Below are 144179 nucleotides of genomic sequence, written 5' to 3'. Positions count from 1 at the left end.
AGAATTATAAATATCCATCACTCTTTTTCTCTACAGAAATATACATCTATATCTCTATCTCTGTCTGTAAGTGCCTAACTCTTATTCTCTCTATCTGTCTGTCTGTATGTCTCTCTCATTCTCTCTCTATATCTGTCTGTCTGTGTCTCATATTTTCTCTCTCTACATCTGTCTGTCTGTGTCTCATATTTTATCTCTCTACATCTGTCTGTCTGTGTCTCATATTTTCTCTCTCTACATCTGTCTGTCTGTGTCTCATATTTTCTCTCTCTACATCTGTCTGTCTGTGTCTCATATTTTCTCTCTCTACATCTGTCTGTCTGTGTCTCATATTTTCTCTCTCTACATCTGTCTGTCTGTGTCTCATATTTTCTCTCTCTACATCTGTCTGTCTGTGTCTCATATTTTCTCTCTCTACATCTGTCTGTCTGTGTCTCTTTCTCTCTCATTCTCTCTCTACCTCTGCCTGTCTATGTCTCTCTCTCGTTCTCTCTCTCTCTCTCTCTACCTCGTGATGTCTGTGTCTCCCATATATTCTGTCTCTCTCTACCTCGGTATGTCTGTACCTCTCATATATTCTGTCTCCCTCTACCTCTGTATGTCTGTGTCTCTCATGTATTCTTTCTCGCTCTACCTCCGTATGTATGTGTCTCTCATATATTCTGTCTCCCTCTACCTCTGTATGTCTGTGTCTCTCATTTATTCTTTCTCGCTCTACCTCTGTATGTATGTGTCTCTCATATATTCTGTCTCGCTCTACCTCTGTATGTCTGCGTCTCTCGTATATTCTGTCTCCCTCAACCTCTGTATGTCTATGTCTCTCGTATATTCTGTCTCTCTCTCTCTCTCTCTCTCTCTCTCTCTCTCTCTCTCTCTCTCTCTCTCTATCATTCTCTCGCCCTCTTTCGTTCTCCCCAAGATGGATACACTAATGGCGAATTATCCCTTGAAAAAGCAGGGATAGTCTAGATAGATTCTCAGTTCCTGCCGAGCAGGAAGATTTGACGCAAGTCCTTCACAAGGTGTGATTCTTTCTACGGAGCGTGCACGGAATTTTATGCATAGATTTTAATTTCAAACTAAATTTATCGATTTTTTTATTTCTCTTTTTGTGAGTCGATGCAGTTTATGGTGAACCTGCCGCGGTACGACCCTGCAGAGAATCATAGCGAGAGAAACCTGCCCACAATCAGAGATTTCATGGGAGGGGGAATTGTCTCGGGCCGCAAAGATGATCTGAATCTCTTCATAAAACTGGACTACGGCATCTACGAAGAAAACAAAGAAGATTTTGACATCAAACAGCTCCAAGAAATGCTGGCGGATTCTCAGTCAGACTCTGCTTCCTGCTCCAACGAAGAAAGCGACCTGGAGGTATATCAACAAGATCTACTCTTCTTCCTGTTCTTCGAAACTTTTGCTGAAAAAACCAATTAAACACACCATTCAAAAAATTCTTCGTCAGTTGAGAATGCGGGAGGAAGTCAAGGCCACAAATCAAGAATTAGTCCCTGCTCGGTGAGTCTTCAAACGGATGCGCCGTCTATCATACTTCCCGTTTGTTTATTTTACCGTTCCATTTGCAGAGAAGCAAAGCAAAAGCTAGAGTGGAAACCCAGCTATCATCTCGTCTCAGGAAAATCGCTGAGTTTGTCTGTACTGGATATAAGAGACGGGGCAGGCGCATGCTCCACCTCCTACGACCACTACTTAGACTACAGCACGCCGCCGAGCAGGTCGCCGGCGCGCGACGTGAGATGCTTCGGCCAGCTCCCGGCGAGACTACTGCGGCGGAAAAAACTCAACTTTCTGAGCATTAACAAAGACTACGGCGCCGAGAACCGGATCGAGTTTCTGGGTAGGTTCGAGAAGGCCGTCTCGACCGTCTTCTTCTCCCAGGGACTTGGTAAATCCGAAGAAGCCGGGCTCGAGGTGACTTCAGTGTGGGAAATGCTGACCAAGAACAAGCTCAGCGCGGCTAAGTACGGATCCCTCAAGCAGGGAATTCTTCATCAGCTGCTGGACATAATCTCCTCCTCCAAGGAAGAGAGACTCGTTCGAACTTCGGTTTACATACTGTTGATGCTGATCTCGGAAGATCGATCCGTGATCGAAGATATCAAGAGGAACGATCTGCATCTGTGCTGTCTTGCGAGAGCTTTGAAGACGAATGTGCAGGAGGCGGTGATCGTTATATACTTGCTCAAGCCGACCCCGTCAGAGATTAGGGATTTGGAGCTCTTACCGGCGCTCGTTGAAGTGGCTTGTAATCCTCGGCCCAGCTACAAGCAGGCGACGTTATCGCTTCCTCTGTCGCCGACGGCAGCGTCGATCTCCATGATTGAGATCTTGGTCACGGCGTTTGATTATGTGACGAATAATCTGCACTTAGCCGCGATCAGCTCGCCGCAGATCTTGTCCAAGCTTATAAACGTTGCGAATAACAGGAATTTGGAAGAAGGGGTGGCGCTGGCGGCTGTGCTAGTGAGGTGCATGCGTCTGAGCGGTAATTGTAGGAAGTTTCTTTCGCAGGTGACGCCGGTTGACCCGTTTCTCCATCTCCTGAGGTGCAGCGAGCTCCGGGCTAAGTACGCTGCTCTCGAATACTTTCATGAGATTCTTCGCATGCCCCGGTACGTCCCAACTCTCTCTCTCTCCCTATCTCCATCTCTATATCTCTCTCTATTTATCTATCTCTCTCTTCCTCGCTCTCTCTCTCTCTGTCTATCTCACTCTGCCTTGCTCTCTCTATCTCTCTATCTATCTATCTATCTATCTATCTATCTATCTCACTCCGCCTCGCTCTGTCTCTCTATCTATCTATCTCACTCTGCCTTGCTCTGTATCTTTATCTATCTATCTCACTCTGCCTCGCTCTGTCTCTCTATCTATCTATCTATCTCACTCTGCCTGGCTCTGTGTCTTTATCTATCTATCTCACTCTGCCTCGCTCTGTCTCTCTATCTATCTATCTATCTTACTCTTCCTCTCTCTCTCTCTCTCTCTCTCTCTCTCTCTCTCTCTCTCTCTCTCTCTATCTATCTATCTATCTCTCTATCTATCTATCTATCTCTTATTCTGACACTCTCTCTCTATCTATCTCACTCTGCCTCGCTCTGTCTCTCTATCTATCTAATCTATCTCATTCTGCCTCTCTCTCTCTCTCTCTCTCTCTGTCTCTATATATATATATATATATATATATCTCACTCTGCCTCGCTCTGTCTCTTTATCTATCTATCTATCTCACTCTGCCTCTCTCTCTTCTCTCTATCTATCTCACTATGCCTCGCTCTGTCTCTTTATCTATCTATCTATCTCACTCTGCCTCTCTCTCTTCTCTCTATCTATCTCACTATGCCTCGCTCTGTCTTTCTATCTATCTATCTATCTATCATCTATCTATTATATATCCATCTATCTATATATCTATCTATCTATCTATCTCATTCAATCCCTTTTCGTCAACGTCAACCGTTTTAGTTGACAATGTTGACAGCGATGGTAGACGCTATCAGCATGACGTTGACAAAAAGTCTGACACAGACATCTGATCTGTTTATCTGCCCAAATCCTGCATTACTTGGCATAATTATGATCTCCAGGATTCTTCAGAAATTATTCTTCTTGAGATGACATAGAAGAGATCATGGAACCACTTTTGAAACTATATTAGTTTATTTTCTTCAAAGTCATCGATTATGCAGGTCATCGGCGATTTTGCTGCTACATCAGATACGTCAGCAGGGCAACATCAACATCATGCACTCCCTAATGGCTTGCTTAAAACAAGCACGATTTGAGCACAAACTTCTGGCCGCGAATGTTCTACTGCAGCTGGACATGCTTGTAAGGAGATTTGCCCCTAATTTCTGAAAGAAAATCCGAACTGGGTATGAATAGTTTCTTGATTTTTCAGGAGGATTCGCTGGGGAAAAGCGTGTTCAAAGAGGAAGCCATGGAAACTCTACTGGAAGCCCTTGAATCAGAGGAAACGGCGAGCACCCACGTCTTATCCGGTTTCATTTTATCCAACTTAGGCGGCACGTACGCTTGGACTGGAGAGCCCTACACGGCTGCATGGCTCGTCAAGAAAGGCGGGCTCTCTTCGAACACCCACAGAAACATGATTAAAAACGTCGACTGGGGCGACCCCTGCTTGCAGGTGAACTATATCCCAATTGCTCTATCATAGTGTTCGGGTTTTAACTGTAGAATTTGGTGAGTCTGGATGACGATGACGTCTACGGAACGTCATTGTCATAAGTTAGGTGATTCTAATTTTTCCGTCATTGTCAAGGAGGGTTGATGATGTGGACGCAAGAATGTCAACGTCAACTGTTTGACATCAAAAATCGTCATCAGTTATGGTTCTGCATGGGACTGAATGGCCATCCTTTCAGAGGATTTGTTGTTGTCTCACTGTCATCCATCCACATTTCATCGTCGTCACCATTCAGTCATCAGTCACATTCATCACGGATTAAGAACAGATGGCGAGTGACCTAAATGATGATGAACCATTGATGATGATAAAGATGACAAGATTTTTAAAATTGTAGACAAGCATGAGGTTGAGACAACGTCAACCACATGTCATGGTCAATGGTGCTAGTCATCATGCTTTGGGAGTGCTGCCGAGGTGGAAATTCATATCTTACAGTGCTTGGTCGTGGGACGAGCTGAAAATTCATCAATTGCGCGGGATGAAGGATGGGTTGGTTTTTTTGTCCCGAACAAAAAGGCCGTCCTGTCCACTGGCATTGGATGAATGCACTAAAATTCCATTTTATAATTTTTTTCTCAAATTTTAGAACTTCTATGATTCAGAATGTCTATCATTCTCCTTTCTGGACTCCAGATGGAATCAGGACCCAAAAGCTAAGGGGGTACCGGTTTCCTGGTGGGACAGTTTCTAGATGGGAGAGTTTTGGATGGGATGGTTAGGGACAAGACAGTTCCAAAAAAGGGACATGAGACAAGACAAAAAACATCCTAAACCATCCAACCGTCTCATCCTTGTCAGCATAGTTCATTTTAACCCATTAATCAGTAGGGTTAACTTGTGATGGTTTCAGATGGGACGGTTCCTTAACGAGAAGGTCCAGATGGGACAGTTTCGGACCACCCCAAACAGTGTCCCATTTTTGGGAAACTTTTTGGAATAGATGAAAACCATCCTGAATCGTCAACCATTCCATCCCCCTCAGCATAGTGCATTTTAGACATAGTTGTTCTGTTCTGTTTGTTTGACACGAACATAGAATTTGCACAAAAGAACCGCACAGGCTTGTTCTTTGTTCTGCTCCTTTTTATTTTCAAAAAACGAACAAAATTTGCACCTTCGAACAAAATTTGCACATTCGAACAAAATTAGATTAAATTCGCACAAAGCGAACAAAAGAACGGCATACGGGTCTGTGCAATATTCTGTTCAAATTCGTTTTTGTTCTGTTCGGAAAACCGAACAGAACGAACAATTCACATAAATTTGTACAAAAAGAACTGAACGACCTAGTCCAGTTCACCGTAACATATATAAAACCCCGGATGGCTTCCAGTGCACGGCTGGATCGGTCTACGAGCACAACCCTTGGTTTGGTCGTACCCTGCACTACGTGTTTTGCCAATACAAAAACACTATAATCTGCAGGGTCGTTTAGGTGTGACTGTTTCGGTGGCAGGAAGCTGAGATAGAGGCATGGAGCAGCAAGGTGGCGAGGAGCTTGATCGGGCTGGGGAGCTGTGTGTTCAAGGCCTTGGCCAAGGGGATTCAGAGCAAGACGAGGAGCGTCTCACGCGACTGCCTGGTCACAATTACTTGTCTGGGATTCGAGATGGCATCGGCGGGCCTGCGCAGCAACCCGCGGCCCTCCGCGGGCGACGCTCTTCTTCACGGCGTTTTGAAATTTCTCCACCCCGGTTGGGAGCTCGACGAGCGAGTTCTTGCTTGTCAGTGCGTCTACAACTACGCCTCCGGTAAAGGAATTCAGCGAGTGATGGACTTCTCGGAGAGTCTAAGGGAGTCTTTTAGACGCCTCTCCGGCGTTACGTGGATGGCTGAAGAGCTTCTCAGAGTCACCGATTATCTCCTCCCCACCAAAGCTGTGAGCGTCGCGCCTTACCTCCTTCATCTGGTCGATACCGATGAAGAAAAATGTCATCTTCTGCGAAAAAACAATTCAGTTTTTTTTCCTCTAATCCTTGACTGAATTTCTTCTTTTTTCGGGAAGAACAGAACGTTTCTTGCGTTCATTCTCAAATCCTGGAGGCCGGCGGCGCCGGGAACGGAGCGGCCACCGCCCTCATCTTTTATCGTGGCCTGCTGTTCGCGGGATACGCTGATGGGTCGATTAAGGTGCGCTTTCAAAGACTAAATTCAACTTCCCAAGCTTAAATATTGATAAAACTCGACAAGGAAATAGAGTAGAGCCGATAACATGTGGAACGAAAGAAGAGATACAGAAGAATAACGAATATATTGAGTGAGACCCAATGTTCAGTATATATTTCTTTGTGGTGATGAAACAGGCATGGGAAATCAAAGGGCAGACGGCTAAGCTGCTGTTGGAAGTCAGGGAGCACAAGAAGGCGGTGAATTGCTTTGCTCTCTCCGAGCCGGGCAACCTCCTTAGCGGATCGGCAGACAGAACGATAAGGGTAGTTCAGAGATTATATCGTTGAATAGAAGTTATAGAGAAGAAGAAAATCTTCATGGGTATTCTTTTCCAGGTTTGGCAGATGGTTCGGAGGAGGCTGGAGTGCTTGGACACGATAGACATGAAGAGTCCCGTTCAAAGAATAGAATCCTACGGTAACATGATATTTGCCATTACCCAGAGCCGTGGCCTAAAAGTCTACCGCTCTTCAAAAACCACGCAGACGCTCTGCAAGAACAAGTACTTGAAGTGTATCGCCATCTCTCAGGGCAAGATCTACACGGGATGCGGAGACTCTAGTATTCTGGTGAGCCAACAAGAAAATTGAGAAAAAATATATTTTTTTCTGTTCTTTGTACTGTTATGTTGGTGGGTCGGTATTGAATGCCTGCCCCTCTCAGGAAATCGACGTGGTGGATGGTCGGACGGAGGAGATAAAGCCAGCCGCGAGTCGGTGGGCGATAAACGGCAAGCCCGTGAATTCCCTCGTCTTCTACAAGGGCTGGGTTTACCATGGCAGTAACGGGATCGAAGGGTCGAAATTCAAGGTTAAGATCTTGTGAAAAATGGACGGTCGGATCATCGGACACCGAGGTGATTGACTGGCTTTCTCCCCCTCAAAATACAGGAGTGGAGAAGACGCGGGAAGACGGAGGCGAAGATCACCATGGCCAGAAGGGGAGCCGTGCAGGAAATGTCGGTGATCGAGGACTTCATCTATTTGATCAGCACTTCCTCTCCGGCAACCCTACAGGTTAAAAGAAAAATTAAGACCCATCAAAACTCGAAGTCAGGAGTTAACGTGAACGTTATGTTCTGATGTTGACGGATGTTATTGGTGAATGATCAGATATGGCTGCGGGGACAGCAGAGGAAGGTGGGCAGATTGTCGGCGGGGTGCAAGATTTCGAGTCTGCTCACGGCCAATGATATCGTCCTCTGCGGCACCGAAAGCGGGCTGATCAAGGTCCCCTTCGTTCTTTCCTTATATCTTTACTAAACCAACCGATGGATGGATAGGTGGATAGATAGATGGGTAGATTGACGGATAGCTGGATGGATTGTTAGATAGATAAGTAGATTGATAGATGTGTGGATGGATGGATGGATGGATGGGTAGATATATAGAAAGATGGAAAGATAGATCAGAGAGAGAGAAAGATACATATACAGATACTTGGAAAGATAGATAGATCAGAAAGAGAGATACTGATAGTTGGAAAGATAGATAGATCACAGAGAGAGAGAGAGATAAAAAGATATATAGATAGATGGAAAGATAAATATATCACAGAGAGAGATAAATAGATATATAGATAGATGGAAAGGTAGATAGATCAGAGAGAGAGATTATATAGATATATGAGATATATATATATATATAGATAGATGGAAAGATAGATATATGAGATATATATATATAGATAGATATATAGGTAGATGGAAAGATAGATAGGTCAGAGAGAGATACATATCGATAGATGGAAAGATAGATAGATGACAGATATATATAGATAGATATATAGGTAGATGGAAAGATGGATAGGTCAGAGAGAGAGATTGATATATAGATAGATAGATCAGAGAGAGAGATCGCGATAGACAGTTGCTAGAACTCCGAGCTTCAAGGTGTGTTTGGATCTGATCTCTTCACTGTTTTCGTGTTGCAGGGGTGGATTCCGCTTTGATGGTTGAGATCCGGTCTACTGTAAACTTGGTTGTAATGATGAAGAAGACCCGTTATTTAGGTCAAATCAAGAGGGAGAAAAGAGAATGGAGAGAAGTAAATGAAATTATTTAGTCCCTCGCAGAGAATAAGAGGCCAGATGAACTTCGCCTAAGGGGAAACTTCCATGTGAAACATTCACTACCTTCTGAAATGGAGAGCAATAACTACTCACAAGGTAAATATATTTTAGGGAAATTGTCAAAACACTATCACCCTTGAATTGTGAGTTTGTACGTTTCTCAAGATGGAGTTATCTAGTGGTTACCTTTTCTGTCTAAAGTTCTCTTGAATTGTATGATACCCATTTTAATCAATGGACTTGCGCTGTGTGTAAACTAAAGCTCACATACACATTATCATGCATAAAACTCCATTCACTCGATCACTTATACATATATTTGTTTAGGGTTTATAGATGAATGTGGTGATTGTTCAAAAAAAAATTCTTGAATTTTAAATTTTTGGGAATTTTTAATACTCACTCTTATGGGTTGAATGTAAGATAATACCAAACAATTGGGACTTGAGTTGTGTGTGAATTAGAACTTAAACGCACATTATCATACATAAAACTCCATGCAGCAAATCAGTTCACGCATATTTCTTTACGGTTTCTACATGAATCATTTAGTGTACATTCAAATACTTTTTCTTGAAATTTTTTTATTGGAATTGTGAGAATTTACTCCAATGTTATGATAATGGGTATAAATTCGAACTTAAATACACATTATCATACATAAAATTCCATGCACTCTATCATTTCACATATATTTTCTTGCATTTTAGATTTTTGGGAATTTCTAGAACTCCCTCCCATGGGTTGAATCTAAAGATAAGATCAACACACAAGTTGTATAATAATGTGTCAAGCAAACTTAATTTACGTAAAAAATGTAGTTTCTTAAAATAAGAACCACCCGTAATTATGAAAAGGAAAGACTATCACGTTACAGAATTAACTAGGGATGCTACAGCCCTGGAGAGTGGAGACCACCAATGCAATTAAGTTGGTTTTGAATATAGGTGCCCACGTGTCTTCCTTTCGGCTCAGTTTTTAAAAAACTTTCCTAATTTCCAAATCGCAGAAGGCCGTATGGAAATTAATTTCGTTGTCGGAATTATTTCTTGATTGTGTCCTATCATAAAAACGAAACGTAAAATTTATTGAGGGCCTCACATAGATCTTTGTAACATGATTCACTCAATATGTTGAGCTTCATTCGACTAGACTTTGATTCTGAATCTATATCAAATTATCGTATCCATATCAAATGTTTCTAAACCTATATCAAGCTTAAATCATTCTAACAAAACGTCGAATTTATTGAGGGCCTAACACATATCTTTATCCCATGGTCCACTCAGGTCTGTCGAGCTCCTTTCAACGTGGACTTTGATCCAATCAATATCAGCATGTAGTATCCATAGAAAAAGCCATGATTCTATATTTACCATTATTCTATATTCACCATTATTTACCATTGTTTGTAAGCCTGTCTCATCTGATTCACCATTATTCTATACTTCTAACAAAACGTCCAACTCACGGAAGACCACTCATCTATCTTCATATCACGGGGCAATCAATCTGCTGAACTTATCTAATCCTACATCTATATTAAATTATAGTATCCATGAAAAATACAGGGACGAGTTTCTAAACCTTGATCAAGTTATTCACCATGATCATATCATTCTAAAAAAAGTCAAATTTTATGAGACCCTAACACATATCTTTATAGCTCTGAATCTTTTGAGGTTCTTTGACTCTACATTTACATCAACTTATAGTATCCATAAATTTCTAATAAAAACTCCAATTTACAGAGGACCTTACATATATCTTCATAACATGGTCCACTCAATTTGTTGAGCTTCTTTAATTCTAAACCCAAATGAACTTATCCACCAAGTTTTTATCATTCTAAACCCATATCAAGTTAATCACCATGATTATTGAGGGCCGTGCATATATCTTCATAACATGGTCATCCAAATTTGTTGAGCCTTCTTTAATTCCAAACCCATATCATCTTATCCACCAAGTTTATATCATTCGAAACCCATATGTAATTAATCACCATGATTATTGATTACCTTACATACAGCTTCATAACATGGTCCTCTCAATTTATTGAGCCTCTTTAATTCTAAACCCATATCAACTTATCCGCCAAGTTTTTATTCTAAACCCATATCAAGGAAGTTAACCACCATGATTATTGAGGGCCTTACATATATCTTCATAGAATGGTCCACTCAATTTGTTGAGCCTCTTTACTTCTAAACCCATATCAACTTATCCACCAAGTTTTGATTTACAGAGAATCTTACATATATCTTCACACCGAGGTCCACAGAAACGAGATTAATCAGAGTAATCATAGAAAATGCGGTGACATGTTTCTAAGTCTATAACAACTTATTCACCATGATTATACGATTGTACGTTCACGGGGAGAGTGAAAAAAAAATGAAACAGGGAGATGGGAAGTTATTGAAAAGCGACGGCGGCGCCGGCGGCGGCCACGGCGGCGCTACCGCCAGCCGCCAGAGGCGGCGAGGTTGGTGACGAAGGCGAGCGCGTTGCTGGTGTAGAAGGTGACGTTGCGGACCCGGGATCGGACCCGCGGCACGGCCCGCGGCGCGAGCTCGTCGAACCCATCGAGACAGGTCTCGCCGTCGGTCAGGGCGGCGCTGACCAGCGTTCGGACCTTCTCGGTCTGGTCAACGAAGCTCCGCCGCCGCAGCCGGCGGAGCTCCGCCAGAGCGCCGCCGAGGAGAAACTCGGCGTCGTCGAAGCAGTCGACGCAGTCATCAACGGCCTGCGCCGCGTCGCCGTCCACTCTGCCGCCGCGTCTCAGCCGTCGGATCTCCGCCGCCGTCTTCCTCGTCTCGACGATCGCCACCGCCACCGCCACTCTCGACCACCAGTGCGAGCTCCGCGGCGCGCCGCCGGCGAACGGCGCCATCGATCGGCGGCAGATCGAACGGTGGAGAGTGAGCGAGCAGATCTCGCGGATGTCCGCCGCGTCGGCGAGGGCGGGGAGGAGGACGAGGAAGACGACGGCCAGATCGATCGCTTTGATCGCCATGATTGCTGCGATCGAGCTCGCCGCGGCGGGGGTTTTTATAGCGGAGCAGTTTCCCTCTTTCACGCTGGTTTTGTACTTTTGCTGGTAAGTTCGTTCCCTTTTTCTTTAATATTTATGTGGGCTTCTCGAGCCCTAATTTTTTTTTTGAATTTTTCTTTTGGTCTGCTCGTCGCGAGGTTCTCGCCTGCGGCGCGCGTCGATGGCGCGATTCAGAGCTGTACGCCGCTGTGATTGATTCGTTGTTCGTTGTTCGTTCTTGGTTTTGATTTCTCGTGTTCTTTGTAGAAGGACCGGAAGAGGCCGTTTCAGAGGCCGGTGGTGGTGAAGAAGGCGCCTGGCGTGGATCAGGTGACGGGGGAGAAGATCCCGAAGAGCTTCGTCTTCGCTCGTGGAAAGCTCCCTGGGCCTCTAAAGCAGTTGAAGCTCGACTTGCGGAAGCTGATGCTCCCCCACACCGCCCTCAAGCTCAAGGTTAGCCGGCGGATTGGTTGATCTTTTTTTCGTTTTTTCTTGTGCTTGATTGTGGTTTCGGTGAAGAAACGGCACGATTTGAGGGATTTTTCGATGTTTTTTTTTCGTTTTTTGTGTGTTTTTAGCTTCATGAGAAGAAACAGATCGATTTGAAGGATTTTTCGATGATTTTTTTTTTCGTTTTTAGTGTGGTTCAAGCTTCAGGAGAAGAAACGGATCGATTTGAAGGATTTTTCGATGATTTTTTTCGTTTTTTGTGTGTTTTAAGCTTCAGGAGAAGAAAGAAATCGATTGTGAAGGATTTTTCGAAGATTTTTTTTCGTTTTTTTTGTGTTTCAAGCTTCAGGAGAAGAAAGAATTCGATTTTGAAGGATTTTTGGATATTTTTTTTCGTTTTTTGTGTGTTTCAAGCTTCAGGAGAAGAAAGAAATCGATTTGAAGGATTTTTCGATGATTTTTTTTCGTTTTTTGTGCGTTTGGATGTGGTTTCAGGAGAAGAAACGGAACAATTTGAAGGACTTTTTGAATGTTGCTGGGCCGATGGGCGTTACTCACTTCATGATCTTGGCGAAAACTTCGAGTTCTCCGAGTTTGCGCGTTGCTCGAACTCCGCAGGGCCCGACCGTGTCTTTCAAAGTGCGTGATTACTCGTTGGCGTCCGATATCGCTCGATCGCAAGCTCGGCCAAGGTGCCCCCCCGATCTTTTCAAGAACCCACCCCTGGTAATCATCCCTCTTTTTATTTCTGGAAATTCATTTATTTCCAACAATTTAGAGAAAAATTCGTGCTTGGGATGTTTACAGATTGTGCTATCTGGATTTGGATCTGGAGAACAGCATCTGAAGCTTGCCACCATCATGTTTCAGAATATATTCCCCGCAATTGATATAAACACTGTGAGTAGCATCTCATTTCTTCTTCCTGCAATGGACTAGATTTAATTGTTAACCATTGAAATTAGTTATATTTTGTTTGATTATGATTCCTAGAACCCCTTTAAAAAACGTGTGAAGAAATTGGAATCAAAGCTATTTTTAGAAAGAAATAGAGATTCTCTGGCTAACAGGCGCTAATTTCAGGTGAATCTCGCCGAATGCAAGCGGATTGTGTTGCTGAATTACGACAAGGAAACAAATCTGATTGATTTCCGCCATTACTCGATCCGTTTGCAGCCGGTTGGCGTCACTCGCAGGATCAGGAAATTTGTTCAGAGTCATCATGTCCCGGACTTGAGAAATCTCGAAGACGTCAGCGAATTCATCACTAAGTAATTTCCGCTATCTCTGTCTCTATCTCTAACTGCTTATTACTTTCCCTATTTCTCTCATTGTGTAATTCAACAATTTCTCTATCTCTATATTTATTTTCTCTCTATCTATCTACCTATCTCTCTTATTCAATCATCAGTCTACCTTCTACTTTTATCTCTCTCTGTCTCTTTCTCTGTCTCTCTTTTTCCCTCTTTCTCTGTCTATTTCTTTATTTGTATGTACTCATTAACCCCTCTTTCTCTCATTCAACGATTCATCAATCTATATCATTCTCTCTTTGTAATTCTCTCATTGTGTAATTCAACAATTTCTATATCTCTATATTTATTTTCTCTCTATCTATCTACCTATCTCTCTTATTCAATCATCAGTCTACCGTCTACTTTTATCTCTCTCTGTCTCTTTCTCTGTCTCTCTTTTTCCCTCTTTCTCTGTCTATTTCTTTATTTGTATGTACCCATTAACCCCTCTTTCTCTCATTCAACGATTCATCAATCTAGCTCTATCTTTCTCCCTATATGCATATTATACTCTCTCCGTCTTGATTTCTCTCTTTCTCTATTCTCTATCTATCTCTATCTTTCTCGTTATATATGTTAACCTCTCTTTCTCTCGTTTCATCATTCATCAATCTCTCTTCCTTTCTCTTCATTTGTCTCTCTCTTTTATCTATCATTATCTCTCTTCTTTTCAAAAAAAATCTATCATTCTCTCTTTTTCTATCTCTCTATCTGCTGATTTAACTCTCTTTCTCTCTTTCCATCATTTATCACTTTCTTCCTCTCTCCCGCTCGCGTTCTATTTTTCCTCTATCTTTCTCTCACAAAGTAAATTCCTTAGTGTTCCTTTCTCTCTCTCTCCAAGCTCTTCTAGTGCTTCTCTCTCTCTCCGACTTTACTTTGTGTTCCTCTCTCTCCCCCTAACTTCATTTTGTGTTCCTCTCTCTCTCACCGAGTTCATTGTATGTTTTCCCCTCTCTCGATCACGCCAAGCAAATTCATTTTATTTGTTCCTCTCTCTCTCTCGCACCAAGCAAAATCATTTTATTTGTTCCTCTCTCTCTCGCACCAAGCAAAATCATTTTATTTGTTCCTCTCTCTCTCACCAAGTAAATTTCTGTGTCCCCTCTCTCTTACGCACATCATGTAAATTTCTATGTTCCTCTCTCTCTCTCTCCAAGTAAATTCCTTTGTGTTCCTCTCTCTCTCTCACTAAGTAAATTTCTTGACGTGTTCCTCTCCCTCTCAAACACACCAAGTAAATTTCTTAGTGTTCCTTTCTCTCTCTCTGTCACCAAGTTAATTCCTTTGATGTGTTCCTTTCTTTCTCTCACCAAGTAAATTTCTTTGATGTGTCCCTCTCACTCACCAAGTAAGTTCCTTTGATGTGTTCCTCTCTCGCTCTCCACGAAAATTCCTTTGTATTCCTCTCTCTCTCTCTTTCTCTCCAAGTAAATACCTTTGTGTTCCTCTCTCTCTCTCTTTCTCTCCAAGTAAATACCTTTGTGTTCCTCTCTCTCTCTCTTTCTCTCCAAGTAAATTCCTTGTGTTCCTCTCTCTCTCTCACCGACCAAGTAAATTCATATTGTGTGTATCCCTCGCTCTCTCACTCACTATCTTTTGTTTCTCTCTCTCTCCACCAATTAAACACTATTTGTGTGTTTCTCTCTCTCTCTCTCTCTCACCAAGTAAATACCTTGTGTGTTTCTCTCTGTCTCTCTCACGAAGTAAATACCTTTTGTGTGTTTCTCTCTCTCTCACCAAGTAAATACCTTGTGTGCGTCTCTCTCTCTCACCAAGTAAATACATTGTGTGTTTCTCTCTCTCTCGCCAATTATATTCTTTATGTTCCTCTCTCGCCAAGTAAATTATTTTATGTTCCTCTCTCTCTCTCTATAGCCTAGTAAATTTTAATATATTTTCTCCTCTCTCTCTGGCTGAGTACATTCCACTATGTGTTCCTCTCTCTCTCTCTCTCTCTCTCTCTCTCTCATCTGAGCCGGTTGGGTTGATGGATTGATCCTTCAAGGGCTGGATACGGATCGGAGAGCGAGGGAGACGAGGAAGCAGCGACGGTGAGCCTGTCCCACGACCTCGGCCGCGTCAACCGGGCCTCCAACCGAAGTGCCATCAAGCTGCAGGAGATCGGACCCAGGATGACCCTTGAACTGGCCAAAGTCGAGGAGGGCTTGTGCTCTGGCTCAGTCATCTACTCCTCATCTGGTTGGTCAACCATCTTCCATCTTACATTTAAGATATTTCTTCAAATTTTAAAATTTCTATCATTGGGTTTCAGTTTTTTTAATTCCTTTCTAAAACTAATTCTGTGTTGAAGATATAGTTCAGGGATGCCGATGGGACGATTTTTTTGTCCCGGAACGAAAAAATCGTCCCATCCAAGGGTATGGACGAAATTTGGGGCAAAAATTCGTCCGGGGGACCACCGGACGGGTTGGTTTTCGTCCCGTGGGACAGAAAAACCGTCCGTGCAGAGGTCTCGGACGATGGACGGACGAATGTGGACGAAAAACCGTCAGATTCACATCCGACGGTGGAGATGTAGCCACGCGGCCTCGTTATGATAATTTGCATCAAAGTCCCTCTATTTTTTAGTGCTTTCGAACTGACGCCGCTCAGAAATAATTATCTAATGTCCATTTGGATTCCCTCTCCTCCATATTTCCTTAAAAAACTTAGAAAAATCTATATTAATGTATTAAAAGTATCATACTTTTTTTTTCGTCTGGGACAAGGGACAGGACGGGACAAAATTTGTCCTGGGAGAACTGGACGGGATGGTTTTCGTACCGTCGAACAAAAATTCGTCCGCCCTTCGTCCCTACATTGAATCCAGATGTTGGACGGGACGAAATTCGTCCCGTCCCGTCCATCGTCCACGTCCGGGACGATCCGGAACTATAGTTGAAGTTTCCTTGAGAGAAGTATCAAAGTGGCTAATCTAGCTGTCCTTGGTTTGTTGTCCAGAGAGAGAAACCGCAGAAGAGCAAGAAGACGAAGAAGAACAAGAGTAGCCCTCCGTCGACGATGAGATGTACGACGTCGACGGACGACAAAGAAGGCTTCTTTGACGACGAGGATCGAGGGTCATGGATGAGATCTTCATTTCACAATATGGTTTTATTCTCATTTCACAAGGTCTCTCTATCTCAATTTTATAATCCTCTGGGTATCCTTTATCTCCCTCCAACTCTTCTGCAGTCAAGGACGATGACGTTGACGTGAACAACAATGAACTTTAGGGAGTTTATATTGATTTTGTAGTGACTTTAGATAATAAAATCTTCATGGTAATCCCTTCTGAGAATCGGTCTGGATGCGATCTGGACCGTCCGATTTCTCCGCACGTGCTGCCGCGCAGGGGGAAGATGCGTGTCTCGATAGTTTCAACGTGTGCAGATGAGAGGCAGCTTTCTCATACCGACCGGCTTCTGCTGTCCCACGAGGAACACGCTGTCATCGCGTCAGCGTTAGAATATGCCGTTTCCGACAGGTCAATAACCGGGCCCTAACCTAGTCCGCCGGACCAGCACAACCCTTTTTAAGCACTCATAGACAACAAGGGGACGGAAGAACAAGCCAGAAGAAGAAGAAGAAGACGGAGGAGCGGAGATTTCTTCTTCGCTGGTCTGATTATCGGGTAATTTTCTTGAATTTGATGTTCTTGCGGTGACTGAAGTTGCCGGATTTGATTGATACATGCGAGATTGATCGCAGATGGGATCGGATTTGATCTACCGGCGGCACGAAGAGGCGGTGCCGCAGGACGGCGGCGTCGAGTACTCGCCGAAGCGCGAGAAACGATGGCTGATCTCCACCGCGAGGCCGATCCGGTATCTCCTCCATGAACAGCGCCTCCTCTTCGTTCTCCTCGGCATGGCCATCGCCTCCTTCATCTTCTACTTGGCGCCGGCCCGACCGCCATCACCGGCGACCTCCGTCTACCTCCCGATTCCCCGATCCGTCGACGATCGCTTCAGATCTACGTTCGATTTGGATCCGACCTCTGGCGGCCGCGGCGGCGTCTTCGCGCACCTGCACGGAGCCACGGGCGGGAAGGTGCCGCTCGGGATCAAGCCGAAGAACTTGCGAATTGTCGTTACCGGGGGCGCCGGGTTCGTCGGATCGCACCTGGTGGACAGGTTGATGGCAAGAGGGGACAGCGTGATCGTTGTGGACAATTTCTTCACGGGGAGGAAGGAGAACGTGATGCACCACTTTGGTAATCCTCGCTTCGAGCTCATCCGGCACGACGTGGTCGAGCCGCTGCTGCTCGAGGTCGATCAAATCTACCATCTCGCCTGCCCTGCCTCCCCCGTCCACTACAAATTCAACCCCGTCAAGACCATCATATCCTTTTTTCCGTTTCAATTTCTCGGTTTTTTCTGCCTCTTTGTTCATGAATTTAGCTTATAGCGAGGTCCTCCAACGCTCTCCGATGCAGGTTGTGTTGAATTTTGCGGGATTTCTACTTGCAACCTTGGTTCTGATAGCATGTCTAACGCCTGTTTATTCATGAAATTATTACTTTGTGTTATGATTCAAGTGCTTATCTCTGTGGTTTAAGCAATAACTCATTGCGAATCTCCTGAATGCTGAGTGTGTTGAATTTGGAATTTAAACCTGCAATTTTGGCTCTGATAACATGTTTCTTTGGTTTCTTTGGTTTTTTCTGCCTCTTTTTTCATGAATGTAGCTTCTACCGAGGTCCCCCAATACTCTCCGATGCAGATTGTGTCGAATTTTGCGGGATTTCAACATGCAACCTTGGTTCTTATAGCATGTCTAACGCCTGTTTATTCATGAAATTATTACTTTGTGTTATGATTCAAGTGCTTATCTCTGTGGTTTAAGCAATAACTCATTGCGAGGGCGCTATTTCTAGAAATCTCCTGAATGCTGAATGTGTTGAATTTGGGATCTAAACCTGCAATTTTGGCTCGGATAGCATGTTAAGATCCTAGCACCTCTTTATTCATTAAATTAGTAGTTTGTGTTATGATTTGAGTGCCTAAGTCAAAGGTATAAGCAATGGATTATAGCAAGGGTGCTACTTCTAGCACTCCCAGATGCAGAGGGAGTTGTTTTTGGCAGGATTTGCAACCTGCAACCTGAAACCATGTTAAGTTTCAAGCACCTACCACCACGCTAAAAATTTTAGCTTTTAGCAAGGGTATTACTTCTCTCCTTCACATTTTAGCTGGATACTGATCTCTAACACTCTCAATCAACCTTTACATTGCCCAGACGTTCTGTGCGTGTTTTTTTAGGGATTTGAACATACAACCTCAGCTTTGATACCCTATTAAGATTCAAGCACCTACCACCACGCTAAAAATTTTAGCTTTTAGCAAGGGTATTACTTCTCTTCTTCATATTTTAGCTGGATACTGATCTCTAACACTCTCCCTCAATGCATGACGTTGGGCTACCTGCAACCATAGCTCCCAGAAGCACAGTGTGTTGTTTATAGGATTTGAACCTGCAACCTTATCTCTGATACCATGTTCAGATTCAAGCGCTTACTGCTATGATAAAAGCTGTAGCTTTTAGCTAGGTTACTATTTCTACTATGAACATTTGGCTAGGATGTTGATCTCCAACACTTTCCTTGACTGGCTAAGTACAAGACCAACGTGGTGGGGACACTCAACATGCTGGGGCTTGCCAAGAGGGTGGGTGCTCGCTTTTTGCTCACCAGTACCAGTGAGGTTTACGGCGACCCTCTCCAGCACCCCCAGGTCGAAACCTACTGGGGGAACGTCAACCCAATCGGTAACCTTCATATCTCTCTCGGGTTGATTACCAATCTCGAGTGATCTTCCTTTTTTCCTTTCTAGGAAAACCTTCATCTCTCTCTATCTCTTGCTCAATTTCTCTCTCTAGGTCTGTTATATTAGCTTCTTGTCTGAGCTGTTGAGCAGGGGTCAGGAGCTGCTACGATGAGGGGAAGAGGACGGCGGAGACGCTGACTATGGACTACCACCGCGGGGCGGGCGTGGAGGTAGGGAAAAAAGAAGCAAACCCATGAAGAAAAACCTGGTTTTGTGGGGACCCTCGTGTTTGAAATACTTGGAATTGCAGGTCCGGATTGCCAGGATCTTCAACACGTACGGGCCGCGGATGTGCATCGACGATGGCCGGGTCGTGAGCAACTTCGTTGCACAGGTGGGGACTTGCCGTTGACTTTCTCTTCGCTTCGTCTGCAAGGATTTTGACATTGACTTTGACTTTTCTTCAGGCCCTGAGGAAGGAGGCATTGACCGTCTACGGTGACGGCAAGCAGACCAGGAGCTTCCAATACGTCTCCGATCTGGTGCCTGCTGGCAAACAAAGAAAACTTTTTTCTTGGGTAATTTTTTATTTTGAGTAAACTTATTTATATCCAGGTGGAGGGCCTGATGAGATTGATGGAGGGGGAGCATGTGGGGCCCTTCAATCTGGGCAACCCCGGAGAGTTCACCATGCTTGAGCTTGCCAAGGTTATGCCTCCTCCCTCTCTCTTTCTCGCTTTATACTTTTGTCCCACTTTCGAAAATGGATCTTCTTATGCCTGGAATAGTAGCCCACGTGAATCTGAAAGAAACCTTGGATCTTCTGAGGAAATCTTTTTACCAGAATAAGGCTATAGAGGGGACTTGTCGCCTTGATGCTCTCTTAAAAGAATAAGTTATGGGTCATTGACTTTGCGTGGGTTAACTGGGGGGTACAGGTGGTCCAGGAGACGATTGACCCAAACGCGAGAATCGAGTTCAAGGAGAACACGCAAGATGACCCACACAAGCGCAAGCCGGACATCACGAAGGCGAAAGAGCTGCTGGGATGGGAGCCCAAGGTTCCCTTAAGAAAGGGTCTCCCGCTTATGGTCAGCGATTTCAGGATGCGCATCTTTGGAGACCACGACGGTGCCCAGTCGACTACCACTTCGTAGGTCTTTCTTTACACTGTTTTTTTTTTCTTCCTTCTGGGGGGTGTTTGAATTGACTGCATATGTATGAAACTAAGCTTTGCCGAGTCTATAGATTTTCTTTTTGTTGGTTTTTTCAGAATTTAGCAAGGGAAAGAGAGGGAGAGGAAATGCACTTTCACATCTCTCTTGTGTTTTTCTCACTTTCGTCTCTCTCTCTCTCTCTCTCTCTCTCTCTCTCTCTCTCTCTCTCTCTCTCTCTCTCTCTCTCTCTCTCTCTCTCTCTCTCTCCCCCTCCCTTCCTCCCTCCCTCAATCCCTCACTACCTCCCTCTCTCTCTCGTCTCTCGTCTCTCTTGCTCTCTCTCCCTCTCTCTCTTGCTCTCTCTCCCTCTCTCTCTAACTCTCTAGCTCTCTAGCTCTCTCTCTTGTTCTCTTTCCCTCTCTCTCTAGCTCTCTCTCTTAGGCGTCGGGGATCAGATCGGATCGTTCAAATCTTGATCGAAAGCTTCGAACAAACAAATGCCTATTTGAACAATCTGTTCGAATCTTTCGATCGAAAAGACCCTTTGTTTGTGTTCAATCAAAAGTTTCAAAAGAACAAATCGCTTCGTTCGTGTTCGATTGTCATTTGTTCGAACTTGTTCAAACAAGTTCGAACAAATTTCCAGCGGCGCCAGCGACCGCCAGCGACTTTCTCTCTGGCGGCCGCTGGCAGTCGCTGGTGGGTGTTGGGCTGCGCTGGCCAGAGCTGGCGGCCGCCGGCCGGGGCTGGGGGCTGCTGCGCGGTGCTGGCGGCCGCTGGGCGGCACTGGGCGCAGCTGGGCGGCGCTGGCCGCTGGATTCGAGCATTCAACTTGATCCGATTCAACAACGTGTTCGAATCAGATCGTATCCGGACATTCGATCCAAACAGCCATCTTGTTCGAACAGTCCGATCCGAACAGACGCGCAGATCGTGTTTGGATCGGATCTGAACTGGACAGATTGGTGTTCGGATTCGTTCATTCGAATGCCCGATCTGATCATACATTCGAAAGATCTGTCCAAATTCCCGATCCCTACTCTCTCTCTCTCTCTAGCTCTCCATCTCTCTCTCATCTTTCTCAATCTCTCCCTCTCTCTCCCTCTCTCCCTCTCCCTCTCTCTCCCTCTCCCTCCCTCCCTCCATCCCGCTCTATCTCTCTCTCTATCTCTCTTTCTCTCTAGCTCTCTCTCTAGCTCTCTGTCTCGTCTCTAGTCTCTCTTTCTCTCTCTCCCTCTCTCCCTCTCTCCCTCTCTCCGTCTCTCCCTCTCTCTCCCTCTCTCTCTCTCTCACACCCTCTCCCTCTCCCTCCCTCACTCCCTCCCTCTCTCTCTCGTCTCTCGTCTCTCTCCCTCTCTCTCCCTCTCTCCCTCTCCCTCTCTCTCCCTCTCTCTCTCTCTCCCCCTATCTCTCTTTCTCTCTCTTTATATATCTCTCTTTATTTATCTATCTATCTCTTCCTCTCTCTCTCCTATCTCTCTCTCCCTATCTTTCTTTCTCTTTATCTCTCTCTATTTATCTATCTATCTCTTCCTCTCTCTCTCTCCTCTCTCTCCTGTCTCTCTCTCTCTAACTCTCTCTCTAGCTCTCTCTCTCTCTCACTCACTCACTCACTCTCTCTCTCTCTGCATAGATTTTTTCGATTTGTCAAGTTGAAGGACCAGTGAAGGGGACAAGTTTTGTTTGTTTGTTGTTCCGTTTGGGTTGATTGAATTTACTGCGCAGTAATCAATGAATCTACAATTAGTTGGGCTCATTAATTTTTTTTGTCGTATTTATAAGTCAGAGGGATCCAGGGAAGTAAAAAGTATTCTTCCTTTTTTTTTTTTCTTTGGGGTAGTTGAATTCACTACGTAAGATTTAACGAAACTTCACTCTGCTGGGTTCATAAATCTGGCTTTTTACAAGGTAAAGTCCTGCGGAAGGTAAAATTCTTATTTCTCTTCTCTGTTCTCTTTCCCCGTTGTGGTAGTTGAATTTATAGTGAGCGTATTAAACCAAGCTCTGCTTGATTCGTCATAATATTCAGAAAAGTCAAAGTTTGTGGGAAGGAAAAAATATTCCTTTCCTATATATTTTTTTTCTTTGGGGTAGTTGAATTAACTCCATCATAATGGCATTAGACTCTACTGTGTAAACAGACATTTTATTCCTTAAAAAAAAATATATCAAAGTAGGCCAGGGAATACAATTCTTATTTTCAAATTGTTTTATTCATCAAGGTATTGGAATTTACTGCGTCATAATAATTAGTGAGAGCAATTTCTTAATATTAATTTAGAGTTAGTTTTCTTTTTTTCCTATCTTTCTGTTCTTTTAGAATTTCTGGGTCTTTGAGTGAACTGTGTAAAAATTAACAAAACCAGAGTAACATCAAAGTAGATGGGAATACAGAAGTCTTAATTTTCATATTGTGTTACTAAACGCGGTAGTGGAATTCACAGCGTAGTAACAATAAGAGAGAATATTTTTTAGTGATAGAAGATTTGAGATGAGTTAGCAGCAGCGGCAGCCTGAGAGAGTCTAGTATTGAGGATGTTCAGGGAAGCCTGATTTATAATACATTTTTCTGTTGGGATCTGAGGATCCAAATCATAACAACAAAATGGTCATCTTAATTGCCAAAACTACTTCAAAAAAAATATTAATAGCCACTACAGAGACACAATTATAAAGAAGAAATAAGCAAGGTAATAAAGAAAATGGGACACCATAAAGTCTAACACCTTCCCCTCAAGCAGGAAATGAATATTTGTCGTTCCTAGCTTGAAAGAAAATTGCTTCAACAAAGGACCATGCAGACCCATGGTGAGAAGATCAGCACATTGTTCTGCAGGACTGACATACAATGTACAGATGATGTTGTCTTCCGGCTTCTCCTTAATAAAGGGATTATGAACAAATCATAACAACATGGAGGGTTGCCTGATCAATCTCCATGTGTTTTGTCGTGGCATGATGAAAGGGATTATGAAAAATTGCTATAGTGGACTTGCTATCATATCTCAGCATTGATGTCTTGTACAATCAATATGGATTTCTTCAAGAAGATGTTGGATCCACAAAAAGTCATATATGCCTAGAGTGAGTGCCTGAACCTCTGCCTCAACACTGGATCAAGATACCACTTTTTGCTTCTTCCTCTTCCATTAGAAAGGGTTACCCCCAAGAATACATAGTATTACCTGAATAATCAACATCAGAGTAAATTTCAAGGTTCGTATTCTTGGTGGGTATAAGATAATGCCCAATCCCAAAGTTCCCTTTCGGTATTTGAGTATACAACAAACTGCATATTCATGTCTTTCCTTGGGATATTGCTTGATTGATTAACCAAGACAACATCGTATGAGATATTTGGCCCAGATACATAGTATTACCAAATAATCGGCAATACCGTCCTAGATCAGTGGGCTAATTGTCCTTCCCAAGACCAACTTTATGATTGGAATCAACGTTTACACCCAAGTTAACACCATTCATTTAACAAGTTCAAACTATATTTTAGTTGGGGAGTACTATACCATGTGGAGCATAGGTCACGTCAATACCGATATAATATTACAGTCCGCCCAGCTGTTTGATGTCAAACTCCATAGCAAGCAAGATATTCATCCACCTTCTAAATTTTCTCCTTATCATCCCTTGTCAAAATCATATTGTACGCATACACTAATACTAAGACAATTTCTTTAGAAGTATGTTTGTGGAATAGACTCTAGTCCCCATTTCTTTGCTTATAACTCATAGAGCTCATCCATTTTGGTCAATTCTCCAAACCAAGTTCTTGGAGACTGTTTAAGTCCATATAAAGCTTTGTTAAATTTGAACACAAAATGGCAAGTTTTGTTCGATAATAAATCCTAAAGAAATATGCAATTTTGACATCTAATTGGTGGAATAAGGCTACATAACCTGGTCATCTAAGGTACTGGAGCAAATGTTTCCACATATTCAATTCCATATTGTTGTGTATATCCTTTAGCAACCAGGGGCTTTTATTGGTAAAATCACGCTGTTGTGAAATTGAGTTCAATCAATAAAATGTATAAATATTTACTCATAAAATAATTGGATTAGTTAGTGATGAGCAAGGTTTGTATCCACTAGGTACAAATCTTAGGGAGATAGCTCTCTCTATTGGGTGAAGTTGAGATGACGAGAAGGGAAACGAATAGTGCATGAAGTAGTGCTAGGATGAAGGTAGTGATCAGAGATAAGGATACTTCCTATTTAAGAAGAATGAGGCGTGTAATACGCAAGTGGCGGTCATGATTGAAGCGAGTGAAACTACAGAGTAGGAAGATAAAAAGTGGTGATTGTGAGACGAGATGAGAATTGATGATAAGAGGTATCTAATGAAGGGTTTAATAATTAGGGTTTACTAACTTAAGCTTTAATAGAATATAGGATGATGTGAAGGTGAGATGGAGTAGAAGCAATAGGGTGAAACATGGTGGAGTAGGAGTAGAGTGATAAGTGAAATAGGAGAAGATAGTGGTTTAGGTTTTCTTAGACGAATGGAGAGGGGGACATGTGATGAGATCGTGACAATGTAGGTGATATGCCAGGTGGATGGTAGAAGACGGTAGATAGGGATGGATGATGGATGTTTATAGATATGAATGATGGATAAGAATGATAGTACTAAATGTGTTGAAGAATGACCAATGTAAGGCAAGCGGCTAACCTTAGATCCCTATATTCCGCCGTAATCAAGGCATCTTTCTCAGGCAGATCAGCCTTCCCACTTCTTTGTTGATCCTCTCCACGCACTCAAAACACCAAGAACTTCACTTTAAAGGTATTTTTTACGAAGACTGGGAGCTCAATTTATAGACAAATGGATGGATAGAGGATATAAAGATGAAGCTACCCTTAAAATTTCATCTCAATCGGAGTTCTAGATCGTCAGAAATCAAGCCTCAAAATTGGACAATTCCTAGGCATTGATTTAAGAAATATATTTATCTTTCCTCGTCCTTGTCAATGTCGTCATGTCATTCTGTTAAGGTTTTGTCTCGTTGTGACTGTTAATGTGATGATTGGACCAGATTCGTCCTCGTCATTCCCGATGAATGGATCTTGTTGCGCCATGTGTCGCGTTCTAAAAAAGACAAAAGGAGGAATAACATGACTTTACAATAATAATATTTAGATACAAGAGGCCATGTGATGTGGTGGCGTGTCAGTGTGTGCCACATCAGCATCCTCTCTCTTCTCCTCCAATAAATAAATGCCACATCGGCGCTTTGTGTACATGTGGCGCCATGTCAGTGACAAGTCATTGGGGCCCACAACTTTCGACTACTCAAAATAAAAGGATCCTTTTTCGCAATAAATACTATGCGAGGCCCGATGAAAAAGCAAATGGCAACATGTGGCATTACAAAAATAAAAGTCCTAAGAATATTTAAAATTCATATTAAATTAAATATAAACATGAAAAATATAATGTCTTTAGGAATATGTAGACTAATTCAGGAAAAATTATATTCCGACTCAAAAAATATGTTCTTTAAGAATTTTATGTCAGGAAAATCATTAAAGTACATAAAAATTCATAAAATTCAAAACATCATTCAAAAAACAAGTTCAATCATTTTTCAGTTTGATAATACGCATATATAATCAATTTTATGCAAATAAATATATAAATATGGTCAGATTAACCTACTTAATATATGTGATATCAGTTGGTGATTGACTATGAAAACCCATGGCTGCCAACAGGTTCGTACCCTTGGGAATGGAAATGAGTGTTCTTTGTCAAAGCCTGAAATTTAGTGTTCATGACAGCCCAGAAAATTCACATCTGTTAAAGTCTATATAATGGTGGTGGGAACCAGAATTGATCTGACTTTGGATACAAATGCTTGATACTGTGAAGATTACGTTTGAAGACACCCCCCATGGGCCCACAAGTTGTGTAATAAGGGAAAAATATGGGTTCCTTTCCATGATGTGCCTGTGATGCAGGTTGATCTGATGTATGTCCCTCCACAGTAGGACATGACCCCCCCCTTAGTGGGTGGATTTTCCACATATGCTTGTAGCGCACAGTCTACTTGCAACTCATTAAAAGAGCTATTCAAATCCTTTAAGGAGCTTATAGGCTCATAATACTACGTCTTTTCATCAAAGGTGACGTCTTTGGTGATAAAATATTTCTTGTCAACAGGAACACAGAACCTATACATCTTTTGTGCAATTGTGTAGCCAAGGAAGACACATTCCAAGCACACAGCCCAATTTCTGTATTACGGAGAGGCTAACATATGCTACACAGCCAAAGACCTTGAGGGGAAGATTGGACCGCTGATGGACTGATAGAACCAGCCTTTCCATCATGCCCATAGGAATTTTTCCTTTAAGGATCTTGGTAGGCCACTGGTTAATTAGATGAAAACCAGTTAGCAAGGCCTAAGAACTTGTCAAGAACAAGTCAAGAACTCGGCTATGAATCACTAATGCCCTTGTAACCTCAAGTAGATGTTGGTTTTTATCTTAGCCATACAATTCTGTTGGGGTGTATTAACAAATAAGGTTTTGTGGATGACCCATTGATCCTCAAAGAATTTGTTGATGTCAATATTCACATAATATTTAGCTTTCTCTAATCTAAAATGTCTGATCCCTTAATTATATTGTAATTTAGTCATCTTCAAGAAATTGATAACGATCTTTGTCTATTCTGCATTGTGGGCCATTAAATAAACCTAAGTCATTCATGAGCAATCATCAATAAATAAAATGTACCATCACTTCCCTCCACACTTTGTCTTCTGGGATAGGCCCCATATATCTCTATGTATGAGCACAAAGGGTTCAAGAGCTTGATGGGCATTAGGAGAATAGTTAGCAGGAGTATGTTTAGCTTTCTGGAAAACTTCACAAGTAAAACCTTCAGATTTATTTGTACATAAGACAACTGAGGAAATAAGCACTTAAGTGCATTAAATTCAAGGTGACCAAGCCAATGGTGTGGCAAAATTGCCCTCGAGGTATTGGACATAGTAGTGTGGAGAATTATTGAAGTCAGTTGTAGCTTCTCATACTACTAGATTATACACATCATGTTGTTCTTCAATGAGGAGTCCAATCGGCCAGCTTGTTATCTTGGTCACAAAAATATATCAATTTTTAGTTATTAATAGGTTATAAGTTATCGACCTACTTAAACGACTAAGAGAAAGTAAGTTAGCTTATATAATCATATTTACATTTTTATCTGCATTAAATTACTCATATTTGCATGTTATCAAGATTAAAATGATTAAACCTATTTTTAGAATGAATTTCTGAATTTTCTACATTTTTTGGGATTTTACCAACAATAGATCTAAAAGAATATAATTTTTCAGACAGAATATGATTTTTCTAGAATTTTTCGACATTAAATTTGGAAAGATATGATTTTTCAGGGTCAAAATATATTTTTTTATTTTAATGAATATGGATTTTTAAATATTTTAAGCCCTTTTATTTTGCGCCACCATGTGTCGCCGTTCGATTAGTCGAACGGCAACGAATTAGAAGTGATTGTGATAATTGGTGGCAGCCAATCATTAACTGATTTAATGATTGGCGTCAGCTAATCATTCCGTCATGCAATCATGGCTTCGATTCGCGAAGCCATGATTGCAATAATAACTCAGAAATCATTTCTGAATATCTGACGCAGGGGGCGACGTGGACGAATAAAAGAGAAGCTTTTTTGTAATAAATGCTATGAAGACCGAGGCACAAAAGACGAAAAAGACTTTTTCTCTCTGTCTTTTGATTTTGGCGCAGCGTGACGTGGCGCAATCTCGTCCAAGCATTTAAAATAGAAAAACAAAAAGAAAAGAAAAGAGAGAAGAGGGTGATGTGACGCGCGTTGAAGCGTCGCCACGTTAGCCTCGGGAAAAACATGTTTTTAATGCATTTTTTCTTCTTTCTTTTCTCTCTTTTGTCTTTTTCTTCTCCCTAGGTGCACATGGCATGGAATACGAAGAGCACTGTGCAGAATACGAAAAGCGCGGAATGTGGAGCGCTTTGACTTCTCAACTGGCACAGAAAACGATGACAATGATGAGGAGAGAGAAATTTTTCAAGGGCTAGGATTTTTTCACTTCAAATGGCCATATCTTTTGATCTACAACTTTGATTGAGCTGAAATTTTCAGCATTGCTTCGTCTTCCCCTCCTCTTTCCATCCATAACCTCTGATCTATAAATGTAAGCCTGGATCATTATGAAATTCATCGTGAACTTGCTTCCTACTTGTGTAGACTGATTGAAAGATTGTGAGTTTTGAGATCCATCAAAAGTGTTCTTGGTGTCCTGGGTGTGTGTGGAGAAGCATTGGAGAAGAGGGGGAGCTTACCGCCACTCGTAAATCACCATGATCCTGGCAAAAGGTAAGCATCCAAGGTAAGTGTCTTCTCCTTATGTTATCTCTTTCCCTACACCATAGTTGACATATTTAGCGTTTATCATCATATCTTCACTCACATTTTACGATGGCGATGAAGAACTAGGTATGAAAGAGGATAGTGGTTGGATGTGGAGTCGTACTCACAGTTTACTCTTTTCTCTCATCTCTCTATCTTCGCCATTGTACAACTCCACATCCAACCACTATCCTCTTTCATACCGTTGTTTGTCATCGTGTCCGTCACATTCACTTACTCTTTTTGTTAAGTTAAATTAACATATAACTTACATTTTTTTTATCGATATCACTAGCTCATATCCTCGAATCTTGTCTTCATCTATCCTCTCGTTGATCATCACTAGCATAAGAAATTAATTCCTTAATCATCGTTCCCTGTGGAGACGATCCGTACTCATCACTAACGAAGTATTCTTAAGTAAGGTTAAAAAATATTTTTACTGAATAATCTCAATTACCAACTATGAATTTAAACCCCTAAATTTGATATTATCAAAGAACACATTCAAACCTTCTAATCCAATGAATAAATATTGTAACAACACTGGCTATGGGAATCAATTTCCCGTTTGCTGTGAGGACATATTTATTCTAAGCAAAGGTGTGTAATGAGTAAACAAATTCCTATTAGAGGTCATAAGGTCTGCGGTGCATGAGTACAGGATCCATCCTACTAGGAGCAGATGTAAAGCTAGTGAAAGTCAAATAAATTCTTGTTGTGGGGTGATCTGGGTGTCCCAATGATTGGAACAGCTGATTGATAAGTCCAAATTTAAGGGGTTTTTTGTCGTTGTTTTGATTCAGACTTAACCAACAACATTTATGAAAATTTCCACTTAAATACTCTATAATTAATATAGGGCAAGGGGTCGATCCACGGAGAGGCAGAAATTTAATTTCAGAATTCTTTCTCAAGCTTGGGATGAAGAAAATGATTTTAAACGTGAAAAATACTATATTTTTTTTTAGATTAAGAGATGTTTCTAGATTTGTTGGTAATTTTCAGAATTCCATATGTTTTTAATTAAGCCAAAGTACAAGGAGAAACACAAAATTCAAAATTCTAAACTAATTTTTCTATTTTATCTCAGCAAATTAATCAGAAATATATATTTTTAGAATTTTCTGGGATTAATTCACATAAAAAACACAACTATAAGCATTAAAAATGAGAAACAGAGATTTTTTTTGAAATGTTTTAGGTGTTAAAATGACTTTAAATAGCTTATATTAATTTTCTAGATTTTTCCAAATTTTTCGGATTTTTTTAACGTAGAAAACAATTTTTTCCGATTTTTCTGATTTTTTTCAAATTTTTAATTAATTGTAAATATGAAAAATATGAAATTTACCTACTCCGGCGATCGCCGGAGCGACGGCGGCGGCGGAGCGGCGGCGGCGGAGCGGCGGTGGCGGCGGAGGATTGGCGGCAGTGGCTGCGGAGCGGCAGAATGGGCCGGCGGGCCTGGATTGGCCCGTAGAGGGCTGGCCTCCTTAGTGGGTCAGCCCACTAAGGTTAGCCCAATTTGGCTAAGTCAAGACTTAGCCAAATTGGGCTTAAGCTTATTGGGCTTAACCCAATGGCCAGGACTTAGCCGAATTTGGCTGTCCTGCACAGGACAACCCTGTGCCCTGTGGTCTTGTGCGCTGGCTGCGCGCGGACCGGCGGCCAGAGGGCGGTCTCTGCCGCACACGCACTGCACGGCGCCGCACGGCACCGCACGATGGCGGCTAGAAGACAAAAAATAAGTGCTTTGAGAGGATAAGAAGTGATATTTCAATGCAATTTTTTTGGGATTCGAAGTAGGGAATGCAGAAGGATCTAGAGAGATATAGGGAGAAATTTTATAGTGAGAGAAAAATATTTCTAGAGAGATAAAAGGTCGAAATAAGATGATAGAGAGAGAAAATGAAGAGATAGTGTAGAGAGAATTTGAGAGGGAATTTGAAGGTGTAGATGAAGGAGATTTTTTATGAAATTTTTAGGGGAGTAACTATGGATATGGATGGACGCCTAGAGAGAGAAATAACAGATTATAGAGAGAGAAAGGGCCGAAATGAGGAGGTAGAGAGAGAAAATTAAGAGAGAGTGTAGAAGGAGTTTGAGATAGAATTTGGATGAGCAAATGAAGAAGATTTTTTATGAAATTTTTAGGGGAGTAACTATGGATATAGATTAAGGTCTAGTGAGAGAAAAAACCTATTTTAGAGAGAGAAAGTGGAGAAAATTAGTGTTTAGAGTGAGAAAGTGATGGATTTTATGGGTAAATGGATGGAAAATGATGGAGAAGGTAGAAATCTAAGATCCTAAAGCCTCAATGCAAGTTTACTGAGCCCTCAATGCTTCCTCTCAAGTATGGATCCTTATATTTTGCCAGGATCAGGCATTTTTCAATGCAAACAAGAGACAAGATTAAGAGAAAACTTCAATAAACTTACATTAAGCAGGTTGAACAACCTGGATTCTGAAAAATGCCTTGTCCTGCTGGCCAGCCACTTGCTAGAGCACGTCCAGAATGAGGGAAAATGAGGGAGAAAAAGTCTATTTATACATTGTGAGAATTACTAAAATACCCCTTTGGGCAATATCTATTCTCTTTTCTTGCCATTTTTCCTCTTTTTCTCCATGGGTTGAGAGCTTTGCCTTGTAATTTCCAGTTTGTTTCTTTTGTAATGTGTTTGCAGGCCCAATATGTAGGTCAGGTCATGGTCCAAGCCCCTCTGGTCTCTCCTTTAAAAGCCCACAATTTTGTTTCATCATTTGTAGCCCATTTTGATAATCACTAAGCTCCCAAAATCCTTCAATTTATCTCATAATGATATCTTCTAATTCCTGTAAATTTCTGCACATTTGGAACTATAAAATACTCATCAGAAATAAAACTGATTGACTTCATAGAAGTCAATGAAGTTAGTGAAAAATAATCATAATGTGCAAAAGTTGGAATTATTAGCTAATGCATAAATATTTGGTTAATTCAAACAATAACATGATAAATTATAAATTAATAATACTAAAAACATCTAAAATGTATGCAAATATAGGTTCATTTATCATGTTATCACTGATCACATTTTTTGAATGGAGTTGGTAGATGTTAATTTGGATACTGGTGTAATAGAATTAAGAGAAGGTACTTTCGGAGGGGTAACAATGGAGGTTGTGATTCTTAATCTTCGGAAGCTGCGTTAAGACTGCATCACACAAATTTTACATGTCTTCAATGGAAGCCATTGAAGGAAGTCCTTAAGACAGACGGTGCGACTAGGGTGTGGGAGCCTCATTCATGTAAGATCCCTTAAGGAAGTTCCACGCAAGCCCTTTGCCAGCCCGACCAATGAAAGCCTTCCTTTGTCCCACTTGAGGTTTACCATGTAATTGCCAGCATGTTTCACAAATGTGTAAAGGTTTGTGGCAATAGGAACGTCACAGCTTGGCCTTGGGATGTGTAGAGTTGATAGGCATCTGAGCTAACTCATTATCTTGGGTTGGATTCCAGACTTGATAAGAGGTTTGGTCTAATGACTTGGAGCCAAAAGCAGTAGTGTCCACAGTCCATTCATTCAGGGGCCATCTTAACAGCTAGATATCGGGGTTCGGATCGAATCAAATTGATGCAGTTTTAATTGAATGTTTCAATTGATCAAACTGAGATATGATCCGAACATTTTGAATCATTCAATTGATTAAGGTTTTAGGTTGAGTTCCATCTTGACTTTTCGATTGATTCGATTTGAAAAATCAAAATCGATTGAATTTTATTCAAACTGTTCCACAAAATCGAAAAATTCAATAAAAAATGACAACTCCTCATTCTTCCTCGCTCTCTCATCTCTCATCAGCTCTCTCTCTTACTCATTATCCCTCTCCCCTTAGCTCTCTCGCTCACTTCCTGTCTCTTTCTTACTCTATCCCTTTCGCTTGCTCTCTCTCTCTCTCGTTATCTCTCACTTGCTCTCTCTCTCTCCCTCTATCTCTTGTTCTCTCACTTGCTCTCTCTCCCCCTCTCCCTCTAGCTCTCTCTCTATTTTTCTCTCTTTCTCTCTCTCTCTCTTTTTCTCTTTCTTGTGCTCTCTCTCTATCCCTCTAGATCTATCTGTCTTTCTCTCTCTCTATCCCTCCGGCTCTCTCTATCTTTCTCTCTCTCTTATTTCTCTCTCGTGTATTCTCTCTCTCTCCTTCTGTGATGTAGCCCAAAAGCCCATTTTCTAAGGCCCATCAGCAACTTGTGGCCTAAGAAGGAGATTCTTCTAGAATTGACAGGATCTGCAGAAATTTACCTAGAGCCCCTCAAAATCCTCTAACAAGATCCTCTAACAGATTCATACCTGACAGAATCCGTTGACAGATTCTTCTTCTGCCAAGATCTCTGCTCTAACTTGTCAGAACTACATATCTTCTGTTTTGTCCCATCAGGATCTTCTTGAACTGCACAAATATCTCGTGACAGGTTCTACGGGCCCCAGAATCTGCAGGATATCTCTGCTCAAGCCAGTCAGACTGCTTATCCTCTATTTTAGCTTGTCAGAATTGTTTTTTAAATGTTTTGACTTTTCATTTCATGGGTACAATCATTATGGACGACCCTTCACTTGGTGTGGCCTATATAAGGCCTCATGTACCCATGAATGAGTATTATTGAAGTCTATTATTTTGTTGAAATTGTTGTTTCTTCCCTCTGAGTGTTCTCTTTGCAAGAGAGTGCTTTAGTGTTTGTGGATTCAAGCACAACTGATGCAACACGTACGACCGGGATCGACAGCGCGCGTTGCAACACAAGGTGGAGGTGAACTAGCACATAATTCGATATGGAATGCGGAATGCACGTTTATGAAAATTAATGAGAAGTACGGCAATAACTGAAATAGGACAGAGCCCTGCAAGAGTTCCGGTACGTGTCACGTATGGACTGACTCCCGATGACCCGATAGATCAATCAAAGGACGCCGTAGAAGCGGGTACCCTCGACCCAACCATCTATTCCGGAAACAAGGCGACGGGCAGGATAACGAGTGGAGATAGCTACCCAAAACCCAACGTACGAGAAACGGAAAAGGATGAGGCCCGATGGTGGAACACGCGAGAAAATATTGCAAGAAGTAACAATACGCAAGAGAGGGGTTAGCATCGTGACCTGCGGAAGAAGGTCCAGAAGTCGCAGTGGTCGTAGCTGAGCTTTAATTGGCATGGCGGTCTGGTGCGACGAGACGGAGGACGAGCAAGGATGGTCGGTCGAGCGGTGTCCAGGCGGCAAGGAGTAGGAGCGTCGTTGTCGTCCGGTTCAGCTCGTAGGGCTTCAGGGTGGGCGTGAGGCCACGGAAAAGAGCAAGGGGGGAGCGCGGCCCTCGCGGAAGGCGAACGGGCGCCCAGGGATGGGTCGCCGGCGGCGCTCGGCGGTGTCGAGTGGGTGAGCCGAGTCGACCGGGCTGGGGCGTGAGTCTCGTGGAGGGGAGACGGGCGCCAAAACCGGATCACCAGCGATGTTCGGCGGCGCCGGTCTGGCGACTCAGCGGAAGGGGGCTTCGGGCGGAACGGTTCCCACTTGGAGGGCGTCGGGGCGGGCGTGCGGCCACGGGACGGAGCAGGGGCGCGGCCCTCGCGGAAGGCGAACGGGCGGCGAGCGGGACGGTTGCAGTTGGGGCGAGCAGCAGCGACAACAAAGGTGTGCGACGGCTGCGAGGGTGGCGAGCAGCGAGTGGCGGCGGCAGCGGTGGCGGCAGGTCGTCGAAAACCGTAGCTCCTTCTCGGGTCACAAATGACAAGAATGCCCTTCCCAAACACCAATATTTACTTGAACTGCCCTTTCTTTAAATCCGAGTCGTACTGAGTTGACTCAATCGTGACTCGCTGGTCACTTAAAACCAGGTCGAGCTGAGTCGACTCAGTGGGGGAACCGATCTGTCCGCACTGACTCAACTCGGTCTCGGTGTGTCGTCTCCTCCCGCCGACTAGGGTCCCGACAGCGACTCGGCTGAGCGTTCTGGCGTTCCAGCGGCGGCGGTTTGTCGTTCAGGTGGTCTGATGGGGGACGGCCTGGCAGTGTGGTGGCATCCCGAGGGTTCTATAGGACAGGCAGGGGGAACGGGCGGTCGAGCTCCCAAATCGAACAGGGTAGGGTCGGCGGGTGAGCCCCGTTGACGTCGGTGCGGCTGGCGGACTGGGCAAGCACCTGGCCTATGTGACGACCGGGTCGGCGGCGCTCAGAGCAAGCCCCGCTGCGGGCTGATGATGAACATCCGGGTCTGGGCGCCTGCAATGGGTCGATGCCGAGAGTCTAATGGCGCCTTGGTATCCTGATGGGCGTTCGCTGATTGGCGACGGTTATTGGGCAAATTTCGAACGGGGCAGCGGCACAACCCGGCGTCGGCGATGCGGTCAGCGGATCGACGGCGACTGGTGGCTACTACGTGGCGGCGGCTACGTGGCGGCAGCGTTCTCTCTTCTCTTCTTCCTATAGAACTCCCTCAAGTGATCTCCATTCTAACAACTGCAAAAACTCAATCAACTTCAGAAATTCTCCTCCTTCCTCTAGGGCTTCTCTTCTCCTTTCATAGTGGGGAGAGAGGGAACCCTAGGGGAGGCCCATAATTAGGGAAACCCACCTAATCGGGCCGAAAAGTGCAGTTCGAAGTATGACAGTAGGGCCAAAACACGGAGGCCCTCCCCAAACAAAAACACAACGACAATGTTCAGAAAAATGCGAGGAAAATAGAATTGGGGACGCCTTCTCTTCACGCCGTGTACTTGAATGCCGGGTCCTTCTCGTCAGCTCAAGCTTCGCGACGTGGTTGCTGACATGTCGGCGTGGGTTGACCTGGTGCTTCGGCTTGCGGATGGTCCCCCATCAACAACCCCTTGTGGACTTTAGGGTTGGAGAAGCTAGTTATGTGGATTCAGGACTTGGCTCCTTCAAGTAGAGCAAGGCTTGTGGATTCAAGTCCTGTTCCTACATTGTTCGTGTACTAAGGTTGCATCACTTTGGCTCTCTCTTTCTCTCTCTCTCTTTTTCTCCCTCTCCCTCTGGCTCTCTCTCTCGTTTGTTCTCTCTCTTTTGTGCGCTCTCTCCCTCTAGCTCTCTCTTTCTCTCTCTCTCTTGTTCTCTCTCTCTCTTATGCTCTCTCTCTCTCTCTCCTCTTCCCTATGACTCTCTCTTTTGAAGAGGAGTAACATAGAAACTCGTTGAGCTGATGTGGACCAATAGGGCTATTAATAAAGAGTAGCTAGTAATGATTGGACATGTATCCCTTATACTCATGAGAGAGTAGATTCAATAGGATTCAGTATAAGTTTCAACATAGATAGGATTCAATATAGATAGGATCCAATGGTTAGGATTAGTTTGAATCATAGCCGTTATACTTGTTATAACGGCTACGATTAAATATAAACAAAAATTCACACAAAAGATCTAACGGCTAGGATTAGTTCGAACCATAGTCATTATACTAATTATAACGGCTATGATTAAAAAAAATTAACTACATACTGTATAACTATAAACCTTATAAAAAAGAACCAATGTGATACATTTTTAATCAATGAGAATACAACGATCTTAACGTCTCAACAGTGTTCTTTCTTCTTCTCTTCTTCTTTCTTCTTCTTGGTCTTGAGCGAGGGCAAACCTTTACATCTCTCTCTCTCTCTCTATCTCTCTCTCTCTCTCACGTTATTTCTCTTTCTCTCCCTATGGCTCTCTCTCTCTCTCGTTTGTTCTCCTTCTCTCTCTCCCTCTGGCTCTCTCTCTTGTTCGATATCTTGTATCTCTCTCTTGTTTTTTCTCCCTCTAGCTCTCTCTCTGTCTTTCTCTATCTTTCTCTCACTCTCACTTGTTCTCTCTCTCTTTATTTCATGCTCTCTCTCTCTCTCCCTTGTGATGGAAATATATGTGGCCGGCAAGCCAATCACACATTCCGCATCTCGTTCCATATTCATTAATAGAACATATTCATTATAGTACACGTGTGATGCTCATAATGAAGTCCATGAATACACGATCGGACTTAGTGAATTATGATGAGATCGTAATACGGAGATCACTAGTCTTTAAGCGTGTGTTCTAAACATTCCTATTCAAAGGATACGCGAGAAGGACATCAAAGTATCCGGATAGAATAGCACTATCTAGCCTCACTCATATGATGGGTATAGCCGGTCCCGTAGCCATTAGTGTGGCGACACTAAGGATAGATAGTGGGTGCTCTTTAGTGGAACGAGTTCACTGAATTGATCCGTACGAATCCCTGAATGGTATTATACCGAACTGTCAATCAGGTTGATTCACGTCACGGTTTTGTAAGTGGTCCTTAGACCTGAGACACCAAAGACGTCTTGTGGATGGACGGTTGTACTTTGGCTATGGCCAACGAGTCTCTAATCATGGGATTCCAAACGGTCTTAGTTCGGGTGCATCAAGAAGTACACGAAGGCGATTGAGTGGTCAAGATAGGATCGTCCAACCCCGGTATAAGAGGTGACAGCTCAAGGAAGACGATGCAACGAAGTCCTTGGCCAAGGCAGTGAAATATCAGAGAATAGTTTTCCGATGATTTCCGAATGCATCAGTACTTACTCGGATGATCGATTAGGGTTTGACAAGTGGATGAGGGATTATACATACACAGTAACCTATGAGGGATGAGGGATGATACATACACAATAACCTAAGTCGTCCGAGGAGCGTCAAGTGGATGAGGGATTATACATACACAGTAACCTATGATGAACAGGTTCCATGAGTAAGTCGATACACACTCATTTGTATCTTCTAGGACACGAGGTGTAGCTTGGCACCCCATGTGTCGGAGTCTCAACCTATCGATTGGGTTAAATCGATCCAACATCAATTAATCTATATGATGATATAGTTAATTAATTTGGAAGGCCAGTAAAGGTTATTGGGCCGTTGGAGTCGTTAACTAGACTGATACATGGGCCTAGAGGGTCACACGCAAATGGTCTTTTGGACGTTGGAAGATATACTTAAGTTTTGGGGGTTTTTATGAAAAATACCCACTTAGTATAAATATGGGAAGGCCCTGAACGAAATTCACCCAGGCTAGAATTGTTCAGGGGCCTTTCCCTTCTTCTCCCCACACCCCCTCTCCATCCCTGATGTGATCGGGACGACCTAATGAAGCCGACGGAGAACGAACGGGGCTCGTCAACGAGAAGGAGGAGATCTGACGCGCCGAGGACCGCGTGGATACGTCTAAAGGCTGCACACTTTAGCAGATCTACTCGTCTCACTCTGGGATTGAAGAAATCACGAATGAGATTCGTGCAAAGGTACTCATTTTAATGGTTTTTGTCGATGCCGTTCGATTCGCAAAAGACTTATGCTGCGCATCGTTTTGATTTGTTCATCCAGATCTAGGCTTATAGAACCCAACACCTTGTTCTCTCTTGCTCTTGTGTTCTCTCTCTCCCACTGGCTCTCTCTCTCTCTTGTTATTTCTTTCTCTTGTTCTCTCTCTCTCGCACACATCTCTCACATTTTATCTCACTCTCTCTTTCCCTTGTTGTCTCTCTTCCTCTGGTTCTTGCCTATCTCTCTTGCTCTCGTTCTCTCTCCCCTGTGGTTTTCTTCTCTTGCGCACTATATGTCTTCCTCTTCTGGTTTTCTCTCTCTTGCGCACTATATGTCTCTCTTGTTCTCTCTCTCTCTTGCTCTCTCTGTCCCATGTTCTCTCTCGCTTGCTGGCTCTCGCTTTTTCTATGGTTCCCTCTCTCTCTCATTTCATTTATTATATATATTTACTTTGTTTATTTGTAATTAATTCGAACAGTTCTATCTGATCCGATCCAAAGAGCCAGTTTGAAGCGAATCTAATTGCATTATTTGTTCTGAACATTGGGCCAGATCGAAGAATATGATCGCAACCTGGGGCAAAATCGGGTTCAGATCAATGTATCCAGGGTCTGGTCGAGGTTCAGATTTGATTGTTCGAATGCTGAAACATTCAAATGATCAGATCGAATCCCTGAGCCCTACTTAGACAACAGATAGTGATCGGCCGTCCGATATTTGTCCAATATCTGATATCAGACAACCGATATTCGATATCCGGTAAATGACAAGGCAGTTTCTGATACTGGATATCGGATATCGAGACGGATATCGACTAGGCTAGTGACTAGGCGGATCTCGGATACCGGATACTGGATATCGGAACCGATATCTGGATATTGATATCCGGTATCAAGAGAGAAAGCCAACAGCAAACATTAATTTAGATGTTAAATGTAAACAGCGCCCAAATTTTTTAATATATAATTTATACGCTGCGAAATTTGTGTTTTCTTCCATATGGGATAATAGGATTCGGAGTAAACTCCGAATCCTATTATATGGAAGAAAACAAAACTTTTGAAGCATATATAATATGAGGTATTTACCAATTTAATATATTATCCCATATGGAAGAAAATAGAACTTTTAAAACGTACATATTATAAGAGGTCATTAATATATTAAAAAAATTATCTTATCACCTGCTGGCCAAAAAATTCCTCTCCAACCCATCCTAACTTACAAGTTTCAATGAATAATCATATTTTTACAAGGATTAATTTGTTGAATATCGAAATCAAATATCCAACTCTGAGATCTGATATCGTCATCCATTCCAAGGGATAGAGGCGGATGATGACATCGAAACAGATAACAATATCAGATATTGTTACTATAGCAACCAATATAAGATATTATCATCCGATATCTGGATATCGGTAAAAACAGATAACGGAACAGTGCTGTCCGATACCCGATTCAGCATCCATCTCAATACAGTCATCTGATAGCGAGTAGGGGACAGGCGAACACTAAAAGCAGCGTTGGTGAAGGAGGGTGTACTTTCTTTGTTCAATAACATAGATTTAAAGTGCCTGATTTATTATACGCTTGTGGACTTGAATCTGAGGATCCAGCCACAACTACAAGAACGGTCATACATTACAGGGACATTACTGTAAAAAAGAAACATCCAGGGTAATAAGTAAAATAGGACACCATAGAGTCTAACAGTTGGCACTAATCTAGATTAGACTCCGTGGCGTCATAAATTTTCTTATTTTTTCCATATGTTCTTATAGAGTTACTGGGTCTTTGACACTGCATAATAATGAAGGAAACCAGAGTGATATCAAAGTGGACTGCGGAATACGAAAGTCTTTTCCTCAAATCATTTTACTTATCGACAGTTGAATCTAATGCGTACTCAGAATTGGTCAGCGCACATTTATAGCACTAATTAAGAGTTAAGTTTATTTATCTTTCTGTTCTTTTTGAGTTGCTGGGTCTTTGAGTTAGCTGCGGAATAAATAAAAAATGCCAAACTATACCGAATAGATAAGTCTTCTTATATTTTTTCCCTGTCTTCCTCCTGTTCATTTAAAGTTTCTGGGTCCTTTGAGTTAACTGATTAATAATTAAGGAAACCAAAGTATGATGGGTGAGTAGACTATTTTGTTTTCATGACAGTCAAAAGGGAACAGAAAAGCAGGGCATGGATGGCAAAGTGTATGGTTTATTTTGGGTTCCTGAGGACGATTATGACGGAGTCGCCCCGGAGGAACATCTTGCTGATGAACCTATCCTTGTTCACAGGCTGCGCCTTCTTCTTCCCTTTGCCCGTTTTAGGCACCTAATATTCATTTGATTATGAAGCAGTAGATGAGAAGAAAAAGCATAATTCAAAGGAGAAGAAGAGACAGATCGACAAAGAGATGATCTAACCTCAGTCCACATCTCTCGTACGTTCTCCAAGACCATGTTGCAGTGGCGGTCGAAGGCCCTTACACGGCCCAGCAGCTTCTTGTTGTTTCGGCAGTTGATTAGAACCTTAACAAGCACACCACACCGACAAATAAGCTTATAAGTATGATACATTGATTAAGTATTGATACCATCATCTTTGTCGGATACCAATTTCTGCAATGATAATATTCAGTATCGATACAGCAACCCCAACCAGGCTGATATCCAATACCGATATCCAAGAATTGTAATTAAACACATCGAGTATTGGGGTTGCAGTATCAGGTATCCTTATTGGATAACAATAATGAATATCGTTTTCTGTATTGGATAGACCTCCAGGATTTATCCCATACGTAGGATTTTGAAAGTTGAACATTTATGTGAAACTATAGAGAAAGTAAAGTTTGGAGACCCCTGGCATATCGGAAAATTCAAGGGGCTTCCCATAGCGAAATTATGTTGACATATCTAAGGATTATCCCTGACTAAGTTTTCACACTCCCACTTGAAAACTTCATGAATCGACCAAAAAGTATGTTAGAATATAAGTTAATACCTTAACTCAAGCTTATACTGAGATATATGCTAACAAGTTATCTCTTCATAAAATTACATTGATGTACTAAGCAATACTGATGACCAATATCAGATGTCCAATACCCGATACCTACACCTGACCTTCCAGTATCCGTCATCCCATAACAGTATCGGATATTGGTTTCTTCCAGCGAGGTGGATAATTTATTTATAGAGAGAAAGAAATGGAGAGGGAATTTACTTCTTTGGGCACAACTGAGGTAAATAAATGAACATAAAGAAATAGAGATAGATTGATACATAGAGTGAGAGATACCTGAGTGTTGTTCTTCACGCTCATCATCAACACTGATAGAGGTCCAGTGTTGAATTCCTCTTCCTTCTTAACCTGAAAAACATTTAGAAGATAAAAGCACAGTTTGACCTGCTGATTGTACAACATTCTCATAGATTTAGACGTTAAGTTTTTCACAGAGGTAAAGTCATGAACTTAATGGCACATGAGAAAAGGAAGGCTGTTACAAACCCCAAGAGGATAGTAGAATGAGGCTCTTCAATTACATTTACCCACTTAGGCAAATAATATCGGAAACGGTTCTGCCAGTAATCATTCTTTGGATAAAAATTAAAAAAGAGTGAACGAGTCATTGACTACTAATAAAAGCCTCAATGTATGTAAAATTTTGTCGATGTTTTCCAGTGGGAGGATAACAGTCAGAATAAGGTTCTATTCGGGGAAGGAAAAAATGATGAGTTGCTGGCAAGTTCTAAAGTCAAATAAAACAGTAATCATGAAGGGACGACTCACTGCTCCGTCTTCTTCCATATTGCACGCTGCATTCAAAAAAAAAAAAGACAAAATTAAATAGACGGTAAAACAACATATTTCAGTCGCTCAATGTGATAAAATAATAAATATAAAAATAAAAAAAAGGAGTTAATTTAACTGAAACACCATTCTATAAATTCAACTTTCTATAGTCTAGATACAGACAGGAGTTGGCAACTTTATGCTCCCTTTATTTAGCTCCAGCTCAGAATTTTGCAACTGGAAAATTGTACAACTGCAACTATAGTTCGTTTCTTTAATTTCCTCCTCGACAAAAATCCACGGTGTAGTATACCGAAGATAATCCGGTAACATGTTTGGTGATGTGCCCTGAGGTTCTAGAGAACACCCCTTTTCCCAATGAAAATAAAGAAAATAGAAAGAAGGAGATCAGATATGAAACAAAAAGAAATGAATCCCACAAACATCAAGAGAACTGTGAGCAACCAGCTAATAAAACAGAAGAACGAGCATAATCAGAAATAAGATGAAATAAGCAACCCCGTCATTATCAACATTCTGCTTAAAAAACAGGTGTGGAATTGCATTAACTTCTGGAACAAAAAATCAAAGATGAATTCGTCGTGGAGACAAGAAATTGAAAAGAAATGAAAATTGGGGCCATCTATGGCATGCCAAATCCTGAATATGTAGTAAAAATAATCGAGTACAGATCATTTCAAACGGGCATTTTCCACAAAACATTTAGCTTCGTTCACACAAGAAATCGACGTTTACATCCCAAATCGCGCAAGGAAAATGAAAAGTAGCTCCATCCGAAGACGAAGGACGTCCACATACCTCTCGGAACCATGAAATTAAAAAAAAAACAAAAGTACAGACCCCGAACAACAGCAACATTCGAAACACTTGCAAAGATTCCATCGCCGGCTACCCTAAAACCTCAGTCCGCTTAAATCCTAAACCTCAGCGCCGAATCCGTCTGCGCGATCCAGACATTCCACGACAACCTAAGATCCCAGATCATCCAGAAGATCTAACTCAAAAGACGCGCCAAATGGGAAAGATTACAAAGGATCCATAACCCATGAACACTGCTGAACATCCGAAAAAAAAACTCGTTGGGTCAGCGCAAAGTCAAATATTTCAGTAATTACCCGAGAAGCAGCTACAGACGCCGGGAGAAGGTGGCTCCTCGGAAGAACAAGATCACAAGATCGACTTCTGAAACGGGAAGACAAGTACGACGTTGGAGGGGACGAAGCTAGGGTTTTTCTCCTTGAAAAAATTATTCGACTAATTTTACTGATACACACTAACTGGGCCGTTTAACTCCGGCCCGTTAACAATAGAATTCCTACATCTGGAATGGCACGTCCGGGGACATGACGCCCCGGACGGGACGGGACGGGACGGGACGGGACGGGACGGGACGGGACGGGACGGGACGGGACGGAAGGTGATGTCACGAAAGTTATGTCATGTCACCGTCCCTTGACACGTCCTAGGATTTCGGAAAATTATCTTTGGATGGCATCATTTTGCGCATGCAAATCAATGCAGGGACTTTTCTGTAAAATGCCACGAAATCGAGTTCGCGACACCACGTGGCGAAAATTCGGCTGTTGAAAAGCTTAAATCTCGGCCATTGAATTTTTAAGTTTTTTGGTCATTTTTAAAAATCTGACACAGACATCATCCGTGACGGCCGTCTCGTCACGTCACTCATCTGAGGCCCTCTGTCACCGTCGTGCCCAGTTCGTCATCCGTCACCGTCACATCATCCGTCACGTTGCCGTCACCGTGACGTGTGACGTGATGGATGACGGCTGCAGTTCCCTACTGGTAAGCCATAAATATGCTAATAGTAGTAATATTTGACCGCATTAGTATTACTGATTTCTATCTTGACCACTTCAAATAGAACCCCGATCAGATTATTCCCTGATTGAGAAACTTGATGGATCAGATTGTTAGGTTAGCATGCATTTGTAAATAGCTTATTAGATAAGGGTAGGGGATGGGTTGTCTATCTGATCTGCCCCGGATCATGGATCTCAAGATCTATCTATATTTTCCATAGAGATCATCCCATATTCGACTTACAATCAATTTGATTGACACCGCCTGCCCGTCAATATGATCAGGACAACGGCAGCTGATTTCTCTTATTAGATATGGAATCATAGATATTATCATGAAATCAATATATAAATTATGTTGGATATGTAATATAATTTTTAGTACTTTAAATTAAATTAATTAATTAAATGACCAATCATTTGAATTTAATTTAATTTAATAAGGATATAGGGTGATGTATGTGCTACTAACAGTATCCCTATCCGATCTCCGTTATCAGATATCAAATATATTTGACAAAGATAACAATAACAATTATGATATCAATAATGTAAGAGATAATGATTGCAGTGAAGTAAACTTATTTGAATATTTTATTTGATACAATTGATTTAAAATTGTTTGCATTCATGTTGCAAAAGTCAACTAATTTCTCAATATCTTGTAGGATTATGGAAATTTGAAACAATTAAATAGTTTCATTTGTTGAAATTTCAATTAGCCTTCTGATTATAAATTAAGGACCGTTGTTGAAGTCACTTAACCATTTGAACACTTCTGATTATAAATTTCATTTTAACCATTATGTATAAAAATTTCACTAATCTTAAAACAACCTCTTTTACTCTAAAATTATGAATTCTTCTCCTGACTAGGGTGATATAACATGAGGGAGGATGGCTAGCAGTCAGCGAAAAACTCCGGATGGGAACATCGATGCATGGAAGTGAAAGGTAGGATATAATTTTAGGTTTGAAGGAGGAACAAGGAATATGAATAAATATACTGAACCAGAATGCTAGTTTTTGACTGACAAAGCCAAGTTCACCCTGCAGTGGATTTTTTAGGAGGCTTAACCAAAACTAGAATACTTAAAAGGTGGGAACAAAAGTGAAGTTGGCGTCAAAAGACAACGGGCGCAATCAAGGTACAACCAAGGCCACCGAGTGGTTCATTCCATGAGCCATTTGTTGGCACTGTGGTATGGCTGGGTTGATGGGGGCATCCTAATAAAGAGGAAGTGACTGAGGTGACTCTATAACCAAGAGAAGTTTTAGGCAATACAAAAACTAAAGGGAAAGACTAACAATGAATGGCCTCCAAAATTTTCAATGCTAAGAGGAAATGAGTGTAATAGGCAAGACTCTCCAAAAATTATAATATTCAAAGTGCCCTTGGCCATATGTATCTTATATTCTCAGGATAATGTAGTGCCCTCCAGAGAATCGGACAGATGAAGAATGGAAATTGGAAAAATGAAAAGAAGAAGAATAAAATAAGAAAGACATACTTGGGAGTAAAGAAAATTGGAAGTACTAAGGAACAAGGAGACTATCAATCGTTGTCGTTCGATGCTCCTCTGGCCTATCAATCGGACGGCTTGAATCTCGCCACCTAGATGCCACCTCATTGGACCACTGCCAAGGCTGACGTGGCGGCGACTAGTCAAGACGACTCGGCTGAGTCACTCTGAGTCGACCTGGTCGACCCGAACAACTCAGCCCGAGTCGATGCGATTGAATTCGCCGACGTAGGCCGAGCTGAACAGGTCGGGCTCAGCTGAGTCGACATGGTCGACTCGGCCAACTCCAATCGAGTCGACCGGGTCAAGAGAGGCCGAGTCGACCTGATCGACTTGGCCGATTTTGACCGAGTCGACCCGGTCGACAATGACCGAGTCAACCTGGTCAACTCGGTCCCCTCAGACCGAGTTGACCCGGTTGACTCAATCCACTCGGACTGAATCGACCTAGTCGACTCGATCGCCTCAAACCGAGTCAACCTAGTTGACTCGGTCAACCCTGCCTGAGTTGACCAAAGTGATTTGGTCAACTCTGATCGGGTTGACCAGGCAGACTTGGTCAATATTGACCGTGTTGACCAGTTGACGTGGTCAACCTGGACCATGTAGATCAGGTTGACTCACCCAACCTGGATTTGGTCGACTCCGACCCGATCGACCCGGCCAAGACCGAATGAGTCGACCCGGTCGATTCGGGTCTCTCTGACCGCGTCAACCTGGTTGACTTGGTCCATTCAGGCCAAGTCGAACCGGTCATCTTGATTGACTTGGCACACCCACCCGAGTGAAACGAGATGACTCAGTCAAAGCCGACCAAGTCAACCTAGGCAACTTGGTCCACGGTGACCAAGTCAAACTAGTTGACTTTGATCGTGTTGTTGAATTATGTTGACCAAAGTGATTTGGTCAACTCTGACAGGGTTGACCAAGTTGACTTGCCCACCGCCGACCGTGTTGACCAGGGAGACTTGGTCAACCTTGATCTGGTTGACCAGGCTGACTTGGTCCACCTTGATAGTGTTGAGTAGGTTGACTCGGTCAATCTTGACCGTGATGACCAGGTTGCCTCGGTCAACCCTGATCTGGTTGACTCGATCAACCTTGACTGTTTTGACCAGGCTGCCTGAGTTACCCTTGACCAGGTTGACCAAGGTGACTCAGTCAACACAGTCACCTCTGAGCCTGTCGGCCAGGTCAACTCGGTCAATCATGATCGAGTACACCCGGTCGACTTAGGGCATTTATACTTGGGCCATTCAGACGACCCTAGCCGACCCGACTCGGATACTTTGCCCCCCCCTTTTCGCATCTGCTGACCAGACTGGTACTGATGGGCCAACACGAGACTAGGAAAGTGGGCTTGACATCTTCTATCGAAGTTGTCCCTCCTACCTTAGATCACATCGCACCACTTGGACTAGGCATGGAGGATCAACGAGCACCGAAAGAGTGTGGAGATGCACTTGCTGGGCAACCCTCTGGGTGACCACCATCTACATCCTGGGCGACGAAAGTGGCGGGGACTACGAACACGGCTATCACTCAACCCCTCCCCAAGATCACACTTCCCCCACTTTATGATGCCACGACCCCAAAACGGGGTTACATTGACTCGGAGGGGGTGAGAGTTGTAGCCTTCTCCAAGGAGGAGGTCTTGCACCATTCACTTACACCTTGATAGGACGATTTGCGACGAAGTGCCCACTTATTGACGACATTATGAGGATATATTTAGCGCTCGGGAACTTTATCGGAACGGTGGTTATTGGAGCACGTAACCATTGGAGTCGTACCACGTGGATAATTAGTAGTTCCACGATGCACACTTATCGATGGACAGCCGAGCAAACTAGCAGCTCACGGGAACATTGCCCCCACTCTATACTGGTATGGATCGGTTTTTCCAGGGCTCTGGTCATATCTCTTCACACCCACTGCTCTAGAGTCCCTAGCGAGTGCTGTTGGAACATTTATACGTCTTGACAAAGATGTACATCTGTTGAACCGCCCTGGATATTCGAGGGTATGTGTCGAGATAGACCTATTAGAGCCCATCCATCCCATGATCCTCATTCGCAATGGGGATGAGCTGATTCGACAGCCTATAGTGTACGAGAGCCTTCCGTAGTTCTGTACGCATTGTATCCTTCTAGGTCACACACTTCACATGTGACGCCAAAGGGCATCGCCGACTACCTTGACCCCCTCAGAGGAGTACCTCCTACCTTTGCCTTATAATGACTACATCATAGAAGCAAAGTCTACTTCTCAAGGGCGTCGCCCCACCCAACGACAGACTCTGAATACACGCCCCGCCCCTTCATCGCATGGTGCGCATACTACTACCCCTCTCCTGCCTAGGGACTCTATGTCGGTCAAACCTGTCTTGGCCAAGCATATACAGCTTCAGTGTCACAATGGGTGAAGAAGGGGGCTGACAAGTGCCCACAAACCTTACCCCGTCCCCCAGATGTTCCCCCTATCAGCATTCAGAAGGGCAAGGGTAAGGAGGTACAAGCACCCACTAGTACCTCCAATACCTTTGCCCTCTTAGATCTAGAATGCCATGAGGGAGACTGTGTGGAGGTTGGGCAGAGTCGTTCGAGTCTCCCCAGCACATCCGGCCATACACCCACCCGTTGATGGAGGACCATCCAACTGACTTCGCTCCGCCCTGTTGCCAGCCCCGTCGCGGAACCCGAGCCGACGTGAAGAATCCACAGTTCCACTACCAGGTTTGACAAGCAGCATCGTCATCTCGCAACGTGTCCAATGTCTTTGTGCAAAATTTTATGGTTTTATGTTTTCATTGTTGTTGGATTGACATGACGCCCCTCCTGCATGAGTACCGGCCTCCTGAATGCTTTCTTTATTTGAATTTGATTTAGTGTCCTCTTTAGGGGAAGAAAACCTTGTTGGGTTTCTCTTCTGCTAAAGAGTCCTCTTAAGGGAAGCCCAATACGGCGGACGTCAACGCATCGACACTAGACACGTCATCGCCGTCATCCAAAGTCAACGTCTCCGCTAAGGAAGTGCCGCCATTGCCAGAGGATCAAGTCAACACACCAGCATCAGGCACATCTCCACTAATGCACGCTCCTTCACGCGTCTTGACACGTCGCCAACGGCAGATCCACAACTGCCCACTGACGTGACATGTCGCTCGTTTTTATTTCTTTTACTAACTGCATTTTCTCTTTCCTCCAAGGCCTATATATATAGGCCATTGTTTCAAGAAAAAGTTAGGCAAGTTTATTTTCAAGAATTGAGTTATCTTTCTCTTCTTGGAGTACTTGCCCCAACCCTAGCCTCCTGCTCGCTATCTCCGATCTCCACCGCCGCCGCCGCCGTCGCTGCCTCGCGTTGCCGGCTACCTCTGCTCTTTATTGCCGTCGACATTTGCCTAGGACAGCCCTCGACTGCCCATCCAAGACCGCCCTCAGGCCTTCCCAGGACAGCCTAGGGCCGCCCAAGGCTGTCCTAGGCAGCCCGTCCCAGGGCCGCCCAAGGCCGCCCCAGGTCGCCCGCCCAGGGCTGCCCAAGGCTGCCCCCAGGCTGCCCGCCCAGGGCAGCCCTAGGCCACCCCAGGCCGGCCGCCCAGGGCCGCCCTAGGCCGCCCGCCCCAGGCCGCCCGCCCAAGGCCGCCCAAGCCGCCCGCCAAGGAATCACCCCAAGCCGCCCTAGGCCATCCGCCCCAAGGCCGCACGCGCACGCCGCGTGCCCGTCACCCGCGCTTCCGGACGCCCTCCAAGCTTCTTACCGCGGTGCATACTGTTTAGGTTTCGGGGCGCTACCCCGAACCCCGCAAAGGGGTGACTCCCCCCTTGACCCCCCCCGCCAACTGACCGCGCAGTTGGATCCACGACACCTTGTCGAAGCGCACATCAATCGTCCCGCCAACGACGCCACACACCCAAGCACTCCGGCAACTGAAGCGCGGAACGTCTCTTTGCCAGGGCCGCTCAACGCCCGGAACACCCAGATCTTCTCATCTAGTGGGCCATACAACGCCCGAATCGCCCAATCTCATCACGACCAGAATTCCCCGCAGCCTCTTCATGCACTCCGGTGCCAAGGTACTCCTAAACTCTTTGGTGTCAACGTGTTCTTCGTCCAGTATTCCATGAGAATCCTCCACCGCCGACAGATTTGATTTGATTTGGAATTCCCTAAAAATTCTCTCAATCGTGAGATTTCCTCGTGACATGAATTCGTGTATTGGATTTCGTGCTTCGGCATCGTCGCAGTGGTTGAAGACAGTACTCTCGCCCTCGACAAGGAAAGGGACTGCACCACCGGTATTTCATCAGTTTTAAATTCCGAATTTGATCGCGTGGATTTCTGTGGTCTGTTTTATCTATCCATCCAAATCCATCTAGTCCCTCCATCCGTTGTTGTCCTATCCATCCCCACAGTCGTCCTTTTCCCTAGCTGTCCTTCATCACTCTCCCTTATTGGGCCACCTTCCCCACAACTGCCACTTCCCCAATATAAGAAGGGAAGAGCAGACGTGGAGAAGAAGAGAAAGTCATTGTGGAACTCCAGATCTCGTTTTTTTTTGCATTGTTGGCAGTCACTGTTCTTTAAAAAAGTTGTAGTTTGTTGAACCCTTGTTCTTCCATTACTGAGGATTCCATACTCCTTCATTGCCATCATTGAAGGTCAAAAGAAGTTGCGTTGCTTGTGGAGAAGTAGTAATGTGTTCATCTTTGTTGTTGGCTTGTCATTTGGAGTTCCGACTGTCCTTCCTCTTGGGGGCATTCGGCGTTGACCTCACCACTATGGGGAATTAGAGACGACTCTGCAATTTGTGGAGACTAATTGACAGCAGAGACTGGTCATCCCTCGTCGTTTGGCACTGTGAACGCGCTTATTCACCCTTCAGAGAAGAACCAGGAGTTTTCATCGAAGATAAGAATCTGTTCATCGAGGAATTCTGACATTTTTTGAGAAGATTGTTGAGAAGATTATACACGTTCACGGACACTCAGATTGGTTCCAACTCCTTCGTGAGAAGCCTGATCCGTTGACGCAAATATGTTATTCCGGGCGTCCTTTGGTGATATGATCTCGCCATCGTTCGATTCAACTTCGCCAATTTTTCGCCTCAATACCATTGATTTGTGTGATGAATCAGACTCAAGCGTGAACGGACCTGGCAATTGATCGTTGTGGTACTTGTGTGGGGTTTCCCTCTCGTCAGATTTTCTTCTGTCCTTGAACGATTTTGGGCATATTGTGTTCGTCCGAGCCACGTCAAAACTTCTCCAACGGCGCCTGAAATCACGCCCATTTCCTTGCTCGATCATCCATGTTCTTCTTCACTTGAACAGCCTCTAGATAGAACTGTGGTGGGAAGTATTTCCTCTCTACTATGTGGGGTCCACTAGATCTGGTGCTGCTGTATTTTGGATTGTAACCCGATGCGACGAAGGAGATCCTGTTTTCACTCTTCTACACCTCGGTCGAGACATTCGTGGGTGAAGACATTTTCATGTCAAACACATTGAGCTGGACATTTCACTGATCGTGATCATTTGGATCGGTGGGGCTAAGACCTGCGTTACATCGGACATTCCACTGGACTTGTTGTGAATCACTATAAGCTTTACTAAACGAAGTCACAGGTTTGTCTGTTCTCCTTTATTTTACAGTCTTAATTACTTTCTTCAGTGCTGATCTTACGACTGCTCCGCTGTCGAGAGAGGGTCTTACGTGAACAGAGGATTAGCCACCCGTTCGTGAAAGAGAATTTTTCATTAACGGTATCATATTTGATTGCCTACGTAGACAGTGTGGAAGCTCTTGGATGAGAATCGTCCCCCACCACGTTGACTTTTTTTTTTATTTGCTCACACGGATCAGTGGGGGCTTGATCGTGATAAAACCCGTCACGTGTTGCTTGCCGATTTACTGTTCATCTCATCGGTGACTGAAATATTTCTCGTTACAATTTGTAAATCCATCCATTAAATTGCATTCTGAGTTTACCTTCCAGACGCAATACGAGGTGTCATTTCCGACCAACGAGTTACATCACCCGTCCCTCACTAGTCCCTCATTCCTTATCGTCCCCCCGTTCTACACCCTCTTGCCTCCCATCAGTCCACCGGCCTCCATCTTCATCATCCCCATCACCTCGCTCCCCTCCACCTCGCTCACCTCCACCTACATCTTCCCATCCTTCCCCTACGTCTCCCCCCCTAGAGCCCCTCTCCCCTCCACCGGCTTCACCTCCATCCCCTCCCTCCCCCACTATCCCACCCCCCACTCCTGCACACTGCCCTCCTCGCTCTTCCCCCTCGGACCCTCTCCTCCATATACCTCGCTCATCCCCCGCTCACCACCCATCCCCATCCCTAGCTTACCGTTCCACCCTAGCCACACTCCTCCCCCACTTGATATACTCACCTCCATGTCCGACCTCCATCCATCACATATCCCTTTCGAGCAGGCAGAATGCTTGACTAATCGTCAGGCTTCACTCACTATTTCGGAGGACACTTGTGGAGGTACTAGTGGTCAGGCTTCCACGGGAGAGGAGGAGGACGATATCTCTCTCTCTAAGGATTTAGACGTGGATGCCTCTCCCCCTCCAGGACATCGTTCAGATGCCTCCCATACACGCCGCATATACAACACCCGATCGAGGGTGCGTCACGTGAGCCGGTAGTTTTATGATTCCAAGTCTTGTTTGGAATTGTAGAGGGATTGGTAACCCTCTAACCCAGTCACATCTCCTCTCACTAATAAAAAAGCACAACTTAGGGATAGTTGGGCTTATTGAACCGATGACAACATCGGATCATTCCCACTCCATACCGAGTAAACTCGGAATGGATCATGTTTATTGTCATTCCTCGAATAGGCTCTGGCTTCTTTAGAAGCGAGATTATTCGTTGGTGCTACTAGCTGAAAGGACCCGGTACGTCACTTTTGATGTACCGTACTCCCTGAAGCCTTACTTGCTTACTGTTGTTTACGCCGTGATAACACCCTAAATTTGGTCTTTATTTCATGCTATTAGCACAATTTTATGCATTTAAAGAGCTTAAAATGGGGTTGTTATCATATATTTACATGAAAATACTGTTTTCAAGTGATTTCTGATTTTTCCTTAATTTTTTGTTAATTCTATGAATTTTAAGGGATTTATTTGAGCTTGAAATAATTATTTTTGAATCAAAATGGAAAATTTAATATTTAATTTTGAGATTTATCAGTACAGGGATAATTAGTGAATTTTCAAGAATTTTCTAGGATTTTTTATGAGATTTATTTGAAGAAGAAATGCATTTTTTCAAGAAAAAAAGATATATTTATAAAAAAGAAATGAGTATTAAGATTATTTTCGAACTTTGAAGGGCCTTTTTGTAAAATTGTGTTGCAATTATACCCTCAAAACAGCTCTCGGTCGTGGTTGAAGGAGTAAAGATATTATTTAAAATATTCTAGGGTTTTATTGCAAATGATTAAATATTTATTTTAATGTTTTTAGGAAAAATCGGAGGAGAGAGAGTGCGCAAAGGGCATATACACAATTATTTTTGGACGGCATCTGGCGGGAATTGTATGTTTTGAAAAAGACTTATGTGTAAATAACCAAGCGACCTTCTATTGCGATGGCTAATGCTAGCGGCTAGCGGGCGGTAAGATTACCGCCCGTGCGGCACATACAAAGCGCACGCACGGGCGGTCACGTGGTGAGCTCCAATCAGTCGAAGCAAAGACAAAACGCATGCGTAAGTGCGTGTCAAAATGTATTTAAGTTGCAACTTTTGAGTTTTTTTTCTATTTTTATTTTCGGCGGGGGTACATGGCACAACGCGAAGAAACCCGCCTGGAGAAGTTGAAAAGTCACCGGCCAGTAGGAGGGCGACACATCAGCGTGCAGTTTAAAAAGAAATTTAAAAATAAATGGATTTAAATCCAATGGCTAATATTGGTTTACATTCATTTATTCATAACTTTTGATCCAGAAGTCCAACTGAGATGAGTTTTTTATGGAATTGCTCGTCTTGATCCCCTATTTCTATCTGTATGGTTGGATCATTAAGACCAAGACTACATTGATAAATAAAAATTAATTACTAATTTGGGGTAAAATGGTAATTTTTACCATTTAACCTAAGTATAAAAACCGAATTTCGAGAGGAGGGGGTCATTCTTGATGGTTCTCTATCACAGCTGCAAGATAGAGAGGAGCCCCATCCTGGATCAACCTGTTTGGTACCTTTCCCTTCATTGTATTTGAATTTTTGGTGCATTTTGGATAAAGTTAGTTTAATTTCTTGATTGTTCTTCTTGACTCTAGTTTGAACCTCTAAATCGCTTGGCTTGAGCGGCATGTACAAGCCCTGATTAGGATTGAGAGGAGTAATTGAGAGGTATAACTAGGTATTCAAGTGCATTTCAAAAGAAAACTAAAAAAAACTTTAAATTCTAGGGTATTAAAATTTCTCTTTCATCATTATCTAATAGTGTAGTTAGTTCTGAACTATCAAACCTACAAAAACCAACCAACCCAATCAAAAATTTATTTTTAATCCCTCTAATTGAATTCTTTGATCCTTTCATTGGGATCAACTAATTCAACTTAGAGCCCCCTTACTTCTTCTATTCATCTCATCTCTTCTACCCCCCTTTCCAAATTTCTCCTCTAATTAGGGTGATTTGATCTTCATTGAAGATCAAATTAAATCTAATTAGGGTCAAATTATTCATGAAGCACATCAATTGAATTCCTTACTAGCTTCCCTTGGACGACACTCGTACTTATCACTACACATCTTAAGTAGAGTTTTTATAAATTTTATTGTATAAGCTAAAATTGACAACAACAAGGGTTTAAAATTGCATAAAATTTACCCCTATTTTTGGCTTATCACGCCCCGAATAGACAACTAGAGCAGGAGGCCCTTTGTGAGGAAATCGCCTTACATGCCCATTCCCATTCATGACTTGTTGATCTCCCTTGGTTTATAACTAGGGATTTCAATTGCATACGGGCAGTTAGAGAGCGCCAAGGGGGCCGCCTACCTCGGTCACGATCTATGCAAACGTTTAATGACTTTATCTATCAGGCATCACTAGTGGAGCCGCCTACCATAGGTGAGTAGTGGACCTGGGGTAGTGAACGTCAGACGGATGTGCGTATCTCCGAACGGCTCAACCGTTGTTTTACCAATAGTACCACACTGATGCATTGCACCATCACGATTGAGATCCTACTACGATATTACTCTAACCACTCGACGATCCTCCTTCTCCCAGACTCCAACGACGGATTTCGCCGCCCTCCATTCCAATTCCAAGCATGTGGTTAGAGCACACCGACTTCCATCGTTATGTACGAAGCCATTGGCATGGAACAATCTCTACATCACCTATGGAGAACTTCAGCTATAGACTGAGGAATCTCAAGTTCCACCTTAAATGGTGGAATCGACACGTCTTTAGATACATACACTCAAGCACTCAGACGGGAAATACCGGCTATCGAGCGATAGTTGCAAGATGGTTGGACGGACGATTTGGGAGAGCGCCGGCTTCACCTTAGAGAATAGCTTGAGGACGCTATGCAATGCATCAAGTGGGAACTAGATGCTATCGAGCGTCGGTTGAAAGATAGTTGGACGGACGACTTGGGAGAGCGTCAGCTTCATCTTAGAGAACAACTTGAGGACGCTATATGCGGCGCCAAGAGATTTTCTATCTCCAGAAGTCGCGTGTCCAATGGCTACAAGAAGGTGATAGAAACACACGTTTCTTTCACGCTTCGATCCATCATAGAGGACATCCTAATTATACGACACTATTAGAGACGTATACTCAGGACCCCGCCCAACTAGCAGTTGTAGGAGTGGAGTATTATCCCTCGATCCTCTCCTCACAACCAACTATTGTGAGTGAGGACATCCTTGCCTCTATCCGTCACTTGGTGACTGACCAAGATAGTGCACTTCTCACAGCCCTTCCTACCCGAACAGAGATTTAGGAGGTCATTTTTTCCTTGGATAGAAAATAAGGGCCCAGGACTGGTTGGGTTTTCCGCAGAATTCTACACTGCATGCTGGGATATCGTAGGCATTGACTTGGTGCTTGCTATCAAGGAGGTGTTCACGCGCAAAGTCTTCCTGTGAAGTTTGAAATCCATTTTTCTAACGCTCATTCCAAAAGTGGACACTCCAAATTCCTTCCGAGACTTTTGCCCCATTAGTCTTTGTAATGTATGCTACAAAGTTGCATCCAAGATCATTACAAATCGACTAGGGCACTGTCTCAATAGACTTATCTCGCGTGAATAGTGTGGTTTTGTCAGGGGTTGACAGATCCATGACAATATCATGCTAGTTCACGAGCTAGCCCAGTCACTAGACGCTCATATTCGGGGCTCAAATGTCATCATCAAATTACGTATGGAGAAGGCCTTTAATTGAGACGAGTGGACTTTTCTTACCCAAGTGTTACGTTGCTTTGGGTTTATCAATGCGTTCATCGATCTAGTTGATGCCTGAATTCGAGATAATTATTTCTCTCTCTTGATGGATGGAAATTCCATTGGCTTCTTCACGGCCACGAGAGGTCTATAGCAAGGTGATCTTATCTCACCCACCCTTTTTATATTGATGGAGGAGGTCTTCAGTCGATCGCTCACACGTGCGATTGATTGTGGCCTAATCCAATCAAATTTTACGAAAAGGGGATGCCCGATCCTCTTGCACTCACTCTTTGCGGATGATGCCATCCTTTTCCTTAATGGATCCAAAAAATCCATTAAGAAATTTATGAGCGTCCTCACTGCGTACGAGCAAGCCTCGGGCCAGCTTGTCAATGCCTCAAAGAGTAGCTTTATAGTTGGTCCTTCCACCGCTACAAAGCGCTCTCAGATAATCCAACACTCTACCCGTTACTCATGAGGATGCCTCCCTTCCGACTATCTTGGATGTCCTATCTTTCTCGGACGCGCTAGGCATCATTACTTGGATGCCCTTTTGGCAAAATTGAGAGAAACTTGAGGGATGGAAACTCCATTTTCTCTCTCCTAGAGGACGCATCCAACTTATTCGACATGTCCTCATGAGTATCCTGCTGCATACCCTTGCGATCCACTCACTATCTCTCACAGTCCTCCGCTCAATGGAACGACTATGCGCACGTTTCTTATGGTCTGGTCACCTCGAGGGCGAGCGTCGCCATCATTGGGTCTCTTGGGAGAAAGCATGTTGGCCGACGGCCGAGGGGGGTTTAGGGATCAGACACCTCTCAGATGTCCAGGACATGCTTCAAAATAAACTTGTATGGCGCATGCGCACCACACAGTCCCTATTGGGAAGTTTTATTTACGCCAAGTATGGCGAATGGGCCCGTCGAGAGATGGATATCCGAGGCCATCAGAGATGGCAGACGTGGCAGCAACAGTGGTTTGAAATCGCCCATGTCACATGTTGGCGTATAGGCCGAGGTACGATTAGCGCCTGGTTTGATACTTGGCATGGTGACGAGCCTTTCGCTCGTCATCCCCACTTTCTACCACATCGAGTGCGACTCATAGTGGCGTAGCTGCTTATGGGCAACACGCCACACCTATGGGAGCAACATGGCCTCCCCTCTGCCATATTACCCCAGGTTCATAACACTTCAATCGGGTCTACTCCCGACCGTGCTATTTGGACGCTCACACCCGACGGCGCATACTCATGCAATTCTTCTTGGGAGTATTTTCGTGAGAAATCTCCCATCCAGCACTGGGGTGGCGGCATCTAGCACCTGGAGATCCTTACTCGCGTCTCCTTTTTCCTTTAGAGACTCCTACACCGTGGCCTCCCGACTCCCGACTGATGATTGGGTGATCCGTCTAGGCCATTCTCTCACCTCACGTTGCAACTGTTGTCCCGCATTTCCACATATTGAGACTATGGAACATCTTTTTTCTATAGTGAGACAGCCATATAATGTTGGCGCCAAATCACACACCTTTGGCACCCACTCCTTCATATTCCACTGACCCCGTTGGATTGTTTTGGCAAGATATTTCTCCTGCCAATATGCTCTAAATGGAGCCCCATCCTACACATCACCATAGCTTATTTACTATGGGAGATATGGAAGGGGCGAAATTCTTATCGTTTTGCAAGGAGTGCCATGCGCGTCGTGGATATCATGTGTCGCGTCAAGCTTTGGATACAACGCATCCACCATCTCATCCCCACTCGTGACTACAGCTCAACGCTCGGATGCGATCTCCTTCGTGCTTGAGGCATTCCGGTGACCCTTGCCGCTATCCGCATTCAGCTATAGGTTATCCATTGGCACCCATCGGATGGTGGGTTCAAAGGGAACCCGGGGCTAGCAAGGGGAGTTGGTATCATACGGGATCATACATGGAGTATTCTCTTTGCTTTCTCCTCTTTCTATGGCGTACAAACTAACACAGTACCAGAAGCTATGGTGATAGGTGATCGTTTACTCCTCTGTGAGAAACGAAACCTTCATAATATTGTCGTAGAATCGGACTCACAAGTGTTAGTCGACATGCTTCATGTAAGTACATGCTCCAATGGTGACTACACCGTGTATGGCAGGACATCATGTGGTGCCGCCCTCGCATAACTAGCGTTCGTCATCAGCTGCGAGAAGGCAACCACACAGTAGATGCCCTCGCCAACTACGCAGTACACACACGACTCCCTTCCTCCCTTTTCCTTTCTTGGTAGGCGCTCCCTCCGACTGCTAGGGGATGCTATTGCGTCGAACGTCTCAGCTTGCCAAACCTCTGCACGTGCTGCACACTTTTGAAGGAGGCCCCGCAGGAGGGGCGGATCGCGTGGAGCACTTGAGGTGGGAGCACTCACGCCTGATCCGACGATCACGACAGCGGGGTGGACTGTGCCCACCTTGGATGAGGTCCTCGTCAAGCACTTCATCGATACACTTGTTAAAGGCGGGGATAGCTCCACTATCTCTCCACCATCATCATGCGGGGGGCTCGTGTGAGGCGTCAACGCGAGCACTTCTCTGAGCACATGCAAGGTATCACTTATATATTGTTTCCTTTCCTGCACATGGGCGTGGATGAGTGGGATCCGAGTGTAATTGAGATATTTATACTTACTTCACGCCTATAAACATTGATAAACACTTCACTTTAAAAATGAAATCCCCCTAGGTGACGTCCAGGCACGGCTGGATCCGTCTACGGGCACAACCGCAGGGTTGGCCGTACCCGGCACCGTGTTTTTTGCCAATTAAAAAAATGGATTAAGGCAGCTCAAAGGATGTACATTATGTGCTTAAGACCGAAAGATATGCATACCTTGTCTCACATAGAAATCAATTTAATGAAGAGGTTATGAAAATAAGCATCATGTGAGTTGGAAGTGCGTTCATACAATAATTATAATAATTGATTCATTACCTACTCATAGTATTTCAACCTTTTGATTTTTCAACCTCCCACCTCATTCTGCTAGATATCCTCACCAGTTGGGCGATCTCATATATGCTATCGAAAATTGTAAAGTCAGCAAATCAGAGACGTGCCCCTTCATATCATAGGGTATAAAGAACAGGTTTATGAGAACAAAATATGCCTCAGGACAAGGATTTTAACCATAACGATATTGTTAAATGTAAAACATGTAAATAAAATAAATAATAAAAATAACAAGAAATAGCAAAACATAAGAAAAAATAGGAAATTGTACAATTAAAAATAGTAATTTTTTTCATAAAAGCGTAAATTATAATTAAAATAAATTATAAAAGTTAAAATTATTATTAAAATAAAATGAGCTAGCAAGTCTTGGGTGTGAGGCTTCTCTGATTGAGAAATCTTAAGTTCAGTACTTGGAGGCTTCACCGATTGAGAACACATAGGAGGCTTCACTGATTGAGAACGCCTCAGTCCTTAGAGGCTTCGCCGATTGAGAACACCTCCTCGAGCTCGTTTACTCAAGGTTAAGCAAAACCCTTATTTTTATAAGGGCAAGTAATTTCTCAAAGAGTCTTAACTTTTGAACTCATATTTTTTGGGGCAATGATATAATTTATTATTATTATTATTATTTTATTTTTCATTTTTTTATAACGAATCCGTGTGACGCTGGGCTGGATCTAAGTGGATCGTGGCAGCAAGGCCACTCTGCCACTTACAACGCCTCGTCGCATATTTAAGTCGTTGCAAAGGATTCAACCTGCCGCCTGATACGAATAACAATCCGGGGCGGCAGCGCTGGCGCATCTGCCGGCGAGGCTACACCCCCCACAAGGGTCTATGGGAGCTGCAAGGGCTCCTATTGCGGGACGGCAATCGGGCGGCAGGACGGAGCGCTGCTACAGCTAGGATTCCGACTTAGAGGCATTCAGCCGTAATCCGATGCACAATAGCTTTGTGCCACTAGCTTTTCAACCAAGCACGATGACCAATTGTATGAATCGATAGTTCCTCTCGAACTAGGTCAAATTACTATCGCGATGCGATCATCAGAAGGGTAAAACTAACCTGTCTCACAATGGTCTAAACATGATTCACTTGAAGAATATATTAGTTATTTGAAGCTCTAATAACATGGATTTATGATTATTTGAATGAGAATAAAGACATAAAACTATAATAAGTTACTATGGTAATTAACCTGTTATTTGTGATTATCAGATATGAACATAGATGTTGAATGATTTTAAACAACAGATACTGGAATGAAAAGTAATTAACATGAAATATGATTCTCTTATTTTAATCTGATTATACAATTTTAATCTTATTTTTTAAGAGATAGAAGAGAGAGAAGAGAGAGAGAGGGAAGAGAGAAAGAGGGAAGAGAGAGGAGAGGGAAGAGAGAGAAGAGAGAGAGAAGTGAGAGAAGAGATAGAAGAGAGAGAAGAGAGAGCGGGAAGAGAGAGTAGAGAGAAGAAAGAGAAGAGAGAGAAGGGTGAGAGGGAAGAGAGAGTAGAGAGAAGAAAGAGAAGAGAGAGAAGAGAGATAAGATAAGAGAGAGAAGAGAGAGGGAAGAGAAAAAGAAGAGAGAGAAGAGAGAAAAGATAAGAGAGAGAAGAGAGAGGGAAGAGAGAGTAGAGAGAAGAAAGAGAAGAAAGAGAAGAGAGAGAAGAGAGGGAAGAGAGAGAAGAGAGATAAGAGAGAGAAGAGAGCGAAGAGAGTGAGGAAAGAGAAGGGAGAGAGAGGGAAGAGAGAGAAGAGAGAGAGAGGAGAGAGAGAGAGAGAGAAGAGAGTGAAGAGAGAGAGAAGAGAGAGAGAGAGGAAGAGAGAGAGAGAGAGAGAGAGAAGAGAGAGAGAGAGAGAGAGAGAGAGAAGAAGAGAGAGAGAGAGAAGAGAGAGAAGAGAGAGAGAGAGAGAGAGAGAAGAGAGAGAGAGAGAGAGAAGATAGAGAAGATAGAGAGAGAAGAGAGAAGAGAGAGAGAGAGAGAGAAGAGAGAGAGAGAGAGAAGAGAGAGAGAGAAGAGAGAAGATAGAAGAGAGAGAAGAGAGAGAAGAGAGAGAAGAGAGAGAAGAGAGAGAAGAGAGAGAAGAGAGAGAAGATAGAGAAGAGAGAGAAGATAGAGAAGAGAGAGAAGAGAGAGAAGAGAGAGAAGGGAGAGAAGAGAGTGAAGAAAGAGAAGGGAGAGAGAGGGAAGAGAGGGAAGAGAGAGAAGAGAGAGAAGAGAGAGAAGATAGAAGAGAGGATGAGAGGGAAGAGAGAGAAGAGAGAGAAGTGAGAGAAGAGATAGAAGAGAGAGAAGAGAGAGCGGGAAGAGAGAGTAGAGAGAAGAAAGAGAAGAGAGAGAAGGCTGAGAGGGAAGAGAGAGTAGAGAGAAGAAAGAGAAGAGAGAGAAGAGTGAGAGGGAAGAGAGAGGAGAGGGAAGAAAGAGAAGAGAGAGAAGAGTGCGAGGGAAGAGAGAGGAGAGGGAAGAAATAGAAGAGAGAGAAGAGAGATAAGATAAGAGAGAGAAGAGAGAGGGAAGAGAGAGTAGAGAGAAGAAAGAGAAGAAAGAGAAGAAAGAGAAGAGAGAGAAGAGAGGGAAGAGAGAGAAGAGAGATAAGAGAGAGAAGAGAGAGAAGAGAGGGAAGAGAGAGAAGAGAGAGAAGAGAAGAGAGAGAGAGAGGAGAGAAGAGAGAGAAGAGAGAAGAGAGCGAAGAGAGGAGAGAAAGAAAAGAAGAGAGAGAGAGAGAATAGAGGAGAGAGAGAGAGCAAAGAGAGAAGAGGGAGAGAGAGGGAAGAGAGAGAAGAGAGAGAAGAAAGAGAAGGGAGAGAGAGGGAAGAGAGAGAAGAGAGAGAAGAGAGTGAAGAAAGAGAAGGGAGAGAGAGGGAAGAGAGAGAAGAGAGAGAAGAGAGAGAAGAGAGAGAAGAGAGAGAAGAGAGAGAAGAGAGAGAAGAGAGGGAAGAGAGAGAAGAGAGATAAGAGAGAGAAGAGAGAGAAGAGAGTGAAGAAAGAGAAGGGAGAGAGAGGGAAGAGAGAGAAGAGAGAGAAGAGAGAGAAGAGAGAGAAGAGAGAGAAGAGAGAGAGGAGAGAGAAGAGAGAGAAGAGAGAGAAGATAGAGAAGATAGAGAAGATAGAGAAGATAGAGAAGAGAGAGAAGAGAGAGAAGAGAGAGAAGAGAGAGAAGAGAGAGAAGATAGAGAAGAGAGGGAAGAGAGAGAAGAGAGAGAAGAGAGAGAAGAGAGAGAAGAGAGAGAAGAGAGAGAAGGAGAGAGAGGGAAGAGAGAGAAGAGAGTGAAGAAAGAGAAGGGAGAGAGAGGGAAGAGAGAGAAGAGAGAGACGAGAGAAAAGAGAGAAGAAAGAGAAGAGAGAGAAGAGAGAGAAGAGAGAGAAGAGAGAGAAGAGAGAGAAGAGAGAGAAGAGAGAGAAGAGAGAGAAGAGAGAGAAGAGAGAGAAGAGAGAGGGAGAGAGAGAGAGAGAGAGGAGAGAGAGGGCGAGAGAGAGAGGGAGGGAGAGGGAGAGAGAGAGAGAGAGAGAGAGAGAGAGAGATAGAAAGAGAGAGAGCGAGAGAGAGAGAGAGAGAGAGAGAGAGAGAGAGAGAGAGAGAGAGAGAGAGAGAGAGAGAGAGAGAGAGAGAGAGAGAGAGAGAGAGAGAGAGAGAGAGAGAGAGAGAGAGAGAGAGAGAGAGAGAGAGAGAGAGAGAGAGAGAGAGAGAGAGAGAGAGAGAGAGAGAGAGAGAGAGAGAGAGAGAGAGAGAGAGAGAGAGAGAGAGAGAGAGAGAGAGAGACAGAGAGAGAGACAGAGAGAGAGAGAGAGATAGATGCCCGTGTTATTGTCCTCGGCAGTCACAAATTGATTGAAGCCGGACATGAAAAACCCTAAGCGAGAGTGGGAGAGGGGTAAGGCAGGTCGTCGAAGCTCCCCGGTCTTCGAGTTCTCGCAGAGGGAAGGGCGAGATGAGCCGCAAGGTGAACGTTTCCTCGGCGGGCAGCAAATCAGGGAAGAAGAAGGGATCCTCCACCTTCACCATCGACTGCGCTAAGCCGGTGGAGGACAAGATCATGGACATCGCCTCCCTCGAGAAATTCCTGCAGGAGCGCATCAAGGTCGCCGGCGGCAAGCCTGGCGCCCTCGGCGACGTCGTCACTTTCTCCAGGGAGAAGAACAAGATCACTGTCTCCTCCGACGGTCCCTTCTCCAAGCGGTAAATACGAAATTCTATCTACGATCCGTCCTCTTTCTTCCTTTATCCTTTCTTCTTTGAATTATTTCCGTGTTCCTGATCCGCAGTTTTCTTCGGATTTTCGTTCAGTTCTTCTCCAATCGACCTTTATCCAGATCTTGCATCATAGTGTATGCCTAATTTATATAACGAAGATTTTACGCATTCATGATATTAGAACTTACGTCCGTCTCCGATCCGTCCTCTTCTTCCTTTTTTCCTTTTTCTGTTAAGTTTCCATATTTCCTATCACAAAATTTCCTTTGGATTCTTTTTCACTTCTCCTCCAGTCGGCATTGATGCATATCTTGCGTCGTAGCTTATAACTACTTTCAGTAAATTCTCTTTTCTTCAAGAAAATTGATGACATTTTTTCAAGATTTAAACACCGTCTACGATCAGTTCTTTTCCAATCGACCTTTATCCGGATCTTGCATCATAGTGTATGCCTAATCTCTTTAAATTTCCTCTTGGTAACGAAAATTCACGTCGTTTTTTGAAGATTTTAGGTATTCAAGGTAATCGAAATTACGTCCGTCTCCGATCCGTCCTCTTCTTCCTTTTTTCTTTCTTCTGTGAAGTTTCCATATTTCCTATCACAAAATTTTCATTGGATTCTTTTTCACTTCTCCAGTCTTCATTGATGCAGATCTTGCATCGTAGTTAATAGCTAATTTCAAAAAAATCTCTTTTCTTCATGAAAATTGATGACATTTTTTCAAGACTTTAACACCGTGTACGATCTGTCCTCTTCTTCCTTTTTTTGTTTGGTTCTTCGATTTTCCATGTTTCCAATTTTGTAGTTTTCTTTGGACTTTCGTTCAATTCTCCTCCAAACGACCTTGTACCAGATCTTGCCATCTAGCGAAGCTTCAATAAATTATACCTTCAATAATTCTCTTGTTCTTACAAAAAAAATGATGAGGTTTTTTCAAGATTTTGCATATTCAAGAATAATCCAATCGAAAATTACGTCCTGTCTCCAATTTTTTCGTTTTTCTTTGTTCTTTGAATTTTTCACATTACGTAGTTTTCTTTGGATTCAAGAATAATTTCAAAAATTCTAATCATTTCCACCGAATGGCTTTTTAAAGATTTTTTTCAAATTGATGACATTTTTCAAGATTTTTTACACTCAATTGGCTTGCAGATATCTCAAATATCTTACCAAAAAATACCTGAAGAAACACAACGTCCGGGATTGGCTCCGCGTGATTGCTTCAAACAAGGACCGAAACGTTTACGAGCTCCGCTACTTCAACATCGCCGAGAACGAGGCTGACGAAGAAGATTGAAGAGATTATTACGAAGAATTTCTGTTATTTTTTATTTATTCAGGATTTCTATTTATCTCAAGAAAAGATTAAATTTGGTGATGATAAGCTAACCTTAGAAAAGATCATCGAAACCGTCTTCATCTGCTGCGTCCTCCATTCTCTGAAATTCTCGTCTCCAGTCCTCCATCTGGGTTGTAATTAAAACTGCATTAATCATGGATTAAGAATAAATTTGGTAAAAAAACATAAATCTGACCTGATAATCAGAGAAGCGAAGCTGCTCTGCCACAAAAATGAGATTTTCGTAGTCATCATCATCTCTCAAGTTGACAGTATTTGCCGCAAATCCAAGACTCAAAAAGACCTAAAAAAATCCGGGTCATTAACTAGAAATGAAATAAAATGTAGACATGGTTGTTTGGTTCTGTTCGTTTTACACGAACAAAAAAATTTGCACAAAAGAACCGCACAGGAATAGAACAAAATTCGCACAGCAAACAAAAGAACCGCACACAGGTCTGTGCAATGTTCTGTTCGAATTGTTTTTTTGTTCTGTTCGGAAAACCGAACAGAACGAACAATTATCACAAATTCGCACAAAACGAACAGAACAACCACGTTTAATGAAATGGCACAACCGCAGGGTTGGACATACCCGGCACCATGATTTTGCCAAATTTTTTTTTAAACTAGAAATGAAATGGGGAAGAACTTAAATTGTGTTCTTTTTTCCACTTATTTTTACCTCGTTTACTGTTTGATCATCGATCAGCCTTTTAGGCAATTCTCCCACAATACCAGATCCTTTGGCGGCTAGACTGCTGACTACGGAAAGCACTTCCTTAACCTCCTCAATTGATCTTAGTGGAAATCCCTGCATACAAGAAAACCAGAAAAAATCAGTCTTAATACTATTTTTTGGGAATGAACCCCCCAAAAAAAAATATTGACAGTGTGCAACCTGAATGACCCAAGAACTTGCACTGCCGCCATGGAATCCTCTTGAGCTTAAAGCAGCCTGTAGATTGGGGGACTCCGACGGCACGTGAATAAGCCGGCAAGTTTTTCCGATTTTTGCTCCCACCGCTGGAAATTTCTTATCATAATTGGGTAGAAATAATGTTAGTCCAATCTTTCAATCTGATCTGAGCTGACCTACTGCTGACACACAAGATCCTGGTTAAAGATGCAACACAAGATCTTATAGCATAGTTGGTAAATAATTTTAATCATTTAGTTTTTTGGTCTTTTCCATCATACAACTTTTGTAATGTTCTTTTATTTCTTATCAATCTAATCAATTGATAAAGACTCATCAATGTAATGCCGATTTTCTCAGTCAAATCCGACAGATCATTTGATCAGATCAGGACTGCTCTAACTCTCAGAACTGTTTTTGAGCTCATAATCATCGTCCTGTTGCAGATGAAGATGAGTTTTCACTAATTCTCATCATCTCGTGCTCTGATCCAGATTAAACAGGGATGCTGAGGAGACAAAATCATCATTGTCATTATGAATGACATTGATGATGGGTACTTGTTAGAGTCCTGATGTGATAACCGATTCTTGAAATTTTAGGGTTATAAATACTTGAAATTGTAGGGTTACGATTCCTGAAATGAGATTTCTTGATTTTGTTAGATCTCCATGGGGATTTTAACAGTGCTCGTCATTGTCATCTGAAGGAAAATTGTTGGAGGGGGATGAAAAAGATGCAGTACCTTCGAGCTTCTGGCGCGCTATTTTGGAGACGATTTCGGAGGAGATGTGGAAGATAATAGTTCCACGGGGCCATTTGATCCGGTAAGGTCTTGTATCGAAGCCGTCTGAGAAGAGAACGATCTGCAGGGTTTCAGAATTGTGGAGGCAGGAGACGGCCAAGGCTTTGGCAAGATGAGTTAATTACCTGTTTAACTTCGTCAGCACTGGCGCCGCCGCTCGCTAAGCTGAGGATCTTGTTGTCAATGAACTTGGTAGTCAGCACGTAATGGCTCGACAACGGGGACAAATCTTCTTTGCTGCACTCTTGATCCTCGGCAGAGATGAGGCAGCCGGCGTATAAGTCGATCAACACTGGATCTGAGGATTTGAAATTTTTGTCAAGAATAGTCAGAGTTAAGTAAATTTTGTTTGTGCAGAGTTAAGTAAATTTGGTACCAAGAATGAAATTGTCCAAACAAATTAATGATTTACTCAATTCCAAGCAAACTGTGAATATCCAAGAAATGCTCTGAGTTCAGTCATTGATCATGCTAGAAGAAAGAAAAGAACAATAGCATTGGTCGTCCATGATAGATGAGAGATCTCCACTGCCGGCCTCTGGATCTCCACTTGTCATGGATAATGTCAAGTGCGGTTTCTCTCATTTAAACTGATTAACATGTCCAAGCACTCGAAATACATGTATCTTAATTTCTTTCTTTCCCGGCATAATTTGTTGACTAAAGTAAGAGGATTTAAGATTTTTCTTAATGTCTTTTCAGAATGGCATTAGGCACAAGCTTTGAGATCAAAATTCGAAATCCCGAAATCAGAATTAGCATAAACTGGCTTTCAACAGTTATTCTGTTGAAAATCTTTTCACGTTCTTGTAAAAAAAATACCCAAGGCACAAACATTGAATACTGCCAGTGGGTAACCACGAGCTTAGGAAGAGAAAAAAAGTAAAGAGCCACGGTCGATTCAATCAGAAATCAGAAATTGAGACAGTCGAAGAGATGGAGGGAGAGGTAGTGGTCGACCTACACCATATCTGGAGTTCAACAATACTTTAGCGCGATAATCGTCGATCAAAAGCTGATAACAAGCGTCCGGAGAACAGATATCTAGAGCAGGACGAACAATGAGTGTAGAGGAAAGAGTAGAACATAAACATCACATCCAGCCAGCGGATAAAGAGCCATAACCGATATCCACGCCGCGAGGAAGCGAAAAAAAAGAGCAACGAAGGAATGTCGATACAATCTGAATCATCGAATAAAAAAGAATGGATAACAGAGCATCGAATTCGACCAGTGGACAAACCGCCATAATCGGTAGCCACGACGCAATGCAGTGGAAGAAAAAAGCAATTAACGAATCTCGGCACAATCGGAAATCAGAAACCAAGGAGGCAATATTCGATCTGCGCCATATAATTTGCGGAATAATCATCGAACAACGGAAAGCGAGCAGGAATCAAGACAAGAAAGAAGAGAGATTATCCGAGATTGAATGTATTACCAGGGCGGAGAGACTCGCTGAAACGGATCGAGGCTGCCTTTGATGCCTCGGCGAGAAGCTCATGAGGAGTTGCGCATTCGCCGCTGCCGTTCACGGCGAATAACCGCGCGATTTCCCTCCTCTTCCGGCAATCGAACTTCATCTTCTTCTTCGTCTGCGCACGATCAGACGAACTTTGCAAGGAAGGGGGAAGAGATCGGAGACCGACGCATCTCGAAGCCCCGTACACCATCTCTACTCTTCCCCCTTTCTGTCATCTCGAGACTCGTATTTATTGTTTCGAATTTTACGTGTTATCCCTCGAGATAGAATTACTACCTCAGTAGTCCTTTTTGATAATTTATTTGCTTATTAAGATAAAAGAGCCGTTGCGTCAGTTAGAAAACTCAACACAGAGAGAGAGAGAGAGAGAGAGAGAGAGAGAGAGAGAGAGAGAGAGAGAGAGAGAGAGAGGCACATAGGTAGATAGATAGATAGAGAGATGCACATAAGTAGATATATAGAAAGAGAGATTGATAGATAGATAGAGAGGGGCACATAGGTAGATAGATAGATAGAAAGAGAGATAGAATGATAAAGAGAGAGACAGAGAGATATAGAGAGACAGAGACACAAAGAGAGAGAGAGAGTAAGAGAGAGAGACAGAAACACAAAGAGAGAGTAAGAGAGAGAGACAGAGACACAGAGAGAAAGTGAGAGAGAGACAGAGACAGAGAGAGAGTAAGAGAGAGACAGAGACACAGAGAGAGTAAGAGAGAGACAGAGACAGAGAGAGAGAGTAAGAGAGAGACAGAGACACAGAGAGAGATAGAGGGAGACAGAGAGAGATAGAGAGAAATAGAGAGACAGAGAGGCAGAGAGAGACAGAGAGAGATAGAGAGAGACAGAGAGGCAGAGAGAGACAGAGAGAGATAGAGAGAGACAGAGAGGCAGAGAGAGATAGAGACACAGAGAGAGAGATAGAGAGAGACAGAGAGACAGAGAGAGATAGAGAGAGACAGAGAGGCAGAGAGAGACTAAGAGAGAGATAGAGACACAGAGAGAGAGATAGAAAGAGAGATAGAGAAAGACAGAGAGAGACAGAGAGAGAGATAGGGAGGGAGACGGAGAGAGAGATAATATGAGAGAGAGAAAGGTAGAGATTATATGAGAGACAAGATAGAGATAGTATGGGAGAGCGAGAGAGAGAGAGAGAGACAGAGAGAGATAGAGAGAGACCGAGAGAGAGAGATAGAGAGAGACAGAGAGACAGGGAGAGACAGAGAGAGAGATAGTAAGAGCGAGAGAGAGAGAGGGAGGGAGGGAGGGAGAGGCGAGGAGCCCGTGGTGGAGAGAGAGAGCACGTGCAAAGGCGAGCATAAAACTCAAAGGAGAAGAGCCTCAGCACGTGCCCTGCTTCTCCATCGCGGCCTCTCTCGCCGGTCGACAAGACCATAAAAAATAACCGAGACGAGAAGACCCCCCCGTCTCTCTGCATAAACCGCAAAGAAGAAGGCGATAGTCCGATAAAACAAACGCAAAACGAACGAGTATTTATAGAGAGGGAGGAATGGCGAGAGTAATCGAGTGGCGAAGGAAGGCAACGCATTAGATCTGGGCGTCAGATAGTTGGATAGCATCTGAGATATTCTCTGCAGATATCATGGCTTTGCGCAGGACGCAAGATCCTGCGCAAGCCGGGCGTATGAAGCTTTTTTCTGTGTCTGCTGTATGCAGCCGTGTACGTTCCTTAAGCTGCTGGCTTACTATGCTTTTTCGCTCTCTGGGACCTCGCCTTCCCCTTTAGGCAGGCATTATCATTTCTCTCACCTTTTATGAGCTCTCCTACTGCAATCCGATATTTAGATTTCTCTTTCTCTCTCTTTGTCTCTCTCTCTCTCTCTCTCTCTCTTTCTTTTTTCTATCTATCTCTTTCTCTCTTCCGCTCTCTCCCTCTCTCTCTCTCTCTCTCTCTCTCTCCCTCTCTCACAGTCACTCTGTCTCACACACTCTTTCTCTCCTACTCTATCTCTCTATTTCTCTCTCTTTCTATCTTTCTCTATCTCTCTATCTCTCTCTTACTCTATCTCCTTCTATCTTTCTCCATATCTCTCTCTCATCCACTCTGTCTCACTCTCTCTTTCTCTTACTCTATCTCCTTCTATCTTTCTCTATATCTCTCTCTCATCCTCTCTGTCTCACTCTCTCTTTCTCTTACTCTATCTCCTTCTATCTTTCTCTATATCTCTCTCTCATCCTCTCTGTCTCACTCTCTCTTTCTCTTACTCTATCTCCTTCTATCTTTCTCTATATCTCTCTCTCATCCACTCTGTCTCACTCTCTCTTTCTCTTAGTCTATCTCCTTCTATCTTTCTCTATATCTCTCTCTCATCCACTCTGTCTCACTCTGTCTCTACCTCTATATCTCTCTATCTCTTCCTCTCATCCACTGTCTCACTCTCTTTCTCTGCCTCTCCCTCTCATCCACTTTGTCTCACTCTCTTTCTCTATATCTCTCTCTCATCCAGTGTCTCACTATCTCTTTTTCTATCTCTCTCTACCTCTACCTCTCTCTTTTTCGTCCACTCTGTCCCACTCTTTCTTTCTCTTTCTCTATATCTCTCTACCTCTCTCTCTCTATCCCACTGTCTCATTCTCTCTTTCTCTATCACTCTTTTTCTATCTCTCTCTTTCTCTATCGCTCCCACATACATTCTCTCTCTTTCTATATCGCTCTCGTTATCTCTCTCTTCCACTCTCTCTCTCTTCTACTCTTTATTTCTCTCTCTTTTTATCTCTCTCCCACACAAACACTCTCTTTCTCTATCGCTCTCGTTATCCCTCTGTTCCACTCTCTCTCTCTCTCTCTTCTACTCTCTATTTCTCTCTTTTTATGTCTCTCTCTCTCCCACACACTCTCTCTTCCTCTATTGCTCTCGTTATCTCTCTCTTCCACTCTCTCTCTCTCTCTCTCTCTCTTCTACTGTCTCTTTTTCTATTTCTCACTCACTGTCTTCTAGTCTCTCTTTTTCTCTGTCTGTCTTTCACACTCTCATTCTTTTTCTCTCTGTTCCCCATAGATACGCAATGGTTTTGACAAGGAAAGATTAACTTCAGGTTGCGTAAGAATGTGGGTTTTTCTTGGTTGATGATTATCTTGTTGACTAGCCCTTTTGTTCCATCAGTTTTAATGTGTATCCCTGTGAACGGGCAGATTATGTTTTATTTTTATCAAGAATTTGTTGTGCAGAAGGAGAAATAAATGTACGAGTATCATTCATATGGAGAGAGAAAGTAGAAGAAAGTTATGCTCAGCGCATCTATGGGTGGAATAAGTGTGACCTAGTTCCATTCTAGATGGAGGGAGAATGAGTACCAATTGGCCAAAGAAAATATCTATGAAAATAAATATGTATCAAAATAAGTATTCTCCTGTGATGTACTAGCCTGATAACTTATTAACGTCTGTTTACATGTTATAAATGATACTCTATCTTAAGGATTTTCTCCTTATGTCGATGAATTATTATTTTAAGTTCCCCAGCATATTTGCTCAAATGCGCTTCAACTCCACGCAGATGTGAACACTTGCTAATTGCATCCCAGAACGTTCAGTCTATTCTAGAGAATATATATACCTTAAAGCGTACTAGCAACCTTTCCCAAAAAAAATAGAGCATCAAGTTCTTATCTCCCCCCAGGATTCCCTTTCTTAGATTCAAGTCGATGCCCTCTTCAGCCACCACGGCTGTTCCTCAAATAAGTCTACTCATACACATATGCTTCTCGTCATTGTTATTTGAACAGTATAAGACACATGATTCTGTTTTAAAACTGAATTTATTCTAAGAAAATAACCCCCATATTATATTAACATAGGAAAAAGAGTACCAGAAACTATAGCATTTGATATGAAAACCATAAAAATGTTTTATGAATGTCCAAATTTCCGAGAGTAATAAACAAACAAGTCAACACCCAAAGAATGAAGTTAAAATTTTTTCAATCTATGTTCAGTCATGAGGACATGTTAAGACATTCTACAGACTTTAAAATATAGGAAATAAATATTTTTAAATATAATTAATGGACTTCTTACTTGATATTTTCCTTTATCTTTATATGACTGTGTAATTAATGACTCAGCTTTAGGTGCAGTTATAGGAGTGGAGATCAATCATTGTTATACAGTAAAAGATTGGAAAAAAAATGTTAGAATGTAGAATTAAATTCTATATGAAAGTAATATGTGCATTCTCCCCTTGCTTGCTGACCTATAATTCACCAATATGAACTCTTCGAACTGTTGATTCGTCTTTGTTCCAAAAACTTCATGTTCTGCCGTCACAAGTTACTTTTACTTTGTAGCGTTTATTTTGGAACATCAATTCATTGTTTAAAAATATTCATCTTCATCTCCCTTGACATTGTAACTTCAGTCCTAAATATTGTCACCCATCCTATGACAACAACTGAGTTTATACATGAAAAATTCAGAAAATTAATATTAAAGTTACCATAATGATTTTTAAAAAATTTAAATTAACTTTTCTAATATCAAATTTGATATTATTCATAAAAATTGGTTCATATAGAACTAAACCTTCATAAATCTTCAAAGAGAAAAAAGTAAAACAATTATCAGTGTAATAGCGAAGGAAATCATTTCTAGTTTATGCAGGATTGTTTGAAGATATTTTGGACTAAAAAATGATAAATTGAACTTATTAATTTTTAAAATGCTCATAATAATATTTATGTAATGTAATAAAAACTTAGAAGGGTGAAATCATGTTAGTTCTTTTGTCTTGTAATCAATTAGGAAAAAAGAATAAGAGCAATCACATGAATCTATCTGTTATCTAGAACCAAATAAAAAATATTATTATATGTTTTACACATAAAAATATGAACTCAATCAGATGATTGGGGATTTACAACCTCAATCCGCTAACCCAAATTCCAGCTCCTGAAATTCTCTTTCATCAATAAAAAAAATAGCAATGATAATTTAAGGTGGATCATATTCTAAAAAAACTGATGCATTAAAAATTACAAAATATAAGGATATGCTTAGGTTTGTCTGTATTAGTCTGTGGGGTTTTTAACAAAGACCTAAATCTTACCTTAAGTTTGGTCTCTTATGGTCCATACTTGTTCGGTCCCAGTCTGGTCCAGACTGGTCCCCCTCTGCTTAGGTTGACTAGTCAATGGCAAAACCAAACTAGAAAGTTTAGTTTGATGGGTATGTTGAGTATCCACAGATTCAAAATCCCTTGAGATGAATGCCGCTTCCCCTCCCCTCCTTTTCTTTCCCCCTCTCTCTCAATCTCCCTCTCTCAGTATTTCTCTCTCCACACTTCTGTTTCTTCCTAGAAATATAAAGGGGGAATATTGAAGGAAGAAAAATTCAATAACAAAATAGGTTTTGATGGTTTCTTGAAGCCTTCCTTTGAAGAATGACTCTACATCAAGTGAGTGCCCATGGATGGTCAAATATATGGCGGTTATCCTGAGCTCAATAGAAACCTCTCTAGTGAGTTAGATTTAATATTTTTCAGAGTTTTACAAAAAACTCTGGTTTGACCCTTGGACCTAAACCTGGCCAACCAACTGGTCCATCCTCAAATGAAGGACTTGCGGTACCGGTTCAATCTGATCAAACAGGTCTTCGGTCCTAAAAGTCCAACCCTAGATATACTATTTTATTTTTTAAATTATATAAATAAAATTAACATTTTTCTGGTGCCTAATTTTCCCTATAAAAAACTAAATTTCAGGGAAAACAGATCTACAAAATAAGTAAACTGAGGAACAAAGAAGTAATTATTTTGAGGAAAGTTAAATTTGGGGTGATATTTATTGCATTAATCACATCATTATTCAATAAAATATTAAGAAATAATCATCAAAATTATCATCCTGTAGACAAAAAATCATCATAAGGTAAGACATCAGCGAAAAATAAAATTAAGCGAGGTGAAGGAGGGGGCAAAGACAAATTATTCTTTACAACTACCATTTTTTTGATGTAAATAAATATATTATGATTGATTTCCACTTTTGGTTTTTTTAAAATTTGAATTAGAACTGGATAAATAATCATTCAGAGTATTAGATTGGATGAGTAAGTTGACTCGAGATTAATATATATTGTATAAGAAAAATTTGAATGATTTTTTTGTGGTTATTGAAGTGGGAGATAATTTATCATTAAATTTATTGACATAGAGGCAATGTGAAAGAATTAAATAAGAAAATATGAATAGTTAAAAATAATAGATATTTAAATTAATTGAGCATATATTAACGTAAATACTAGAATATTAAGTTAATATGGATACTAGAATATATTAACATTGTAAGAGTTTTATTGAGCATAGAGAGTATAATTAAAATGGAATCGATAGGTTATGGATTTGATGTTGGAAGATAAGATGCTTTTGACATCATACTTGCTGTGGGGTTAAGAAATTTTAGATTTAATTTGGATTGTAATTGTGATATTAACTAGAATTCCACTTTTTGGCTTAACGTATTCACAATGGTATCCTTCTATTACTTTTTATCTCTCAGCTAATGTCGTAATAGATGTTTGGGGATACAATAAATATTTTTAATGAGTCATATCATAAAAGACTTTGGTGGTTGAATAATAAGGATACTTGAGTATATATTTCTAATATGCCTTTACATGTATTCATGTGTTCAATTTGTTACTACGACTCATTGATAACTCAGATTTTAGAGGTAATTAGTGATGATTTAACTTCATTAATTAGTGTTGTTGGTTTGTCCAAATTAAAACAACAAAAATTATAATAACCTTACTAGCCTAGGGAGAGTAAGGGTCGATCCACAGGGAGTAAGGGTTTTTTCTAATGAATTTGCACTTTACTTATAAAATTTTTGGGATTTTCTAGGAATATTTTAAACCCAAAATAAAATAGAAAATGAAAGAAATAACCTCCGGCGGTGAAGTGGCGGTGGGGTGGCGGCGCTGAGTGGTGGAGGTGTGCTGGCTCCCACAGGCAGCGCACGAGTATGGTGGGAGGCCGGCACTCTGGACTTGGTCAAAATTTGGCTGGGTCCGGATGCTAAATGGGGCAGGTGGCTCGGCAGAGGAGAGAGAAAATGGGCATGCACTAACTTTGCTCTAGAACGAGTTCTGGAATGAATTTTTGAGCGTGGTCAGATGTGTTGGAACCGTCTGGATGTTGGCTAGGTGTTTCAAGAAATAAGAAGTAAGAGTGAAAATAAGAAATAAGAAGGTAACCTCTTTGTCACACCCTCCAAGGCCCAATGGACTTCTTCTCCTTTCCACCAACTTCTTCAGCCGTGGATGCTTCCTGCTCAGCCTGGCACTCACTAAGATGAATGAATCTATGACTCAATTGCACTTAGGCCACCAAACATTACTTTGGATTAAATCACAAGATTGAATCACAAAATGAGACCCTTAAGATTTTTAATACATTGGATGGCCAGATCTTCTTTTCTGGGTCATGATCCATGTCCATTATGGTCCTCCAATCAGCATTGAGACCTTTGAATATACCTGAGGGACGTTCAAGAATTATTTCCTTAATTAGCATTAAAGGTGGTATCTTTAAGTCTCCACCCTTGGATTATTTATGGATTGAATGGCTTAATCTTCTTCTCGAGCTTTGATCCACGTTCAAGGGTGTCCTCCAATCAGCATCCAAGAACCTTAAATGCTCATAAATAGTCATGACTGGACGTTCCCCTTGCCCTCCTTTCTTTGGCCCAAGATACCTCTCATTGTGGGCTTAATGGAGCTTCTTTAGTGGGCCTTTAGACTAGAGCCAGCTGTCTTGATTTGGGCCTCCTTTCTTGGCCCAGGGTCATGGCTGGGCCTGCTCCTTTGGGCTAAATAGCTTCTAATTCATTTAATTATCTACTTTAGTCATGAAAATTTCACCTAATTCCTGCATCTTCCACATAAACTAAGAAGAGAGTGAGTTTTATTCCACTTAACTCAATGAGTTAAGTGGGGTTAGTCCCATAAATGACAATAATCAACTCAACTTTAGAAAAAGGTGATTTTATTCATGATTTTTCACAACTTAACTTAAATGTTGATAGTATATGCAGATAAAGATAAAGAAGTAGATAAATTAGCTAGAAATGCACATCTTTATTACTATCATTTTGGAGTCATCACCCATTTTATGATTTATTGTATACATTTTGTCTTTTATTCATGCATAAACATGTTGAGCATGAAGACCATTTATTATATATCATTTTAGACAATTTAACCTAAAATAATATGTATGAAAATGAATATTAAACTATTCTTGAATTGTAAATGGATTTTTGGCATTCATTTGAAAAATAAATTAATTACCCTAATATCAAAAATATATTTGAATATTCTTATATTTACCACATGATTTATATGATTATTGAGTGAGATAATGCCATGTGTACTTTTTTACATCTTATTGGAGTTTTATTTCAAATGTATGATTTAGGTGAATAGTAGACATGGTCGTTCTGTTCTTTTTGTGCGAATTTGTGCGAATTGTTCGTTCTGTTCAGTTTTCGGAACAGAACAAAAAAAATTAGAACAGAACATAACGCAGACCCGTGCGCGGTTCTTTTGTTCACTTTGTGTGAATTTTGTTCTAGTTTTGTGGGAATGTGCGAATTTGTGCGAATGTGTGAATTTTGTTCATTTTTGAAAAAAAAGAACAGAACAAAGAACAAGGCCCTGTGCGGTTCTTTTGTGCAAACTTTTTGTTCGTTTAAAACGAACAGAACAGAACGACCATGTCTAGTGAATAGTAAGTTAATTTTGGATGAAAAATGGAGAGATCAGAAACCCAAACCATGACCTAGACTAGAACAAAAAATCCAAGCTATCGCCTCGATCATCAAAGAGGCCTACTATATAAGAAGTTGCTTCTTCAAGTTCATTTTGGCCCTTTCTAAAAACATGAACAAAGAAAGGCAATAATAGTATAACTAACCCTTAATTTGAATGTGAAAAATCTATTTACAAATGTAATATTAAGGCACGAGGATAATGGCTGGAAATCAAGTAATCCTAACCCACCAAACCCTTGGAATTAAACCCAAAGGACTGTAGAGTTTAGGGTAGTCTGATTTAAACTCTTTTCCTTTTGCTTTGTATCCCATCTTGGATTGCTGATCCCAACTTTTTGATGTTAGCCTAGTGCATCAAATTTCTTTGATTCATTATCATCCTCCAACAGTGTGGAAGATAGAGTTCATATTTCGTTTTTTGGAGATGTGACGACAAGGTTTGTGTGATCTCTGGTACCTTTGCTTAAAAATTTCTCACCTTTTGCTCATTGGAAAAAAATCCAAAAGGTAGCCTAGATGAAAAGCTTTTCAAAGCATCAAATTATGCTAGTAAATTTTGGCCCTAGCAAAATATTTTTCATCCACTACTAGTTGCTCCCCCATTACGCCACCCACAAATTGTTCACTAGATAGTGGACCCACTTGCCGTTTTTAATAAAATGGTAGTATGTACAACTGAGTGCCATAAAAAGGTATTTTAATTTATTTAAATTAATATTGTGATACAAATGTTTTTATAAAAAACAGTTTTGTTTCACTTTAGAGAACTTTCTAGCTTAAAATTTTTTTAGAGATGCAGATCTTGTGTTTTGTTTTCTTTGGGATTCTATAACCTTGATTCGGATGTAAAAAAATGATTCCTGGAGTGGAAAAATTGCAACTGAATCAAAATGACTTATAAAAAATAAAAAAAATCAATCACTTAGATACTGGTGGCACACACGATCACGCACCATCACCGGAAGCTACACAACTACCACGTGAGACGCCCCGTGTCATGACACGTCGTCAACACCAACTTCAAAGCTTGGATCGGAGTGTCATTTAAATTAGATTTGACTTTTACAGTTATTTAAAGTTTTCTCTTCCCACTGAGGCCTATAAATAGGCGAATGGTGTACTGAAATTCGTGGTGATTTTCTTTTGGAATTGAACTTTTTCTTCTAAGAGAAATTTTCCCTAGTCTCCTCTCCATCGTTGGCATCACTGACGCTAGGCGCCACTGCCGCTGTCGAGAGGAGGCTTCCCTACCTGTATCATCCCACGTGATCCTTTGATCTTACACAGCAAATTCTGATTGAGTATTGGCAACGGACGTCGACGGGAGGTGCTGGGTAAACCAGGGAGACTGATTACCGCCGTGCCCTCCCCTTGGTCAAAAGCCGCTCAGAGCAATCGTTACGTCGACTTGAGGGCACTCTTTCATAGGCCACCGTTCAATGGATCGACGGTCAAAGAGGGAAGTGCCTGACTCCCTCTGTCTGCCTTACGATCAATCAGTCCACGCTGTGGCTCCGCGGCCGGCGTTCATTGACCACGACAACGACCCATGTCGCTCCGCCAGATGCAGGGGTTCGGCAAGGTACTAGCCTAGCAGTACCCTCATCCCGACGCTAATCTACCTCCTAGACAAGGGGAAATCGGTTTCCACCCCTCCCCTGGCAAGTGTTGAGGTCGCTCTACGCCTGCCATCCCCGGACGCTGCAAGTATCACCCGCTGGTCGACAGCTCCTCCCGCCCACCAATTATTCGGGTGGTTACCCTGAGCTCGGCATCACCGAGCACTCATGTTGCGCCATTCCCCCGGCAAGCCACAAGCTCGCCTCCACTGTACTAATCCACAGAATTGTCACACAACGGGGCTTCGTTGACGCTTGAGCCATGTTGCCCCTGGCTTTACCCTCGCTCACCTCTCCTCCGACCCTTTGTTATAGCTTCTGCGCCATGCCGCCAGTTGAGCCGCTGACGTTCTCCAGCTCCTCTCGACCGCACCCGCTCCGGTCGCTGCATCGACGAGCAACCTGCACGATGAGCTGCCCGACGATGAGGTATGTCCTCTCTCCGCTGCTTGTTATTTTACCTTTTGAATTGTACTTTTGTCTTGACTACACCGCACTCGGGCTAGGTAGGTGAGAGAGGAAAGAATTGAGAGAAAACTACGAACGCAAGTGAGCATCTTTAATGGTGCGGACGAGTCCGTCCGTTACGTGCGAGCCCTACGGATTTCATTCGACCGTAGACGTCTTCGTCCCTCCGACGAGGTCCGAGAGGCCACCATCACCGTCACCCGGCGACCCCTTCGGTGCACGGAGCTCGGCATCTCCCTCGAGTTGGAGCCTGCACGTACGACATGTAGGACGCATTCATCGTGCATCATAGTAACATCTACCCCTTATAGCGTTTTTCCGTCGGACGATGACATCGTCGACGTCTGACATCCCTATCTAGGTACCGAGCCATCGTCCTCGGTATCGACCGGACGACGTCGGAGACGACAGTCGACATCATGACCCACTGCCCTAAATAAGATTTATCTCTTGCCTATCTAACATCTTTTAGTTTTTTAAACAACATGTAATTGTTAGAATGATAAAATGCGTGCTTGTATCTGAGTGTCTCAGGTACATCCACAAACTCTAAGACATTCAATTAAACAAGAAACAAACCTTCTAGACCAGGTCTAATTTATTTAAGCTCATTATTGGGATGGCATTGGTGGATGTTGTGCCTTGATAGAGTTTGGACTCCTGCGTGAGCTCGACTTCATAGATATCAACCCAAGAAATCTACTGTTTTACGCGGTTACCCCATCAATAAGATTCATCAGCTTGGGCAGAAAAATATTGACTGATCGGGGTTAACTGAAAGGATCTACCAAGTCAGCTATTATCAAAGGCTTATATAAATTCATTCAAGCCAGGTTTGCAAGACCGGTGGTTGAAAGGGTACAGAAAATATCAGTCATATATGTGGATGGCACAGGAGCACAATGTGTGTTTATTCAGTCGTCGGTTGTCACACGACAGACCATTATTCTTCGGCAAACATGCACCGAGGAAGAGCAAACCAGCATCATATGAGATGACAACTCCTTGCAGAGGGATTAAGGGCAGGTGAAGCCTGGCGGAGCCGGTCTACCACAGAAAGTCAGAACGAGGGCAACATCTTGAGGAACCCTGAGGTTTAACCCAAAGAGGCTGTTTCTGGCGGCGAAGCACAAGCACGACGCGGCTTGGACGTTGGAGAGCCTCTCAAAGAGGTCGCAGCAGCGATTTCTTCCTGTTCTTCCGCGTCTGTCAATGCTGGAGAGGAGATTGGAGCATGCCCTCAACCTCGAATCGTCAAAAACGGAGAAAGCAGGTGCGAGGTTCGTTGACGGAGGCTGAGATGGAGCGGAAGTAGGAGACACCGAAGGAGGAGACGACGTTGGAGTGGCAGAGGGAGGCTGAGACGGAGGCCCGGAAGAGGGTGCAGGTGTTGGTGCAGCTCGTGGAGAGTCATCGCGCCTGCGGGAATCATCGCGCTCCCGAGAGTCATATCGCCCCCGAGAGTCATCGCGCTTCCGAGAGGCATGGCGGCCCCGAGAATCATCCAACCCTGGAGAATCATCGCTCCCCCTTGAATCTTCGCGCTTTGGCAAATCATCGCGCACTCGAAAATCCTCGCGTTTGGCAGAGCAAAGAGCAACGAAGAGAAGAGCGGACGGCAATAGGACTGCCAATGGCGCTCCCATCTTGGCTGCCATCGCTACTTCAGGGCGTGCTGTTTTGCTGCATTAGGCGGACGAGGCACAGGCATTTATAGTTTGGGAATGGACTCGAGTCATGCCGCCTGTGAAACACAAAGAATTATTCAAGGGCCTCGATTTGCGGAGATTTTGTCAGCTTGCGGAAGCCCAAGAGAGTATTTTATTTGTGTGGCCCTTGGCGATACGCACTGGGTCAACGTGACTGCAACCTAGAGGGATCAATCATCTTTCTAATCCTTCTGGCAATCCAGCGAAGACCGGTGAGGATTGGTTACCAGCTTATGTAAGTGTCTATAAACTGCCAAAATCATATGTTTTCGTCCGAATGATCATGCCTGTAGTACATGGAATTAATAACTCTGCACGAAGCAACAATACAGTCGGTGCAATGATTACGGCGGGGGACGGAGACGGGCGGCGGCGTGGGCGGACGGAGCCGGGCGGCGTCGGCGGCGGCCGGAGACGTGGATGCCACCGTGGAGTCCACCTGGCTGCCACGGTGGCTACCACGTCAGCATTTGACCATGGCTGACAAAAAAATAAGAAGACGCCAAGTGGCGTCTTCTTATTGGCCCATGCTATTTTTTAGACAAGCATGAAAGTTCATGCTGCCCCGCTGACAAAAACAATAGTTGATGCTCTTTTGTAGTATTTTCCCTAGTTTAAATATCTGACGATCTATGCGTACGCAAGCAGTCCATAAGATAAACTGCAATCCTTTAGATGGCATTAAAATATTATCCTTACGAATGATTTTTATTGTTTGGTTTGTTAGACGTCCCCCCTCAGGATGCCAATATCCGTACCTATAAACGCTAAATGATACTTTTTCACCTATGGACGATCATAATCTAAAACTAAGGCATTGTCGGATAACATATAAAAATGCCACGATGCTTACAGTAGCCTGACCGGGCGATCTTTAATGATTCACCAAACATACCGAAAAGATGGGCATCGGCGATGAAATAAATAGGAAGTTCGAATTCATACAACTCAACCTGCGTTGTATTCAAGGGCATGGCGGCTGACGATCTCTCCATTCCAATGTACATGCTGCCATGTTTTTTGGAAAGACTACTTTGAATTTTGCCAACTCAATAATTTCATCTGGATACACGATTAAATAAAACATTATCGCAGGATTAAGCCCAACAGTCCCCAGGGATGCTATTGAATCAAGTCGATCCATTATCAGTGAGGCAAATGAATCGGACTGGAAGACAGATGTGATGAAATACGTCGATCAAGCCCCGCTCGCAACAGCTATCGAATTAAGAAGAGCGATCATAACAGATGGTCGAAATGACGAACATCGTCTCAGATTAAAAAGTTTGGACCAGATTCAACGGTTCGATAAATTCAAAATAAGAGAGAGTAAGTGTGTGAGACGTAGGGAGAGAGAGATAAAAAAACAACGAATCGAGATGAAAATATTCGAGATCTTCTAAAAGATGAGAGAGGGAGAGAGAAATAGAAAGAGAGACAGTGAGAGAAACAGGGAGAGAGCGAGAGAAAGAGAAAGAGAGAAAGAGAGAGAGACAGAGAGAGAGAAGACAGGGAGAGAGCGAGAGAAAGAGGAAGAGACAGGGAGAGAGAGAGAGACAGGGAGAGAGCTAGAGAAAGAGAAAGAGACAGAGAGAGAGAGGGTGAAAGAAACGGAGAGAGATGAAATATTCTTGATCTTCTTAAAGAGGAGAGAGAGAGAGAAAGAGAAAGAGAGACAGAGAGAGAAAGACAGGGAGAGAGCAAGAGAAAGAGAAAGAGAGACAGAGAGAGACGGGAAGAGCGCTAGAGAAAGAGAAAGAGAGATATAGAGAGGGAGCGAGGAAAAGAGAGACAGAGAGAGACGGGAAGAGCGCTAGAGAAAGAAAAAGAGAGACATAGAGAGAGAGCGAGGAAAAGAGAGACACAGAGAGACGGGAAGAGCGATAGAGAAAGAGAGACATAGAGAGAGAGTGACAGAGAATGAGAGAGAGAGAGAGAGAGATAGAGATAGATAGAGAGAGACAGGGAGAGAGCGAGAGAAAGAGAGACAGAGAGTGAGAGAGACACAGAGAGAAAGAGAGAGAGACAGGGAGAGAATTTGAGACAGAGAGAAGGAGCGAGGAAGAGAGAGTGTCTGTGCGTCTCTGTGTCGGAGGGACAGAGTGAGAACGAGATAGAAGGGGCGGGCAAGCCGGTTACAAGAGATTTCTTTTCGCTTCTGATTTAGCATTAATAAATACGTTTTGTTGGCTCTACTAGCAGGGAAGCTCACTCACTAACACTGCTAACCAGATGTAGGGAGAAGAAGGGAAAACAATGAACAAAACAAAACAACTCCTTGAAATGCCACACAAACAAAGTTCCAACACATAGCCCTTTATATAGGGCGTCCAACCAAAGAGGGAAGGGGTAGGAGGTGCTAGTAAACTCCTGACCGGAGTCCTTGCATCAGAGGTTTCTGCTGCATGCCGTTATGATCAGGCCTGCAAAGGAGAAAACAAAAAAACCAGTTTGTCCTTGTCAGAATAATCTCCCCGCAGAGGTAGTTTTGATTTTGTCCCCCTCCCGCTAGGCTGGACCACATCATCGATCTCCTCCTTGGTTCAGCTTTTCTGTGCGAACATCCTTGACGCGCAGGTGCTTTCTCATTTCTTCAAATCTCAGTCTTCCAAGTGATTCAGTGAACATGTCTGTCAGTTGGTCTTCAGTCTTCACGTAATCAACTGAGATCAATTTTTCTTCAACACATTGACGAATAAAATGATGGTGAGTGTCAATATGCTTTGTCCGACTGTGATGCACTGGGTTCTTGCTCAAAGTAATGGCTGATTTGTTGTCTAAGAGCATCTTCATAGCTCCTTCTTCAGTGCCTCTTAATTCACTAACGAGGCGATTCAGCCACACACCCTAGCAAGCAGCTGTGGTAGCAGCAATATATTCTGCCTCGCATGAAGATAATGCCACTGTTTTTTGCTTCCAACTGGCCCAACTGGTGATTGAATCACCAAGGAAAAATACCTGCCCAGAAGTGCTGTTGCGATCTTGCTCATCACTAGCAAAATCACTATCTCTATAGCCTTTAAGTTGGGCCTTTGTTTTCCTTTTCACATAGACTAATCCATAGTTAATAGTACCTCTCAGGTACCTCAGAATTTGCTTGAGTGCTGTGAGATATTCTGATGCCAAATGCTCCATGAACCTGCTCAGAAATCCTATGGAGAAAGTCAAATTAGGACGAGTATGAGTCAAGTACCTTAGACTTCCAATGAAACTTTGAAAATACGTTGAGTCAACTGATGAATCATTTTGTTGACTGAACTTGACTCTTGCTTCGAGAGGAGTGTGCACTGATTTACAGTCGATCATTTTTTCATAAGTCAGGATAGTCTCTGCATAGGTGCTTTGAGACATGGTGATTGAACCTTCTTCTTGACAGACTCTTATGCACTGATTTACAGTCGATCACTCTGCTCCCTCGAATTACCACAACATAGTCAGTGGAAACACAACCCACCTCATTTAACATTGCATCCAAAAATTCAGATTGGATACAGGCAAGAACCATTAAATTTCAAGCTGACATATATAATAATACATGGTCTTTAGTTGGTCATTGCCAAAATTATCATGTTATAGGCCGAAAATTTGTCGATGATTAAAATAGAATCTATCAGGAGAGGTTGATACATGTAAAGATAAGCTTGTTGCAAATGGTTTCAAACAACATGAAGGATTCAGTATTTCTGCAAGTTTTAGTCCAATAATTCAATATACTCCTGCCCGTTTGCTTTTGCTCATCATATTTTGTTAAGATTCATTATTTGTTCACTCTATTTGCCCTTGTGCACTCTTGCGTCTATTGACTTTAATTTCCCCTCTCCTTCTCCATTTAAACTTCAGCTCATAGACGTGATCAGCTGAATAGATATCACAACATAAGATAACTTGTGTATAAAGATATTATATTATTTAACCAAACTTTATAATACACAATATAGTCTTTTTAGTTGTACATAAAGTTGTTTATTTTATTAACTTTGTTTTCTTTGAAAATTTTATATCATCATTTGTGTAACATGGACTCTAATCTTAGTCACACTCAATTCATTTAGTCTTTTTAGTTGTCTCGATCATATAACATGATTAAAGACACACACAAAGAACACAAATATACAAAAATATATATCCTTTATAAAAATATGTTTCTCTTTAAGTTTTCCTTCATAGTGAGGGGCATATTACCTTTTTATATACTTAAATACATTGCAGATGCAATCAGATAATATTCGTCTCTAGGGACTCAAATACCAACTGTCACTGCCATATATAGTATTTCGAAATCCACAGCCAAATTTTGCATTTTTTTCTTTCATTAATGCTCCATTATAGAAATATCGACCACTGTTGCAGTCTTCAACATAAATAAAAAAACTTAGTTCAACACAGTAATGGGGAGTATCAAACACAAAAATATATAATTTTAAATTTAATTTTTTATTGTATTTGAAAAATATGGTCCTTTTCAACATTATGGCCATACTATTGTAATTAGATGTCTCTAAGAACCTTACATCTAACCTTAGTCACCCAATAAAGACTCTAACGTTATCCATCTTTGACCTCCACACCTAGGGGTGATTGCACAGGATAGTGCACAAATTAGCACCATGTGGGGAATTTTTTAGCGTACCAGAACGCCTATGCAGCGTGTGCAGCGATTATAGTAGAAATCTGCAATGCAAAATCGATGGGGACCATCTAGCATGGAAGACCAATCTCAGCTAGCGCTGGGAGCGTGGGCTGAAGGAGAGACCCAGCCTTCACATATTTGGCCTAGTCAATGAGCCTTGGACAGTTATCATTATCTTCGCCGTGCATTATGACCTCTTTTTGTTTGTGTCGAACCTATGTATTGGGACCCACTTGCTCATGTAGTCGGGCTGAGGTGGTTGGGCCCATGTGGGGGCCTTCTCCTGCAAGGGGGCCCCTTAGGATTCGTCTGTGGGCACGTTCCCTTTTCTATGGGGGAGGCTCATAGTCACCCCGATGTATGTGTATGTGTGCGTGTGGGGGGGGGGGAGGGCATACCCCTCATTCACTAAGGAGAAAAAGGAAAGAAAAATAGATAGAAGTAATCAAATTTTAGTGTGTTTAATGGTGTAAATATGTATTTAAATTCAACACCTTCCCTCTTATTTGTATCTATATAAATCTTAATCGGAATTGTATTTTAATTCATAAACACATTTACACGACACACTATGACAGTTTCTACTTCTGGTAACTAACAACCATGTATAATTTTCAGAAGAGCATCAAACTTGGTTTCAGAGAATGCATCAAACTTGTTTCTTTAGATGCGGTTATAAATGTTGTCAATTTAGGTATATTCAACCTCACTTATCAGAGATACTATGGCATAGTATCTCTGAATGCAAGAGAAAAAGCAATGTAATTTGTAACAGCTTACCAATATCATTTTAATATTCTTTGATATTGATGCCTTTTATTGATATACATCAGTCAAAGACATAATCTTATAGTTAACATCTAATTAATGCAATCTGTTTAAAGTGTTATAGATCCCTTCTCCTGTTGGTATATTATCTACTATTTCATAGATAATAATATTGTGGCATGTATTAGAGATACTTATTTGATTAGGAACTGATGTTTAATAATTATCTGCTGATGCTGACCGCCAAATGAATCATTTATCTGTTTCATTGGTAATAATAAATTTTTTATTGGAATCATTACTTTTCAGAAAACAATTAGTTCCAAAGGTTTTTATCATGTTTAATATTTTTTAATGTCAAGATATGCGTACCTAGAATTCCAAAGTTATTTATTTGTTCTGTGTATTTAAAAGTAGTGCCAGGTAATCATCATGTAATTAAAACAATATAACCATATGTTTATTTTCATTTCATAAAATATAATGAATAAAACCATTTATTATTATTTTCCCTACATTTCTTTTCATTAAAGTGACATGAACTGAAATTTTTACCTGAATGGAAACAAATACATCAGTATGCAATATACAAGGAGTTGTAACCCAGACATTTAGTTTGATGATCCAGCTACTAGCATATGCTGCAGATAAAGCCTCAAATAGGGATAACAAAGAATACAAAAGTCCTCAACAAGTTATAGTCAGTTGATGCGTTAAATATTACTTCATACGGTCATTTACTTTTTAAAACAGCTGTTATCATTCGGTTAATGATGAAGAAAAACAGTTGCTATAGCTTCATCCCAAATTTTATTTGGCATGTGAGCTTGATGAAGGTGAGAGCTGTTTGTGTCGAAGTTTTATGTTTTTTTTCTACAGTTTTGTTTTATTTTGGTGTATGTAGTAAAAACTCTGTCTATAACTCGCCCTGTTTTAAAATGTGTGAAGAGATCGATACTCTAGACCCAATCAGATAGAAAGCAAAAAATTATGTTGAAATTGGTTTTAAATTATCTTGTGCAAAAAAACTAATTACAAAAAATAGATCATTTTTTTAATTTACGAAGATAAATCCATGTTAATTTCCTAAAGTCATCAAAAAATCAAATAGTATAGAAAACCATGCTGTAAAAGTATGGGTGATGGTCCCCAAATATAATAATAAACTAGTTCAAGTGGTCTTTTAGAATAATGTTTAGTGGGTGCAAAAAGAGGTTTGGAAATGTTTCAATATTCCCATATTGCTTGCTTATTGAAATCTATAAGAGGTCAATAAACTTTATGTTTACACCTTGTAAAACTCTAAATTACGGATGACCAATATAACTATACCTAGTTTGTAATGATGTTATTTCCCCTATCTAAGTATATTGCTTGTGCGGTTGAGAAATCAATCCTTAAATGATCATTGCAGCATAACTTTTTTGGTTTTAGTGGCCTTCTCCAGACAGTAAAAAAAAATTGACATAAATCTCTTTGTCTTGTGTTTGCTTGTGAATTGATAATAGATTTTTTGTAGTATCTAGCACATGTAACACAACTTTCAAAAAAAAATTTCAATCATATGTACAAATTTTATATGAGCCAATCGATACAATTTCAAACCTATTACATTACCTATATGTTGATGCTCAGCTCCTTGATAATAGGTTCGCTAGTGTTTATTATCTCTTGATCTTTAGCTGCATTCCATCACCATATGGATACCGGGATTTATTTGCAGATGTGCATGCTGAATTCACAATATAAGCTTGTAGAGGACCTTGAGGTTTTCTCTAAAAGTTACTCTACACTGTCTTCTTCCCACCTGAATTCTCTATGGCATATATTTGCTGGCACTCAGCTCTATGCCTGAATTGAGGACAGATATGAAATCTTGGTTGAAAATTATTTGACTTGCACTGCCACCTTCCACATTGTTTTATAATAGGCTCTATTGTATGTAGTACCCGTCTTGGTGTTGATGGAAATTTGTGTGGGTGGCAAGATAATCACACATTCTATATCTCATTTACTTTTCATTAAAACAACATATCCATAAATACAGGATCAAATTGAATGAATTATTATGAGATTGTAATATGGAGATCATTGGCCTTCAATCATGTGTCCAAAATATTCTTATTCAAAGGAAAATCGAGAAGGATATTGAAATATCAAAATGAATAACATTGTCTAATTCCATTCATAAAATGAGTGTGGTTAATGGAGTTACCATTAATGTGTAGACACTAATGTAGATAATGGGTGCTCTTTAGTGGAATTAAATCACTGAATTAATCAGTATGAATCCCTAAAATGGTAATTATATCAAACTGTCAATTAGATTAATTCACTTGATGGTTGTGTCTGTGACCATTAGACTAGAAACACCAAAGATACCTTGAAGATGATTAGCTGTATTTTGGCTATGGCTGATGACATCCTATTCATAAAATTCCTAGTCATAGTTTTGTGCAGGTTGAAGTTGATAAAGATATTTGAGTAGTTAAGATGAGATCATTCACCTTTAGTAGAATATGAGATGGCTCAAGGATGATGATGTGATGGTCTTTTGCCAAGGCAATATAAACACATTAATACTAATGTAGACAACCAATTATGGTTTGACCGTTGACCATATCTTAAGTTATATTACGAGTATTAACTAGATGAGGAACTCAACATATATGAGAAGAAATGACACATACGTTTTATGTGGAACAATCTTAGTCCTTTGAAGAAATGAGCACAAGTTCTGGCTTGGCACCTCGAAGCTAGAAGCTCAACCTATCAATTGGGTCAAATCAGTCCTTGATTAATAAATATATATATGTTGAGATAGAAAAATAATAGGGTTGACAAACAAAGGTTATTAGGTCGTAGAAGTTGTTAACTTAACTAATACATGGCCTAGAGGGTTAGATCCAAATAACCTTTTGGACATTGATGTTTGATGGTTTTATGTAAAATTCTTGTTCTAAATAGGGGGTGGCCCAAAAGGATATTCACCCTAGCCGAAATTCTTCAGGTGCTCCTTCGTGTGATGATGGTGGTGGATTCTTGACAAAGGCAATCATGACGAGGTAGGAGATTTGACATGTTGAGAATCGCATGGGTATATCTAGAGGCTAAACACATGAACAATTGAACATGTCCCACTCGAGGAACTGAGAAATTGTGGATCTATTATGCACACAGTTGAATTGATCATTGGGTTTTGAAGATGTGCTAAGATTATGCTCTCAATCTTCTGATGCATTAATCATCTAAGATTCACCACAACCGCATCCCCAGAAAGCAACAAGTCTGATGTAGTATTCTAATTTGTGATTCTTGAGCTTGAATGTTATTTGACTTAGGAGGAAAGATATGTGTATTTGCTCTTTTTTGATAGGACGAGTCATGTGCTTTGAGATTTATAAGTATTTTTTAATAACTAAACGAGTAGATGCCAACTTTCTTTTTTCATCGGTCAAAAGAGAAAAATAGGGCCAGCTCAATTCTAAAATAGGTTTTCGGTCAGCAATCATCTGATTATTTCTAGCCCTTTAAACGGATATATTTTGTCCTCAGTACTCGCAAAGTGAATAAGCAAATGATAATAAATGGGTAGATTTACAAAGAGCTCACAAATCTAACAGGCGTGTTGATGGTCTTCAGATATGATCCGACAGCTCTGGGTTGTCTTCAAGGAACATTCCTGCAAAGACAAGTACAGGTCATTGAATTTTGAGAGAAAAAGATCACGATCTAGAACTTCCCTCTCCCGAGTAGCAGTTTTAAAAAAATAAAACTAGATATTTATGTCATATATTATAAGTCAAATTGGTAAAAGGGCAAAAAGACTCGAAGAAAAAAAACCATGCGTACCCAGAACAAAACTCGATCAAAAATTCTGATAAAATACTAAGCAGCGTTGTTTTCCTGTGCTGATCGACCAATTCGAAATAAAACGAAAATCTTTCATTCAATTTTGTGATGCTATTCCTTCTCCATTGATCTGTTCTTCATCCTCATCACAGATCTTGGATTCTCTGAACTATCCAGAGATTCTCTCGATTCAAAACTTAGCGTGATCCACCCTTTGGAATCGTCATCATCACCAGCTCGAATCGAAAATAAAACGAAAATCTTTCATTAAATTTTGTTGTGTTCTCAATCCTCATCACAGATCCTGGATTCTCTGAAATACCCAGGAATCAAAATACAAGAAAAATTGCAGTACGAATCAAAACACCAACGGATGAGGGAAGGAAAACTTGAAGTCATCATAAGATTAGAATCTCGAGAGAAGAGTTTCTTACAGATGGGTGACCTCAATAAGCTTCTCGAAGTCTTCTAACCAAGGTGTCCAAAGCCTTCTTCTTGGGATTCTGCTTCAACGCCCTCGCTCCAAACGCCCCGAAGAGCCGATCCGAGGAATCTCTGAATTTCTCAGATATGGCGGCCACCTTCTTATAATCCAGTCTATTATAACTCTTCTCCCTAATAACCGGGTTCAAGAAATTCTCAGGATGATTGCTCAACAGCAAATTCACCAACTGCCGGGCTTCAACCAAAGCTTCCCTCAAATCCCCCACCGCGGAATTCCCCATCTGAACCTCCGCAAACGACTCGAACAGCTTCAAATCCGCGTCAATCCCCGACACCGCGCTCTCGCTGAACCTCTTCACCGATTCATCCAAGAACACGCCGACGATCCTCTCGGAAATATGAGCGAGCACGCCGCGAAGAACCCGCTTCAAAACCTGCACAGGCAGTATCTGCTGCGCGGTAGAAACAAGCGTCTCCAGATAAATAATCACCTCGTTGGAGTATTCGTTCCCGCTGGAGGAGAAATCGTCCGCCGTCCAGTTGATGTTCTCGGTGAGAAGCATGAACTCGTCGATCTTCTTCCTCAGCAGGCCGATCAGGAGTTCTTCAGCGGCGTCTCGGCTTCGCTTCAGCGGGAACTCTCCTCCCCCCTTCTTCTCCGCCATCCTTAGCGGGATTCCGGAGAGCTGGGCGGCGTGGCGAGAGAAGAAATCGCAGGCCCTTTCAAGAACAACCATGTTGGCGGCCACTTGCATCGCCTGAGAAACGCCATGGACGGAGCTCTCGACGAGCTTCGACAAGGCCGCGTCCAGGACCTCCCCGAGAAGCCTCTCCAAGTACTTGTTCACGACGTGGTAGAAATCGAGCTGCCCGCCGTGAGACATGAAGCTGACGGAGTCTTCGATGAAGGATCGGACGATTCTGCAGCAGTCCGGGACGGTGGAGGAGAAGGGCGCGACGAAGGGGAAGGCCGGCATGATCTCCGAAGTCTGGAGCTGAAACGAGAGCACGTTCATGGAGTACTCGTACTCCTTTCTCATCAGCATTTGCTCGAACACGTCCGCGGCGATGGCTTCCCCGATCTGCTTCCGGCAGTCGGACAGCAGCAGCTCGTGGTACTTGTCTCTGTGCTTGTTCAAGATCTCGAGAAGAGGGTCGACGGAGTACCCGTAATGGCGGAGGGTGACGGCGAAGAGGGAGACGTAGTCCTTGATCAGGAGAAGATGGTTCGCGGTCTGCATTCTCGAGAATTGATCTTCGAGGACGGAGATCATCTTCGCCATGGCGGTTTCCCAGAGGCTCTCGACGTCGATCTTGGTCGTGAGCCCGTCGCCGGTGCGGAGAATTCTGTCTTCCACGATGAAGAACCCGGCGATCTGGGCGAAGAAGATCTGGTGGGATTCGAGGAAGGGGGAGGTGGAGGAGACCTGGAAGTCGGAGGTGAGCTGTAGCTTCCTGTTCTCGAAGTAGTACTGCTTGAAGCGGGATTCCAGGCCGAGGGTTCGGTGGATGTGGTGGGCGCGGTGGAGAGGGGTGAGATCGAGGGAAGACCCGTCGTCGTGGTCGTGGAGGGCGATGTCGTGGAGCTCCTCCTCGCGCTGGCGAGCGGCGGAGGAGTTGCCGATGGCGATTTGCCCGAGATTTCTGCTGATTACTCGGATCTGGACGAGCCAATCCCCAAATTCTTTCCCGATTTTGCGCTCGACGTGGGCGCGGATCTCGGGGATTTGCTTCTCGAGCATGCGCCGGAGCGTGGGGGACTCGACGAGGAGATCGCGTTGGATGCGGTCTACGCAGCGGAGGGCGAGGTAGAGGTCGTCGTTGGAGAGGTGGGCGTTGGCGCGCTGGCAGAGCTCGAGAACGCCGATCCAGCGGCGGATTGAGGCCATGGCGAGGGAGATGTTCTGGGCTTGGGATCGGGCTTCGAGGAAGGCGTCGAGTGAGGAGAGGAGCGGCCCGCCGACGGCTTGCAAGAGGAGATTGGAATCGGAGAGGGAGGATTTGAGGGAGTCGGCGTCGGCGAGGAGCGAGCGGAGGTCGTCGACCGCGGCGATGAAGTCTTGGTAGTGATCTCTGCAGACGTCTTCGATCTCGGATTCCTTGGCGCGGGAGAAGTGCCGGAGAGCTGAGAGGAGTGTCTCCGGCTTCCCCGCCGCGAAGGCTCTGCGCACGAAGGGGCCGAGATCCTCGCCGTTGGATATGGCGGCGGAGACGGGGAGGCCGTCGGATCGGCCGTTGTCGCCGCCGGCCTTGGCGGCGCCGCGCATGGTCGCCTCCGCCGAGGTCGGGCTGACTTTCTGCCTCATTCAGAAGAAGCCCTCGGAGAATGAAGATGAGGAGGAAGAAAGTATAGGAAATTGAATTAAGAGAGAGAGAGGGGGGGAGAGATTGGGGGGAGATGGAAATGTCGGAAATACCCCTGGGGTTTCTCTTCCGGGTCGTAACGTCTTTCTCGGAATGGTCAACCGCGGTCAAAGGTAGATAAATACCAAGATTTTCGAACAGTAAATGGAAAATGTCTCCAAGTATAGAATTTTAAATTTAAAGTTTTTGATGATTTCATGTCTGGATATCCGCTCAAACATTCTCACAATTGATGCGAAAATTCGCCCAAAAAATCTAAATAATATAATCTTGATAAGGGAATTGACGGTTTCCTTCTATTTTATCTTGATCTTTCATTCTCTTTTTGTATATGTATTATTTGATGTTGATCTTTCCTTCTATTTTTTGTATATGTATTATTTGATCTTGATCCTTCCATCTATTTTTTGTATATATATTATTTGATCTTGATCTTTCCCTCTATTTTTTGTATACGTATTATTTGATCTTGATCTTTTCCTCTATTTTTTGTATATGTATTATTTGATCTTGATCTTTCCCTCTATTTTTTGTATATGTATTATTTAATCTTGATCTTTCCTTCTATTTTTTGTATTTGTATTATTTGATCTTGATCTTTCCCTCTATTTTTGTATATGTATTATTTGATCTTGATCTTTCCCTCTATTTTTGTATATGTATTATTTGATCTTGATCTTTCCCTCTATTTTTGTATATGTATTATTTGATCTTGATCTTTCCCTCTATTTTTGTATATATACTAATTGATCTTGATCTTTCCTTCTATTTTTCAACAAATCTTAATCTTGATCCTGACGTTTCCTCGTATTTTTTGAAAAAATCTTTATCTTGTTCTTTCCTTCTATCTGGAGATCCATTTAAGAATCCCTCCACTGATTTTGGCGCAAAAACTTGGAAGAATGTCTGGCACAACGCCCAGACTTTACTACTTATTAGGAAGCATGGAGCATGATAATATCCACAAGTAAACATCGTTATCATCATGATCTTCACCCTATTGATTATTCGGGGTCCTGAAAAATTATTGAGATCGGTGAAAGAACACCCCAGATCTTGTCCCAAGAAGAAGAAAAAAAATCCTTGAGAGCAGTAATCAGCAACATCGCAAAAACTTTACTATATATTCCGAGCGGGTGAACATGATCACTTCTCCATACCTAAACATCACCAACATGACCATGATCATGACCAGGATTGGTACTTGCTCAGAAATCCTTGAGATCCCCGAAAGAATACCCTAGATCTTGCCCCCAAAAGAAGAAGAAAAATCAAGAAGATGTAAGCAACAAGGCCAAAACTTTATTATAATATTCCAATTGGGTGAGCATGATCATCCAAACATAAATAACCTGATCACGATCATGATCATGACCGGGATAGGGTACTTCCCAAGAACATGTTTTAGCGATTCCTGGAAAATCCATGAGAACAGTGAAAGAACGCATCAGATCTTGGAGGAAAAAGGAGAAGAAAGCCAAGACTTTGTTATAATACTCCGATTTGGTGAGTATGATCGTTTCTCCATACACAAACAACATGACCATGACAGGGATGGGGTACTTCCCACGAACATTTCTAGGCAATTCCTGAAAAATCCATGGGATTGGTGAAAGATCACGCCAGATCACGCACGAAAAATGAAGAAAAAACCAATGCTTTTTTTTTTGAACAAAGAGAAAACCAATTCTTTATAATATTACTCCGATTGGGTGAGCATGATCATTTCTCCATGCATAAACAACATGATCGTGAGAGGGATGGGGTACTTCCCAAGAACATTTCTTGGCGATTCCTGAAAAATCTAGATGATGCACGAAAAAGGAAGAGAAAACCAACTGTTTTTTTTTTTGAACAAAGAGAAAACCAATTCTTTATAATATTACTCTGACTGGGTGAGCATCATCATTTCTCCATGCATAAACAACATGATCGTGAGAGGGATGGGGTACTTCCCAAGAAGATTTCTCGGCGATTCCTGAAAAATCTATGAGATTGGTGAAAGATTACGCTAGATGTTGCACGAAAAAGGAAGAGAAAACCATTTTTTTTTTTTTGAACAAAGAGAAAACCAATTCTTTATAATATTACTCCGATTGGGTGAGCATCATCATTTCTCCATGCATAAACAACATGATCGTGAGAGGGATGGGATACTTCCCAAGAACATTTCTTGGCGATTCCTGAAAAATCTATGAGATTGGTGAAAGATTACGCTAGATGATGCACGAAAAAGGAAGAGAAAACCAATTCTTTATTATATTCTCCGATTGGGTGAGCATGATCATTTCTCCAAACACAAACATCATGATCCTGACGGGGATAGGGTACTTCCCAAGAACATTTCTACGCGATGCCTGAAAAATCCATGAGATTGGTGAAAGATCACGCCCAAAAAGGAAGAGAAAACCAATTCTTTATTATATTACTCCGATTGGGTGAGCATGATCATTTCTCCACACGCAAACATCATGATCACGATCACGAAAGGGAAGGAATGGTGATCAAATTGGCATGTGGAGGGAGAGGCAGTCGAAGCCGCACCCGCACTGGGGGCTTTCGAGGAAGTTGTCGAGGCCGAAGGAGGTGGAGAGGATGCCGACGGAGAAATCGAGCTCGTCGCCGACGCGGGAGACGGCGACGATGTCGAGCCAGAGGAGGAGAACTCTGACGCTGACGCCCTTGAGCTGGGTGAGCTTGTTCTTGGAGACGCGACCGGAGACGGTGGGCCGGTAGCGCAGCTGGTACGAGCCCTCGACCGAGAAGGTGCAGGTGCCGTTCAGGCTCACGGAGAAGGCCCCCGTGGTTCGGTCCAGCTCGTAGCCCACCACGCCCTTGGGCAGGACCCCCGCCGGGAAGTTGTACTCTTCCAGCGCCTCATACACCGACCGCTCCTCCGCCGCCGACGCCGCCGCCGCTACCACCGCCAACGCCCACGCCCACGCCCACCGCCGCATCTCGTCTGGAATTGAGGAAACCGACTGGAACGCTGTGAAATGGAAGTAGTTAGTAGATGGGCGGAGGGGGGATGGTTGGATTTGAGTGTGGTTAAGGTTGATCTGGTTTTTTTTTTTGCAATGGGGGGTGATTTTTGGAATGGATTTGAGATTCGATTCGATTGCCTCTGATATGTTTCATCATTATTGCTATTTCGCTTTGCATCTGTCTCTCATCGGTTGTTTCTCATCTCTCCCTCTCTCTTTCTCTCTCTCTCTCTCTTTTAGAATAGTATATCTCTCATCTCTCAATTTCTCCTCTTGTTGCTTAACTTTCTCTCATCTGTTGTTGCTCATCTCTCTCTCTCTCTCTCTCTCTCTCTCTCTCTTAGAGTAGTATATCTCTCATCTCTCAATTTCTCTTCTCTTGTTGCTTAACTTTCTCTCATCTGTTGTTGCTCATCTCTCTCTCTCTCTCTCTCTCTCTCTCTCTCTCTCTCCCTCTCTCTCTCTCTCTCTTTTCGAGTAGCATATCTCTCATCTCTCGATTTCTCTTCTCTTGTTGCTTAACTTTCTCTCATCTGTTGTTGCTCATCTCTCTTCCTAATCTCTTGTTCCTCATCTCTTGTTGTTCGTCTCTCTCATCTGCCTCTCTTTTCATACTCATCTCTCTCTCTCATCTCCGTATTTTCTCTTCTTGCTCATCTCTCTCTCTTCATCCCCCTCTCTTCGATTCTTGCTCTTCTCTCTCTTTCATCTCCCTCTATTCGCTTCTTTCTCATCTCTCTATCTTCTCTTGTTGATCATCTCTCTATCTTCTCTTGTTGCTCATCTATCTCTCTCTTCCCTTGTTGATCATCTATGTCTCCCTCTCTATCGCTCTCTCTTTCTATCTATCTCTCTCAATCTCTCTCTCGTTCTCTCTATCTCTCTCTATCGCACTCCCGTTCTCTCTATCTCTCTCTATCGCTCTCTCTTTCTATCTATCTCTCTCAATCTCTCTCTCTATTTCTCTATCTCTCAATCTCTCTCCATCTCTCTCTCTTTCTCTCAATCTCTCTCCATCTCTCTCTCTTTGTCTATATCTCTCCCTCTTTCTCTATATCTCTCTCTCGTTCTCTCTATCTCTCTCTAGCGCTCTCTCTCTTTCTTTCTATCTCTCTCAAACTCTCTCTCTATCTCGCTTTATCTCTCTCTATCTCTCTGTTTATCTCTCTATATTTCTCTCTCTATCTCTCTATCTCTCTTTCTACTCTCTATTTCTCTCTCTCTCTATCTCTTTCTCAATCTCTCTCTTTATCTCTCTTCTATCTCTTTATCTCTCTCTTTCTCTCTCTATATCTCTCTCGTTCTCTCTATCTCTTTATCTCTCTATCTCCCTATCTCTCAATCTCTCTCTTTATCTCCTCTCTCTACCTCTCTCTATATCTCTCTCTCTCTCATTCTCTCTATCTCTCTATATCTATCTCTCGTTCTCTCTATCTCTCGTTCTCTCTATCTCTTTTCGCTTCTCATTAATTAGTACAATTTAAAAGGATGGGGAGTTACTTGGACGAGAAGATATATGGCGGCAGCATGAGGCTCCAAAATTCTGACAACTGGGACATTTCTTTTTCCTAGTTGACTTGGGTGAAGACAAATTGAAACAAATAAATATTCCATAATACATCTCAGCATTGCAAATTCTTTCACAGTATTTTTGTCTTCGTTCTGAATTCCAATTTTTCCTAGCTGTAACCAAAGAAATATGGAGAAATATCATATTCCCATAATGCCGTGAATAAGTAGATTAAGATTTGATCTAGCAAATACATGAAAAAATGAATATTTTTTTTCTCTGAAGTAAAAGAAAACATTGCTAGTAAGTGACATTACCCAAAAATATGAGAAAACTGATGAGATATAATCCCAGTTCAAAAAAGTTTCGCACAAAGGTGTGGTTGACACAGAAAAGTAGGTGATAATTTATATTATTTTTTCACTCAAGAAAAAACCTCTGTAATTTGAATAAATTCTCTCAAATTATAATAATTATATGAAGTAATATTTATATTTAATTACAACAAGTATATCTAAAATCACAAAAAATACAAAAACGCTTAAAACTTCCATTGAAAAATCAAAATTCATTAATTTAAGTTCCTTGGCAGGAATCTTTTTGAGGAAAAAGTAGAAGAAACCGATTATCAAGAAGCAAGGTTGACCTCAACAGGACAGAAAGGAGACCCTGCTTGTAACGCCAAACCAATCAAGGAGCTTAAAACAAACTGACATCCATTTTAATTTAAAGGAGGGGCAATTTTACATTGACAATGCCATGTTTAATTCTCTTCCTACTTGTTATGTATTGTCTAATGAAGGAAACTTCAGACTTTTTAATTGATTTTCATATCCGGTCTTCTACTCAGAATATTCCAGGAGCAAGTATTGTAATTATTAAAAAATGAAATACTTCCCTCTAACACTCTGAGAAAAAGCCAAAGAATCGTACAGAATTTTAGGATTAACTTTTAAATACTTGATTTACTTTGGAAAGCATTGGTATCATATTACAGTTTACGGTAAAATATACATGTAGGAAAAATATTCGAATTTCTGCCAAATGCATGAAGAGTCATTTACTCAAGTTTCAAAAGGCTTCAAAATATGATAAGGAAATGCCCATATCATGGAATTGAATACTTAATTTTGACTCAAAATTTTATGATTGCTTAATAGATGCTCCTATAATTAAAGTGTATTTAGATGCATAAAGTTCATTTTATTCTGATTATGTGGATGAAGTTTTATGCTGACCAACCACATTCAGGTTTAAGATAGAATGGGAGGAACATGAATCAAATGCGAGGAGGTGTTCTACATATAATAAGAAGAGAGTTGAATGGGATGTGATGATAACAGTATGGAGAGACGAAAATAACAAGACGGCTGAATTTATAATAACAGTAAAACAATTCCTTTGCACTAACTCTCCTCTTATGAAAGTTACAATTGTTACACTTTCATATTGGAAGAATCATGAAGATGGAGCATGTAGAGAGAAAGAATACATGAAAGCCATGAAAACAGCTCTAATATCAAGCTCACCCTCCCATAAACTTCTACTCATGATCCTATAAACTTTATGATGCAAATGACATAGCACAAAAGACGATGACGAACACACATGATGGAGCCAATGATGAAGAACATCCAAGAATGGATTCATGAGATAAATTGAAATTTACATGACATTTGGAGAGGTTGAAGAAATTAAGTGCAACCTAAGGAACTGAGATGTGAGTAGAATTTATATCCCAAAATGGTTGGGTGTAACTAAGTTTTATGTGAGTCATAATAATGTTTCTCTTATTGAATAAGAAGATAATGTGTTGAATTGTTTTGGATGATTCAAAATTTTATAAGGATAATGAAGACGTTCATGAAATTTATAAATTGAATAACAAGGAACTTCCAGATCCTCTATAAATAATTTAAGAAAATGAATTTGAGAAGACATAGAAAGAAGAAGTGATTGTGACCCAATCTTAATAGAAAGGGTCTTAACCATCTGAGTACGAACCTCTTGTTTCGTTTCCAATTGCTTTGGAATTTTCAAAACCTTTTGTTGCATTCTTCTGATTAACATCTTTCTCTGGCCAGAACATTGCCAATTCATATAATGCAAGTTCTAACTGATCAATCAAGAAAATGAAAACATGATCAATAAGATGTTCATAATTGGAGAAAAATATGGAGAGAGGTAGAAAGGAAGAACATTGGAGAAATGAAAACATTTTTGTTTATAAGTCTAACATTCTGATGTAGTGCGCCAGCTTACTCTATCAAAGACATCTTTGGAGCCACCATCATCTCCATCGACAGACCGCCGGTTCGCATCCAGCCCGACTGACAATCCATGGCGACAATGAAGACTCCCCGGTTTAATACCCCAGGTGAAAGCACATCCATATCTTTCTCGTGTTTTGATTTCGTATCGCCTTCGTCGTTTTATCGTGTTTGTGTTTTCATTTTCGTCATTTCGGTATCTGTCGTGTCTTGTATGTGTTCATATCATTGCATGTTTGTGTCGTCCCATGTCATCAATGTATGCGTCAAACATATCTCACTTTTTTCTGTTAAAAAGGGGGGTCCTATGTATAAGACCCCATCCCCACCCCCTTAGTAAGGGCACTAATGCCCTTACTAAGAGCTTCCCTGCCCTTAGTAAGGGCCATCGTGCCCCTATATAAGGGGCATAATGGAGCCCTAGCCGCTCAGACCAGGAATTATCATAGTAGAAATTGTTCATCTTCTTGGTCTCACAAAGGAAGAGGGAGGAGGAAAAAGAGAGGGAAGGAACAGAAGGGAAGAGGGAGCGGAAGCAGAAGAAAGAGGGTAACGCATGGGCCAGGGCATTCCCTTGGGTGTCTCCGCCATCAGCGCTTCCGGCTGCCCGTTACTCCCATCGGGCCAACATCAAAATACCAGTAATTTGTTGGTCTGGGACATGGGGAAGTTGTCGTCGCCCTACGCGCAATGCGTTGGAGGTTCTCATGTGCCAGAACGGTCCCCATGACAGCTTGCCTGCCTTGCCTGGGCTCACGCTGACTGGCCACGACATCGTGCGAGATTGCGTCACGTTCGGTCAACCCAAGGCGAACTTTTTCCCCCGCGATGATCGCCGCAGACATGATTCTTGCGTGTGACGGGTTCATTGCGTGCTGAGTGTGCACCGCTCCTCGACGGACTGCCACGAGGCCGAGAATCATCGCACGACCATTTTAAGTGTGCTGCAGACCAAGAGTCGCCGCCAGTGGTTGCATGCATCCCCCTTGGTCAAAGTGCCTAGCGGGTGTGACGTTCCCCCGTGTTGACCGCGCCTTGTGGTGAATCCATCTATGCGTCCTGCTTGCACTCCAATTTTGCATAGCCGCCTCATCTGCCACACCCCTTGACTGGTTGGCTGCCCGTGCCGCTGGTACCTCCCTGTCGCCCCGCCTCCACGCTGCGCAATCTTGCTATCTCCACGTCAGTGGCATTGGTGCACCAGCACGACCGGCTGCCATATCCACCCCTCAGCTGTGCGCTGGTGCTCTGACCTACACCCATTGATATGCCGCCAGCCGCCACTCGCAATGGTTGACGTCTCTGCTTGGGCCGATCCACCATATGATCGTGCTTGCTAAGCACAATCGTTCGCTTGAGCCGCATTGCTGCACTTCCACTCTCTCCGCCTCTAACTTCTGACGCTCCTGCGCCACATCACTACTGCCAGTCGAGCCAAGGAGTGCTTGTCTACGGCACACCTCCACCTACTTGCCTGCACCGGCCCATGCCCCAATGAAGACGCTGATGACGAACGCCGCAACTGATGAGGTACATAGTATCCCTTGCTCATCAGTTATATTACATCTTTCAATATATTTTCGGGTGTGCTCGACCACGTTCGGGTTAGTTTAGGTGAGAGAATATATCGAGAAAACTACGTCACGAGTGAATTCTTACGTACGGGTCGAGCACCTTCGTTACGTGCGAGCGCCAACGAAAGTATGTGGTTCAACGTCGTAGCCACTGTCGTCACTCCGACGAGGGTCAGAAGGTCACCGTCACCATCACCGGTCTTCCGCCTCGGAGCTTGGATCTTGGCGAACCCCATGAGTTAGGGTCTGCACGTACATCCGCCTAGGATTCATCCATCATGTAGTTACATCCCCCTTAGGGATTTATCCATTGGACGATGTCATTGACAACATCTAACACATATTGGTATCTGAGCATCGCGTCTGGATACCCGCACATACAATGACACAAACGACGTCTGACATCAAATTGGTATCAAAGCATCGTGTCTTGATACCCGACAAGGCGACATCAATAGCAACGTCCGTCATCATATTTCTATCCTATTTTCAATACCCACTTGCAAAATAGCTCTCATGCACCAAGTTGTGTCGCCTCCTTCTCTTACCATAGTCATTTATAGGAATAACCGTAAACACTCTTTTTCAATCACCCTATCATGTTTTACTCCTAATCCATCCCACACTATTTTCCATACTAATCCCCAATAAGAAACATTATCAGCCTATTCTTACAGTATGAGAAGTTTGCTCCATCAAAAGAAGGAGAGCTGAAGTCACTATGCTTAGCCATATGATCTACTCCTAAAAACCAGTTATGGTTCTAAGCTACGTAATCGCAGCTGCCCCTTAATAGATTAAGTGGCTGGGAATAACCTGAGGGGATGAATTAGATTTTCTGGCTATATTATTTTTCCTTTTTAAAGTAACCTAGGATATTTCTTAGTAGGAAATGAGGTAAGAGGAAATGGATGATGCAGTTATTTCTTTATACAGCTGATGTAACATGATTCGATGGGGTTCTCGGATCGGTTTACACCACAGGGGCAGAGGGATGTTATGCGTGAAAGAATGATGCAATTGTTTAGAAATCTCAGTAAAGAGCACACGGAAGTTGGCAACTAGATCAATAGACCAAGCGTTGGACACGAGGGGTCTAGGGCAGAGCAGGCTCCCAATGACCCGATGGATCTGCTCGACGACCGACGTAGAGGGGAGGCAATCATTGCCTGAAGGTGTCCACAACCGTTGTCGATATCGAGTCTACTCCGACACCAAAGAAAGAAACTCCTATTCTCAATGATGAAGTGGCTAGTTATGGGTATAACTCTCCTATTCCTAATTAATGGAGCAAGTAATTAAGCCAAAAAATAAAGGGATATGGAGGAAAGAAAATGACCTGGCATAAGCTACCGTATGAAGATAAGACACCTGGAATGTCTAGAGAAGAGGAATCCTTCAACCGAAGTTAGCAGTACTCGCCCGATCTTCACCGATTCGGCGCAGTCAACAAACGACCAATAATGGGTCCCATAGAGGGAGCCCAAAGGTGCCCAATCGGAGGTACACGATTACCGTGGGTCAGACAATTATAGGGCGATCAATCGTGACTGCACGGAAGTTTAATGGCCTCTGGCAGCTGGCAGATCGTTTCTTGGACGAAGGGGCTATCAGCAGAAGGCTTACAAGCCGGCAGTTGACGTCCGTCTGAAAGCGACGACGTTAAGTCAGGGACAGAACGCACGCTCGTGATCTTGAACCAGGAAGAGAACCGCGATTAGCACTACGAGAGGAGGTCTGAGATAGCATGTTTGATGTCGAGATGAAACGCTTGACAGGAAGGCCCGATCAATGTTTACGCTTGGCCTGTAGGTCATGGGCGACCAGCAATCACGTACACTCCAAGCGGTTGTGATCTGGCTTTTTGAGCGTTCTAATGACGAACGTGGCTGAACACAAGGAACACGGTGAGTCCGACACTACTTGAGTACTCCCAACAAATGTTGGACAAGGGAGAAGTTGTCAATGGCGGCAGCAACGACTGTCTTTCAGCGACGAGATCGTTCATTCCTTGTGAAAAATCTAAAATCATAGATAGTGGATCTCCATGTGGAAGGAAAAAGGGGACTTCAACGTGAAAGGAAAATTCCACTTTCAAAACCAAGAAATCTAAGGGTCATTAGGGCATACCATCCCTTATATAGGTAAGGGTGGTTTCCCTAATGAGCCATTACTTGAATTGTCCAATGAGAGATAGTCCCCTAATGGTCCAGCTTAAAAAAAATGCGACACGAAACAGGACAGGGCACATGCCCAAACACGGGCCATAAAAGGTTCATAAAACAAAATGCAGCAACAAATAAACTGTCGGACCAATCATCAAGGTGTGTTCTTCAAGCTCAGGTCCTTTGCGTCGTCTCAGGCTCCACGATGTGGCTGTCGATGAGCTTCAACTGGAACTTCTTGATGGTCCTCCATCATCCTTCTGGGTGGGAGGAACTTGGCTCAGACGAGTTAGAGCCAACGATATCGTCTTGGGGCTGGATGAGCTCTAGTTGCATCAGCTGAAGATCCACCTCAAGGATCCACGTGTCATCTGATGAAGGTCCCCCTGCCAATGAACTAGGAACTTGCAGTCCCACCGCTCCCCTACAGCGTTAATTACCTCCTCCATTACCGACTCAATACGCTCATGCCTCAAAGAGGATAGGATAAGAGGAGATAGATGGCATCCCTCACTCTCATCATTTCTACGACTCAATGGGCTGCGAGGCTCAATGCTGGATGGCATAGGTCAGTATCGGAGTAGGTTGCTAATGTTGAAGGTGAAACAGATTGCCCATTCTGGGGGAATGCCTACAACGTAGGCGTTCTCGCCGATCACCCGGGCTATCGGGAAAGGCCCGACACTACAAGCGTGAAGCTTCGTAGCGACCCCTAGAGAGTACCTCTCAGGCCTCAACTTGAGCATAACAAGATCACCCTCAGTGTCTCTGACTGGCCTACGACCTTGATCGGCGACAACTTTGTACTTTTCGTTTTGCAAGATAATGTGCGCGTGGATCTTATGATGCAGACTCCTAACATGATGGGCGAATGCAAGACCGTCCTCGGAGGTTCTAATATGAGGTTCTATTGGGATGAGGTCAAGGGGTCTACGAGGTATCTGGCCATATACAATCTCTAACAGAGTACGCCCAGTGGTATGATTCATTGACGAATTGAAAGCAAGCTCAGCTCGCGGGATCAAACAATCCCAAGAGATGAGGTTATCCCCCACAATGGAACGTAGTTCGTTCCGTAAACTATGATTAACCACTTCCGTTTGCTCACCCGTCTACGGATGGTAGGCCATGGAGAACTTGATCTTCGTTCCCATCAAGACCCATAGGGTCTTCTAGAAGTAACTCATAAATTGCACATCGCGATCATATACAATAGACTGGGGCACCCCGTGCAGGCTGACAATCTCGTCGAAGAAAAGTCACGCTACCCGCGATGCATCTGCTGACTTCATGTTTTTTGGGAAGTATCCATCCTGAGGTGATGATGTGATCTATCTTTTTTTGTGTTAATGCCCTCAAGCAGAACATTAACCTGACTGAACACAAATATCTAGCAAGAACAATATATTTTTTTTCCTCAACAACTCATAGTATATAATGAGTCACCTTAATTACTATTCAAGACACAACGTAATTTCATATATTTCAACAGGAATATATTTAGATCTGAAATTTGTTACTTTAGTTATAAAAATTTACAAATGTAACTATGACTCCTTGTAGAAATACTTCCCTGTGTGTGTTCACTCTTTCCTCAAGTCCTCTTCTCCTTTGTGCTTCTCTTTTGATAAATTTATTGATATGTTTGACCTGTCGTGCTTAAAATTAAAATATCTTCTTCATTCAAAATTTGGAGGCCATTATTATTTCTGTTGAATATTGAATCACCCTGTACCGAAAAGCATGAATCCAAATCCGTTGAAGCTGAATTCATGTTAGCAACAAATATATTCTTTAAGAAAAGCTGAAAAATTACTTGAAAATTGTTTTAGGCAGCGAAAGATATCTCTAGCTTTTGGACTGAGATTTTCAGAGCAACAAGAAGGTGGTTTGACATTAGGGCTGAAAACTGTTTATATTGTGCTTTGTCACAACCCGTATTAAGGCATGCATTAATTTGAGCATTCATCAAAATACACATTTAAGCGTCGTACTAAAATGCCCTTAAAGCTTAATCCTAATATGCACAAGTATTTTTATTGCTTTGGAGATTTCGCTGAGCAGTGTGTTGGTCAAAATATTCCCAATAATAGCATTGAGGCTCTCTCACTAGAAGAGCCATCTGGTCAAAAGAGAGGTGATATCAACAGCTAGTTACGCAAAAAACAATTAGTTTCCTGGTTCCACAACTGATTTTATATAGTATGTCACAATGAGACTCTATATGCTTAGGTATAAAGATATGGTATTTTCCTTAGATGTGACATTTCAAGAAGAAATGTCTCATTCTACATTAGTTTGTTTATATAAAAAAATGCTGGAACATGAGATCATGATGCAACTAATGCAATACCCTGGCAATATCAATAAACTATTTCTCTTAAATTGAGCGGCTATAAGATGTGGTAAGAATGACATGACAGAATAATGCAATTGAGAAATAGAGTTTAAGGGGCCAGGCACTCATTCCAAACTATGTTGCATCTAATCTTGATGTAAGGCATTATGTCGAGTTTGTCCAACCAAGGACATGGTAAGTTTATAATGGATTTTGTGTGGCCATCAAAGCAATAACATTTCCATGTCATGTTTAAGTTCATTGGAATAAATTTTCATTCATTATATAAAATTATGTCTTCTTAATAAAGAAGTGTATGAATACCTGCAATGACTAATGATGATATCATAGTAAAATCATCACTAGTTTCTAAACATGTATTTTTAATATTCCTATTGCGTGGATACTCAAGACAAACATAAAAATATGTGAAAGTAATATCGCTATTTGTTCCTATTTTTATAATGAGTATGTATGATATCGTGGCAAATACTATAGAGACATTGAGGACAAATGGTGGGTGTTGTATAGGAAAAAAATTCATTAACTAGATATGTATGAATCCCAGAATGTTATTACACCTAAGCATTTATCTGGTAAATTCATTTTAGAGTCAAGTGGTCCTAATATCTGAGACACCAAGGAACATATTGTGAATAGATGTATATGTTTTGACTATGACTTATGAGCCCGTAAACATGATAGTCAAATTAGTCTTAACTTGGATAAAATAAGTACTCCTAGGGGATTGAGCGACCAAGATAGGACTATATGTCCTCAATATAAGAGGAGATTGAATCAAGAAATAAGAAATATGCAATTCCCTGCCAAGGCTAGAAAATAAATTTGAGAAGAAGTTTTCTAATGATCTCAATTACAAGAGCTGGTAATTTATGATACATACATAGTAGCCAATGATAGTAAAGGTTCCATGACAGATTTCATTTACTATTGAGTATATTCGATAGGTGTAGCTCTTTGCCACATGAGCTGGTAATTTAACCTTCAAATTATTTAAATTTATCCTTAAATATTTAAATTAATCCATAAATTGTTATTTAATTAGGCTGGTCAATAATTGTTTTTGGGCCATTGAGGTTATTCATTATATTGATACATGAGCCTAGAGGGCCACACACACCTGATATATGGAAGTACGCGGATATGCTAAAGTTGTAAAGGCTTTTATGAAAATGTGGAATGTATATATAAATAGCGGGCACACACCTTAGGTGCCCATTCAGGAAGCCTTAGATGTCCCCTTGTCTTCTCTTCTCTCATAATTCTATCTCCATTCTAGTGAGGTTGGATGATGAGAAGATCAACCAAAATATTAACAATAATTGAAGAAACTTAAGAGGACATGTATGGTTCTACATGGGGGCACTTCTAAAGGCCAAACACATGAAACACTTCAAGGTAAGTCTCCAAGAAACAAAGTGAGAGAACAATCAGTTCCATAAAATGTTGTATGGTCATGTATTTTTGTTCCAATCTGACTTTGTTTTTATCCTTTCATCTATGTAAGTAATTTTTTAGACAAAAAATCAAGTCCAGATAACCAAACAGTTTCTGACATCCCCTTGATAGGCGTCAAATGCCTACTGTTCTACGGAGTCCCACATGAACCCCCTTACTTTATTTAGAAGCTTTGTAGGTCCCAATGCCAGGGTGTCATACTCTCTAATGAAGTAGCACTATCATTCGGCATTAGTTTTAAAAATTTTACATTAACCAAGGGTGTCAACTCTCAACAATTCGAAAGACATCCTACTACAATAAAAAATGGTTGGCAAAATTAATTTTTAAAAAGAGGTATGAAAAATCCATATTGTTATTGCTTAACACAGTTTATATCAAGGTATAAATTCCCATTATTGGAGAGCACATTTGATATTCATTGTCAAGTGAGAATTTCATGATATCCCCTTTCGAGGAAGTGCCATTTGAATGAAAATGCAATAAATAAGAAGTAGGATTTACTCTATATACCTAAAAAAGCAAAAAAAAATGCATCTACCATGTCAAAATATATCAAAGGAACCATAAATTTAATCTATTATCTCCTAAGCTTTTGCAACCACTACAATTTTCTAATCAAGTCTTGGAAGAACTGAGAATCATTTTATTTTTTCTGATTACAAGGTTTTTTGATAACATAATCCAAGTCATTGATTGCTTGAAAACATATGATTATTGATAAGCCAAAAATAGGGGTAAATTTTATGCAATTTTAAACCCCTGTTGTTGTCAATTTTAGCTTATACAATAAAATTTATAAAAACTCTACTTAAGATGTGTATTGAGTAAGGAATCTAGTAAGGAATCCAATTGATGTTCTTCTTGAATAATTTTAACCTAATTGTGGTTAATTTAATCTTCAAAAGAGATTAAATCACCCTAATTAGATGAGAAATTTGGAAAGGGGGGTAGAAGAGATGAGAGGAGAAGATGAAATAAGGGGCACTAAGTTGAATTAATTGATCCAATTGATAGGACAAAGAATATAATTAGAGAGATTATGGAGAAAATTTAGAAGTGTTTTGGTTGGTTCTTTAGGTTTGACAATTCAGTAATAGCTACTCTATTGGATAATGAAATGGAAAATTTAATATCCTAGAATGTTAACCATTTTTTATGAGTTTTTTATAGTTTTCTTTTATATGCACTTGGAATAGCTAGGAAATGTCTCAATTTCTCCTCTAAATCCTAGTCAGGGCTTGTACATTCTGCTCAAGCCAAGCGAATTAGAAGTTCAGATAGGGATCAAGAAGAAAGATTAAGAAATTCAACTAATAACGTCCAAAGTACACCAAAAGTTCAAATACGGAGAAGGAAAAAGTACCAAATAGGTTGATCCAAGCTGGCGCTCCTCTCTGTCTTGTAGCTGTGATAGAGCACCATCAAGAATGAGCTCCCCCTCTCAAAATTTAGCTTTTATACTTAGGGTACATGGTCAAAATTACCATTTTACCCCTAATTAGTAATTAATTTTTATCTATCAATGTAGGATTGGTCTCAATGATTCAATCATACAGATAGAAAGAGGGGATCAAGACGTGCAAATCTTTAAAAAAATCATCTCAATCAGACTTCTGATCAAAAGTTATTAATAAATGAATTCAAACCAATTTTAACCATTAGATTTAAATCCATTTATTTAATTATTTTCTTTTTAGACATGCAATGATGTGTCGAGTGTTCATTGGCCGGCAAATTTCCAACTTCTAAAGGCGGGTTTATCCTGGTTGCGCCACGTACCCCCCCTGGCGAAAATAAAACAAAGGAAAAATTCAAAAGTCGCAAATTGTGTACGTTTTGATACGCATGTACGTGTGCGTTTTATATTCGCTTTAACGAATTGGCACGCGCCACATCACCCCCCGTGCATGCACGTTGTATGCGCCATGCGGGCGGTGAACTTACCTTTTTGTGGTGATCCTCATCACGCGCCGTCGGATTCTCATCCAATGGCCACGATGAGGCCACGTCGACACCCGAAAAATGCCTCTAAAATGCGCATTTACAGATGGACATCGGCCAAAGATATTTGCTTATGTGCCCTTCCGCATTCTCTCTCCTCTGGTTTCTCCTAAAAAACATTAAAACAAATTTTAGATAATTGCAATAAAACCGTGAAACATTTTAAATGATATCTTTACGCCTGCAACCACAACCAAGAGCTGTTTTTGGGGGCATCCTTGCAACTAACATTTACGAAAAGCCCCTGGAAGAGCAAAAATTGTTGTAAAACTCATTTTCTTATTATAAATATATCCCTTTTCCCCTTTAAAAATTCATTTCTCACTTAAATAAATCTCAAAAAATCCAATTAAATCTTAAATAAATCCTAGAAAATTCCATAAAATTCAAGAAAACTCAGTACTTCATCCTCATAATAATTAAGCTGGAAATTAAAATTTAAACCAGCCATTTTCATTTAAAATAATTATTTCAATCTCAAGTAAATCCCTTAGAATTCGTAGAATTAACAGAAAATTAGGGAAAAATCAGAAATCACTTGGAAACAGTATTTTTATGTAAATATATGATAACAAACCCTTTTAATCTCGTTAAATGCATTAAATTGTGCTAAATTACTTGAAATAAAAACCAAAATTAGGGTGTTATCAATTATGTTAGTCCTATAAAAAATCATACTTTCTAGAAAAGAAATAACTATGATAAGACATTTGTCGCCATAGAATAGTGAATTCAATAATATTTGATTGCAGTCAAAATTTTACCATATTTTTTAAGATATAGCTTCATTCGATATTGGGAAGATAATAAGGAATTATTTTTTCATATTATGTTTTAGCAAAATGGTGTCCTACATGGTGATTTGCTGCTTATGGGTCGGAATGGCATGTCTGATGTAAGACGTCGTCGAGAGTGTCATCCGGTCAGTGCTGAAGATGATGACTCAGTATCTAGATAGGGGTGTTGGACATCGACAGTGTCGTCATCTGACGGATGGTAAAACCCTAACAGGTAGATGTAACTACGATGCGAAGAATGAACGTCCTACATGTCGTACGTGCAGGCTCTGACTCGTGGGAGATGTCGAGCTCTGAGCTTCAATGAAGTGGCCAGTGACGGTGATGGTGGCCTCTTGAACCTCGTCGGAGGGGACGGAGGTAATTACGGCACCGAACGGAGTCAATCTGTCGGGATCCACATGTGATGGGCGGGCTCGGCCCGTATGGGGAAGAATCTTAAAATGTTCGTAGTATATGCTCAACCTTCCTCTCTCACCTATCTAACCCGAGGGCAGTAGAGGCAATCAAAATAATAGTGCAGAAGATAATGTAACGGGCAAGTGGGAAGACAGTGTACCTCGTCCTCTTGTGCTCGTCGGTGAGTCTCTGTGTCGAATGGTGTCCTAGTGCAGTCATGAGCTGAATCTGAAAGTGGGAGGTGCCGGAGAAGGGACCGGCATGTGAGGTTTGACAGCCCTCAGGCTGGAGCGGACAAGTGGGAAGCGGTTTAAGAGGGGCGACATTATGCGGTGGTCAACGGAACTGAACCGGACTTGTCACAAGCCCTGGAGGCTTTGTCACTCCGGGAAAGGGGCGCCGGCGAGACGGTGCGGCAGTCGGGGGATCTTGGCTTGGAAGGAGCGCAATTTCCCGATGTGCTGCAAGGTTGCCCCTGTCGGGTACTCGGTGTCAAGGTCAACTGGTTGCCCCTGCAATACCCGAAGGCATCGGAAGGAAACCGGGTGGTCGCTGGAGCCCAATGGAGAGTCCCAAGGGTGGAGCTGGGAGAGCTCAGATCGTCCGCACAGGTCCCAGCTGGCTTGGCTTGGCGTGGTATAGGGCTGTCGCTACATGCAGAGGTTGGATTGGCATCCATTGGTCAGACATGCCTGCATCCTAACGGCTAGTCAAGGCATCAAACGCCCGAGGGGAGTTGATGATGCCATAGGGGAAGATGGACTCGGCTTCCTTGGTGCACTCGGGTCCCAGGACGGGGCAGGGGAAGCACCCTGACTCGTTCTAATGGATTGCCATTGACCCAATGCGGCAGTCAGGCTAGTGCCATCGGTCAATTCTGCCCACACCTTAGCGACCAGAAAAGTCGCCTGACGCCACGGGGAGTCACTTGCATTGCCAAGAGCGGTGGTATTGCACCACCGCTCCCAGCAATGATATTCTGCCCCTTGGCATGCTATTCTGCCCCACACTGCCAGAAAATGCGTCGGTCTGCTTGTGAGCCAAATTGCACCGCTAGAGACCATTCATCAACGGTCGACACCAAATGGTTGCACCACGATGAAAGCAAAACAGGGGCGGTGCCATCAATGTTGCTGAGTCGGGATGGGGGTCCGATCAGCCACGCCTTGGGGCCTCCTGTTTCTCCTCACGCTGCCCTCTCTTCAACCCCTTCCTCCTTTTCTTCTAAGGATGGGGTGAGACCTGCATTTTCCTCAAACAACTCTTCAAAATAAAAAAAATGCAAGTCTCAATGCTAGGGTGCCCATTCTTTCCCTTTTAACGGGGAAGTAAATGGGCCCCTAGCTGGACAATAAGAGAGGTGGGGTGAGGGTAGAACGAGATCCATTAAGGGGGGCCCTTATGTACGGACCCCCCATTACAACACAAAAAAAAGAGGAAGTGCATGAGGGGCAGGGGAAGATCCCAAAGGGCAAGGTTCCCTCCCCCATCACAAAACAGAATTAAAAGACGGGGCACATGCACAAGAAAACACGGATGAAAACACAAACATGAGAAAACCGAATGATGCTAAGAAACTCGAATGAATACTACGCGCTTTTCACCTGGAGTACTTGAATCCGGGTGCCTTCACTGTCCCCTTGGCATGCCGGTCGGGTTGAACGCAAACTGACGGTAGTGCTGATGACGATGACGCCATCTCCGAAGATGCCTCTGGGGACTCAAGCTGCTCTGCGCCATCAATGTTCCAGATGGAATGTCTAAGCCGTGACAGGACGAATAACGATGGTGATGTACAAAACCATGACATATGGTTCCTCACATGTCTCAGTCCATGACATCCCTATGTTTTGAGGAAATAAATTACACTTGTCTCAACACCAAACAACATCCCCATCACACAGAATTGTCTCTTGGTCTCTCTCTCTCTCTCTGCATCTTTTTATATCTCTCTGCTTCTCTTTATCTCTCTCTCTCTCTCTGCCTCTCATTATCTCTCTCTCTTCCTCTCATTATCTCTCTCTCTCTTCCTCTCATTATCTCTCTCTCTTCCTCTCTTTATCTCTCTATCTGCCTCTCTTTATATCTCTCTCGCCGCCTCTCTTTATCTCTCTCTCCCTCTGCCTCTATTTATCTCTCTCTCAGCCTTTCTCTGTCCCTCTCTCCCTCTCTTGATCTCACTTTCTCTATCTATATCTCTCGGCCTCTCTCTCCCTCTCTCAGTCTCACTTTATCTCTCTATATATCTCTACCTCTCTCTCTTCGTCTCTCAATCTCTCAATCTCTCAATCTCTCTTTCGCTCTCTATCTCTCTTGTCATTCTCTCTCCCCCTCTAGATCTATCTTTCTCTCTCTATCTCTCCCTCAGTATCACTCCTCTTGACCTCTCTCTCCCTTTCTATCTTGATCTCTCTTTTTATCTATCTCTCTCTCTATCTCAGTCTTGACAAAGGTGAATTGGGTGGTTAATTTTATTGTTGCTGTGTATTTGATCTGCATAGACCAAATAAACTTTTTTATCATAGAAAACTCACTAAAATACTTATAATGACACTGAGGTCGTCTCCATAGGGATTGAACTTTAGGGGTATATGGAATAGTTGCGTTAGTGTTAAGGAAAACAATATGATAAAATGGTGACTAGAGGAATTAAGTCTATCATAAGATAGGTTAGAAAATCAAGTTAGAATAAGATATGATATAGATAAGGTAGAGTATTTGTAAGTATAAATATCTATTAATGATAATGGAAATTAGGATTATGTGTAATTAGAAGTAATAACAATTAGTCATTGAGAGAAGTGGAGAAAGGCAAAGGTAAGATAGTGATAAGGTATAATTTTAACTATGTCACATCTTGGCATTAATAGTGTTATTGATATTAGATATAGTTAGATGAAATGGATTTATGGTATCATAATAAAGTATACCATTATGATATGTAATGGAAGATTATATTTCAAATTTTAATTAAGATGTAGGTCACATGTGTAAGAATAAGTGGGATAGATATAGTCTATAGGTATATTAAGGCTTGGGAGAAAGAAGAAGAATGGGATTAGGACTATGATGGGATAGTTTATTTATATATATATTAATAATTTCAGAAATATTTATATATGATAAGATGTTGATATTGATAGAGGTAGAGAGTTGATATATTTTTTTTAATTTTAGAGGAGTCTAATAAACTATATAGTGAAGGAAAAAGTAACAGAAGATAATAGGAGGGTATACACGTAATTAAGAGGTGAAAACTTATATTATTTCATCTTTATGGTAACTTTCAATAGTAGAAATAAATGTTGGATAAGTATGTATATTCAAGAAGTATTTTTTAATATTTTTAAAAGGTAAAATTGAAGACAATATGTGTTGTATACTCAATGCCCAGTGTTTCTGTTCGTGAAAATGCATCAAGGAGACCACAATACTAAATTTTGATGAAATATGATGTAGCTTCAAATTGAATTGAAACTTATGCAATCAACGTTCGTAGAACCATTTTCATCAATATTGAGTTATAATTATACTGTATCTGTCCTTATTTTAAGAACAAGGGGTGGGGTGCCAAAAGCCACTCCCTTATGGAATGTGTCTTCCCCTTCTGGTTTCTTCCCTGCATCCTGCATCCTCTTTGGCGCCATCCTGAAGTTCAAAAACTGCTCTGAGGCTGTCACAACCTGAGATAAGTTGAGAACATTTCAACATGTTTATGTCATTTTTGTGATTCCTGTGATGAGAGATGCCTTCATTGGACATCAAAAGTGGACCGAAAGAGTAGAGGGAGACCCTCTCTCAACCCTCAATTGATTGGTCATTGGATCTCTTCATGGCTTCCCATTGCCAGCCTCCACTGTCCAACTGATGGAAACGATGGCCCAAGGTTGAAATCGGTGAGTTTACCCTGAGGTTGTCCAATCCCTCTTTTGATGGATCAAACGGCTGTGATTAAGTCATAGTCGTGGACCCAACTCTTATTGTGCAGCATTTTTTGACCCATTTTTTGCCCCATCAGCTACCTCATCAACTACTGACGCTTTGATTGGTTTGTTTGGCGGGCCCACGGGTCTCATCGGTTGCCATTAACAAATCAGAAACCTACAGGAGAAAATAATAAAAAGAAATACTATATGATAACTAGGTCGTCAGATCTTCTTTAAGTGGATTGGATGGTCAATATCATATGGCCACTTAAAATGAACCTGTGATGATCCTGACTTTAGGCCAAGCCAGCTTGAAGCCTGGTTATGCTTTCTTTCTTATTTTCTTGAGATTCCAGCCTGTTAGGCTGTGATACTTCTCCTCTCCTTGGTCTAGCCCGGAATGAGGACGCAAGAAAATCAATTTAGAGCAAATCACATACCAAAACTTTGACGAAGTAGGACACATGAAAATGTTTCTCTAGGGATTAAGGAATCAGTGCATTACTTAACTTATGAGAAACATCAAAGTGAGGTTTGTGGATTTTTTTTTACCCTTGACATTAATGGTGTTTCTGATCCATAGGTTGTATAAAGGTTTAACATTTACAATCATCCAATTCAAAATTTTGATCTTTGACCATGATCTATATCATCTCGTCCACATTAAATGAGTGATAACCACCTTCATAGAGACTGGGATAGTGTCTGCAACACAATGATGATCCATCCTGAACTACACGCTGTACATCAATTATCTATGTATCCACGGACCAACACCCTTCCATTTTTTAGTCATTTGTATTACAGTATCTTTGTATCTCCGCAGGCCGTCCCAAGGTTGTCTTTGAAAGAACTGAAGTACAGCCCAAGAAGATGAAGAATGGGTGAACATGGAGAAAAAATAGAGAGAGAGAGAGAAGACACATAGGATAAGGCCATTAATCAGAGTCGTATGCCACCAAATATATTGTTACAATTGGTTTGTATTTTTCATACCCCAAGTATAATAGAATAAAAATAATTCCTATGATATAATCCTAGCTGTTATAACTGCCCTTTCTATATTGATCTTAGACATCTATATCATGTAAAATCTATATTGAATAATAATTTTTTAAATCCTGTCAATAGTTAATCATTTTTCAATCCTGGCCTCTAGATCTCTTAATGAGTATAGGATATTTGTCTGATTATTACTAGTCCAATATTTATGTTATATCCCATTGGCCGGTGGTGCTCACTGGATACTGAGTTGCTGACTCCACATTACTCCCTATCAAACTCAACAGGGTGAAGAAGGTATTGAAATTTCTTCTCATATGGAGAAAGCATGTCATTTTGAGAGACTTTGTCAGAACATATGCAAGCTGCCCATCACTTTTAATGAAGCTGATCACAACTTTGTTTACTGCAACCTGATCTTGAAAAAAATCAAAGTCAATTCCATTGTGCTCCATCCTCATATGAGAGACTAGTTTTTCCCTATTATGTGTCTTTGATATCATCACATGAAAGAACTGTTAAAGAATCACTTTGAACTTGAACTTCATTGGGCGATTAAATCCAGATAATCTTTGATGTGGCATAAGGAAGGACAAGTATTTTGCTTATGTGCTGAATGCCATTATCTACAATTATTCAACATAAATTCCATTACCTACAGTTACCTTGCTAATGGGCAAAATGTTTTTACCAATTTCGGGAAAATGAATAATATCTTAATGACAGTTTTTAATCATATTTGGGACAAAGAATATCACCATTACTAACCAGTACATAATCATATCATTGATAGTTGAGACTATCATATTTGGGTCTAAATTTATGGGATGAATAGCTCCAGTGTAAAAGTTCCATGATTGGTTTTCAGATTGATGTGTAAAATAAGCTTGCGGTTTGGGTGCAGAATTGAGAGATATTATGGTTCATCAGCTGCTAATTATGAGTGGTTTGTTTAAGGATTTTGTGGCATTATTTTTCCCGAAGACAACATTGTGACCATGTTTGATACTTGTGTTGACAATTTCCATTTCTGCATCTTCCTTGACCACAACTTTAAGAATGCCCTCAATTTCGACAGTAATATTGTTCAAGAATAAAACTCGTACCATTGTTTCCTGTGCATCTAATTATTATTTATGAATGGGGAAATCTGTAAAAATTCATCCCTTAATGATTCGAAGTAGGCATCATGAGCTTTGAGATGGGTCATAATTTCCCCAAACTTCATATGATTGATATTCTCATTAATGCTAGTAAAAATTATGCATATTATGTACCAAGTCCTCTCAAGACGTTGATATTATAGATGATTTACTAACTTTAACAAATCAAGTGCTTCTGAGGTATTTAACATACTCATTAGTGGACATGGTACCATATATTATGATTGTCGATGAAGCTCCATAACTATTGCTTGAATTTTGTTGCAGAATATGTCTTCTAACTCATCCCATGATTCATTTATTGATTTTGTCTTTTTTAATGAATAGAATTGTTTATTTATCAAGTTTCAAATGGAGAAATCATGTTATCTTTTGTCTAGTGTTCAAATAAATCTTGAATGATGTATCCTCTATTTCTTTCCCGTGCAGATCTGCAATACTGACAGGATGCAACACCTTTACTATGTATTTGATCAAATCATACTTTTTAAAATCTATAAGATAAAGATTTTTCAATATTTATAGTTTCACTGGTAAGCTCCAAAGACATCATATTTCATGTTGGAATAATCACTGTAAGTTTCCTGCAACCATACTTATTTGATTTCAAGAACCTGTAGCAGAAATTTATTCACACATATTGTATGCAACACTCTGATACCATCAAATAAATCAAGAATATTCCAAGAAGAGAGAATCGGAGAACAGGGAGAAGGGGAAAGAGACAAATCTAAGATGATGATGTTAATTAGAGTTGTATTCCACAAAATGAATTATTCAAATTTTAAAATTCAATTATGTTCAAATTTAAAATAGCATAATTAAAATGTTAGAAAAGTTACTCTTAATGCTTTATTCCGTGCTGTTGAATTTCCCTTTCTATACTTTATGTTAACCTTTCATCTTATGTCATGTCTACATTTAATCTGAGATTGATTCATGACCATTATATCTCTTAACGAGTGAAGGATAGGTGTCTGATTCTTACTAGTCTAATTTTTTTGTTATCCTATTGCTAGATGCTGCTGATGCCTAGAAAGCCAAGATTATGTATCCTCATTATTAATATTCATCTGAAATTTTGCCATATTTAAACTCATTTATGATTCTTACAATGATATATATTACTTAATAAATATAAAACTGCTATCAATCTAAGCTTCTATCTTAGTCCTACAATCATTTTATCTTATTATTAAAATATATTCACTCTTTTAAGCCATAGTTCCTCAAGAATTTGACATTACCTTGTACAAAGGGATGAGATTATTTATTATTTATCAGTTTAGTTAGATGAATAAATCTTATACTGGATTGAGTTTATCACATAGAACCATCACATCCCTGATTGGGTGTTGTTTAATCATCTAGATAATATCAGAAAATAGTGGCAGCTCCCTTATAACTGGTTTATTCAGTCATTCATGATTAATCAAAATAAAAATACCATTTTTCAAACGGAGTCATTCTATGTGACCCTCCTTGTCTCTACCTGTGTCTACATTTTCTCTATGTAGGTGTTAATAAGGTGTCCTTCTTATGTTTCATGGGATCCATATCATTTTTAGGACCTGCCCATTTTCCCATTAAAAATAAGTATAGCCATATTAAATAATTTCCTTTTTGTTTGATTATTTTCCTTTTTCTTTTAACTGAATTTAACTGAAGTATCATTTTTTGGGGTATGAGACCATGATTGACATGATCCTTAGATGATGTACATATGGCAAGAAAGATTAGAATTTTAATTTTTTTTCAAAATAAATAAAAAACCCAATAACCAAATCAGCCGTCAAGTGAGTTTTATGGATCCATTCAAGTGTCCAACCTCCATGCATTCACACAATCTTTGGGACATTAAATACCATCATCATCTTGATGAGCCCTATGATTCATTACCATCCTCTTCAAGTTATTTTGATTGTTAGGTGGGGGAGATGCTCAAAGGGAGCACAAAGAATAATGAAGGGTACCTCAATAACTATTGCAGGTTTTAACGTTTCCAGGGATTTCTCCTATTTATAATTGTTTCTGACCCACTAGGCCCTTGTATCAGTACATATATTAATTTATATGACTCCTATTAATATGCTCAACCAATAACATATATTGGTTGAGCATATTAACTAATTTTAACAGCATATATCATAATTTATTAAGGATCAATTTAACCTAATTGATAGGTAAAGTTGCTGGTCCATCGGGTGCCAAGCTACACCTCATGCTCTGGAAGACATATATGAATATGTCAATTGTTTACCGTTTTGGTAAACACATATGTTTATTAATCGATGCATCTAAGAGACCCTAATCATTAAAAACATATGATTAGTCATCAAATCATAACTGACCAAGAAAACAGTTGATGGACCTTTAAAACTTCACTTTCTTTGAATCTCTCTCTCTAGGATGAAGTGAGCTTAAAGATGTGTTTTACAAAGATCTGGAAATTGAATGTTTCCATCCTTGTGGATTGACCCCTTGCTTAACATTTACAAATTATGAATTATTTAGGTTGGAGCTCAATAATTTTCAGTTACTGAATAAAAAACAATATAATAGGCCTAAAGTTCAACTAATCTGAAATTATTGAAGAACTCCGCTCATATTTCCATTACTTTGGTGAGAACCACAAATATAGTAAATTTACTTTTAATTAGTTAAATACTAATAAATGTGTGTTTTTAAGCTTAAAACTAATTTATTATAATTTAAAAATGGCATTCTCATTTTTCCCATTTTTCTGGTATTTCAACATAATTTTCTATGTTTCAGTTGATAAAGTAATGAATATTATAAGTCAGACTATTTTTATGGTTGTATTTAAATACTTTTAGGGGTTGAAAGACCATTTTATTTTGATTTAGTCTACTCCACCTTCCGTGGCAATATGATTTGTTTGGATTGCAGCCAATCATTGGTCATCGTAAATTATTGGAACCGACCAATGAATGACTGCACAATGATTGGTTGTGCCTCTTAAGCACCTTCATTACACCGTACATACAAAACCATGCCAACAATAAAAAATGGATATAAATAACAAGAAATATGATCTGAACATATACATGTGGCTGGTGGAGAAACCTTGGTGATCTATTTTAGGCTTAATGCACCCAAAAACATTAGATGATGGGATGAACATCAATGGATTCATGTCTGAAACAAGAAATTCAACAAGGAATGGACATTGTTCACGACAACCATCACGTATTTCAACTTTTCATTAAAGTATGTATGGATGTCTATTGAAAATGATTCTAGAATTAAAATATTAAAATACTTCCAAATTCAAAATTTCAGATTTTGAGATATTATTAAGGAATTTTGCCACATCTTTTTTTGTAAATATTTTTTGAAGTTGGAAGATATAGTTCTGGAATATTTGGACAACAAATTCATACATATATTAATAATTAATAATTCTTTTCCACGTAACATACTTTTTTAATTGGTCTTAAATTGATTTTTCCAGATTTGATCTGGTCAGCTGATGACCAATCATTTACTTTTGCCATTGCTTAGATGCTTTAATCATTTGGAGAAGGGGCCGTGTATCATCACAAATCCCAATGTCATAAGGGCCCATCATTACCTAAATTTGGATGTTTCTTAATGTACCGGGCCATCTGGCAGAAGGAAAAAGTTTCATTTATTTAAAATAAATGCAATAAGCACCTGAGTCCCATAGAAGAACTAAAAAATGTAGCTATTAAAAAGGCCATAAATGTGATAGGAGACATCTCAGCATAAAAAATATGGAATTTCAAATAGCTTTAAATGTTATGTAAATCCCAAAGTGTTATGTCATGTGGCCTTGCATTATTGGGCTACCACATTGATGTGACTGCCCAGTAAACCCAAATCTAAAATGTTTCCTCTTTTCATGCCATTGTAGGACATATGTTAGTGTAAGATCGGGGAGGGATGAGAATTAGTATGAGAAAGCCGACCACGGTTGATGCTGCATGCAATAACCATAAAAAAATGCACAAAAGGATCATCAACAATGCTGATGAAGAATGTCAATGACAAGAGGAAAACCACCAAAAACAACATGAACAATGACCACCAATGATGAGGACAATGACCACTGATGATAGAACTGACCATCTATGATGATGGCACTAACAACTACCAATAGGGGGGAGGAAAACTTCTGATGACAAGGACAACGGCCACCATGACAAGGAGGACAACTGCTGAGGATGTGGACAATGACCACTGACAGAAGGGAAGACCATACCTAACCACAAGCAAGATGACCACCGATGATCAAGACACAGACTACTGATCGCTGATCGTCAAGAACATGCACGATAATTGTCGAGGAGGAGGATGATGATGACCGAGAATGGGTATATCAGCCACTGAAGATGAATATGATGAACATTAATCAGAATGACAATGACCACCGATGACTATTGACGAGGGGGGCGATGATTGCTGACATCGGGGTTGTGACAACTAACAAGGTAGATGACAAGCACCAACAATAGGGATGACTATCACAGAATTCTGAGACAATGACCACTGACAACAGCGATGATGACTGTTGACATCAGGGATGATGACCGCTGAGGGTGGGGATGATAACTACCGACAATAGGAACCTCAACCGCTGATGACGAGATACGATTCTTGACTATGGGGATGCCATTAATCAATTACAGGGTCATCAATCACAGAAAACATGGATAATAACTATAAACGATAGCAATGACGATTGTCAAGGACAGCGACGAGAACCACAAAGGATGAATACAAAGATCACCAAAGACAAAGATGACGACATCTAATGATGGGATAATAACTATGGATGACAGGAATGACAACTGCTGTTGACATGGACACTGACAGTGGAAGAAAAAGATGATGACTGTCAATGACAGGGATGACAATCATGAAGGATGATAATAATGTCCCATGAGGATGATGACTCCTGATGATGGGGACCACCACTGCCGACCATGGGGATGATGAGTATGAATGATTGGATCAAGACCATTGATGATGGAAACTGATAACATAATAAGTCCATGGTTATTTGCATACATTTTAGATGACTTTGGTATTATTTTTTCTGGAATTTACCAGGTTATTATTTAAAATATAAAGTAAATGAATATTTATGCATGTGATAAATTCCAATTCTGCACATAATGGTTATTTTTAACTAATATCTTTGACTTCTTTGAAGTCAAGAAATTTTATTTTTGATGAATAATTCATAGTTCCACATGTGCAGAAATTTGCATGAATGAGAAATTTACATTAAAGAGTTGGAGAAATTTAGGGAGCTCAATGGGTCTACAAATTTACAAATGATCAAATGGTGTTGTGGGCCTCCAAAAGAGCAATTAGAGGGAGTTGGGCCACGACCTGACCTGCCTATTGGGCTGAAACCTACAAGGCAAAGCTCTCAACCAATTGAGAAAAAGAGGGGCAAAATGACAAGAAAAAAGAATATGAAATGCCCAAAGGGGTATGTATAAATATTCTTTTTTCCCTCATTTTTCCTCATTCTGGAGGTGCTCTAGCAAGTGGCTGGCCAGCAGGACAAGGCATTTTCAGAGTCCAAGTTGTTCAACCTGCCTGGTATGAGTTTTTTGAAGTTTTCATCTAATCTTTTCTCTTGTTTTCATTGCAAAGTGTTTGATCCTGGAAAAATATAAGGATACAGACTTGAGAGGAAGCGATGACTTGCAAATTATAATGTTTAATTGATGAATATTAAATACATATTTGGGTTTAACTTGCCGTATTTGCATGTTATCATAATCAAATGGACATAATTGCTTTGTAAATTTTATGATTGTTTTGTAAATTTAAGTATTTATTGCATGACATTTGACCTCAATACATTTAAGATTTATTTTTTTCAGGGTCTAAAATACTTGGCTAGAGTTTGTTAAGGCTTGCACTAATTTTTCTCGATGTTTTCCATATTTGTTTATATTTTTCTGACCATTATTTACACAAGAAATAATTATTAGAATTCAAATAATACATTTTATGATTTCTCTAGCATTTAAAAAATTAATTTTTTTATTAAATTACATGGCGTCAACATCATTTGCCCAAAAATTTGGACGAAAGTTTGGACGGTCCAGATCAGCTATTTATAGGCTCATTATGGCATCGCAATGCGCAACGCCATGATTAGAGAATATTTTTGTTGATGATTATTGGGTGCGGGCGGGGAGGAGAAAAGGTAAAATCTATTTTTATTGGCATTTTTGTGCAATAAATGCACGCGGATAATTGATAGCCACGTGCAATAAATGCACATGGCGAATCGATACTCCGCATGCATTTATGAAAATAATAAGATTCTTTTTTTATTATTTTTTAGCTGAAAATGAGGCACCCTGACACTTAATGGGTTGTGTGGTGAGCTACCAACTACTAAAAAATTTGTTTTTTAATTCTCTCCTTTACACGAGAATTAATGCATTATTTTTAGCACAAAACATGGCAGCGCGTGATCCAAGGGCACAAAAAATGAGGAGAGTGCCCTGCGAAATCAAAATATGACATTTTTGCCTGGCTGGAGCACATGTGGAGGAGAGATAAAACTGATCTAACGATTGAGATTAATCGCTAGTAAAACGGTGATATTTTGCGTTACAGCCGTTCGATTGCACCCAATTTTGGAGGTTAGGTTTATCTTTTCACCCCCTACGACCCATACAGTTGGATTGTGAATCGGAGGTCGGGAAGAAGGGAAAACAGCAAAGGAAGCTCTCCGCCAAGTTGTTTGGCCAGGAAGGACACATGAGTTGCTTATAAAGTCGACAGATCTTGTTTCAAGAATGAAATTTTTAAGTTTCTTCTTTACTATTTGAACCTCTTCTTGAACCATTTCAAAACGTCAAGGCAAGTGCAGAATGTACATGCCCTTGGAGATGATTTGGACGGTGATTAGCATTGCAATTTGTAACTGATACAAGATTTGACTTTAAATTCTTAGTTCTACATTGATTTTCATCTCATGTTGCATCTTAGATTCCTAGATTAGAGTCAAATTTCATCTATAATTCATTTTCCCCCAATTCCTTCCACTTTTTATCTCTAGGGTAGCTCGCCTACTTTCTCTTTCTTGATATAAAAATTGATTGTTAAAAAATTCAACATCCAAAATACCTAAATCTATAATTTTATCAAAAAATTCATCAATCTTCAAAATCCATTTCTTGATTATTATTTCAAAATTTTAATACATAAAAATTGCTTTGATAAATCATCTTGATTTGGATATTGGTAATCCGAATTACTCTGACACAATGATCAAAGTTATCCTATCCAGAGTATCTTGACCGAAAATATTTAAGATCACTATTAAGCTTTTACTTAATCTTAAGTAATTGCAAAAAAAAATCTAATTAAGGCCCTTGAAATAAAAAATTTAATTCATTCTTGAAGTAATTCATACAAATTAGGATAAAATTTTTTGAGAAGTTCCTCCCTGTGGTTAGAACCCTTTCTCATCCTACACTTTATATATTATAAAAAAGGGAATTTTATAAACACAATAATGCATAAGCTTAAATCCAAATGACACATTTGAACTTGCATTTAATTACACCAAATTTAAGCTTATCAGGAAACATTGGGGTCTCATCATTATCTATCCATTTCCCTATTAAATCCATCAGCTTATCAGTCTAAACATCTATTTTTCATATTTTATCTCTCTTTCTCTTGCGAGACCTTGCTCCATATCCCTATTTCAACCCCTCAAAATTTTCTAAAAAATCTCCTTCATTTTTACCACTAAATTCTGTCTTAAACTCCTTCTACACTCTTTGCACTTCTTCTCTCTATGTCCTTATTATGACCACTTTCTCTCTCTAGACCCATTCTTTTCTCTCACCAGATCTTTCATAATATCTCTAATTTATTTCCCATGAAAATCACACAAAAATCTCATCATCTTAGCTAAAAAAGCCAGATTTCTTCTCATGTCGCCGCCATTGTGCGCTGCCGTGCAGCACGTATACAGGAGGGATGCGCCTCTGCCTGCCTGTTCGCTCACAAACAACGCACATGTCTACCAGGCAGAAGGGCGGCTAATGGAGCACACCAGCTTACTCCATCAGGGACGTCATCGGAGCCGCCATCATTGTCATCAACAGGCCGCCGGTTCGCATCCAGCCTGATCGGCACGCCAAGATGACGGTGAAGGGGTCTGGGTTTTACACCCCGGGTGAAAAGCACAACCGTTCCATCGACCATTTTGAATTTTTTGCCGGCTCGTGCTTGTTTTAGTCATTTTACCATGCTCGTTCAGTTATGGTTTTATTGTGTTTGTGTTTTCATTGTCGTTGTGTTCATGTCTGTCATGTGTCACGTCGTGTTCCCGAGTTGTCACATTTGTGTCGTTAAACACGTGTCAAAATATTTAGTTTTGTATTAAGGGGGTCCTATGTATAAGACCTACCCATACTAAGGGCACTAGAACCATTACTAAGGGCTCCCACGCCCTTACTAAGGGCCATCATGCCCCTTTATAAGGGGCACGACGGAGCCCTAGCCCCCTCATACCAGAATTTATCCTAAAGATTTTTTTTCTTCATTGGCTGGTCTTAACTAGAAGAAGGAGAGAAGAGAAGATGGAGAAGGAAGAGAGGGCGGAGAGGTGAAGGGCGCCGCCACAACTCTGCCACTGTGGTGTCACCGATGCCGGTAGGCTGTGCCACGCTGTTTACTTACCCGGTGGTACCTCGAGCACAGCGTCCACAATGTGAAATTGGATTGTCTACGCATGCGTCAACGCGACCTGCCTCGACGCTCGTCACGACTCGTTCCTAGAGCCGTTCGTGCACATTGACACAGATTCGTGTCGTACTGCCGACCACACTTGGGCGATGGGGACTCAGTTGATTCCCTCTACCCGTTCCACCCACACTGGTTGTCATCACACGGTTCGCATGATGCAGCTACGTGGTTGTAGTTGCTTAGGCGCGGCCCTGCACCACGACTCCCTGAGCGCACTGTTCGTTGCACTGCAACAAGGAGCGTCCTTTCACTATGTTCCCTCATCGTGCGGCTTGCCGAACACCTGCACCATCCGGATGCTTCATGGATGCGCGGATCCACCTTGACAATTTTGCCAATCCCTGGTCCTGCCCAACCCGCAGTCAACACGCTGTAGGGTCAACGGACACTGCGGCACCTTCTGTCTCAATGTGCCAATGGTGACCGATACCAGATCATTCATAAACGTGCGACACCACCCCTGCGGTTTGCCGGTCGCTGCTCCAGCCCAGCCATGTTACACACACCATCAGTCAACAGACGCCGTTGCTCCATCTATCAGTCATCAGTCAATGAACGTGCTAGGGTGACTGACGTCACCCGACGCTAAGGATTCCGCCCCTACACCGTGAGCACGCGACCGCGCCTTGCCAAATGCTGCTCACTGTTGCTACTACTACCGCTCGAAGCTGCCACTACTCGCGGCCACCGCCCCACTACGGCCGCTCTGATCCACCGAAATTGACGCATGCATCGAGTTCTGAATGGACGCTTGTGACCCTTCGTCGCTGCACCTCCCTCCTTTCTCTCCTCCGCTCTCCAATACTACTCTAGCGCCGCAACTCCGTCGCCTCTCGAGGTCAGGAGTGAATTATTAGGTTCGTGTTGAGCCCGTCTGTTACATGCGAACATCAATGAAATTATTCCGTTTGACACTGTAGTCATCGTTGTCACTCCGATGAGGGTCAAAAGTTCCGCGTCACCAATCGCCTGCCCTAGAGCTCCAAGCTCAACAAATCCCCACAAGTCGGGCATGCACGTACATCCACCTAGGGTTCATCGCATCACGTAGTTACATCTCCCTTGGGGAATTATCCTTCGGACGATGTCACTTACGACGTCCGACATCATCTTGGTATCTGAAAATCGTCTCGATACCCAACCGGGCAATGTTACTGATGACGTCCAACATCATTTTGGCGTCAGATCATCATCTCAATATCTATTGGACGATGTCCGACATCAGTGTCATTTGTTAGGACATCGCCAAAATTGGCTAAGTCCTGACCAATTTGGGCCAAACCGATTGGGCTGGCGCACTGACCGAGAGGCCTAAAACGGAACAACCATTGCCAGCTCCACCAACCGCCACCGCCGCCGCCAACTACCTTAGGAATAGGGAAAATAATTATTTTATTTCTGGTGTAAATTTAATTCTTAAAAATTTCACACAAGTATATGTTTTATTTCTGGTGATAACTAAAATTTGGAAAATTAGAATAAAATATTTTAGTGTTACTCTCTGCATTTGTGCTTCCATTTAAATCATACAAAATTATATAAATTACTAAATCCCAAAAAATATATTTATTAATTCTAAACTCACTTATTTTATTCCAAGGTCAAGAAAAATTTTGAAATTAAAATTTTGCCCATCTGTCGATCGACCCCTTAATTGCCCTATATTAATTATAGTGTATTTAAGTGGAAATTTTCATAAATATTGTTGGTTAAGTCTGGATTCAAATAATGACAGTAAACTCCCAAATTTGTACTTATCGGTAATGACAAAAGCCAACAATGAGGTTGATGACTACTAATGATTGAAATGGTGACTGTGAATGATCAAAATGGTGACTGCCAATGATAGGGATGACTGCTGCCAACAACAGGGATGATAACCCTCAATGCTTGTTGATGACAGGGATGATGAAACTAATGAGGGGGATGACACCGCCAGATGACAGCAACAAAGACCATCAACAACCACCAAAGATGAAGATGATGAGTGCCAACAATGGCAAGAACCAACGACAAGGACAATCACTGATGACAACTATTGATGAATAGGATGATGATTCAAGGATGGGGACAACTAGCATGGAGATTTGGATAGATATCACCAACATTAAAAAACACATCCAAAGGATTTCTTGACATTTTTGCAAATAAAGTGATCAAAGTGTTACAGTTTAAAACATGTCTTACAACCCAAAAAATGAAACCATAAGGTCAACTTCCAAAGGATTTCTTGCTTGTAGGACCGCTTGTGGAAGGTTGATATTCCGACGTTTCCTATAGAAGGATAATGTAATAACCAAGAGAAGTAGAGTTGGATATAAATTAAAATAAGATCAAATATGAAAGAAGTGGGATCAGAAATTGTGAAAAGAATAATTACCTCATCCATAGTCTCAGATGAATAAATGACATTTTCCTCATTGGAGGAGGTTGAGACTCACTTCCATTGGTGCAACATTGACAGTAGGTTGATACACTCCAGGTCTAAGAGTGATCTATTTCATGTCACAAGACTACGACCTAATGAGAAGAGCCACTCTCCTGGTGTAGTTGTCTCTGGCACACAAAGGTACTTGATCGTGAACATTGCTTGATGTGGATAAGATTGCACAACGGTGTCCATCCACCATTGCACAGGATTCTCATAGTCTCCAAAACAAGGCTCAGAGATTTATGCCTCTATCTCTTGTATGCATTTTACTTATATCCTGGATTTGATGCCAGCATTGGCCTGCCTGATTGGCTTAGTAATCCTCTAGAGAGTATATTGCAGACTACCTTTAAGATACTTGCCCTCCTCTAGAGTGGTATGATCATCTTGCACAAGTGAATGCTTGAAATAAGATTGCACGTATGTAACTCTGTCCACATGCTTTTGAGGCTCAATCAAAACTAGATTTGTTGATGGCTCCAGGAGTGCTCCTGCTGCTACGTGATGTTTATAATTGGCAACATCTACTTTACAGTAAAATTGCCATCCATGTTGAACCAGTTTAAGGCATCGTCAAGATATGTCAGTATATTCTTCATCAAGGCACAAACCAAGATTGCTGTGACCATCTCTGAACTACTTGCATAATTTTCACCTTAAAAAAATGACCCTAAGGTGTGAAACAGTCATCCAATACAGCTCATAAATCATAAATTAGGTTCTCAAGCTTACGATGATTAAATCTGTTTTTAGATTGATATTCTGATGTTTGTAGATGTAATCAAGTCCTTAAGGAGTTTTTTGGCATTGTACCTGACAGAACTTACTTTTATATTTTTTATGTTTTTTAAACTTATATTCTGAGATAAATTTTCATGGTCATTATATATATAATATTATATTTTTATGATTTAATATTTATTTTATGATGATTATAAATCTTTTGTTGGATTTAATATGTGCCTGCCATGTGTCACTGGGAGAAAAGAATAAAGAAAGGACAAAGAGTCAACAATTGTGGCAGTACACGTGGCATACACGTGTACACCCGCAATTAATTAAAAAGCAAAAAGGATGATGATGTGGCACACGGAAACATATGTTGTGTCAGATAATGATAAGAGAGTATTCTAGTTTACTATTGCATGTCTTTCAGTGAAAAAGAGAAAATAATAAAATCTCATGACATGGCATGCAGGGACTTGGGATCGTGTCATGGAATAATGGAATTATAAAACCCATGGTTTATCTTTTTCTTTTGTATGTACACATGGCTATTTTGAAGTGCACGATCACAGATGATCACATTGTCGTTAAAGCATATGATGATTGAAAACTTTACCAAAAACAGAAAAAGTGAAAGTGTCAGTGCGGATGGCTAGGAGAGAGAAATAATGAATGGTTGGGATTGCTCCCAATTCAAAACCATTATCTAACGATCTACCCTTCTGACTGAGCTGAAATTTTAGTAGTTTTTTCGTCTCCCCCTCGTCTTTTTATTTATGCCATCTGATCTATAAGTAGAGGTGTGCATCGCTGTCAAAATCATCCTTAAACTTCCACTCATGTGGGCTGATTGAAAGACAGTGAGTTTTGAGTCTCATTAAGTATGTTCTTTGTACCTTGGGTGTGTTGGAAGAATCAACAAAGAAGAGGGGGGATGTACGTGCACTCACAAATCACCATTATTCTTGCAGAATATAAGGATCTATGGTAAGCATCTTCACATTATAGTGCTATTTCTCGACATCGTTGGTTGTGTAATTTGATTCCAAGATCACATCTCCACCATCACACCACATCCATATATATTTAAAATCATATCTTACCATCATGGTACCAATAATTACTTGCCAATGATCATATTTAACTCATTCTCCACCCTACTATTACATGTCTCATATTGTTTTAGTGCTCATAACTATTAGAGCTTAGGCCACTTTAGGCCTCGCACATAGAGTAATGTGCAAGGTTAATCTTATTATCATGGTACAATGAACCACTCTCAGAGTTCTCCATCCAAAAAACTCTTTTTGGAGATGATATCAATGTTTATGGATTTGGAGAATAGTAATAACTTTCTTGATATATACACACCTCACATCATCATTATTTCTTCTCATCTCAAATACGATCATTACTCATTCTTACTCATTCTCACGTTCACTTGCTCATTTTAAACTTAAATTATCACTCTCTAATAACTATGTTCCTCAAGTCGATATCACTATCTTGCATAATATTTCCTCATCATTTGAATCTCCATTAAGATTTATCTCTTCTCATCAGATAATCACCATTGTAAAAATATTAAATCCTTAATAATTGTTCCTTGTAGAGATGATCGGTACTCATCACTAACTAAAAATTACTAATTACAGATTTATATTTTTTATAAAATAACCTCAAATAAAAATGATGAATTGAAACCCTAATTTTGAGATTATCAATAGCCGACTCTTGAAGCTAAGTATTGTAATTCATTGCGCTTCTAGAAATGATCACACATGCCATTTGGTCAAGAACCTCCCTCTTCTATATGGCACCATGCCACATAGTTTATGTCAAATTCCACCTCGTAGACAGTCCAGCTCAACTTTGTTGTGTCGGACATTGCAGGATTATTGGAAATCTCAATGTAGCTTGCCTTCTTCTGAGTTGAGGAGGAGATAGCTTTCACAAGTGCATGGACATGGGCCACTACGTCCTCAAGGGGGTTCACACTATGTCAATATGATGTGTCAATGGAACATCTCTCTTTGTGAAACACAAACTTCTCTCTATCCATTTGAGTCCCACGAAATAGTGTTACGCCCCCTTTCACAATCAAGTTCAAGATGTGTGCCACACATGAAAAATTGTGGTCAGCATTGAATATCATATTCACAGTCTGCAATCTAGTGTGAAAAATACAACATTATTAAGTTGTTTGTAATGCGTTTTCTGGTTATAGTTGAGTGATGCAGGAAAATCATGATTTTAATTTTAATGTCATAAATATACCTTTATTAAATCAAATAAAATTATTATATAACTTCATTCACATACGTCTAGTAGTAGCCAGGATGTCCACTTGGGGATTGGCATTGGAAAATAGATCTAATGATTGACTTTGGTATAAGGAAAGCAGATGATCAGGTGAACACCAACAGAAATTGACAAAATATAAAATAAGGGAGAAATAATAATGAGGTGAGGGAGAAATTGACAAAATATATATAGTAAGTAGGGAAGGACACGGTCAGACAGGACCGAACCGGACCGTCGGTCAGCCTTCTTAGGGCTAACCAAACCTTCTGTCCAGGTCCGGTTCGCACATCGAACCAGACTGAAGTCCGTTACTCTCTCTCTCTCTCACCTGCTCCCTCTCCTCTCACCCTCTCTCCCTCTGTTCTCTCTCCCATTCACTCTCTCTCTCTCTTTGGTCCTTTCTCCCGCTAGTTCTCTCTCTCTGTCGTCCTCTTTTCCTCTCGCCTGCGCGTTCTCTCTCCCTGTATCTCTCTCTCTCTCTCTCTCATTCTCTCGTTGTCTCTCCCTCTCTTTGTCTCTCTCTCTCTCTCTCCCATTCAATCTCTCTCCCTCTCCTTCTCTCCATCTGGTCCGGGCTCACTCTCCCTCTGTTTCGCTCTCCCTCCCTCCGTCCCTCCCTCCCTTTCACTCTCTCCCTCTCGTTTTCTTTCCCTCTATCCGTCTCCCTATCTCATTCTTTCCCTCTCTTTCTCTTGCCCTCTCTCCCTCTCTCCTTCCCTCCTTTCTCTTTCACCCACCCTTTCTCTCTCTCTCGTTCACTCTCCATCCTTCGCTCCCTGTTTCCACTGCTCCCAATCTCGTTCTCTTCCACTCATTTTCTTTCCCTCTATCCTCTTTCTATCTTGTTTGCTCCCCCTCTCCTTCACATTCTCTGTCGCTCTCCCTCTCTCTCACCCTCTCTCCCATATCCCTCTCCACCTATCTCTATCTCGTTCTCTCCCTCTCTCCCGCCCCCCCTCTCCTCTCTCTCTCTCTCACTCTCTCACCATGCTCTCCCTCTCCTCCTGTCCCCCTCACTCTCAAGTCCCTCTCTCCTGCTCTCCTCTCTCCCCCTCTCTCAAGGCCATCTCTCTCTCTCTCCCTCTCTTCCTCTCTCCCTCTCTCTCTCCCCCTCTCTCCTGCTCTCCCTCTCCTTTCTCTCAAGGCCCCTTCTCTCTCAAACTCTCCCCTGCTCTCCCTCTCCTCGTCTCTCCCTCTCTCTCAAGCCCTCTCATTCTCTCTCCGGCTCTCTGTCACCCCCCTCTCTCTCTCACACTCTCTCTCACCCTCTCTCCTGCTCTTACTCTCCGCCTCTCTCCCTCTAGTCCTCTCTTTCGCTCTCTCTCTCTTTTGCTCTCCCTCTCTCATTTTCTCTCACACACTCTCTCCCTCTCGCAATCTCTCTCTATTGAACTCCCTCCCTCTCGTCTGCTCCCTCTCCCCTCTCTCCCCCTTACTTCCCTCTTTGGCTCTTCCCCCTGTCGTTCCCCAGTCTCTCCATTTCTCACTCTCTTCCTCTTTCTCTGTTGTACTCTCCTTGTTACCTGCTCCCTCTCTCCCTCTCTCACTCTCTCTCTCTAAATCTCACTCTCTCTCTATCTCCCTCTCTCTCTCTCTCTTCCTATGGTATTATCTCTGCCTTAGTGGTATCTCACTGGCACTCTCTCCCTCTCTCATTCTCACATTCTTTCACTATCCCCCTCTCGCTCTCACATTATTCAACACTGATTCAGCACCAGAGTTGACATTAGATGCAGTGAGATGACCAAGTCAACTTAACATTGAATAGCCAACATAACCGACTAAAGACTGGACCCGAACAAGACTGAGAGCGGACCAAACTTCAGGTCTCGGTTTAGGTTTGCGGTAAAACTGGACCGAGACCGGAGCGTGTCCTACCCTAACAGTAAAGTAGAAACTAATAAGATTAAGGGAAAAACTACGATGATAAAAATAATAAGTAATGCTATGTAATGTTTGGGAGATATTGAAAAGTGAGAGGTGATGTATTTATGAATGAATATATTATTTTATTTCTTAGATATTAAAGATAGTTAGTAAGTAGGATAATGAAGTTTATTTATAGTATTATAGTGAAGGGAGAGAGTAAGGCAGGTAGTGACAGAATTATTTTTAGAGTTTAATTCAGACATAAGAGTATACAGCTAGAGAAATATTAGCAAGGATTTTTTTATCAACGTATGAAATTTGTACTACTGTTGTTTAATATATGTGATATTTAGGTTATACCTAGGATAGGATAAGTACATACAATAATTGAAGAAGTTAAGGATTCTGTGAGTTAGTAGACAAGTCTATTTATTTTTAGTGGAATATAAGAGGAAAGGGGATGAGAAGTAATGCAGACAATTGAGTAAGAGGAGGAATGATAGCAAGAAAAGGTTAAGTATACATAGATTAATGGAGTGATGTAGTTTATAGATATATGTTAGGAGTATAAGAGCTAGAGATATAGAGAGAATGTATTTTAGTTTTTGATGAGTGGAATTAAGTAAACAAATAGGGAGAGCTATAAGATAATATACAAGAAGTAGGATTGATTAATATTTAAGTATAGAAAATCTTAATATATGATAAAGGGATATATTATAGTAACATAACAAGGTTCAATGGTTTACTTATTTAATATGTGATTTTGAATCTTTTTTAATAATTTAGATCAAGTGATATTAGGTGAAGATTGAGGAAAATGCGAATTCCCTAAAGGTATTTGATGAATTGCATCAGAGAGGCTGAAATATAAAATAAATTCAGAATCAGATTTAACGTGGATTTAAATCAAATAGAAGTCTAGAGCTCAGATCCAAAATAAAAATTCTACCCAAAAATTAAGAAACATAACAAGAGACACACTGATTGGGAAGGCTGATGAAGGGGTCACCATTCGACACCCCCTAACTCTAATATGCATCCTAGACATGCTAGTGAACTTCAGGCGTGATTTTGGGCTCTAAAGGCACCATCCTTGTCATTCGGAGCGGTCAAAGAGGTGTCACACCTATCATTCGAATGCAATTTTTTGTGATAATTTATTCTGTATTAGAGTTATTATTTAGAGGAGTGGACAGTGGAAATAGAAGGAAGTCTTAGTAAACTTTATGCATTTAAATTTCTGATATCTTTTGTTAATTATCAGACAACAGCGAAGCTTTTTTTGCAAAAAGAATGTCTCCTTGATCTAGCATCAGTGCTTATCTGAGATAACAGCGATGATATTTTGATGTTGAGCCGCATATGCAATGTTGGCTACAATGAAGCTATGTATGAACGGGACTGTTATTATTGATGCAGGATCACTAGGACTTACACGCGTAGGATATACTAACTCAACTAGGGATGGATAAAACAGACCACAATTCACACGATCGAATTCGAAGATTTAAATCCGGTGTAAATCCTGATGGTGCAGCCCCTTTGCTCGTTCGAGGGCGGGAGTACTGTCTTACAACTACCGCGATGAAAACAAATCAACAATTTCAATAAAGTCGAACGATAGATCGCTAGAAGATTCAAAGGCCTAATCAACTAATAGCTAGAAAATTCAAAAGCCTAAAGCTAATTTGACAGCGGTAGACAAAAAATTGAAGAATACTAGACGAAAAAAACTGACACCAAATGAGACGAGTGACGTGCGCTTCGACAGGATGGCGTGGATCCAATTGTGCAGTTAGTTGACGAGGGGTCAAGGTGGGAGTCACCCCCTTGTGGGGTTCGGGGTAGTGCCCCAAAACATGTAAGGTAAACGTGCGCGTGATCAGGCGCTTGCGGTTGTGTAGAGGCAGCTGTAGGCAGCCGTGTGCGCGGTGGGTGCAGGCGGCCGTGCGTGGGGGGGGGGGCGTGGGCAGGTGTGTGCGCGGCGGGCATGGGCAGGTTTGCGTGGCCGTGTGTGAGGCAGACGGGATGGCTGTGCGCGCAACGGACAGTTGCAGCTGTCAGTTGGAGATGACAGCGTGCAGGCGAAGAAGCAGGTAGGGGGGGGGGGCTCTTCTAGACGATGGGGGTGGTGGGAAATGCGGCGGTAGCGGCAGCGATCGGAGGTTAGGGCAAAATTCTTTTAGAAAAAGAAACCTTCAAATCCAAAAGAAAATCGCCAAGTTTTTCTTAAAACATTGGCCTATGTATAGGCCCTGGAGGAAAGAGAAAATAAAATAACTGTAAATTAAAAAACCGAACATTACACAACATTAGTGACGTGCCGGGTATCATGCCAACGGACGGTTCTGAAGTTGACGTTGGCGACGTGTCATTACGTGGGACGTGTCGTGAGAAGGTGGAGGCATGTCAGGTACTGGTGCGTTGTCGTGTTTGGCATCAATTCTCTCTATTTCTCTATCTCCCTATATCAATCTCTCTATCTCCCTATCTCTATCACTCTCTACTCTCACTCTCTCTATCTCTCTATATCACTAGCTCTATCTCTCTCTCTACTCTCTCTACTCTCTCTATCTCTCTATCTCTCTATCTCCCTATTTCTATCTCTCTATCTCCCTATCTCTAACCCTCGCTATCTCCCTATTTATATCTCTCCATCTCTCTATCTCTATCCCTCTCTACTCTCTCTATTTCTCTATCTGCCTACCTCTATCACTCTCTACTCTCACTCTCTCTATCTCTCTATTCCCTAGCTCTATCTCTCTATCTACTCTCTCTATCTCTCTATCTCCCTATCTCCATTAATCTCTACTCTCTCTATTTCTCTATCTCCATATCTGAATCTATCTATCTCCCTAGTTCTATGTCTCTATCTCCCTATCTCTATCCCTCTCTACTTTCTTTATTTCTATATCTCCCTATGTAGATCTCTCTATCTCGCTTTCCCTATCACTCTCTACTCCCACTCTCTCTATCTATCTATATCCCTAGCTCTCTCTTTCTACTCTCTCTATCTCTCTATCTCCCTATTTCTATCTCTATCTCCCTATTTATATATCTCTATCTCCCTATCTCTATCCCTCTCTACTTTCTATATTTCTATATCTCCCTATCTCAATCTCTCTATCTTCCTATCTTTATCACTCTCTACTCTCACTATCTCTATCTCTCTATATCCCTAGCTCTATCTGTGTCTCTTTCAACTCTATCTATCTCCCTATCTCCCTATTTCTATCCCTCTATATCCCTATCTATTTATCTATCCATCTATCTGTCTTTAACTGAATCACCATATTCATCTTTACATCTCCATTTTTTGATTTATTAACATTTGTCTTCACTTCAATTTGAATTTTTTATCTGGCTGCCAACATTTTTCATTTCCCTTTGTCTATACTCATAGTAGTAGAATGTTCAATATTTGACTTCGTCTAATGTCCATTTATCCATCTGTCGGTCTGTCTTTCTGTTTATTGGTATCTATTTGTCCGCTTTGTTTGATAATTTATTTACACAATTTTGTCTACATATCTACCTAAATATGTACCTCTTACTCTATTTTTTTCACTGTCTCCTACTCCTCCAATCCAGATATCCATCTGTCTATCAATCTCATGAAAGGAGAAAAGGCTATTTGAAGACGAAAAATTCTGACTTTCTGCTCGAGTGCCATTGATAGACCAAAAGTGCCAATGTCCAACTTTGGGTGTCCCAGAAACAAGTTATGCTTGAAGGCGATAATTTCACACATAGATCCATATTTCTGGTGTCTATTTTGTGATCTGAAACCAATCATTATCTACAATTAACATGAAATATTTTAAACGTTTGAATTTTTGTGATTCCTTTTGAGTTTAGAATGATGGTTATGGTCTTCATATATTTAGAGTCAATCATAATTCTCTTCACTAGTTCACATGGGGTAATTTTCTTCACTCCCCTAATTCTCAAAAGACAAATAGGAGACTTGAAATTTTAAAAATTGTATGCTAAATCTCATAAATAATTGTGCTCATATGATGATGATGTAGCTCTAATATTTGTTTCTAATATTTATTTTATCTTACTCTTAATTTTATGGAGATTTATTCATTGCTTACTTTATGTTATATCTTATAGGAACGTTTGAATGATTTAATTTTTGAATTTGACTAAATGAGCATTTTCACTTATTCCCTACAACACAATCCCCAATGGAAACTCCAATTGGCGATGTGTGCGTTGACTTGGCAGTAGAGTCATCGGAGGAGGATGTTTGAGAAACCCCTCTACTAGTGGTAGGGCCGTCAAGTCCCAAACGCAAAGGGAAGGCTGAAATATAGTGATATTTCATGGAGGTTGGGTCAGGCACATGACCTTGCCTGTTATGCCGTGACCAAAAGGTTGACCCACTGCAGAATAGGCTGAAGTGGCGACAAGACAAGTCGACAAACATATTAGGGAGGCACTTGCAGTTCAATCATGGCAGAGTATACAACACGCTGAAGGGCACTAATCCCCATCAACGGATAACAGCTGAGGCGTACGGGCAGGGTGGTGTAGTCACGAAGATGCTAGAGAAGACAAAGGAGATCATAGCGTAGTTTGTTTATCTCACGGACTCCCCATGGGCCACCATGGAAAATGTGGGGTTCACGATTATGTAGAAGTAGACTACAGAGACGACAGTTGACCCACTAGGTTTGAAGGCAATAAAGGCTGCGATGCGTAAGCTATATAGTACCATGAAGGTGAGGCTTGTAGAATATTATTGGCAAATGTCCCCAAGGCCTCACTGACGGTAGATGCATGAACTGCTGAGAATTCGTGTGTTTTTCTCGCCATCATGGATCATTGGGTGAACAACTCGTGGGAACTATGTGATCGTGTGCTTGCTATACACGAGCTAGTAGGGAAACACAATGGTGAGAATATGAGCACAGTAGTGCTCCAAGCATTGGAAGACTTCGGGTTTGAGACGAAGGTTGGCAACACCCCATTTGGCTTCATTTTGCGTCATACTACCTTATTGCAAAACTAACCTTTTGAACATGTAGGTTGGATCCATCACCACGGACAATGTGTCAAGTAACAGGCGGATGATATCACTGCTCACTAAGGAACTCAAGTCAGTAAATGACCGTTTCACAGAGGATTGACATGTCCTATGCGTTGCCCACGTGCTAAACATCATCGTCCAGGCTGCATTGAAATCATTACGTGTATCAAAGAACACACCTCCTCCTAGGATTGCAGAAAGCTGCGGAGCAGACATATCATATGATACTGATATAGATGATTTGGACGCCATACGCGGGGCTATGGCAGGTCATGCAGAAATGGACATTCATGACAGTGGCCTTGTCCTAGGGGATGAGGTTGCTCATCATAGGTACTTAGTGACAAGCATCTAAACATCGACACAACGATTAGAAGAGTATGTAAATATGTGCAGAGACTTGCAAAAGAATCACAACAAAATCCCATTAGATTGCTCAACGTGGTGGAATAGTATGCATGACATGTTGCATGCTGCATTGGACAAGCGAGAAGTCATAAATTTTATGGTCTTAAAAATATTGTCAGTAACAGATAAGGACGCGAGACTCTCATGTGAAGAGTGAGAAATGTTGGCCGACTTTTGCAACATTCTAGGGTTCTTTTACAGGATGACAAACTAAGTTATTGGCTCAAAGGCAGTGAGAGTCATGGAAGTCCTTCACATCTTAAAGCCGATGGTGCGACATATCGATACAGTCTTGCACAAGTCTGATATGTCTACAATTTTTGCGTCGGGAAGAAAGATGGCCGCTGCTCAAATCCAGAAAGCCTGTGAGAGCATGACGTGTAAGATGTTGAAATATGAGAAAATTATTTCAAAGAATCGTACAATGACAACAACAACCACTCTTGACCTTTTCAACAAGGGAGCGTCACTCGATTCTAGTGGTATTCAGGATGCATTGGCATTTGTCTGGCGACTTATGCCCCTACATGGTGATCAAGATATACTTGGTAATGACCTTGAGGATGATGACTGGCTCACAGAACTCATCGATGGCGTAGCACCAGCTAGGGAGAAGGAACGACAAAACCAGCTCCAACTGAGGAATTGGAGACGTATCTCCAATCAACAGTGAGGAAGGACATGGAGACAACACTGGATGGTGGGCACATATGGACACATGAACTTACCCGCCACTTTTGACCCTTGCGCAAGAGTTTCTCTCAATATGTGCCACTAGTGTCCCAACAGAACATTTATTCTATGTAGGACGTGTTGTCAATTTCAAGCGTGCACGTCTTACTACTGAAAGCATCAAGCTCTTGGTCATAGTCAAATGTTGGTTACACATAGATAATGCTCAGCTCTGTGATGGAGATAGTGCAAATGACTTTTCTGACGACGAAAACTAGTGTAAGTTATTACTTTTCAATGGTTATGTCTTTATTTACTTCTATTAATCCAATCTTCAAACCTAACTATATTGGACAATTTTTTTCCAGCTATTGCGATCGTCGTCAGGAAAATTGTTTGTTTCATTCTTCTAGCCCGACCAATGTCTTTTGTTCTGATCCGAGAGCAGGTACCTTTGTTTTAAAACTAAGTCATAATCCTCTCTTAGCAGGTACCGTTATATTGATATTCATTTTTAAAAAAAATTAATTGTTACGTTAACTTTTGTGAATGTTTCAATATCTGGGTTCCACTGCCCATAAGGGGCCACATTACGCTTTTCAGCACAAATAGTCTTGACTTAAGTCCGTATAGTCTTAGGTCCGAATAGTCTTGCCTCTAATGCAAAATGTAATTCTGTTACTATTTCTTTGTTAATCCTTCAATGTTGTGAGTAACAAGCGAATGAAGCAAGCACAATGACATGAGAAATTTTCCTTGACGTGGTACATGCAACAAATAAAGAATGACATGAGAAACTTTTCTTAATCTTTCTTTATGAAGGAATGACTTACCATATTTTTCCTAATGGTGATATATTCAAGGCTCATGGTGTACTCCGTTTGGTTATAGACATTATTTCTTCTTATCATGTTTTTTTATCCTTTTATGTAGCTTGAGCAAGAAAAGCTGGTAATTTTTACATGCCTCTTAAACTCATAAATTGCAGGGAAAGGATATCTATGATGCAATTTAAAATCAGACGAACCTTAGAGACAACAACAAAAAGTTCTATGTGATCCAAGTTCTTGGTCTGTACATTCTTGAACCTGCATGTTGGCTTCTTGTACCTGCCAATTGTATTTGTAACAGTCCAAACGTAGCCTCTGGTTTACGGGGGCCTTTGTTAATGGCATGGAATATCACATTTGATTTGTTATTTTCTTTTGATTTTGGACTCCATCTTGAACGTGTAATGAAGCGACTATGGGGCCGGGGCTTCTTGGGAGCCTTTTGAACAATAGTTTCACCCTCATATTCATGCCAGGTAAATCTTTTACTTGAATTCAGTACTTTGAATCTTCAAAAAATAATGCATTCCAATTTCTCTGAAGTCCGCCTTTCTCGTAAGATAAGTTCTTTGAATATTGACTTCAACTTATAATTCCCGAGCCTTTATGAACTGATCCCAACTTATTGCAACATCGACAACAAATTCAACATCAAATACTACTTGAACATCATCCTCGTCAATGTAGAAGACCGTTTAATGGATAAAGTTTCATGTCACTACAATTGGGGGCGTTTTCTGTTAGGTATGGGTTGATGAATGTGAGAATAGTGAATAAAGTTTCATTATGTTGGTGAAAGAAGTTTTTTCTCATGTCGGCACGTGTTTGAAAACATATGAAGAGTCAATGCATTTTGCTGAATCATCAAAGGTTATTGTTATACCTGTGCCTGGAATCAGTAAAGTGGTATCTTCTTGAATATCTTGCCAGTGTGTCTGGCCAATACCTTATTGTTTTCATTGTTATGAGTCAAACCTGTTTAGTTTCTGCTGTTTTCTAACTTTCTATTTACTCTCTCTCTGTTTTAACTCAATGTTCTTTTAACTTTTATTACCCTAGCTTTGATGCCCTTTGCTGCTGCTGCCTTCTAGAAGAGTGCTTCTATGTGTACAGTTGTCGAGTGCATCATATTTGGATTGTTTTATCTCTATATATTTGGCTTTGAAAGTGGATGCCATTGGAAGGGCCAACACATTCCATGCGATGTGTGTCCAACGCATTTAAAAGACCTTTTGCAAAAAATGTCTTACATAAAAGTTGATCATGATTCTTAGGTCGCTTATCTACTTTCAAATAGTTAAATGCATACTCAGTATAACATATTCTTTTATGCACTTGGAAATTAGTTACTCTCACAATGTGCATATAACTTAATAATAAATATTTCAAACCATATATGTCTAGGCATACATGTTTATTCACATATATTATTATGGACTAGATGTGATCGAAGTTGGGGAGCTTACAAAATAGTTTCTAAAAAAATGGTAATTTAGTCAGTACAATGATAGTAACTAAAAAATAACTTTAAGGCACTAGTATGTTAATAGAAAAAGTTTTGGAGTAGGGTTATGATTTAACAGAAAAAAGAATAAAAAAGAACAAACACTAATAATTGATTATGAAAAAGAGATATTGAATGTTAGAGTCAAGAGGAAAACTGATGAAGCGCACCAGCTAGAGTCCCCAGAGATGTCTTCGGAGAAGCTGTCATCGTCATCACTGCCTCTGCTGGTTTGCGTTCAACCCTACCGGCATGCCAAGGCGACTGTGAAGACACCCAGGTTATAATATCCCAGGTGAAAGCACGTCCGTGATCGTTCGATTTTCACTTTTATTTTGCTCGTGTGTTCGTTAGTCGTAATTTGTATTGTCCCTTGTCTCATCATTTGCGTCATTGTCATGTCCATGGTTGTTGTTTTGTCTGTCACGCCATCGTCAGTTTGTGTGTCTTCTTCTGCCCCTTTGAATTTTCATATTTCGGCCTTTGATTTTGTAAGGGGGTCCTATGTACACAAAAATGGACCTGCCCCTTTTTTAATGGACCTTCCAAGGGCCCATCTTGACTTCCCTATATAAGGGAAGAAGAGGCGCCCTAGAAAGGGCAGACCTGTATTTTTTAATCGTATTGAATTGTTAGTTCAGCGTGCAGGTCTCGCCAAAGAAAATGGAAAGAAGGACGAGTGAAGGAGAAGGAGAGAGAGGCCAATGCTAAGGGAGGGGAAGACGGCGGTGAAGGCTGAGAGGAAATTATCTTTGCCATTAGCTCCCCCCCCTCCCATCAGGTTTGACAACCGTTGGTTGCTCATAGGTTGCAACCCGTCCGTCGGCCGAAGAGATTCAGTATTGCTCGTCCGAGAAGATCGCGTCGCCCAAGGTTTTCTGTCAATGTTACTTGATCGAAAGAACGTCACACGCCGTTGGCTCGATCTAGGATCATCACAGTGACGTCTAGCCTTGCACCTAAAGCCTGTCAGACACGGGGTCTCCGCACCTCTCTGGTTTCAGCATGGTGCACCGTCGTCAAGCCTGACCCACTAGCGTGCGGGGCCAACTAGTTCCCCAATGACTAGTCTCAAGGGAGGTGGGTACGACTTTGTGTTGATGCCCCCTCCCCCGATCACTCCTTGATGGAGTTGATCCAGTCCAATGAAACTACTTCTGAAGTTTGTTTTTCTTTCATGTGTTAATGATTTCTTTTCAGGATTACGACTAACCAGTCAACAGTACGAATGGCTACGGTGGTCCAAGCTGTCACATGAGCCTGCAGGGGTCCTGCCACCTGGTGAAGTTAATTACAAAACTTATGCCTTCTCGCTATTGTTGTTGCTCTATAAAAGCGCAAGGTGTTTGATGTTTGTGGACATCCATTTTTGTTATAGTATCGTATGTTTTTCTTTGTTCCATACCAGAGTATTTTCTCTTGGTGTGAGTCCTGGTCGAAGTGAGATCGCCACTAGGCTGTACTTTGGCACCATTCGGCTGGTCATACTGCCCGGACACGCTATTCGCACCATTGGAGTCGCCCCACGTCGGTAGTGCGCTGCTCCATCCCAGGTGCAACGGCCGACGTGCGACTCCTGATCAGCTAAATGCCAGGTTCAACAGCTAGCTGTCTCACCACCAGACTAGTGCCCCCACATAGCCAGCCACCTGTTGGTGATTGCATTTGCTGAATTCCATTCCGCATCACTCTACCCTCAGTCGTGCCCTCTGAGTCCACCGACGCTTGAACTACCTCCCGCTGCCATCTCTCACTATCATCCTTCACCTCCGAATTCTGCCTACCTGTTACTATAGTCCGCCACCCAATGAGCTACGCCATATCCCTCTCCGGCTCAACTTTGCTTGCAATCCACACCTGTTGCTGCCTTCGACAAAGATCTTGACGACAAGCACCTCACCGAGGAGGTACGTCGTCCTCTCGCTCGCTCATTACATTATATTTTGTAGTATACTTTTGATGGCACTCCACTGCACTCGGGCTAGAGATACGTGATAGGTTATTGAGAAAACTATGAAAATCGAGCGTCTATATTGGTACGGGTTGAGCCATCAGTTACGTGCGATCCCCTACGGTATTCCATTCAGTGCCATAGCCGTCGTAGTCCCTCCGACGGGAATCAAGAGGCCACCGTCAGTGACACCTGACACATCCCATTTAAAGCTCGGAGTCCGGTAACTTCCACGAGTTGGGGCCTGCATGTACCTCCACGTAGGACATATCATCTCGTAGTTACATTCCCTTATGGATTTAATCATCAGACGACGTCGCTGACAACGTTCAAGAACATGACCTAGATATCTGAGTGCCACCTCGCTACCGCCCAGACAATGTCCTAGATGACGTCCGACATCAAAAACACTTAAAGAAATAAAAAAACAATAAAAATTATAGCAAACAGCTGACAACAAATTAACTACATTCACAAATTTTTGTCAATAAATTAATTATTAAAATGTATTAAAACAAAAGTCACTAAATCATTAATTTTTCTGTCAAGAAATTAATTATTAAATTAATTGTATTCATAATTTTTCGTCAATAAATTAATTTTTAAAATGTGTTTAAATTATGTCATAAAATCCTTATTTTTCAGTCAATAAAGTAATTTATTACATAAGTTATATTCATAATTTTCTGTCAATAAGCTAATTATTAAATTGCATTTAAAAATCATCACTAATTCCTTAATTTATCCGTCAAGGAATTAATTATTAAATTAATTATATTCTCAAAACTTAGGCAATAAATTAATTATTAAATTGTATTTGAAATAAAGTCACTAAATCCTTCCTTTTTCCGTAAAGAAATTAATTATTAAATTAATTATCAAATTAAATATTCACAATTTCTTGTCATAAAGTTATTATCAAAATTTATGGAAACAAACGTCACTTAATCCTTAATTTTTCTGTCAGGAAAAAAATTATTAAATTAATTCTATATATATCTTTCGATAAATTAATTATTAAAATGTATTAAATAAACGTCAATGCTGTCATCTGTGACGGCCGTTTTGTCACGTCACCATGACGTCACCCTCACGCCATCTTCGTCATCCGTCGCCATCACCGTCACCAACCCTGAAAACTGTCACCGTCATCGTCAGGTCATCCGTCACGTTTCCGTCACAGTGACATGTGGCGCGACGGATGACGGGTGCCTTTCCCTACATCCAACAAGCTAAGGAGATCCTTTGGCAAATTGGGAATGTTTTACGTTTAGAGACTTTGCGTACAAAATTCCATCTCCAGACCTGCACTGCTCGTTATGTGTGAATTAGAACACCAGCAAAGAATGAGTGCGCCACGTAAAAACAAAACTCCATCTGAACATGAACTTATTTGTCGTGGTCATAGCCATTGATACTTCCATTATGGGTCTTTCTTCCATTTCAATCTACGCTTTAATGGACGAATACGATATTGCTCAATCGTATTAAACACCTCTACAGTACGACCTCTCCTTGTCAACGAACAGTCTTAGCACATAGATGTTTCCGTCACAGTGGGTGTTAGGGAGAATGAACACAATTTAGTATTGCGATGGGCGTGATTCTTTCATTCCTTATTTTGAAGCGACTTACTGTTGGAACCTGGCTCTCTCACTTCAGCAACTCACACAGAGAAGGGAAGGACAAGCACTCACTCTCTTGATCTCACACAAAGAAAAAGATTTTAAGCCCTCACTCTCTTGATCTCACACAGAGAAACAAGATGCAAGAACACTTTGAGAGAGAAAGGAACCTTGATGCACACAACATACTACAACAATGGAACACCTACATATTTGTAGGCACTCCCTCATAACTGCCTATAGATCTAAACTCAGCATAGCCACACACCTGTCCATGTACTTGGTCTTCCAAGGAACCCAGTCTTCTGCTCTCCGTGAACTCAGCTCCTGCCTCCACATCACCCTAAACCATGCTGACTTATTCTTTGTTGACTTATTCAAAAAACACCAACTCCTAAATAAACCAAGTCAAGATTAACTTCCCAAACACTTACACTGTGCGCAGAACACCGGGGCTGTTGATAGTTATTGGGTGCGAGACGAGGAGGCCCGTTAGGAAGAAAGACAAATCAG

General features: G+C 41.5%; 8 protein-coding genes across 10 annotated transcripts in view; 4 read left to right on the top strand and 4 right to left on the bottom strand.

Moving 5' to 3' along the window:
- LOC144709878 (Transducin/WD40 repeat-like superfamily protein) overlaps positions 1 to 8667 on the top strand; it is a 10077-nt gene extending 1410 nt beyond the window's left edge. The window contains exons 2-15 of one of the 2 annotated variants that reach the window (XM_078583532.1): positions 956 to 1022; positions 1126 to 1374; positions 1466 to 1518; positions 1587 to 2633; positions 3708 to 3849; positions 3920 to 4165; positions 5685 to 6107; positions 6239 to 6358; positions 6532 to 6660; positions 6733 to 6966; positions 7061 to 7207; positions 7288 to 7413; positions 7510 to 7626; positions 8330 to 8667. In XM_078583532.1, coding sequence (XP_078439658.1) covers positions 956 to 1022; positions 1126 to 1374; positions 1466 to 1518; positions 1587 to 2633; positions 3708 to 3849; positions 3920 to 4165; positions 5685 to 6107; positions 6239 to 6358; positions 6532 to 6660; positions 6733 to 6966; positions 7061 to 7207; positions 7288 to 7413; positions 7510 to 7626; positions 8330 to 8347 — 3118 coding nt within the window. In that variant the 3' untranslated portion in view covers positions 8348 to 8667. The remainder of the gene's footprint in view (positions 1 to 955; positions 1023 to 1125; positions 1375 to 1465; positions 1519 to 1586; positions 2634 to 3707; positions 3850 to 3919; positions 4166 to 5684; positions 6108 to 6238; positions 6359 to 6531; positions 6661 to 6732; positions 6967 to 7060; positions 7208 to 7287; positions 7414 to 7509; positions 7627 to 8329) is intronic. The other variant, XM_078583539.1, reaches the window with a different exon arrangement.
- A 2225-nt stretch (positions 8668 to 10892) lies between these two features.
- Positions 10893 to 16540, top strand: PPAN (PETER PAN-like protein; the record flags this gene model as incomplete). Its single annotated transcript, XM_078580142.1, has 7 exons — positions 10893 to 11570; positions 11772 to 11957; positions 12450 to 12680; positions 12762 to 12854; positions 13038 to 13225; positions 15258 to 15451; positions 16214 to 16540. Coding segments are annotated over 7 exons (1617 nt in total), but the record flags the coding sequence as incomplete, so codon positions are not given.
- Positions 16541 to 16737: 197 nt separating this feature from the next.
- LOC144709870 (UDP-glucuronic acid decarboxylase 4-like) lies at positions 16738 to 20287 on the top strand. The gene is made up of 8 exons (XM_078583525.1): positions 16738 to 16886; positions 16964 to 17597; positions 18875 to 19021; positions 19171 to 19250; positions 19331 to 19414; positions 19488 to 19562; positions 19636 to 19728; positions 19959 to 20287. Exons 2-8 carry the CDS (start codon positions 16964 to 16966, stop codon positions 20175 to 20177), a joined length of 1332 nt encoding a protein of 443 aa, XP_078439651.1. The 5' UTR covers positions 16738 to 16886; the 3' UTR covers positions 20178 to 20287.
- Positions 20288 to 40061: 19774 nt separating this feature from the next.
- LOC144709861 (uncharacterized) lies at positions 40062 to 43001 on the bottom strand. The gene is made up of 5 exons (XM_078583515.1): positions 42860 to 43001; positions 41721 to 41746; positions 41229 to 41300; positions 40352 to 40456; positions 40062 to 40259 (listed from the first exon to the last, which is right to left on the bottom strand). Exons 2-5 carry the CDS (start codon positions 41736 to 41738, stop codon positions 40143 to 40145), a joined length of 312 nt encoding a protein of 103 aa, XP_078439641.1. The 5' UTR covers positions 41739 to 41746; positions 42860 to 43001; the 3' UTR covers positions 40062 to 40142.
- A 19345-nt stretch (positions 43002 to 62346) lies between these two features.
- On the top strand, positions 62347 to 64101 carry LOC144709852 (large ribosomal subunit protein eL22y-like). Its single transcript, XM_078583507.1, has 2 exons — positions 62347 to 62707; positions 63876 to 64101. The coding sequence occupies exons 1-2, from the start codon at positions 62460 to 62462 to the stop codon at positions 64018 to 64020; spliced, it is 393 nt and encodes a 130-aa protein (XP_078439633.1). The 5' UTR covers positions 62347 to 62459; the 3' UTR covers positions 64021 to 64101.
- Positions 63775 to 67489, bottom strand: LOC144709842 (S-adenosyl-L-methionine-dependent methyltransferases superfamily protein). Its single transcript, XM_078583496.1, has 8 exons — positions 67228 to 67489; positions 65912 to 66084; positions 65727 to 65847; positions 64964 to 65088; positions 64748 to 64876; positions 64259 to 64366; positions 64114 to 64189; positions 63775 to 64003 (listed from the first exon to the last, which is right to left on the bottom strand). The coding sequence occupies exons 1-7, from the start codon at positions 67457 to 67459 to the stop codon at positions 64115 to 64117; spliced, it is 963 nt and encodes a 320-aa protein (XP_078439622.1). The 5' UTR covers positions 67460 to 67489; the 3' UTR covers positions 63775 to 64003; position 64114.
- A 20412-nt stretch (positions 67490 to 87901) lies between these two features.
- Positions 87902 to 91886, bottom strand: SEC15B (exocyst complex component sec15B). 2 transcript variants are annotated; one of them, XR_013583113.1, is made up of 3 exons: positions 89540 to 91886; positions 88866 to 88935; positions 87902 to 88022 (listed from the first exon to the last, which is right to left on the bottom strand). XR_013583113.1 is itself a non-coding variant. In XM_078583482.1 (2 exons), exon 1 carries the CDS (start codon positions 91853 to 91855, stop codon positions 89552 to 89554), a length of 2304 nt encoding a protein of 767 aa, XP_078439608.1. In that variant the 5' UTR covers positions 91856 to 91886; the 3' UTR covers positions 88714 to 88935; positions 89540 to 89551. The 2 variants fall into 2 exon arrangements, 1 of the variants encoding a protein (XP_078439608.1); XM_078583482.1 differs by lacking the exon at positions 87902 to 88022 and having other exon boundaries at positions 88714 to 88935.
- Positions 91887 to 94311: 2425 nt separating this feature from the next.
- LOC144709822 (uncharacterized protein At5g01610-like) lies at positions 94312 to 95066 on the bottom strand. The gene has a single exon (XM_078583471.1). The coding sequence runs from the start codon at positions 94868 to 94870 to the stop codon at positions 94418 to 94420; it is 453 nt and encodes a 150-aa protein (XP_078439597.1). The 5' UTR covers positions 94871 to 95066; the 3' UTR covers positions 94312 to 94417.
- Positions 95067 to 144179: the final 49113 nt, after the last annotated feature.

Source organism: Wolffia australiana, chromosome 1 (genome assembly GCF_029677425.1).
Source record: "Wolffia australiana isolate 7733 chromosome 1, ASM2967742v1".
Classification (NCBI taxonomy): domain Eukaryota; kingdom Viridiplantae; phylum Streptophyta; class Magnoliopsida; order Alismatales; family Araceae; genus Wolffia; species Wolffia australiana.
This window is presented reverse-complemented; position numbering and strand designations above follow the sequence as displayed.

Excerpts from the sequence above, each read along its gene's own strand:
- LOC144709861 (XM_078583515.1), bottom strand. Across the intron at positions 40,457-41,228 it reads GCGTGAAGAACAACACTCAG|GTTCTAATCAACTGCCGAAA; the intron begins GTATCTCTCACT and ends GTGCTTGTTAAG. Across the intron at positions 40,260-40,351 it reads TACGAGAGATGTGGACTGAG|GTGCCTAAAACGGGCAAAGG; the intron begins GTTAGATCATCT and ends AATGAATATTAG.
- LOC144709870 (XM_078583525.1), top strand. The coding sequence starts at position 16,964 with ATGGGATCGGATTTGATCTACCGGCGGCACGAAGAGGCGGTGCCGCAG. Across the intron at positions 17,598-18,874 it reads CAACCCCGTCAAGACCATCA|AGACCAACGTGGTGGGGACA; the intron begins TATCCTTTTTTC and ends TGGCTAAGTACA. Across the intron at positions 19,415-19,487 it reads TGAGCAACTTCGTTGCACAG|GCCCTGAGGAAGGAGGCATT; the intron begins GTGGGGACTTGC and ends ACTTTTCTTCAG.
- LOC144709852 (XM_078583507.1), top strand. The coding sequence starts at position 62,460 with ATGAGCCGCAAGGTGAACGTTTCCTCGGCGGGCAGCAAATCAGGGAAG. Across the intron at positions 62,708-63,875 it reads GACGGTCCCTTCTCCAAGCG|ATATCTCAAATATCTTACCA; the intron begins GTAAATACGAAA and ends ATTGGCTTGCAG.
- LOC144709842 (XM_078583496.1), bottom strand. The coding sequence starts at position 67,459 with ATGGTGTACGGGGCTTCGAGATGCGTCGGTCTCCGATCTCTTCCCCCT. Across the intron at positions 65,848-65,911 it reads GTGCTGACGAAGTTAAACAG|ATCGTTCTCTTCTCAGACGG; the intron begins GTAATTAACTCA and ends GAAACCCTGCAG. Across the intron at positions 64,367-64,747 it reads ATGATCAAACAGTAAACGAG|GTCTTTTTGAGTCTTGGATT; the intron begins GTAAAAATAAGT and ends GGATTTTTTTAG.
- SEC15B (XM_078583482.1), bottom strand. The coding sequence starts at position 91,855 with ATGAGGCAGAAAGTCAGCCCGACCTCGGCGGAGGCGACCATGCGCGGC.
- LOC144709822 (XM_078583471.1), bottom strand. The coding sequence starts at position 94,870 with ATGCGGCGGTGGGCGTGGGCGTGGGCGTTGGCGGTGGTAGCGGCGGCG.